The 144,179-nt window shown below is 36.3% G+C and overlaps 3 long non-coding RNA genes across 7 annotated transcripts; 2 read left to right on the top strand and 1 right to left on the bottom strand.

The window, feature by feature from the left end:
* Positions 1-52,724: 52,724 nt before the first annotated feature.
* Positions 52,725-91,978, top strand: LOC135300030 (uncharacterized). 2 transcript variants are annotated; one of them, XR_010361899.1, is made up of 3 exons: positions 52,725-52,904; positions 64,322-64,485; positions 91,332-91,978. It is a non-coding gene; the product is annotated as an uncharacterized LOC135300030 (long non-coding RNA). The 2 variants fall into 2 exon arrangements; XR_010361898.1 differs by lacking the exon at positions 91,332-91,978 and adding an exon at positions 84,184-84,294.
* Positions 91,091-101,514, bottom strand: LOC135300029 (uncharacterized). Of its 3 annotated transcripts, none has more exons than XR_010361895.1 (8): positions 101,437-101,514; positions 100,090-100,265; positions 99,313-99,435; positions 95,633-95,780; positions 95,384-95,537; positions 94,811-94,845; positions 91,904-91,965; positions 91,091-91,439 (listed from the first exon to the last, which is right to left on the bottom strand). It is a non-coding gene; the product is annotated as an uncharacterized LOC135300029 (long non-coding RNA). The 3 variants fall into 3 exon arrangements; XR_010361897.1 differs by having other exon boundaries at positions 101,291-101,487; XR_010361896.1 differs by lacking the exon at positions 94,811-94,845.
* A 62-nt stretch (positions 101,515-101,576) lies between these two features.
* On the top strand, positions 101,577-114,937 carry LOC135300027 (uncharacterized). Of its 2 annotated transcripts, none has more exons than XR_010361894.1 (4): positions 101,577-101,712; positions 109,755-109,990; positions 111,543-111,669; positions 114,484-114,937. It is a non-coding gene; the product is annotated as an uncharacterized LOC135300027 (long non-coding RNA). The 2 variants fall into 2 exon arrangements; XR_010361893.1 differs by having other exon boundaries at positions 101,623-101,685.
* Positions 114,938-144,179: the final 29,242 nt, after the last annotated feature.

Genomic DNA, 144,179 nt, shown 5'->3' with positions numbered 1-144,179 from the left:
CTCTAGAAATCTAAAGTTTAGGTAGAAAACCTGCTTTGTGCAGAAACTGTTCTGATCCAGCTAGAAAGGAGAGAACTGATTCTCTTTATGAACTCAGTGTGGTGGATGTTCCAATATGGGTAATTAGTAACCTAACATGAGCTTCTAGGAGTTCTCAGAAGGAAAGACAATTGTCTGATTTACCTGATTATTTGACCAAGAGGTTGGGCTGTATTTTGGAAGGAGAGAATGGAATCTCTGCAAGTTCTTGATATATCATCACAGCACTTCTTAAAATTTGTAAGGGAAACAGGAGAAAGGAATAGACAGGGCAAGAAAGAAAAAAACAAAACCGTAAATAACCCAAACTCAAGGAAAATCAGAAAAGGATAATTCTCAAGTGAATACAGGACTGAGTTGAAAGAGCACTTCTAACTCCTGCCTCAAGGAACATTCCTTTAACTTTGGTTGCAGAGCTAAAAAGGCAGCAAGGTAATCTTGCTGTTTGTCACAGTGGCAAGCCCACAGCAGAAGCAGAACCAACAGTCTGAGTCTTATTTGTTCATTATACAGGTCAATATAACATGTATTTGCCAACAAAAAATCTTTAAAATAAGGGGAAAATATCTAACTGTTCAAATTATTATTTTGAGAGACAGCTTAATGAAAATAGTTTTCTACATTTGTATAGGAAAAGAGGGCAAATTCAACACTCTCTTTGAAGATATATTTTTCTTGAAGTGCCAATAGTGGGGGTTTAATTTTTTTTTAACATTTAACAGAATAAATAAAACTGGTACAGGAAAATAGGGAGATATGAGGAGGTGTACATGAGTATTACTTTGTTTTTAGGTAAGTAATTTTAGCAGACTTTGTGTATCCTTGGAAAGGGACAGAGATGTTTAGCTGAAGTGAGCCAAGCATGCACCATGCATCATATAGACATGATACACCTCAAAGAATAATTTGCATGGGTATATGTATGCATAGATTATAGATAACCTGCTTATAAGCAGTCCTGATTTGTGTTTCTGGTGGGCAGGCATGACAGATTTCACTGCTTAAAGCAGCAGTATGGAAATGTTTCAAGAACTTGATCTTAGTCTAAGACAAAAAAAAAAAAAAGTAACAGAATTTTCGCTTTTCAAAAATAGTAATCTTATGATAATGAAAAACAGTTTCTACAGTACAATTGATCTGCAATGTATTTGTTACATTGAGGAAAAGCAAATTTCCCTTCGAGTTGTTAACATCTGTAGAACTGATGAAACTAAATTCAGTTTTAATGTTTTAGGACATAATTCCTTCACAAAAAAACCCCAAACAAAACAATTAGCAACCATACCATAATGAATGCTTTCAAAAACTAAATTTTCTCTTTGATTAAGTTTGGCATATCTCTTTTATTTTTATTTCTTGCTATCTTTTTTCACCTCCATATTTTTTGCTAGATGTATATGTAGATATGTATGTGTATTTAGCTGTTTATTCTGCTATTTATGTTCCCACAACCTCCACCATTGCTGTTGCTCTCTGGTGACTGCGTGTCTTTTGAAACTGGGCAAGACATTGAAGCAGAAGGGCTGTGACAACATGGGATTTTTCTATTTTGCATATGTCTCTTTCTTTTTACTTTCAAAATATCAGCCAGTGACATTTTTCATTTGTTGATTTAAAGGATGAGTTGTCAGGGTAGGAAAAAGATGTATGGAGCTTACAGTTGGCAATGGCACAGTTGAGAGTCTCTGATAAGAATCAAGAGACAGATAATGTGGATGTCATCGTGGGAGTGTGCTGTAGACCTCCTAGCCAGGATGGTGACACAGAGGAATTATTCTTTGAGGAACTAAGGGGGGCTTCCAAGTCAACTGCCCTTGTCTTATGGGGGACCTCAGCTTGACAGAAATTCACTGGGACCATCACACAGCTGGTAGAGCCCAGGCCAGAAGATTCTTAATAACCTTGGATGATAACTCCACTTCAAGGGAGCTGACTCAGGAAGATGCCCTCCTTGATCTGCTGCTTGTCAAGAGAGGATCTTGTCAGTGAAGTTAACAACTGGCAGCTGTCTATGCCACAGTGATCATGAAGTGAGTCAGTTTAAAATCTCTGTTGACAGGAGGAGAAGCAAAACCTCAACTCTGAAAATAAGGAGAGCAGACTTCAGGGTGCTCAGGCAATTAGGGAGTAAGGTCCCTTGAGAAAATGTTTTTGCAGGTGCTGGGGTCCATCAGTGCTAGTCATTTTATAAACATCTCCTCCTAAGGGCACAGGAGCAGCCAGTTCCTCAGTGTTGGAAGTCAAGTAGACAAGGCAAAAGGGTGGCTTGGATGAACAGGGAACTCATCTTAAAAATAATGCTAAAGAGGGAGGTCTATGCCCAGTGGAAGCAAGGACAGATAACATAGGAAAAATGCAGAGAATCTTTTTGCCACTGTAGGGAGAAAATATTTGTGGCCAAAGCTCAGCTGGAGTTGAAGCTGATCAGAAATATATGGGAACATAGAAAGATTTTTTAAAAATCTATTAATGGCAAAAGGCAGTGTAAAAATGACATAGGCCCATTAGAGGATGAGAATGGTCACCTCACAAACAGGGACAAGGCAGAGATGTTCAACACATCCTTTGTCTGTCTTCAACACAGATGGCAGACTGTCATCTCAGTGCCCTGAGCTGGAGCACCATGACTATGAGAACAAACCCCAAGTCAACTCTGAAACTGTGGGGGATCTGCTATGCAACTGGATCCCTACAAATCTATGGGGCCTGACGGGATCACAAAACCTCTTTTAGTAATTTTTGAGTAGTTTTGGAACTCCAGAGACGTCCCAGCTGGCTGGAAGCTGGTTATTGTTGTCCTGATTTTGGAGGAGGGTGAAAAGGAGAACCCTGAAAGCACAGGGAAAGGTCAGGGCAGCCATGTTCCTGATTGACAGAACATTTAGGTCTCTAGTCTAATCTCCTGCTTACCTACTGACTGACACATGAAAAATATCATAGAGGAAGAGAAAAAGTGAGAGGAAGTGACAATCCTCTTTTGTTAAAGAAAATAGCACTGTGAGGTGATGCGTAAGTGATTATTTAGTCATATTGACTATGAGGAGACAAAGACACACAAGAGAACTCCAGCAGTGCTCTCTGGACAGTGATGAAACCTCATGCAAACTTCTGTTTCTGCAGCTTTTCAGTTTCTTCTTGGTTTGCCTGTTAGGGCAGCATTTTTTGTACTTCTCCCTGCAGGTTGTTCCACGCAGACCCTGAATTTCTTGTGTTTACTGCCACGTCATCCCTGAGCTATAGAAATTAATATGAAATGCTCAGAAAGGTAGATTCTCAGAACAGCTTGCAATTACCAGTACCAGCTGAACCACAGGGCTGGGCTGTGAAAAGAGGCTGTGTATGTTGTAGGGGAGATTGTATTAACAGACCAAAATTGACAACAGAGTTAGCATGGCCCCTGAGCCATCAGGTTTGGAAGCACATACAGCCTATAATTTGTATTTAACATAGCTAAATGACTGTTGTTGCCTGGATGTCTGCAGGAACTTAACACCCTCATTTAAATAAACTGAACAATAAAGTATGTATTATCTAGTTAAAAGAAAAGCCAATAAAACATTGTGGAGAGTGACATCCCTCTACAGATGTTTGCCTCTCTGGAGAGCTGTCAACCTTACTTCTGAAGGAATTGCTAAACATGATGAATTCTGGATGAATTCTTTTCAGAGGAGAACACCTGGTTCTCTGTTCACTTTAGAAACTCCCAAGGCAAAGTATGTTCCAGCCAGTCCATCCAATGGAACTCGGCATTGTGTCACATCACATTCTGATAAAGTGCATATTCTTTGAAATGAAATGGTTATTTTCTGCTTTTTTTACCCACTCCTGTTTAACTAAGCATTATTGGGAGAGCTAACATTCAGAAATGTTAAAACCTATTTTAAATCCAAACTGTTGTTAGATTTTATATATGGATTTTGAAAACAGAAGAATTGGAGTTTTATTGCAGGAAAAAGTGTCTACCCTATTTAGACTGCAGACCTGTAGCGGAGCTGTCACCGTGCTTTGAGAGTTCCTTACTCTCACAACATTTCTTTCAGTGCATATCTTTAATTTTGTCATGCATCTACATATTGAGGTCCTGATTATCCCATTCTGATCCTATTTTGGAGGATGAAATGTCCTCTGTATCAACCTATCTGTCCAGTGACACTGAATGTAATGCAGTTAGAGCAAAATGATCTTCAAATACAGCATTTCCATTCACTAAATCCATCTTACAAGGGAGACCACAAAACTCTTTTGGTTTCCTGTCTTCCAACTGAATGCATCTTTGTCACTAAGTGTGTTTAAGTAGTGGTTTTACAGCAATAGCCCCAAAGTACAAGGAATAAAAAATAACACTGTGAGGTGCATAGTTAGATATTGAGACAATGGAGATCAATATGAGACAGCTGCCTGCTGCACTTATTCCAGCTGAGCAGACCCTTTTTTTCCGAGGTTCCAGAGAAATTGCAGATTGCTCAGCCAGTGACTGATGTTTCTGAAGAAGTGAATTATTTACTAGTGAATATATGACACTGATATTTTTAGTGTCTTTCTATTAATTGTGGAGAGAAGAAGAGTGCATTTCCTTCCTTAAAATAAAGTAAAAAAAAGGACTTTTCTGCAACAGCAGCTGACTTGCAACAAAGATTATATTTTTTGCTCAATAAGAGGATATAGGAGCAGACACGTCTATCAGGCCTGTTTCTTCCTTCCCAGTAAGGGTGCTAATAGGGAGACATTTTTGCAAGTGCTTCTATAGCCTTTGTAAAATGCATTGTAGGAGAGAATATTTTCAAGGTTTATCTTGCTTGAAAATGCTTTCCAATGTCTGTATTAAGAGTAACCTTGAATTATTTGATGAAGCAGTGTTTGAGATCTAGTCTCCAAGTGTAGACTTTTCCCCAGCAGGGCTGAGTATTGTTGTGAATCATTGTCACTTAAAATGGAATCTCAAATTGTCACATGGCTATTCACAAAGCTGCCTTTCTGTTGCTACTTCCAGGTGATTGAGAGAATTTTTTCCAATGTCATACCCTAAAGAACTGAGGTGCACAGTTCTTAATTCTCTCTACAATTAAGAAGATCATAGAATTATATAATGGTGAAGGTTGGAAGGGATCTTAAAGATCACCTAGTTCTAACCCCACCCTGCCATGGGCAGGACACCTTTCAGTGGACCAGGTTGCTCAGAGGCCCATCTGACCTGGTTTTGGATAATTCCAGGAATGGATATCCACCACTTTTTCAGGCAGTCTGTTCCAGTGCCTCACCAATGAAAAGAGCTGCCAGCCTTCCTGGCTGCTGTCCTTTGTGAAGACATTTGTAAGGGTAAGGTTTTGTTCAGATGGCCAGTCAGAGGAACTCCTTCTGCTGGTAAAAGGAGGAGGGAGAGCTTGTCTCAGTACAGGCATAAGGCAGTCATGAAACTGCTCAGCGTTATGAAGACTGAAGTGCAACTGGAAGAATTCTGAAGAACTAGAAGATAAATGGACTGAAATGCTCAGAGAAGAAAAAGTCCCTTAGGCCCAGACAGCAGCTGAGAGTGGAAGGTTGCAAAGTCCATGCAAGACTAATTTTAAATTCCCAACTGCAGTTCCATTTTGTGTCTGGTCCTTAGAGTCTCATTTTTTCTTGCCTTTTAAGGGATATAGATCAAATCAGTAGAAGTTAAAAAAGCTGAATTTCACTCTAGGCTGTTACCTTTTATGTTTTTCAGAATTATTTGGACTTTTTTACAACATTTCTGTAAAGTGTTAGTATCAGTGACATCTGTACTCAGATAGATCCATGTGCTTTTATTCTATATTTATAATAAAACTTTTATGTATTAGCTCAAAAATATTTAAGATTTCTCCTTTGGCCTACTTAGTCTCTTTTTACTAACTGTACAGTGCCCTGCAGCTTTAATAATATACTTTCACCTAAACTGAATACATATGAGCAAAAAATTATATTAGCATGTTAATGCATCAGTAATTTGAATCTTAACTCCATCTCCCTCTCTCTCTTCACTGTCTAATGGGAGTGATTTTTTTGTGTGTGTATATTTGAGTGACTTCTGTGTTTCTTAAGTTGTATTTTTCATTCTAAGTAGGTTTTCTGATTATTATACATTTTGGAATATATTGTTAGCAGAAAAATCAGCACAGTCAACAGGATGAGTAGTGACAGAAAAAAGAAATGTTACTGATATGTTACTGATAACAGGGTAGCTACACTTTGCTTTTGTCATCATCTGCAAAACCTGAAAAACTGTATTTCCTACTTTTCAGTTGTGCATCCAAACAGTGTAAGGATTAGGAAATGCTGAGGTGTTATGGTGATTATCAGTAAAGAGAACTGTGCAAACAAAATGGGTGATGTCACAAAACCAAATAACTTATTGCAGAAAATGATTGTGTACATCGATTACCTGGATGTAAAAAAATACATTTTTAATGCACAAAATTTTTGAAGGCAACAATGCAAATTAAAACCAAATCAATGGGAGGGGTTGGGCCAAGTTCACAGGGAGGTTTTTCTTTCATTTTTTTCACACTGCTAATTGCTTTTGAGATATATATATATGTGTATGTATGTATTTTAAAGAACAATTATGTTACTTTCAAAAAATCCTTCACATACTCATTTTGTGTCTTAAAAGTGCTTATTTAGTGTAAAAGTGACAAACTCCTAGGAAGAAATCATCTGTGGCACTGTTATATAAATTCAGCTAACCTGCTGAGACATTTTATTCTCATAAGACACCAGAAAACTTCACTTTTGCTGTTACCTTTGACAATGATTCTTTGAGCAATCTAAATCACTCATTCGTGACAAACTGGCATAGCCAGCAGGATCCTAAATCAGGATTCACAACATTGTGTAGGAAATTATTATATAATTTAAGAATGTTAAAAATAGAATCAAGTTCTAGTAACTGAAATATTTAAAATAACAAGTAACTCGCCAGAAGAAGAAAATACATTCCTTCTAGATTTAAAATTTCTGTTTCTGCACAAACAAGATTACAAAAGTATTTTTTATCCTGTGTGATCCATAAGAACTGACATATTTTTATATGCTGCAGAAATTAACCTTAACTAGTTGTGTGCAAAGAAAAAGGTTTTTTTGCGGCTTAGTCTGACAATTTTTTTTCCACATCAGCCTTCACAGCTGCTCCAAGTACTTCAGTTTTTCAGATTATGTGTCTGATCATGGCAATTCAGCCTAATCCACATATGTATCAGTCATGCAAGCAGATTGTTCTTTATTGAGGTTCACTTGAAAGATCTGTGACTAGGAGTAGCAGGATGAACTTGTCATCGAGACTGAAGGTAATTTTTTTCAGAACATTACTGAGAAAACTATGGAGGAACTTCAAGCTAAATCTTTGTTTCCCTAAATGGTATTAGGATAGCTGCTCTTACACACCACAAGAGGGGAAGGGAAGTTCCTTGACAGACAAATGGTGCCTCAGCAAATTGAACATGAAAAATAACTGGTAAGGAAGGAATTGGCAAACGCAGAAAGCAGAAAGCAGATTAGCACTTAGCACAGGGAAGAAGAAAAGGGAGGACCTATATACAGCTAGCAGCAAAATTAAAGGGTAAAGAAAATAACCCAAATTTCTACCCAAGACTGTGTGTGGGCATGTTTCCTATTTCTTACCAGAGCAGGATTCTTGTGTATCCATCTGTTAAAATGCTAGGAAATCATGAAAGCAATTTTCCTGCTGTGTTCTATTATTAATCTGAATTCAGATTAGTCATGCTTACCTAGGAGATCATCTCCTATCAATCTTTGCATCTCATCCAAGCTTGTAGTGGCTTGTGTCTTGCAAAATGCTCCAGACCAGTTTTGATTTCTGTCACTCATGGACGGTCTTCTCATCAGTGAACCACAATGAAACCAACTCAGACGCCTTTAAGGCATGGTTGGAGATGTGAATAGTGCAAAACTACATACACTTATTAAGGTGTAGGTTGTGTTTTTCATCTTCTGCTGCCACCATCAAAAATGGTGGATAGTGGTGTGATTAAGCCCTGGATCTTTGGCCCAGTTTCCTGACTCAAAGGTGTCACAGGTCTCTTTGCTTCTGTCTTTAGCTATGCAGGAATCATCCAGCTTTCTCCTTCTCTTATAGCCATAAAATACTTACCTGTTTCTCCAGCAATTTCTCTCATTTTCTTCTTTTTTTTCTTAATTTTTTTCATGCTGGATCTCTGAAGATAGAAGGTGCCTTTGAATGAACTTTCAACTCATTATTTACAGGAGCACCAGCTGCTTTTCTCTATCAGAATAATTTTGTTCTAACTAAGACTCTTCAATCTGTGTGTGGAATTATTTTTCTGTCCTTCAGGAAGAACACTTTTACCCGTTTCTCTGTTGACCATTGGTGTCTTTGAAACTTGTAGCTACACACATATGCAAAGAAAGCAAGCAATTTTTACTTACAAAAACACAATAAGTGTTAACTTATTGTCAGTATCACTCGCCTGAAAACATGCTGCTTCAACCAAAGATTGACTGATTTGTCAACCTTTTCCTAAGGATCCCGACTTTCAGGGGCTGCGTAAATCATTCATCTGAAGAGGTTTAGTACCAGACTTTTGAATTAAAAGGCCACCAGATGGCGGCAGAGGATAAATAGTAGGAATGGGCCAGTCTATTTTGCAAGTGATGGTCTTTGAGTACTATTCTGGTATTAAAGAGTTAGCTCCATTTTCTGTTTTTTTTTCATAATAGTCGAGTGTTCTTGATTTACGATTACAAGTTATTGCAAACTTATTCTAACAGGAGTACAAATAATTTTTTCCTGCTATCTATTTTGAAATGCCAATGTACATTTATGTCCTTATTTTAAATCACCATGTGCCATTTTGTTTTGGTTTGTTTTTTTTCTCCCCCACTGTGTTTGCTACTGTAAGGGAGAGACACAAAACACAGACCTGAAGATGTGCCAGTGGATGCCAGGAATGAGACAAGATTTTCATGGTTGCATTGAGGTCTTTATAACTTCTGATTCTTAAATTATAGAAAGTTGTGTTTATCTCATCTCTTCCCTTAATTTTTTTCCTCTTCTTATTGAAGTCTTCAGTGTAATGTATACATTTGGTGTGCCCTTTATTTAAGGACTGGTGCTTCAAACCCGTTTTTTGTGAAGTAGTTTCCTTGGAGAGCCGCAGAGACAGGAGGCTTCCAGGCAGGGTAGAATTTCTGAGTGTGGAGCCCTCTCCTGTGAGCTGCTCTCTGCACACTCTCAGACAGCAGCACTCCCTGGCCAAATTTCGTGGGAATACTGACACCAAGCTTGTAATTATCCTCAAGTCCTTCTTTCTAGGAACCATCTGCCAGTGGCATTTTACAAAGCTTTGCAGCACAGATACTTGGGAAAAACAGCTTGTGTGTTTGGAAATTTTGAGGAGGCACAAGGTGCTTCTTCTGCTCCCTCCATGCAGACCGGTGTGTTCTGTGACCCCTCAATGGAAGCTCCAGCTGCTTTGTCTGCATTTTGCCCCCAAAAGGGATGATGTGCTTACTGCTAAGTTAAAATGCATTAAATATGCCACTAGTATTTTTCCATGTTGGCAGATACAGTAGTTGCCATGGGAATGTCAAATCATGTAAATGGGTGAAGAGGCAGCTCACAAAACAGTATAGATTAGAGATGTGGCTCACAGTATTAAAAACATGTACAAACTGTCTTCTGTACATAACCACACCATCTTCTGTCACTAAGAGGGTTCAGGAAAATAAATGTATACTTCTCTAGACCTGTTTTATAAATGAGCATCTTAAATAAATAAAGCATTTAACTGTGATGAGTAATCTCAGTTCTTTAATAAAGGATGGAGTTATGCTAATTGAACAGCAAAGTTGTTTGTCAGAGCTGACAGATATCTGCATACTTCATTTATTCCATTAATTCATTTTCTGCAGCACATAATTACAAACCTTTGCACAAGTGACAGAATCACAGATAGGATTTCAGTGCTGAGCTATATATCTATTTTGTTATGATCAGTGAAGTATAGCAGTTATATCATTTTTATCAGGAGCATGCTGAGAATAACCAAGAGAGAATTCTAATGATTATGGACTTGTAAATCTTCCTTTTAATCATAAAGCAGCTTCTGGACAGACATGATTTTTTTTAATTAATATGTTTTTTTTTCTTTTGTTAGTTCTCAGAAATTAAAATTCAGAGAAAGACTGGCACTAGGAAGTATTAGAGGCATTAAACTCAGCAATTCTTTAGCAGTAAGGGAGATAGAACATTTTGTAAGGAATGTAATTATGGATAAGGTATAACTGTTATTTGTTTTGCATACCACGGAAAAAATTAAGTTGAATTCCACCCAGTTGACTAACACTTTTAGTTTCAGTTTAGTTTTTCTCATCTCTAAAATGTTGCTTTTTTTCATATTGAAATTGTTCTCTTACATATGAATAATCTAAATTAAAGCAGCTGAGTAGATGTCCGCCTCGCCCTAATCACAGAATGTTCTTTCTCACATTCTATAAACAAGCTCTGTTTTGCAGTGTTCTGCAAAAGTTACTGTAAAATAGGATTTTGTTCCAGATAGGATGGGATTAATTCCTTAACATAGAATCTAAGCATCATCTCTAGGTATCTATTAAATCCATGTTCAAATCCACCAGAGGAAGGAATTAAACAATAGGTGATCTTGCTAAGAGGGGCATAGCATGTCCTTTGCCTATACATTTTGATTTCAGTAAAAGATGAATTGAGTTCAGCCAGAATTTTAGTGGTGTAGGTATGACCAGATTCATATAGGTAAACTAAATGTAAAATTCATCAGTCTCAGGCATTAGACCTTCTAATAATAATAATAATCAAGTATTTTGTCCTGGAAAATACAAAAGGCTTATTTTTGCCAAGTGATAAGTATTTTCTAGAATTGCTCAACAGAACAACTCATTTCAGACAAAAAAGAAGCCCATTGAGTTTTGAATGTAATAAAAATTGTTACAAATTTTTATTAATGTCTAAAAGTTTGTAGTCAAATTGAACTGATGCCTTCAGGTTAAAATATACTTTTAAATAAAGAGATGAGTTTTTTATGATAAAAATCATAGACTATGTCATGACTGCCCAATCATTTTCTAGATATGAATCACTTATAAATGACAGAGAAAAAAGTGTACCATGCATCTAATATTATAATAACTGACTTAATTGGCATTTGGACAAGAATGCTGTGTCTAGTGCAGCCAGGTGAGTGTTTGACAGCCTCTGTGTCAAGGTTTGGAATAATTAATTTTATTTTAGAACCAGTGCTAGAATTTCCAATATTTTATATTTTTGGTGACCTCTCATGAAGAACGTCAAACGTCTTCTGAACTCATATACAACATGAGCTGGCCTCTTCTGTGTCAGACTGTAAGACAGGAAAGATGTTTCTTGCTGTTTGTTCTCCTCAGAGTATCAGTAAAATGACTTTCAGATTCTGCATTTGAAGGTGAAAGACTGAATTGGGGGTATTTTTTAACACAAAATGGCCAAATGCACTTCACTGCTGAAACTATTCTGCGCCTTTTCATGTTTTGGAGGTTTTTTTCTACCAGATTTAAATTTGTGAGCAACTTTTAAACATGAGCTGAAAACAGAAAATTGGAGGTTATGACCACTGACTCTGGCTAGTTTTTGACCATGAATAAATCAATTAGTTTCTTTAGAGTTTAGTTTATTGAGCAATATAATGAATAAATAATTCTAACAGTACAATTTCATAATAGCTTATGAGCTGTAACCTATTATGAAATTACATAGCATGTTATGAACTATTTTGAAGATTTACAATGATTTCAGAACTTTTTTGCACTTAATTATCCTTGGAAAATGTATTGAGATGAGGTACATATTCTCATTTTTAATGAAGTAAATAAAGAAATCTCAGTGTTTATCATGAAACATTCAATTATTAATCATTAGGAAATGAAGAATTGTATAATATTAAAACTTGTGCAATTAGCCTTCTACAAGGACATTTTACTCTTTAATCTGAATGACTTACAAGAGGCTGTTGTGGGTATTCTTCAGCAGAAATCATCTAATGGTTTGCTGCTCTGCATGGTAAACAGATGCGAAATAAATTCTCAGCTATATCTTTCTGGGTTCTGGCAGAGAGTACCTTTTGAGGAAACCTCAAACAGATGAAAAACTCATCAGAACCTCCTGCTTAATTTTAAACAATACAACTAAAATTAGAAAACTCTCCTTGCTAAATTATCAAATTTTAAAAAATAGAATACTTGCAGATGCCCTTGCAGACGTAATTTTGTGTATTTTCTCTGTGTTATAAATATTGTTGATTGGATAGAACAATGAAATATCTTGTACCTTGTATAATATCTTGCAATATATCTTGTATGATATCAAATTCTAAAAATAGCACATGGAAAACCCAAGTGCTTTATCTTCAGTTATGTATATATTACATAGAAATATGCAATAAATGCCATCAATAGATGTTTTGCACTATGCACAGACATTCTTGCGGTTTTAATAGTTGTGTTACTAATTACATTACACTTGGGTACCAATTCAATGAAATTTGTTTTAGAATAAGAGTTCTCAATTACAGAGGCAAAATAACATTCATGCTTCACTGGATCTGAAAGGCTAGGGAAAATATAAAATGTTCACGGGATCAACGGCAAAATTTATTTTACACAGTTAATTTAAATTGATTTTACTGCAATATATTGAACTATTTTCTGGTGGCTAATATCAAAAGGAATAGATAACCATATGACAAGATATAGGACAATAGGCACTGTTTTTTTCCTGATAGCCAGTGGCACAGATGTCTTGAGGAGCACCAGTTGTTAATAAACACTGCAATTTTATTTTTGTTTTAATTACTCAAGAAATAAGAAGCTTCTGAAATCTGCAGATAATGAGCAAGGTACATTCATTTTTGTGACCCTCTCTGGATATATTTTGGGTGAGACTGAAAAAGCAAAGTGCTTTTGAAATCTTAAGCTTGTGAACAGCTTCCTCTGTTGTGATATGATAATTCATAAAATTAGACATGTTCTTAAATTCTCTAGTGACTTGGGCCTGCATGTTGCCATCTCCTCTGGTGAACAGCTTAAGGCTACAGAAAATCATCAAAGAAATTACAAAATGAGCAGAATTTCTATTACTTTGATCAGGGAATAATAGGAGAAACCAGAAAGAGAGCTGTAATGTTTATTTGAAGTAGTGGGAGGACAACTGTACATTATATGTAGTACATATTTATCACTAATGTTTTTCTCAGCTATGTTTATTTGAATTTTCATTTTACATGTGCTTATGTTATTCACAGGAATTTCAGGAAAAAGATTTGTGTGACACAATATCTCCTCAGATTTTAGTGTCATTTATTCTTTGAAAATGTTACAATTTCAACTGCACTTCTTAATTAAGCCTTTGTATGTTACTACAAATACCAGAAAACACATTTTCCATGTGTTTGAAGCCTTTAAAAATAGAAAAATTACTTGATTATATTTATAAAATTTGATTACTATTTAGTTTTAAATATTGATTACATATTTAATAATTAGATCTAAATTTTGGTTAGAAAAAGGGAGATGAATCAGGAGGGGAGTGGATGGGACCCTTCAACACGAATCTTCATTTGCAGACTGCTTCCTTCCTGTCCTCCATATCCGATGTTCTCTAGGGCTGATGGCAGCTGGAACCTCCCTGTCCCCAGTGACACAGAGCCACAGCCCAAGGGAAGGGGCAGGAATACACAGAGCAGTAAATCTGATGTTAGCTTGCCCTTAGGTCAGATGAGGCTGCTTTGGAAGCAGCGGTGTCAGCAGAGCCAAGGTGCTGAGGTGGCCTGAGCTGGCCACCAAGCTTACTCCTGTCTTCTCATTCCCCTCCTCCCTGGGGAGTGGGACAGCAAGTGAAGAAAGACCAGGAGCAAGAGAACTCATGTGAAACCCCCTTCCTTTGCTCAAGATTCCTCTCCTTGCCCATTGCTGTCACTACATGTCACACTCCTTTCAGTGAGGTCACAGCCTCACTAATCAGGGCTGTCAGTGCTGCCAAGAGTTCAGAGGTTCCTCTGTGCCACTCCTTCCTCATGCTTTTCTTCTGCTCCAGTGTGGGGTCTCCATGGGCTGCAGAGATTACCCACTGTGCCATGGCTGTCCCCCCAGAGGTGCCAGCAGCTTGGCTCAGCTGTCAATGGGTCCTTTGGAGCCGCTGGAACTGTCTGGAGCCAGCTGTGTCCAGCACAGGGCAGCCCCTGGCCTGTCCCCAGCCACACCTGCAGACCATATTCTGCTGCTGCTCTCCTGAAACACACCTCAGACACATTGCAGGTACAAGAAGAGCAGCCAGGATCTCAGCAGGTTTTGCTCTACAAAAGGTCTAAAACGCTTTGCAGAAATAAACCCTTGATTCATTTGCTGACTCAAAGTATGTGGGATTAATCATGGTATCTGCATCTCAGAACACATTTGACATTTGTTGTGCTGCAGATTATACATACTGCGTGGATAAGGTTTTCATGTCTTTTTTTAACAGTGGCTCATATCAGGAGGCTTTTTTCTCCTCTTTCTCCCTGCAATGTGTCTGACTGGTGAGACTCCTCTGCCTGTGCCCCTTGTCTTCTCTCAGACTTCAGCCGTCATGAAGCAGTGAAGAATCAGAGGCACAGCTGCAGGAGGTGTAGGAATGGCTGATTTACAGCCATCACTGTTTCAGGGAGCATGAATATTTTCCAGGACATTATATAAATGGGAATTTTTGACATTCAAAGGATCAATAACTACTGAAGAATTTAGATACATTAATAACTGGCATGCTGCCAGCTCTAAAATTGCTTATTTGTTTGGTCTAATTGTTTTACAGTATGGATTCTGGGAACATAATCTTATAAAAGTGGTGAATAAGGTACCTGGGAGAGGTGGTGCCATTGTGCAAGTGCTTTTGATGACAGTGCATGCTGTGCAATTTTTGTCACTTATGAAAGTGAATCCTACAAGTATAATATATACTCATGGAAAGAGCAACATTGAAAAATGTAGGTTTGCTGGAGTGTAAAAGCGAGTTGCTTGCTCTAAGCTGATAGTGAGTTATTCACTAAGTCTTGAGGCAGAGTTGCTTAGTCCATACAGTACATACCTATCCTGTCTGAGCCACTGTTAAAACTTAGACCCACTAAACTTCTTGCTTGGGCTCAGATATCTGCTGAGACATCCCACAGGAGTTGCGGAGTGGCACCAAAATCTCTTTTCAGAAAGGAGTTTGCAAGATTTGACTTTGGGAATTAAGGAACAGCTGTTCAGTAGTTCTGTGGTGAAAAGCTGTCTTGTCTTCGTAAATATCAAAATGCAAATAATAAGCCAACATACAGATTAATAGATGTCACAGGCATGAGATGAGCAGCTAATTTCATGCCCTGTGTATTAGCATAATTAGTTGTGATTTATTACAGGAGCCAAGCCCAAAGCTCCTTCACTGTGCAGTAAAATAGAGTTCACTGTCTAAAAGAATGTCTGCCTAAGGTGCTGATGTTAAATACCCACAGCAGCAGTAGGTGCTCCTTCATTGGCTGTGCAGCAGGGATTGGTTTGTAACCTTGGCTTTGACATCCATGTTTAAGACATTGTAAAATTCAGTAGATTGGCCTGAAAGTGATACAGACTTCTAAGAATATAAGAAAACCAAAACCCCCTGGGTTTTATCTTTAATTCGTTCAGGCTGAGGAAATAGGAAGAAACAAATTGTAAACAGAAAAACATGGTGATACAAAATTGAGAAACACAAAAAAGGGAAACATAACTGTGACTTCCAAGGGGTGTGTCTGGGAATGTAAGTTTGACTGTAAGTAACACAATGTCTACCTGTTTTCCCATTCCAAATTACAGGTTTATAACAACCAAAAAGGTACTAAAAAAGTAGTTATACTCTGAGGTATACTCTTTTTCTTTTTCTGAACTGGTCTGCATTTGGAGGTTCCTATCTGCAGATGTTTTGAAATCTTGAATATTTTTTTCTGGAAAAGATAACTGAGTTTGGACTTCCTCTCTAGCAAGCTGTCCATCTGTTAGTGATTTCTAATGTAGAATTATCTTGTGATCACTTATCTTCAGGTACAACCAAAATATGTATTTGTTTCATATATACATTTTTATGCTTTATTTGTGACACATTATTCTTCATTATTTGAGTCACACAAAGTACATTAGGTACTTTGTGTTCTGCTACTATAAAACCTGTTTTTTCAGAAGCTGTCCTTGAAATCTCTTGGTTCTGAGTTCATGTCTGGGTATCAACAATGAACAGTCAGTTTTTGGCAGTCCTAGATGATGCCTTGTCTGAATCACTCAGCCACCACCTACATAGGTGACCTAGTAGTCATGCTGACTAAATAGAGCATCAAGCTGTGGGTGTTGTCAGCATGGCTCAGGGTAACTGTTGGTGTCTGGGTGTAGTTCAGGGAGCCTGTTGTGTTTTAATCTTAAATTATTCATACACTTGATCTGTAGCAAGAAATGTTTGCAGCTCACAAAGCAGAAACAGCTATGTCAAACTTCCCAACACAAAGACTTGTGGCTTCTTTTATTTCTAGGTTTTTGGATGACTGTCTGTATTAAATTAGAACTAGCCTGATTTAAGTTCTTCTCTTTAGGGAGCACATGTTATTTGTTGTAAATTTCAAAAGGCAAAAATGCCAGAATCTTGTCACAAACTAAATGGCATTTTTCAGAAACAACTGTTACTGAAAATTCAGGAGTAAGATGGTAGGTCTGTTGTAGTCTTTAACTAGTGAGAAATTTATATAAACAGATATCTTGTCTGATGGAATGAAAACAGCAAAGCTAAGAGTATCAGAGAAGCAGAAATGGCATATATATATTGTGGGGTTTTTCAGCAGAAAGAGTTTACCTGCTTTGTTGTTCAAAAGTCACTTGGTTTATATTGGCATGATTATTTCTTGCTGCAGAGGAGCCCAATCTTCAGGTCACAGAGTGAGTCTTGGATTGCCTTTATTGATATGCTGATGTTCTTCGGGTATTGACCAAATCCCCGGACACAAATACTGAGTGTAGGAGAAACACTGCTCTGAAAATCATAAAATACTACCTAGCAAAACTATTGAAGGCATGTCAGAGCAGCCATTTCCCACCTTCCCAGCATGACCATTTGCACATACAGAGAACTACCACTCCATACATTTGCATTTTGTCCACTGCCAAGTGTCTACCATAAACATCACAACTACATCTTTCCAAACACTCTCTACATAAGGAGCCAGAACCTGGAAGACTGGGTAGCAGCTGGTTCGTATTATGCAAGTTACCTTCAACTTCATTTCTCTAGTGGTTGTAATGCCTAACTTGTTTATAAAAGACCACCCATTCAGAGTGCTGTCTCCCTCTCAAAGCAAGAAGAGTGTTTTCATCAAAATACAGGTCACTATAAATGCATTAATTCCCTCAGCAGCAGTATGCATTGCAAAGTGGTTGAATGTGCATAAGTTGTTGTAGCTGCTCAGGTGCCATAAAACATTTCTGGTTAGCTCTTGATTTAGTTTTGCATTGTTTTGTGAGCACTGCTTTTTTATTTTCCATTTGCACCAGACTGAAATAACTGTGAGAATAATTCATTGTGTCAAGCACTTGGTGAGGTGTCTTTTTTCTATTTTCCCATTTGTCAGTTTTTCTAGGATGGGAATTTTGCTAAGCTTTGTGAAACTATTTGTCCATAACACCTACAAATGATGCCTAGTTCAATATGTCTTGTTACTTATGCTTTTTTCTGTGTGTGTGTGTTCCAAATGCATGCTGTTTTGCTTTTGGTATATTTTATGCTAAGCCAGATGAGTACAAGTAGCAGAATGAAGTTTTGCCTGCAAATATGTTTCAGCTCAATTGAACTGGAAGCATTCCTGACAACAAGCTCATTTCCTAGAACAATTGTAGAGAAGAAGCACAATGAGAAAAAGTAGTTAAAATGATTTTTTCCTTTAAATGTTTAGTATTACTAGAAAATGTCTTTTAGAGTAAAACTTCCAGTCTACCACTCCATCACTTCATTTTTCTGGTTTTCATTTTCTTTCCACCATCATTCCAAGGCTTTGTCTGTCGATAAGCTCTTAACACTGAATCTAACCATGAGTGTCAAGTGAGTGCTATATGTGGCCCACCAACAAGCTGGAAATTTTTCTCAGGGGAAATATCTTTTTTTCAAACAGCTCTTCCTTTTGGCAGTGCCCTTCAAACTCTCTTTAAAGAGTTTAAATTCCTGACTTTGCTTCTCTCAGCCTTGACCCTCACCCAAACCCTGATCCTTCAGCAGAGCTATAATCCGAAAGTTGCTCATCCACATGAAAAAGTTCTCAAGGCAGACAACATTTTGCACTTCTTCCCTTGGCCACTTCTATTCAATTCCATTTCCACACTAGCTCTAGGCTTTGACTCCATTCTAACTTTATCCCTAATCCTACCACCTGGGGCCTTGGCTAAGCGTTAGTCAATAGTCTCAGCTTTGGTCCAGGAGACCAGGTTGTCAGGGAGGAAAACTATTCAGGCCACCACTTCATTTGGAAGCCCCTGTCCAGTGGAGCCTTAGGTCTTGTGTCTTTCTGAAACTTAGCTCTAAATCTAAGCACTGTCCTGAGAAAAGATGGTACACCTGACAGCCCTTTGGCATCCCCCTTCTAGCCCCACTTCAGCTGCAACTCTGACCTTTCTGTCTCTCCTAAAGCTTGGTCAAACCTTAAACTCATCCCTAACCTTAAGCTTCAGCTCATTGTTTTTATCTAACACTGTCAATGATTCCCAGTTTAGAGATTTCCCTCAGTAGACATTTCCCAGCTTTCACCAAGGCTCCTCCTGTTGATTTGTTTGTACAGTGGTAGGTCCAGACATCCCTGCTCCAACCATCCCCTCTGAGGCACTGGCCACCTACTAGAGAAATTGTATAGTGATCTCAGGTAACTCACTGCCCATTTGAAGCACAGAGAATATATGCAATTTTTAAGTAATATGATCAAAAGTTTGATAATTGGAGAAGGCTGGGAAGGACCAAGAGGGGCTAAAGGACTAGAAAAAAACTTGAGCCTTCAAGTGGTTAAGCCACCTTACTTTGAACTTAAACTTTCTGATCAGTCATGTAGAAGCCCCACAAAGAGCAAAAATACTACAAACTAAATTAAATAAGCTAAAGTTGAGGACAAATATTAACTTTCACCACAATCTGCTTGTACTAACTGGACATGTATAGTAGTGACTTAATGAATACACCAACATTTTATAAAGATCTTCATTATACTGTCTGTTATTGTATGGAAAATAACATATTCATTTTCTTCCCAAGGATAAATGAAGCATAAAGGAGAACTTGTTTACCAGTTATAGTAAACTAGGCAGCACTTGAAACAGAATTCCTGTGACTCCCAAATGTTCAGGGAAATATTTCAGTTGTTGATGCTCTTTTTAGGCATATAAAGGTTGTTTTTTGCTCATGGAACACTCCTTAGCCAGACAATTCTCCCCCTTTTTTTAGCCCAGAAATAAGCTGTGAAAAATTACTTTGAAAATTAGTAAGAGCTAATAATATTCAAGGGGAAGATGAAATTCCTTTTGCTGTGGCCATTTACTTGTTCAATAGTGTTTCCTACAAAAATATGGAATCCTGTAGTGACTGTCAGAAGCTCTTACCTACTCTCATGCAAGACAGGGATAAAATCAATTAAATTTCCTAAACACGAATAACACTTCTGTAAGAATGATTCATGCATATATAAATCTCTCCATTGTTGGGATCCATAATGGTGGGGGGTATTCTGTGTTATCTCACTGCTTGTATCTTTTCATGCTGAAAGTCTGCATGGAAGACTTTGACTCTACTTTTTGAAAGTAATCAGGTTGCATTTGACAATGATACATATTCCTACTGTACAGGCATGTTTACCAGACTTCCATACACCTTTTTTTTCCTTTTTTTGAAAGAGTAGCAATTTATCTACTGATTTTTTAAAAATATTTAAAAATATATTCGAGGATGCTAGATAGCTGTTTATAACAAATACCTTTGAAAATTAAATTAGCAGGAAACAGGGGCAAAAAGAAGGATAATGTGTAATCTTAATTGGCAGTTTAATTTTTCTATAGCAATTTCCTACAGAAGACATTTTGTCTCAATAATAAGTCCATTAACACTATATTAATGAAAATACTTTAAAAAAAATTACTTTTTACAGAAAGGGGGTTTTTATGCTGTCACTGATGTATGCAAAAATTATGAGTTATAAGAGATTCTCATTCTATCTCAAAATACTCCTCACCATATTTTATTGTTTTAAGTTGCAATAAAATCAGGTTAGAATTTCCTGTTCTAACTTCATTAGTTTGTGTCATTTAATATTTCTGTAAAGCAATGGAAGCACCAAGAAACCATCTATGGCATTTTAAGATCACATTAAAGATCTGATGGAAACCTGCTTAATCATAAATTATGACATTGAAAATGAAGGTATTACATAAATGCGTATTTTCACTTATAAGATTCTTTTCATTAAAAATTCTTTTTTTTCAGGTGGACTATTAGACATCCTAAAGTTTCTTGGTCTTTTGGACTGCAAAGTTTTATTGAATTTTTTAAAATCCTATTTTTCCAATAACTTCAGGTATCAACATGACTGACTAATGCCAAGTGATTTGTTAGGTCATTGAATTTTAGTCTTATGGCCTCTATTATTCTCATCAACTGTAACAGAACTGCCAAAACACAAAGTTTAAAAACTAGACTGGATTACTTGAAATGTTTCAAAGGCTGAAGGGAAAATAGCATCACTACTGGATTTTACATTGCCTTTGTATTAGTGACTGGCAGTATTACATTGCTATTTTTGCATACTGGCACTACTCAGTATTGCTAGCTTAGCATTTCCTTGCATGAACTGTATGGATTAAATCTTTAGTTTGTATTCTGAAAGTCTCTTGATACCTGGCAGCCTCAGAGAACATTTTCTGCTATCTCTACAAAGCTGGTGCTGTTCATGTTCATTTACTGGTGAGCATGATTCCATATAATCTGTATTATAATTTTCACTGTCTCAACATATTTCTCACAGGGAATTGGGTAATATGTTTAAGAGATGATTTGTGTGAACAGTAAATAAGCATTTCTGGCAGTCATAATATGGATGACTATACTGTAATATTAATATCCTGCCCAATACCTCTCAGAATAGCCTAACCATGGCAGAGTAATGTTTTCACCACAAATTACTGAATTCCACAGATGTAAAAAAAAATCACTGGGGGAAAAAAATCCACTTTTTTTTCAGTAGACAAAGTAGTTATGCCACATGTTTTGAATCTTAGCCCATTTCCTTCAGTAGCACATTCTTTAATAAAAAAGCTGAAGTGGTTTATTTTTAGTTATAACTGAAGCAGTTATTAGCAGATTCTGGTTACTCTCTAGAAAACCATTATATTTTGCTTTAAAATGACCAAACGACTTCAGTGTTTGTAAAATTAGTCACAGGTGAAGAGTTCTAGGACAACAGTTAAGAATTTTCCACAGTGCATAAACTTGATATCAGATCAAGTTTATGCACTGTGGAAAATCCCCAAGGAAAAGGCTGACAATGAAAAGAACAGTAAGGAATTTGGGGAATATAAAGCTACCCATATACTCACATCACAAACACTTTTGATGTAATAAAATGCCAACAATTAGGTTTTGCCTAAAGACTGGCTGCCAGTTTCTAAGTGGTGTGCATGTGTTTCAGTGCTTTTGTACTGCCAAAAATAGACAAGCTCACAGAATAAATATAAATGAAGCACAGGTAGATATCAGCATTTGCTTTAAAGTATTTTAAAGTATTTTCAAATAAATTATTTTCAGTAATAGTTTTTCTTGTTTTTCTTCAATTTAATCAGTGAACTAAAAAAATTGCTTGTGTTAGACTAAGAATATGTAGCTTTAAGGAGAAAGATAAGTCTTTTTTCACCTACAGAAATGCTACTTTACCTGGTACTTTAAAAATCCCTTAGATGTGTTTGGAAGTGGATAAAAATCATCCTCAATGTAGATGAAAATACCATCCATCTTTGCATTATAAATTTTTAGTTCAGTATATAAATTCTCAATAATCTCCCTCTTGAAAGCTGCTCTTGCTTCCTTCTGGGGATTAACAGCTATTTAAATTTTCTTTCTTTTTAGCTTCCCACTAAGATGCTAATAGTAAATCTGAACCATCTGCCACATAAACAGAGAAGTGGAAAAACCTTGACAGCATAGTCTCTCATTTAACCAATTTACATAAGTTATTATTCATAAAATTAAAAATGTCCTTGAGTTACTTAGAAATTTTGTGGTCATTATATTTTTTCCCTAATCATCAGCTAGTTGCAATAAGGAGACAAAACTGCAGTAGAACAGAGTGTGTTTGTAACTAATGGAAGAATGATATTTATCATTTAAGTAAATTGAGTGAATTGCACAAATGCTGGGGAGAGTAATTTCTTAGGTTAAGAAACATATTTGTTTCTGGCCCATGAATGGTTAGTTTATCTGCACCTCTGTGTATCTTTTGTATGAATTGCTGTCTAATTGAAAGGCATCCATTAATGACTCTGGACTCATACAACAGCCGTGCATATTTAAGAGAACTACTTTGATGTTACTTTTAAAGTAGCAAACAAAATTTAAAATGTAGGAAGAAAAAATTAAGGGCAAATAGCATTTATTTTCAGCCTTTAAATGTATTGCAATAAAAAAATAAGCCCACAAATTCTGTATAGATTCACTGTGCACTCATTATTTTTACCTAACATTAAGATTGTTCTGTTTCAGATTTGCTCTATAGATAAATATAGGAAGAAATCTCTGTAAAATCATAACCTATGATCTGTACCAGTAGCGTTAAGGTGGGTTAAAATATCTATAACGTGAAAGAAAAATAATGAAAATTTATTTTAAAATGAAAGGGAACTCCCATGGAGAAACAGTACAGTGTAAATTATTATTTTGTATCAACTGAAATTGTCTGACTGTCTACAGGGACCTCTTGTCAGTTTTATAATGACAGTTAAAATCCCATTAGTTTCTTAAAATACTGACTGAATAGACTCTTTTCAGTCAAAAGACTGAAAAGGAGTGGGCTAGGCTATTTTAAACGGAAGTAAGAATTAGTAGTCCTTATGAAGAAAAAAAACCAGAAGAATATGGATCCGCAGTATTTTACAATAATTTTAGAAATTAAGAAAAGAAAATGTGCCAGTTTGCATGAAAATAATGACTTTTAAAAAATATTCAATTTTAAGCCAACCAATTTACCTAATGCTGTTTCTTAAATTAAAAAAAAAAAGGTTATATACTAGGGAGTCCATAGCTTTAGCAGTAACATATTATGTTCTGATTAATTTAACATTTTACTGACACCTCTGCCATGTTTTTCAGCTTATTGACAAGTCTCTCTCAGAGTCTTTTCTTCTTGTACACCAGCTCTATAATGGACTAACAATTATATTTCAGGCCTTCTTTTGCTACTTCACTGTCTCGCAAATGGATCCTTTGCAGGATCGGAAAAACTCAGGCAAGTGCTGCACATGTGAGCTCTCCAACTTGTGATCAGTAAGGCTGCATCCTCTGATGCTCTCTGCAGACACTTACAGACACTGATGAGGTCTGATCTCAGTTTTCTCTTCTCCAGACTGAACAGACCCAGCTCTCTCAGCCTTTCCTCATAGGAGAGATTCCTCCAGTTCCTTTGTCCTTTCCTGCTGGAGCTTCAACTTGTTTTGTTCTGACAAACACACCTACAGTGATCAGAATAGAAAACATTTTCAAATACCTTTAAAAGTGGATGAAAATGCTATAAGTTTGATTCCCCTTTTGTGCAGATTCTATATTTGTCACCTCTTCCTGTTAACAGCATTATAAGTAAAGATTTCTTCACTCTGTTTCTCAACATTCCTGACCTTCTACTGCAGTAATTTTGCACGTATATAATTTGGTTAAACAGTAAAACATACTCGCTGACAATGATAGATGAAAGAATGTTGAATCCCTATCAAGATTTTAATGAAAATATTTAATATTTGCAAGAAGGGTTGTTGCAATGATTTCTCCCTCACCTTCAATTTTTGTTTTTAATTGTTTTGTAAATTTTTATTTGACCTGTCCACATAAGGTGCAGTATATATCTTCCAACTGATGAGCACAGAAACAACACACTGTCCCACAGCTAAAGACAGTTACTTGCATATAAACCTCCTTAATTAGTCCATTAAAAATCACACAGGCTTTTTGGTCCTTCTCTGCCAAACATAAATTCAGCTTGTACAGGGACAGGATCATGAAACATATTGCTCAGCACAAAGTGCTAACCTCAGTGTTGGAGCTGAAATTCTAACAGATGCATTCATTAATCTTCTGAAGTATGTTGCCATGTTTGATTTCCCCCCTCCCTCTATACAGTACAAGAAGGAAACAACCTCCTAGAGTCTGTGTGAGATTTAAATAAGACTCCACCACAGTCAGGATGCCTTGCCTAATATTGAATACTTCCAGCTGGAATCACTAGCTGCATAATTAGCTACCACCTATTAGTCTTCCTGACAGAGACTGCTGTGTGTATTCCTGTTATCCTGTTCATAAAATGGCCAAAGGACAAAAGACTTTCTTGGAAAATAAAGGAGAATTGTAGGAATAGGCAGAGCTGGCTTGTTGTAGCAGGCTGACTTAGTAATTGTATGAACAAAATGGTCAAAGAAGAAGATTATTCTGAAAATAAAAGGTAAGTTGCACTAGGCCTACCTGTTTTTTCTAGCAGTCATAGGCCAGTTGCTAGAGGTGACCCCCAGATTATGTTGTTACTGAAATTATTACAAAAACATATCCCTTTTTTCTCTGTAAGTCCATAAACTCGTGTTATCTGTCAGTTAATGATTTTCATTTATTTCATGCAGATTCTTTTAAATTTATCTCAGTTTTTCTGGAGTTTTTGGTGGTTTTTGACAGCAAAATATAGCAGTAGTTAGTTTCCTGTTTTCCTTCTGCCATTATCATAGTGCAATGGACTCTATAAATCCATTTTTAAAAACAGTGTCTTATCATCCAGCTTTTCCTATTTATATGTTTGCACATTCACATCAACGGCACAGTAACTGAAAACGTTTGTAACAATCCTATGACGTTTTGGAAAGATATTTGTCAACAGCATGTTCCATGCTGCTCTCTTGTCAGATCAGTTATTAAAGGCCATTTGAAGAAGTGATTTTAGTTCAATTCTGTGCTGACACAATTAAATTTCACAAAATAAGCAGCACCATTATAACCAAAACCATGGCTTTGTGAGGAAGAGAAGGTCTGAACTCCTCCCCACTTAATCAGCAGGATCCTGAAAGGCAGGGTAATCTTAAAAAAAAAAAAAAAAAGGAAGTGTTTTCAGCACCACACTCATGTTTGAGTCAATAAAATGATATTCTGGGAACTTTAGAAGAGAAAGTCATTGATTAAACACATAATAAATTGTGTAAGTGAGTTTTGCTTTTGAAGTGTCATTTAATTAAATTAAGAGGAAAATGGTTCAAGACAAACAAAAGGAGGTTACTTTTGGTACACCATAAAGATAAGTTGTGGAGCTTCTTGTATAAATGTAGAAGTGGCTATTGAAGTGCACAGAAGAAAATCTGTTAAAAATGTATGCACTTCTACAGTCTTTACTGTCCCTTGCTGTCTTGCTGGTGGAAACTATGAGAAATTTTCACCATGTCCTTCTTGTCTAAGTCCCTAGGGAAATGGTATTTAACATGCCTTGGAAACACATATGTGATGACAGAGCTTTGGCCTTACCTGAAGGTTTTTGGTCTTAAGATCTCAGAGAACCTGAAAAAATAGTTGCTTAAATCAAGATATAACATTAATTCAATAATTAATGTTATAATTGGCAGTAAGATTTACTGTTATGGAGTTTCTTTCTAAAAATAACAACGAAAGTTATTTAAAAATAGTAAAAATCTTATTCAGGAATTTAAAAATTAATCCAAGTAGGTATGTTTACTAGAATTAGTATCTCCAAGTCAAACTAAGTTGTCCTTTGTAAATATTTTTTGTAGAGAGATTCACATACAATTCAGATGCTGAAAAGACATCTAGTTATTTGCTACTTGCATGGAATATGTTTGGGAGAACTCTCTTTTTATGCTCAATCTTTCACCCACTTGTTGAGAAACAGTTACTACTTAGTTACAATTAAGAGGTACATATGAAAGAAAAATCACAGCTAATTTAGTCATTAAAACAAAGAGAACCATTTTTTAATTTTGTTTTTTTGGTTTTTTGTTTTTCCTTACAATTATATTAACAGTTTCAGATATTTATATAAAAAAATTAATGATGAAATGACAGATCTCTCATAATCAACAGAGCAGGGAAAAAGTGAACCTGGGTATTGCCAAGTGTAGTGAGCCAGCAGCACTGTGCTTTTCCCATTGATTAAAGCTGTTTCAAGACACATTTCATGTTATTTCATGGGCAGCCTTATATCCCCCTTTCCTGTGGACCTCAGGAATTGAATGCATTTTTCTGTAGTTGCTCAATATCATAAAGGCTCATATATGAAACATTTGTGCTTTTCCCTGTTGGCAATTTGTAGTGCTTCTGTTAAGGTGGAAAGACCATTTTTGGGAGTCCTAAACTGAGCAGGCACCTTGGGCAGTAGTTAGAAGTTGGATGACATATATTGGAGGCTATGTCTCATGTGGGTGTAGAAAAGGAGCTTGTGAAACCCTGTTCCCTTTTGGGTTTATTAGAAAGCCTAAGGATGTGAAAGGAACCTGTATTGCTCCCTTTTTGTCTTTGAATGCCCCATGGCTATTCAGGTCTGTGGAAGGCCACAGCAGGATGCACAGGAGCTCAGGCAGACATTGTCACCCAGGCAGTAATTATCAATTGCAAACAGGGACTCAGTTTCAGTTTTGCATCCAAATGGCTGTTTTCAGTTAGGAGAATTTAAGAGCTTAGGTCTTTAAAATAAGGTTGTATTTGGAAATCAAACCCCAATGTGAGGGTTTCAATTCAAAAGACTATTCAATTTTTATGGCACACAGGCAGAGTCATAACCTGGCGTGGGTGTGTGTGAGACTTAGTGACACTGCTTTTTTACTTAATCCCTTCATTTTTCCATAATTATGCATTATTACTAGTTGTGCATCACTACACATACTTGAAATATGCAAACTGAAATGAATGTGTTGGAACTGTTCTGTCACACGTGTGGGTGTTCAACATGGTGTTACTTAGGGGTAGTTTATCCTGCAGAGGGGTAAGTAAAACTTCTCTCCAATTGAAAGGGGATGTTTGCTCTCTTTTGACTTGTGCTTTTGCATTTCATTGTCTTTCAGCAACATAATCGAGGCAGTTACCCATTAAATGTCAGATACAATAACTGAAAGTGTTCTTTTACACCTGCTGAGGAGAATTTTAGCTGTAATATAGGCTGGGACTAAACTCATCTGTCTTTCTACAGCATATGCATCTAAAAGGGAGCTAATTGTAATTTCCAACCCCTTAATTCAAAATAGCATCTGACTTGCTTAATTCTTTAGGGGGTATTTTGACTGCAGATTATATGAACCTTTTGCTCTGATCTCTTTTGTGTTGTGTTGCCTCCCCACTGACATAAACACTTTCCTCATGCCTGTCTGCCAGAGCCATCAAATATCTTTTGCAAATGAAACAATTGCCCAAGAACCAGTGGATTGTAAGACCTATGAATAAATGGTAGGAATCTGATATGGCATCCAATGGGAATGCAATAAGGAAGCAAAATTACTCCTTCAGAAAGAGCTCTGCAGTTCCCAGAATAGAACAAAAGCTCTATTAGCTTCTACCCAGCCAGACATCACAGCTTTAGAGAGCAGACTTCAGGAGAATTTTTCTGTAGGCTTAGCAAGCAATGCCTAAAACAAACAAATTTTATGGAGATGTCAAGAGGTACATATGCATACCTAGAACTGATCCTTTCCTTCCTGCTAAAGGCCTGCTAAATTTTAAGAACTTCATCTGCAACTGGGAAGTAGTTCCCCAGTCTAAGACACCACAAAATGTAAAACTTAAAACCAGAAACTATCTTCAAACAATATTACAAATACAGATGTATTATATATTGTCATAATTTCTGGAGGCAAAGCAAAGTTCTAAAGCATTTCATATTTTCACCATCTTTTCTCAAGCAGGAGTCACTCGAACCAATTGAATCTTGCTTGAGGCACTGACTTATCTGTGTTCCTCTACAGACATTAACTATCAATAAAAATACATTCTCCAGATATGTTATGCCACCTTTCAGATGTGACAGTGTATTTGTTGTGTCTTCTCCAGCTTCATTGAATTCTAGTGATGTCTTTTTGTCAGCTTTTTATGACAGGATCATAAGGAAAAGACCTAAATTTTCAGACATCAAATATCATACCTTTGGAATTGAGAGTTTGTGCTGAGGACATCAGGCCTGTGCACAAATGGCTCAGAAGAATATCTTCTGCCCTCATACTTTCATGAGGAAGCTGAAACAGCAGAGCCTACTAATAACAACTAACAGCAGAAAACCAGACAATTGGACTGATACAACCATTTACTTTACTTCTCATTCTTTCTGTTGCTCATAGGTTAGGGAAAAGGATTGTGAAAGCACTAGACTGTACCCCAGATATTTAATGTTCTTTCTGTATGTGATGATTTAAATTCCTTTCTTTAAATAATACTCACATGAAACACAGTAATAGGTGTACTTACCATTAATAGTACCTTGACATATGACAAAGCTATGTCTAGCAAACAGAGGGAAAAACTGCAGTGTAGAAGTGTTTTTTTCCTTGGCTTGGGAGAAGGGCAACAAGACCATGTTATTAAAGCTGCTTCGTATTCATTATTCTCAGAGCAGAGGATAAATACTAGAGAATGCAGAAGTCAGTAGTTTTAGAGCAGGCCAAGAAGCACAGCTGAGGCCAGGGACAGCATTCAGCAATCCCTCTGTGGTCTGTGCTCATTTCGCTGCTCAGGTTTCTGAGGAGTTTACTGCACACCCATCACCTGACTGCCTTGTCAGGGTGAGGCCTTACTGCTTGTGTCACAAAGGTCTGGCGTGGATTTGAAAGGAAGATTAACAGTTCTCACTTCTCACTCTTCTTCTGCCAACAGGACTTGAGGATTTAATTCCCCAAGAGTCATATAAGCTCTGTCCTCGACAATTCTTTTTCTCTTTGTTAATACTGACAAATACTACGCGTTGCTGTGGCTATCAAAGACCTGGAGATCAGTGCATCTACAATGAGTAAATACAGGACTTAATACTCACCTAAAGCAGCATTGTCTTAGCTTGTAGCTGGAAAAGTGTTTAATTTGAAACAAACATTAAATTTACCTGCTGCTTCTCCTTCCAGAATGGCAGTTCAGGGTTTTCAATGTCACACCTGTAGCCATGTGATGACCTGATCATAGAGTTTCTTGTGGTCAAAAGACTCATAAAAATGCAAATGCTGGAAATTAAGCAGAAACAATAACAAAATGTTTTTAATTAAATAGGAACTATGTAGAAAGCGGCTACATAAATGTTGGAATATATTTATGCAATAAACATAAATATTGAATAAAAAAGATTCAATTGCAGTCCAATTTACATTATTTTATCCAGGTATTAAAAAAAGAGAAATAATATTCAGCTATACAGTTTAGTTTCTCAAAAAAGAAACTAAAAAGGAAAAGAAGTGGAGGGGTCTTTTCAACTTTGATGATACTGAACATAAGTAAATCTTCAAACATCAATTTCACAGTCCTTGCTAAAGTTCAAAAAATCTACAGACTTGATCAAGTCATATATTGCTGTGTAAGAACACAAAAAGAATTATTCAGAATGACAATATGTAATGGACTAGAGAAATAATATTGGTAAAACAAAAAAATTTAGGATCAGAATCATCAAAATGTCATGTTGGACAGTATGGAACTAATGGAGTGATCTGTCTTTGTTTATTAGGCTCTCAGAAAGACATCAATCTGGTAGAGTACAGCTAAAATATTCCCCAATGTGGCAAAACCATATGTAGTTAAAAGGGCAGCAGGAGAGGTGTGTCTGTGTGTGGACATAAATAGGCCTTCCCACTGACAGAACTGCTCTCCACTGGGTAGTGGTTTGTGCTCGATGGATTACAAATTCTTCTTCCCTGGAGGATAAAGAATCTGTCACAGTATGTGATACTTCTTTCCTTGTAGGAACAAACCAGATATCTCTCTTCATACCTCAATCATGTCTTATAAAAAGAAATGTTTCTCTTTTACTAGGAGTATTTTTCTCAAAACAATTTTGTCCTAATTCATAGGATGATTCCATAGAATGCTTAGGGTTGAAATGAAACTTAAAAAACATCTAGTTCCAGCACCCTGGCCCTGGACAGAAGCACCTTTCACCAGACCAGGTTGACAAAACTCCATCCAACCTGACCTTGAATACTTTCAGGGATGGGGCAACCTCAGCTTCTCTGGGCAACCTGTTCCAGTGCCTCTACCCCCTCACAGTAAAGAATTTCTTCCTAAGATCTAAGCTAAACCTGCCCTGTTTCAGTGTGAAACCATTACCCCTTGTGCTGACACTGTCTGCTCATACAAAATGTCCCTCTGCCTCATTTTTATAAGTCACCTTCTAGTACTGGAAGGCCATAGTGAAGTTTGTCTGATCTTCCTTTATAAGTCCCCTTAAAGTACTGAAAGGCGGCAAGAAGGACTCCTCGAACCCTTCTCTTCTCCAGGCTGAACAACCCCAGCTCTCTCAGCCTCTCTTTGTAGGAGAGGTGCTCCAGCCCTCTGATCAGCTTCGTGGCCTCCTCCACATCTGCTCTAAGGGGTCAACATCCTCCTCGTGCTGAGCTGGATGAAGCACTCTGGGTGGGGTTACCAAAGCAGAGCAGAGAGGGAGAATCACCTCCCTCAGCCTGCTGGTCAGTCCACTTGATGCAGGGCAGGATGCCGTTGGCCATCTGGGCTGTGAGCACACACTGATGGGTCATAGCCACCTTTCATCCACGAGAACCCCCAAGGCCTTCTCTGCAGGGATGCTCTCAATGGTGTCTCATTCTCATCTGGGCTCATGTCTGGGACTGCCCCAACCCAGGAGCAGGACGTTTCACTTGTACTTGTTAAACTTTGCAAGGTTCTTGTCAGCCTCTTCACAAGGTTGTCCAAGTCCCTCTGAAGAACACCCTATCTTCCTGTTGTGTCACCTGCACTGCTCAGCTTTGTGTCATCTGCAAACTCGCTGAGAGTGCACTGATCTCACTGTCTCTGTCATCGATGAAGACATTGAAGAGCACCAACCCCAAGACAGAGCTCATAATTCTGAACAACAGAAAGTGACATCTAATTTTACATATGCTGTATTTTAAATGAGATTTTTTTTTCTGGTACATTGTAGGATTCATGCATACCTTTGGTACTAATGTAGGGGTTTGTTTGGTCTTCTTTGTTGTAAAATCTGAATATATACCTTTGTAAATACTTTCTTCAATCTATGTCTTTCTAAAATAAAATCTGCTTTATTGGGGGGGGGAAGCAACTCAATGATGCGTTCAAGTGCAAAATATCCACAAGGAATCATTTATTGATAACTACTATACGTGACAGAAATATTTAAATTATGTGCAATTTTCAAGATACTTCACTTAGATTATATTTTAAATTTTAAAATAGAAACCTTGATGGATCAAAATATTACATATCTGAAGGGCAGTTCAAAGTCCCATGTGCAAAAGAATTGTTCATTGTGTTAGCATACAGGTCATGTTTAAAGCCAGAAAATTGTTTATGTTTCACAGAAACTGGGTATTTTGTGGAGTAAACCTGTCCTTTCCTGAGGGTCTTGTCATAGGCTTGTTGGAACTAAACTTAAAAAGAACACTTAGGTTTTGGGGTTTTTTTTAAGAGTAAGCTAAGCAGACAATGTACATTAATAATAGCTTAAGCATGTTGACACATGTAAGCACATCAAACATGACAAAAGTTTACTTTTTTGAGATTAACAATACTTGTCTGTTAAATGTTCTTCTTACTTTCTTATGAAAAACGCGTGTGGTGTATTTGTTGTATGTGTATATCTGTGTATGTATAGCTTATGTAGCTATACTTTTCCATTTAATAAAATGTTAGATCTTCAGACATTGAGATTTAATTGAATATGTAACCACTTGCATCTCAGCAGGAATCAGAAAAAAAGACAGAGAATTAACATTGAAGTCAAGGAGATATTGAGCACTTGAGAGTATCAAAAAAATCAGTCAAGTAGGAAATCCAGATTGTGAATTGGGACATTTCTGTGATCAGAAAGAAATATCACTGTTAAAGAGGCATCAGATGATTCTTTAAACTTTGCTTTTGATGGCTTTCTAAAGCACTGTTTTGTAATAGGGTTAGCTTGAAATGTCTTTTTGAGGAAAAAAAAAAGATAATTAACATAGATAAAGGCTTAGAGAGGCTTATGCTGCAACTGTTGAAACTGAGGAAACAAATATTTAGTCATTCTCTAAGCTGGCCCACAGAACAGGAAGTATTATATGGAAAATTCAGTTGGTCTGGAAGATAATTATTTTTTTTTTAGTTTTAATTACTCAGCAGTGTTCCTTAAGAAATAATGGCAATACAATAAAAAAATTGCATGCGTTAATTCCTTTGAATTTGTATGTGTTAATTCCTTTTTCTGTTTTCTACTCCTCACTTTCTTTTCATAGTTGTGATATATTATGTCCACAGTTATTTTTAGTATTCCCAAAGCATTTTCTACTTAGTGCCTTGGCAAAACATCATGGTTCTGACCAGTTTGGCTGTTTTCTGAAATCTCAGCTCATACCAGATGGTGAGCCTCAACTGCTGTGTGAAACAGGTAAAAAACCTCCAAACTTAAAACCTATGACCCTTTAAAATATTGTTGGCAGTTTATCAAAGATGCTTTTCAGACAACAGGTGTTCTTATATATTTTTTAAAATGTATGTATTTTATATATATATATATATATATATATATAATTTAGAGCTAATGGAAGTCAACTGCTGATGACCAGCATTGTTATCCTTTTGATCTTTATGGATTTTAATTCTTATTCCAACTATTATAGCCTCTGCAGCATATTGTACAACACCTTCTTTCTTGTAACTTCAGGGTTGCAAGAGAGGTTGCGGGGATAACTGGGGTTTTATTTTCTAAATAAATTAACAGATTAAATTCACATGTTTTATAGTACTTATTTACTATATGGTGCATGCAGGTCTGGGACCAATGCAAGCACAAGTACGTTGGAGTGAGTAGCAGATGTAGGTTCAAGAGGTTTGTAAGTGGGGTGGGGGTTTTGGGTGAGTGGTACGTTTACCCTTGGTGGAACAGCAGTTCTTGGACATGTTGTTTGAAGGCAATCAGCTTAATTTTTTTTTTTCCCCTCAGCATTAATGAGATTAAGTTGCTATATATTTTGTTCCTTGGTGATGCAGAAAAGAAATTCAAACCTTGATTGCTCTGATAGTGGTTGGATGTCTGAGGGAATGGGATATGTGCTGCAATAGAGAGCTGCTGTTTGATGTTTTCTCCCATCCTAGGATTACACCATGGGCTCTGCCTCTGGACCTTCTGTTTTTCTCTCTTTACTGCATGTTCTTGCTTTTGCTACTCATGCTCTTTAGCCTGGTCCTTTCATGAGTAAAACTCACCAAATGGACTGACTGACCATCACAGATAACTTTTTTTTTTTTTTAAATATTTTTAAGGTAGCATTAAGACTTTGAATCCTGTTACTTTAAAAAATGTAGAGCTGGAAAATCTGACTGTAAGCAGCCAACTAGGATGTATTTCATCTGCTTTTTTTTTTAATGTCAGAAAGGAATGTTATGTCTAATTACACCTTCAAGTATGAAAGCATTTAGCTAGTTTATTTAATGAAAGCCCTGTATGAAATTTTGCATCATGTTTGGCAAGACTGAATGAGAAAATTGTCAATATGTATTGACATTTCCAAAGCAGAAATTTTGTTCAGAAACTAGACAATCAGTTACCTGTTTCAGTTTACAGACACTTTAAAAGAGGGAGTGAAATCTCCTTAGCAAAACAATGTTACAAAATAAATCACTGAAATTTGAAAATAGTATAAATCTAGTTTTCTGTCTGCACTCTTTGCAAGGTTCTTTTCTGAAAAAAGTACCTGAAGGGCTGAGAATTATACTAATTAAACCAAATTGTTACTAAAATTTGTGATTTTAATAAAGTTCTTTCTGGCCAGAAGTGACACTATACAGTCTGAAAGCAAATAATGCTGACTTAGTTTTAAAACCACACAAAAAACCCGAATAACAGCAAAACCCCCAAAATATCTTGGTTCACTTTCATGAAAACACTTTTAACTGATAACAGTAGGATCAATCATTCCTTTGTAGCTCTGGATAAATGAGTGAGTTGTGTTATATTTCTTGCTGAATGCAAAATCTAAATACTACTATGTTCCTTAGAGGCACACCAAACCATTCTTGTTAAAACCATGGAATGCCAAGCAGTGGATATTTGGATAGGTCCTTCATTAGCTTCCTAATGGTTTTCATTTCAATAACTGTAATCATAATTTAGTCAAATGATACTTAAATCAACCTGAGTAGCAAAGCACCATACCAGATAAAATCACCATTTGGTGGCAGGCTATGTGACTCAGGAATGCTGAGCTCTGAAGACAGTGTCAGGCTGGGTAAAGCTCATCAAGTTCATTCTGCTGTGGCCAATGTGTGCATGCACAAGCCATGGCATATCCATCTAGCTGGGGATCTCTGTCACAGGAAGCTTTATGCACTGAAATCCCTACACAAAACCACCTGCTGTTTGCATGGCTGTACTTTATTCAGCAACATAACATGACATAACAAACACAACATAATTTAACAAAGCAACCTAGCCTTGAACAAACACTCCAGCTGTCACTGAGAACAGTCTTTGCTGCTGTTTGTGAGTGTGATGACATCATCTTGCTCTGCTATAATCATGACTGCAGTTGTTGTGTAGGGTTTTTTGTAACAGCACTATGGGGAAGAAAAAGATCAGCTACTGCCATTTTGTGTGACTATAATGAAACAAAGTGAACAGACCAAGTCTCGAATGAACTAACGTGCTCCCAGTGAATCTACTTCTGATGCAGAAGGATCTGAAAGTGAATGTAGCCTTTAGGAACTCCATAAAATATTTATAGCATCTTGTTCTTTATTTATCAGTGCCACCAGCAACAAAACACTGCTTCATTTTACAGAAGCTGCATTTATATAGCACTGCATAAGAGAAATAAATGAACACAGAAATAACCCTGACTTAAAAGGGGATTTGAAGTATAAAGTGGACAAATGCAGCTCTGAAAAAACAATTCTAACCTTTGAGCTGAATCTGTACATTATGTATGTATAAGTATGCATATATCACTTATATCATGCTCTTGTACCCATTAGATACAAATCTGGGTATGGTATTATTGGTTTGATTCTTCTCACTGCTTGTGTCAAATAAGTGACTTCTATTTAGATAAATTGTTTCACTATAAACGCTTTATCCAGAAAAAAAAGAATATTTAGAATTTTTGTCAGATCATAGTGGCCATATGCATTTGCACATATCCAATCCCAATGGCTGGCAATAAAGAGCTCATTTAAAAGCATGAGGAGAAGGAAAAATGCTTATTTGGAAAATACTCAGTGTTGGGAAGCTTGTGAATGCTAGCAATTTCATACATAACATTTGCATTTCGGTTTATTCATTTAACCAAAGAGCACACAAAATTAAGGAAAATGGGAAGAATTTTTACATGTTGCTTTAATATTTAACTATTTAAAAAGAAAAATAAAAATACAGCTAAAATTAACTTCCAACCACAGAATAACTGTTGTGGATGGCCTTTCATGTTCTTGCTCCGCAGAGAAAGGATTCACTTTTGACTCCTTTGTACCTTTGCAGTACTGACCACATCAGTCACAGGCAGGCCAAGAACACATCATCATCTATCATGCATAATTTATAAGATGGAGCACTGAGAAGAAATAATATTGTGAATAGCCCTAAGCCTAACCCTGACATTAATTCTTATGTCTGTAGATTATTCTTTCTAGGTAGATATGAGCTAATATTTTATATCAAACTGGATACTGTCAGATCATACAGGAATGCAACACTCCTATGCTATTTGTTTTGCTTCAGAAGGACTGACTTCCAAAAGAAAAGAAGAGAATAATATCATTTTATTGTCATTTATGAATGTTTTGAAATGCCTACCGTTATTTTAGGTTTTTGTATATGTCCGTTTTTATCTGGCTAAACAGCATTCATTTTCTCTTTTGGTGGGAAGTTTTGATCAGTTAGAGGGAAAAGTACATGAATGGTTAGGAAAAGTTTCTAGGAACTCCTCCTATGATGAAGAATTGGAGAATTATGCTGCTGATTATTTATGCTGTGTTTTGTAGAATAGCGTATTTTAAATAGAGCAAAAATCCTGACATAGTTAAAACTTTACACAGTTCCCTGAGCTGCTTTTATGCAGTCAGTGTCTTTTAAATACTGTTATATAAGATAGCTCTCATCCTATTTTAATAGTTAAGATTTTGAAACAAGCTCTTTTGACAGTGCAAGATATATTTTAAAAAATCAGGTCTTAGGAGAAAGTTTCTGCTATGTATGTTCAGGATATGTTAATTCAGTGGTCTTTTTTTCCTGTAAGACCCACTACCTTTTATCAATGTTAGTCCTAGAGAGGACTAACTAATGAATAACTAACTAATCTTAGTTATTCATATTCTGGAGCAAATAACAGTGATTTTGTTCTTTTGCATCTTGCATTTATCTGGCCTTTTCTAAGGTAGGAAAACAGAGCTTCAGAACAGAAATGAAAGCATCTTTTGCTCCAGTTGTGAAGGAGAAAAAAAAAATCTCAAGAGGGCAAGGCAAGGGCTTACATTATGCTGACTTTTTTTTTTTTTAATGTGTGTGCCTGGAAATAGCTTGTGTTCTTCCCCTGCTACCATCATAAGGAGAGATGAGAAGAAGAGGTCCCTCATCTCTTTTGAAAACAGTAGTGATGCAGTTTAAACTTAGCAGCTCTCTAGGTAACACTGTCAATTCTGCTTTGACAATTAGTAATGAAGGAAAGTGTCCTGAAGCAAGGGATGTGAATATTTCAGTAGGTGGCATTGTCTCTGCTAAGTCAGTCTTGCTAGAGGGCATTTTCATGATGGTGTTTCAAAATATAAAGCTGACATCCTGGGCTCTTGTAGCTGTTGAGATAAAAGCCAGTGATGTTTTTAAAAAGATGAACAATAACAGGGAAATCTACTTGTGATTTTCTTCATCTTCAGTTAATGTAAAATGAGGTGAACACATGCTCCTAAATACCTTTACTATTCACTCTTTTCAGTGATCTATGCACTGGTAGTGCAGGAGCTGCACTTAATAAACATTATATCCTTAGGCTAATGAAGAACAATTCATATGAATCAGGAATTTTATCAGGATTGAAATAAACAAAGGTCTAGACTGCAAAGAAAGGACTTTGGGAAGAGAAACAGTCTGCACATATGGCTGTTATTAGGCCCTTATGAGGTTTCATTCTCAAAACCTTTAAGCTGGTCTCTCCTACCGTAACTCTTGCCCTCTGAACTTTTTTATCTGAGCAGTTTGTCAGTCTGTGTTGGAATAATGGGCATTTCCTTTACATTTACCCTCTCTTATGAAAATTGGTTTATATGTTCTAATTGGTTTATATGTTCTCAGTGTATTGGGGTGGAAAGTCACAACTTAGATTGTCATTCTGCAAAAGCAACCTGAGTTTTTAAAAATCCCATCTATTCCTGTGTACAAAGCAGCAACTGACTGTAGTGTAACCATGGAGACCTGCAGCAGAATCAGCAGTTGATTTTAAGTCTCGTGTTTCAGACCAGAAGTGTTAGATACTCTGCTTCACAGAGGTGACAAATTCAGCCCCAAGGGAGGGCTGCTGGATGTGCAACATGCTGGAGGCCCTCTGGAATTGCTGGATCCAGGTCTGTTCTGAGAAAGACTTTCACTGTGTCAACATCCATACATTCCAGGCAAAATCTGGGACCAACCATAGATTTGAAGACTGGAAAATCTCTTATGCTATTATTTAATTTTCAAAACTACCTAGAACCCTGGCTGTGACCTGGGAATCCATATTTTATCTTCCCTTGAAAGAGATCTACCCCCTACCAGTCTTTCTAGTGAATAGAAGTAAAATGTATGAAGACTATAGAATTATGTCTTGTAGTTACATGGCCATGAAATTTTCCTTCTTAACGGAGTATGTCAGGACTGAACTCATCATGTGGTGTAGACTACTGATTTCAGTGTAGTTGCATTACAGGTACATTTGATTTTATATAAATATTTTTGTACACTATGGGTCTATATATTTCCCATGTTCTTCCATAATATTCTTGTATCTTAGCAATTTTCGTTAGAGAAACTTTGCTTAGATCAGGTCACAAATGGATAGCTGTTTTAAGTAATATCTCCAATATGATCTCTGTGTTGTATTGTGGAAGAAACAGCTTCTAGATGTTCCTTGTGGGGGATATGATCAGAGTTAGGGATCAAACAGTTTCAAACAGTGATTTGCCATGAGAAGCTATGCAAAACCAAGGTTGTTTAAACAGCCTAAAACCAAAGAAACAAGTCAGGAATTGAATATAGAGTAATGTATAGCTGATGAGAATAAAATAAAAGTATTTTGATAAGGGAAATAGAGGGCATGGATCTTTTCTTTGCCAAAACAGACCATCAGTATGTATTTCTCTATTCAAACAGCAGAGCTTTCAGCATTTGGCTTGTCTTATCAGGGTCTTAGCTATGTAGCCACATTTGAGGTTTCAAACCCTGAACTTTAGGAAGACTACTCAGAGGATGTAAAATATCTTTTTTTGCCCCTTCCTCTATAATGTTTAGATCATTCTTAAACAGTGTCCAATCAAATATTTCCTTTCTCTCCACTACTTTCTATGAACAGGAAATTCTATATTTTGTTTTATGTGGGTAGAAAAAAAGCATCTGCACCCACTATTCTTCTCTGATTCTGCTCAATGTAATACATTATACGTGGAGGGAAGGGAGTGTTACTCTTTTTGGTTTAACAGTGGGAGTGATTTAGAGCATTAAATTCTTTCTTTAGTAATAGGCTGTGAACATTTGTGAATGCAACTAATAAGTCAGAATCTGAACTGAATCTGTCATGGCCTTTACTGAAATAACAGCTCTTCCCTGCTCATTGCCAGCCCACCTCCTTACGTGCACATCCAGAATGTTGATGTAAGCTGTTCACTCTGAGGTGAGGATGAGGTGCTCTCAGACATTGTTCCTGCCTTGGAATACATAAGGGCTAGGGATTTTGGCCTGGCCATGGATCCTGCACACATGGAATTCTTTTCTGAAAGGCTGCTTTCTCTCTGCCATAGATTGCTGCACAGGGTTATTAAATCTCACATATGTATTTTTCCTTGTTGAACTGCAGCAAATGTGTCAAAGAACGGGAGGAGATGCCTTGGAAGATGGGAAAAAAATTGCAAAAATTGGAGCTGAGGAATGAAAAAAAAGAGAAGAGATTAAAAAATGTTTTGAAAGGCAAAAGTCATGGAATACAATAAAAAAAAAGGATAAAAAGGAAATGAAGAAAACAAACATGCACTTTTATGGCTGTTGCACTTGTATATTGAATTTTTATTCCAGAAACTATCAGATCTAGGCAACAAGGGTAGAAAGCAGTTTCCATGTTATATATCTAATCTCACACTTTTCCTTGCAACAGTGGGATTAAACAATGCCAAAATGTTTTCATGGTGCCATGGGATTCTGCAGTTACTGCAAGTTCTCTGATGGAATCTGTCAAATGTAAAAGCATATTCATTAAGGTCGTGCACTTTTCTGCTTCCAGCTCTGTGCAGCTGTGGCATTTTTCCATCTGTGTTTCTTGTTAAAGATCTGAATGACTCATCCTTGAATTTGCCTTTGAGGTAGACAGTTTTCCTATGGCAATGAAATCCAGCTGGTACACAAAAAAATTGTGTGTCGGTGTCAAAGAAGGATCATTCTTCAAAAAGTTCAGCTCAGCCTAAAAGCTGGGATTTTAACATTCATTTTTCAGTCTTATTTTAATATTTTGCAGGTTTTTCTGTATAATAACATTCTAAAGGAGCAGACCAAATATTAAGCCCCCTATATATTACTAGTTAAGTACTTCCCAGGGATTTTCAAATAGCATTAGGAAGAAGAATCTAAATCTTGCTGAACCTCAATGTTTTTCTCTGAAAATACTGGTATTTTCTACAGTTTAGTTGACTATTTGTACTTCAAAAACTGCAATATGCTCTGTGCTATTAGGAAACATTACTATTTTAGCTGTTTTTTAAAGTTTAGTGTTTATGTAAGCCTTCCAAAAGTCTGTGGGTTATTAAAACTCTCTTACTTGCAGGTTTTTTTAGGCTCCCCAATTAACCAATTCCTTTGCAAAGGCATTAATTGAATTGATCCACTGTGGACCCAAGAGAATATACAATGTGATTCTGACTATTATGTGAATTCTGGAAGACTTAATCAAAATGAGGACTATAATGTATGTTACACTACATTTAAACAGTTTGAGAAATTCGTTGTACTCCCAGTAGGAAAATCAAGTGTCTATATTAGAATACAGAGCATGCAGCCAATCATATTGACACAAGAATAGCAACATGAAACTGGAGAAGCCTTGGTCTCATCACTGATATTTTACAATTAAAACAATACTTTCCCTCTGTATTCTGCACTGCTGAGGCTGCATCTCTTGTCCTGCCTTCAGTTTTGGGCTTCTCCTTACAAGAACATTGAGGTGCTGGAGTCAGTCCAGAGAAGAGCAATGGAGCTGGTGAAGGGTCTGCAGCACAAAGCTTTAGAGGATCAGCTAAGAGAGATGGGGATGTTTGGCCTAGAAGAAAGGAGGCTCAGGGGAGACCTTATCACTCTCTACAACTGCCTGAAAGGAGGCAGGAGCAAGATGGGTGCCAGTCTCTCCTGCTAAGTAATGAGCTACAGGACAAGAGGAAATGGTCCCAAGGAGTACCAAGGGAGGTTTAGATTTGATATTACATAAAAGTCCTTTAGTGAAGGAGTGGTCAGACATTGGAACAGGCTGCCCAGAAAATGAGAGTCACCATCCCTGGAAGGGTTCAAAAATGTGTAGTTGTGGCACTTGGGTGCTAGTTTAGTGGTTCAGTACTGAACATAGTGCTCCTTTAGCAGTTGGACTCGATGATCTTAGAGGTCTTTTGCAACTCTAACAATTCTATGCAAACAAAAAGCTAGTACAGAAATTTTTTGCATCTCTCCTAATAAAAAATTGCAAGACTGTGAGCACCACACTTCTGCTCTCAGTATAGCTGTTTATCCAAATATGTCATGGAGGTGTTCAGACAAAATGAAAGCAAAATCACTGCTCAGAAAAGGTAAAGGTAAAACACCTTTACACAAAACAAGATAACATCTATCACAAATAGAGTAAAAAATTTTTCCCTCCAACAGCAACTATAGTAGTTACAAATATGCAGAAGAAATCAATTACAGGATGATTGACATGAAAGCATGGGACAGCACACAGACCCATGTGAAACACAGACCAAAAATGCCATCAGAATACACAGATGTATTTGGATATTGAGAGGAAACTCTCAGATCAATATCTTGCGTTTTAGCATAACAGAAAAATCAATGCTTCAGGAAACAAACTCACTATCAACTTTAATTTCTAGGATGTTTCTTCCAGTTAGTAAAAAAGTCATGCATATGTATTCGAAGTAGATTTAACAAAAGAAAAAGCCCAAACACTTGAAAAAGGGAACATAATACTTAAAACACCTCTGAGTATTTCTAATAATAAATTTTGTAGCATTAGCCACATGGCTGTCCTGGCCCTGAAGGGAGTTCCTATAATCTTTGATATGAAGTTTTGCAGGTGCTGTCACCTGCCAGTCAGCCCTAATACCTCTGAACTGTAACAATTTCTAAGGAAATGCTGAAGACAATGCAACAAACAATAATTACACATGTAAGACTGAATCTATACTGTAATCACCTGTTCAGTGATCTCATCCAGTGCACTTAGATCATACAATCATAAAAAGGTTTGGGTTGGAAGAGGCCTAAAGATACTCTAATTCCAAGACCTCAGCCATGGGTAGAGATGTCATTCACTAGATTGCTCAGAGACCCATGCAAACTGGACTTCAATATTTCCAGGGATGTGGCATCCACAGCTTCTCTGGGAGAATGGCAATGGTGGAACTCACTGAGTCACCAGAACAACGTAGGTCAATTTGCATGCTCTTTCTACAGAAAAACCGGAATTTCACTCTGTTAACTAACAGAGTTAGTTAACAGAGTGAAGCCTTGTGTTGAGTCTTTCAAAACGGCTAACCTGAGTGAAAAATATAGTTTGATATGCAAAGTAGAAATTAAAACAGGACTCATCTTGCAACATGAATATTTACAAAATGTATGTGTACTAGAACAATATTTTGAAGCGTACCCCTGCAGCAGATGGTATATGCTGTTATTTTGTTACAAGTGTGTTAAGTCCCAAATGTCTGACTGTGAGCATTGACCGTGAATGTTAGAACACATGTGTACCACTGCCAATAGCATAGACGTAGACAAGCTTCCCGTGGTATTGTGTTATGGCAAGAAGGATGACTGACCTTAACCCTTAGCCCTCATTCATTTAAAAATATCCTTGCTAGTCAGAAAACCTAAAATACTTTCCAGAACACCTGTTATTAAAAGAGTCACTGGTGTACCTGGAACTTTTCATAGATTTGGCAGATTTTATAAAAATAACAAGCAGGGGCAATGCAAACCAACACATTTTTAATTCAAATTTAATTTTGCTTTTGATGTTGGTTTGTCTTTAATATTGGCTTGCAATGTACATTTATGGTACAAACGACGAGTTAGAATGCACATTGCACACTCAGTAAGCCATAAAACTGTCCTTGTACCCAGGCAAAGGGAATCTGGTGTATACTGCAACTGTCTTGCAGGATACTTTCTTGCTTGCTTCTCAACAGCTTTCACAAAAATCTGCAGTGGGATAAATGCATGTCTTTTGATTAATCAAGGCAAGTTTCTACTGAATGCAGAAGTATCCTCAAGACAGCACCTGCTATGAGCCTGTTTTCTAGTTAGCTCCTGATGATGTGGCCCACACGTGGTTTTGTTGATGAGACGAGGGCAACAGGATATCTTACCACCTTCTCTCTAAATCTGTGGGGTTTTCAGCAATACAAAAATATAGCAATTTTTTTAAAAAAATTTAATGGTTGGGGGTTTTTGTTTGTTTTTTTGCTTCCCAGGTACACTTTGAATGCATGAGGGCAGTGAGTCAGCTAAAGAAGTCAAGACTTTGTCCTGCGGGATGAAACAAAGCTGCTACATCTCAGGAGGATATGCAGAAAAAGCAGTTTTCTTACACTTTGAGGCACAGATATTACTGGCAGTTATAGGACAAAAGCAACCCAGAAAACTGGAGTAAGGGTACTTTATGAAATGGTAATGCAAGCATCCTGCTCAAAGATGATGCAAATAGCATAATTTTACTCAGCTCAAGATGTCATTTACATCAATTTTGGTTTTTGACAAGTAACCTATGTTTGAAAGCATTTTAATATAATGAGTCTAAAATATTCTTAGTATCACTCAATAGTAGTGAATAATAGTAGTAATAAACATAACTCAGGATTTATTTGATGGTGCTTTATTGCTGGAGGATCGTAGTTCAGTGTATATTTACAGCAATGGATAACGTTTATGCCTTCAAAGAAAATGGATTTGAATTGTTCACATTGATCATTATTAAAACCAGAATGTGGTAAACCTTTTAAACAACCACCAAGTTCCTGCTGCCTTTATGAATTGGTGGCCGAAAGGAACTAGGAAAATATTATACAAGTATATATATATGCAAAATTCTGTGAGCTGTAATAATAATGTGTACATAATAACTACATTATGTAATAATAATGTAATAATGAGCTAGATAATATATCACTGCACAAAACATTGCATACATATAGAAATTATTTAGCTTATTCTTACAACAGTAGTACAATAAAGCATTATTACTCTCCTTATTGTAAACTAATAGCTACAAAAGGCAGTGTAACAAATTTTGATAGATAATAGTTCCCGTTAAATGAAAATATTAATTAGACCTGATCTTTTCTCACATTTTACCAAGACTATGTATCTTATACTTTAAAATCATCAGAGAATATTTAGAGAACATGAGATTTAAAATGAGATTGAATTTTAATTTATATGTAACCAAGGTTAACCTTTATCCTAGTAAACCCTAGGTTCTGAAATTGTTCCTAAATGGAATTGGCGAGACTCATCAAACTTTTAAATTTATAATGTAATCTAATATATTTTAAAATGTGTTAAAACCTTAGACAGTTTCGTGTTCTGTGAATTTCGGTGGGAGGGAAATGAAAAGCCTGTTTCTGTAATGTTTCTATTAGAAGATCTGTGTAAAAACTTGTAGGAAAATTTGTTTCCCAGAACATATATTATTTTGATACATTAAAATACTTGTTTCACTCTGATGACCATTTTGATACCTTAATGCATTTTTTCTTTGCATGTGTTTTGGAAAGAAAAGAACTGAGAAGGAGAGGGAGAGAGAGAGAGAGAGGGAGAGAGAGAGAGAATATATTATTAATCTGCCATAGTACTGCGGAAAGAAACATTGTAGCCAGCTCAGGAAAATCTCACTTTTCTGAATTTTTTCAGATGTGAAGTTGATGAAGTTAATTTCTTTAACAGTTATAAAAGGATACCAGCCCAGGGGCTTTCCTTCCTTGTTTTTGTATTACAGTATGAGGAATATTTATTTGTCAATTCACATGGATAATAATGATCACCTTGATCCAAGAGATAATCATTGGAACCAAATCACATGGAACTAAGCCCAGGTTTTTCCAAAGAAGAAATATTTTGAAACAGGAAGGACATACAGATTAAAAAGTGTGAGGTCTGTATGTCAGCAGTATGCCAAGCAGATTAGGATCATTTAGTAGCTTCTACTCAGGTGATAAGTACCTAAAATCCTTCCCCAATGTAAATCTCATTTATTTAAATGAGTATTGCAATCTTCCTCTGTGTTTCTGTCTTGCAGACACTGAAGCTTGTACATGCCATGCAGTATTGCAAATAATATTTAATTTTTAAATTAATTGTATCTAACTTTCCTCTTTAGCAGCAAAGAATTGCTAGATCAGTCTAAATCCTACTTACTTGAAACTTTTTATCTTAGAAGACTTCCGCTTTTGAAATAAATTCTGCTAAGTACATGTCAGTGAATGCATCCTCATGGAGTCTGCATATCTCTTAAACATTTGCCCAAACAGAATTGGGCAATACAGAAATGTATTTTGACAACATGGTAAAACAAATGGTAGTGCTTGTTCCTTCACTAAATGGAAGAAAAAAAAGTGGAATTTTTCAGCACTGGAGTCAGGGGTGCCTGAATCACCACCTGAACAAGTTTTTCTCTCTGTGCCTTTATTTAACTGTTGGATATAAATTTTCAACACAAATATTTTAAAAGAGGTTAAAAAGTTAATATTTCTTTGCTTCTTTTTATATGAGGAAATAGTATAATAAATTGCAAGAAATAATTTGGCATACAACAGTCATCAAATATTTAATGGTATCCTGGTTCTTCAGAACCTTGTCCTGGGCCTTCTCCATCATGATACACTGAAAAAGAAAATGAAGAAATACGTATATTGCTATTGTCTTTTTGTACATGATCCTGCACTCAAGTAATAAATGTAATTATATAACTATAAAATATCAAAGCAGAAGTACTCAAACTCCCTTAAGAGATGGTGTAGTGAATGTACACAGGACTTGCACCATGAGTAACTAGCACCTCTGATAAAGCTGTTGTCTAAGATGGTTTTTCTGATCCATGTAAAAAGAAGAGGGCTTTTTTTTCCTGAATCTAGCGAATATAAAGTATTAATTTCAATTGGGGGAAGGGGAGAGAATGCTTTAATTAATGACTTTTAAAGTCCATTTATTAAGTATTAGCAATTATTTTAAAAATGCACAAAGCCAGCCATACTAGTTTTAATTTCTTGACATTTTCCTGACATGATTGACATTTCTTCTGAGATGTTCATCTAGTTGTCTAAATACTTGTCAAAACATATTGGTGTCATGGATGTTGTTTTCCTTTTCACAAATTCATATCTAGCTAGCTAGATTTAGTTTTCCGTGACAGAAATTTTTACATGTTGATGCTGGCATTGCCAACTGTGACTTCAAGAACAAATATGGCATTCACTAATTTTTTTTCTGAATTCTAAAATTACACTCTACAGACATATTGTATAAATCTAGAAATCTCTAAATAATACTCATTAAAATAATCTGATCATTCATTTAGGATATAACTATTATGAAGCTAAAATAACATCTGTTATCAAAGAAATGCTATTTGCAGGCAGAGGACTCAAGGTACTCGGTGTTTCTTCAAAGTTTGGCTATGACATTAGCTGGGATAAGAAACGTTCTGAAATTCACTGGACTCTGTTATATGTTCCTGCATGTATATGAGACCCTCAAAAATAATGGAAACCTTGTCTAAAAATCAGTGTCCCAGCTATTTGAAAAGGAGTAAAGCAAGATCATCCCCATGGAATTGTGCAAATACTCCAGTGGAGGCCAGAACCTGTCTTCTTTATCATACTATTAAATTGAGAGACTTTGGGGGCCACCTTGGTCTGAACATAATTACTGATTTCTCCATGGGTTACAGTGAGACAACATGTGGGAACAGTTGAAAGCTGCACCAGGGCAGGTTTAGATAGAGATAAAAAGAATGACCCAGTGAAAATGACCTGGATGTGCTGTTTGGGAGTTAGCTGAACATGACCCAGTGTGTGCCCAGGTGGCCAAGAAGGCCAATGGCATCCTGGGATATATCAAAAATTATGTGGCCAGCAGGACCAGGGAAGAGATTGTTCCCTTGTACTCAGCACTGGTGAGGCTACATCCTAAGTCCTGTGTTCAATTTTATTCTTTTCAGTCCAAGAAAGACATTGAGGTACTAGATTTTGTTCAGAGAAGGCAGCAAAGCTGAAGAATCTAGAAAGTAAATTATATGAGGAGGGGCTGAAAGAGCTGGTGTTGTTTAACCTGAAGGACACTCAAGTGAGACATTACTACTCTCTACAATTGCCTGAAAGGAGCTTGTAACCAGGTGGGGATTGGCCTCTTCTCCCAGGCAACCAGTGACAGGACATGAGGATATGACCTCAAGTTGCATCTGGGGCGGGTTTGGGTTGGACAGTAGGAAGAATTTCTTCCTGGAGGGAGTGGTTGAGCATTGGAATGGGCTGCCCAGGTGATGGAGTCACTATCCCTAGAGGAGTTCAAGAAATGATCAGGTGTAGCATTTAGTGCTGTGGTCTAGTTGAGAAAGGGGTGTTCAGTTGAAGGTTGGACTCAATGATTCTGGAGGTTTTTCCAACCTAAATGGTTCTAGGATTGTATAAGGATCTTTCTTATCTTGTGGTCCCATGAAAACAAACTTCTCACACAATTATATGTTTAATTTCTGTATGTGACATAAAATTTCAAAACCTCCCAAAACTTCACTTATGCTAGAAATGCATTATCTTAGCAATTATAACATTGGCCGGAAATCAAATTTCTGTTCTGCTGAATTCAATTCACAAATGGCAATCTATATCCTCTAGGAATGCCCATCATTAAACAACTGAGTGTTCTAGTTTGAGTACCTTTTCCTCTCTTGTTGGAACTCTTCCACTATATATAAATAATTAACCAGTCATTGAAAGAGTGATGTGAACTGGCAACTCTTATATCCTGGTTGGACCTCTAATTGCTGGCCTGGCTGCAGCCAACTCATGCCTATTTGCATTAGGTATTCTCTATTTGGAGAAAAATGTGCTTACAAAACATTTTTAACCTGAAACAGGGCAGTGAAGAAGAGGTCTACATTAAGAATCAAATCACCTGGGGTATCTAGAGCTTCCTACAGGATCAAAACCCTTTGCAAGATGCATGACAGCCCAAGGCCTTCCTAGTAGGTAAGCAGTTGAATCTGAGGTGATTGAGGAGTTATAACACCACCAGAACAGTAACAAAGCAGTGTTGGCTGAGGACGGTAGTGCCAGGTAATGTTAAGGATCTAATTTGGATGATTTTATAAAAGGAGTATCTTCACTGATATTAGGCAGATATTTTTGGCAAGGGAAGCTTCTGGGTATAAGACAGATTAATATTCCAAATTCAATTTATATAATTTACTGATTAAAAAGGAACCTTGGAAATTAAAATAGGATTAAGAACCTTGAATTCCTGTATCATTAACTAGATTCACTACAGCAAATGAGTACATTCAAGATTCTAGAATTGGTTCAAAGTAGTAGTGTATATGCCCAGACTGTAAAATCAAACTTTCAAGGGTTTTTTTCCTCATTTGTTTCAAACACCCAGAGAAGCTTTTCTCTCTGCCTTTCCTCCTTCACTGTTACACATCTGGCAGCATTGTCAGATATCAGACTGAAAACCATTGAGTAAATGGAAATACAAAGATTTTATTTGCTCGATTTAGCTGTCATTGATTTGTTGGTACTGTCTTCAACATACAGGTTTTAGAAATGTCTTATTTCCCTCTTACTTTTGTGACATTTCCAAGGTAATTTGAGATTCATGTTTGGCACCCTTTTTCATAGTCAACAGAAGTAAGTCAAATTATTTTGAAGGCCTACATTTTAAAGAAATGCTGGTAAAGAAAGAAACCAATATAATTTTTTTAAACTTGTCAGTCACCTAAAAAGAAATGCTGCAGAAATGAATAAATGGTACAGAAAATTTCATGTTACTGTTGTATGGTTATCCCCATCAAAGTATTTGTAGTAAAGTAGTTTGAATTTTGCATTTTCTGGTGATGCTTCATAGATCCATTAACCTCAGAGTGACTCTACTCTGAGAGGAGTAGAGGAAGAGACAAAGCACTTGAGACACTGAAAGTCCCTCAAATTCATCCTTTTTCATTTGTCTGGTTTAGCTTGTATCTGCCTTCTCTTCACTCTTCTATTTAGTTTAATCTGCTTTGTGTATGTGATGGAAGTCTGTCAAAACAGGATTTTAACAACCAAGAACACCAAAATATCTTCCTTTTATACAGCTAGATCTTGAAATATCATTACAGAAATATTTGAGAAATCTAGTGTCCTTAAAATCTGAAATATATAGAGCATGAGGAGGCCAGAAAAGAAGATATCTTCAGTAGAAAGAAGTAGCAAGCATTAAAGAGAAAATAAAAGCTACAACTTACAGGGGAAAATTGTTAAAAATGTAAGAGCAGCTTTTAACAGAAGTCATATAGCTATCAACATTACTATGTCAAGAAATACCTAGCATACAAAAACCTCTTCTACCTCTTTATGCTACCATTTTTAAAGGGCATCAGCTGAGAAAAACTGTCACAGGACCTGAGGTTCAATAGAGAATTTCACTTAGCATTACTCCTCAGTGCCGTTCCTGAGCAGCTGTCTAGGAAGCACCAGAATCCATATTTCAAATTGTTTTTATATAACAAAGAAGATTGCATTACCTCCTGCAAAGGTCATCTGGGGCTTATTCTTGTCTGAGACCAGTGGAAGTATCTGGAATTTATGGCCACACTGCTGTGAGGCGAAATCATACCTCTTGTTTACATAATGAATTAGAATAGTGTGTTGTTGGTTTGTTGGTTTTTTTTTTTTCATTTATGCCTAAATATGATAGCTTTTCTTTATTTGCATTAGCTATGGTGAAGTATATTCAAGTTGAAGTATGTGGGCCTCTTGTACAAGTCAGCATGTACTCATTATTTTGAATATCTCACCAAGCATGTAATGTGTGTTTACTTAAGTGCACAGTGATTTTTCCACTGCTCTGTTTTGTTAGAATATCATCAAGTTATTTTAATTTTTTTTTGGTGTGAATTCCTAGCTCTATGTCAGGCCAATATTGAACTGTTATCTTTTCCCAAAAGTTTTATAGAAAAAGAAATTTTAAATATCTGTACTATAGAACTTAAAACTGTTAAACAAATAACATGAATTTACTAGTGATGCATATTTGCTGTCATTGGGGATCTTTATTTTTTAATGGTTTAATCCTTCAGTAATTAAAACATTAACTATTTTCCCAATAGCCATTATAAGAACTGCTTTTGCTAAATAAATTTGTTGTGGTTCAGCCTGAAAGACAGCTTGGTACTGAAACTCTGTTCTATCCCCCTTGAATGCCCCTTTTCTATTTCAGTTTATGCCATTGCTACTGCTTCTTGATCTTATTCTTCTTTCGTCTACCACATCTCAAAAACAGCCCACAAAAATGATGGGAGGTGAGAGCTGGCAGACACCTCGAGAGGCCTCTTATGTATTTGCCTTTTTCTCTTCACATCGTGTGGACTCTACAGAAAGGACACAGATATGGAGAACTTAAATAAATGCTTATTTGACTTGGATACTGAGTAATTAAGGTCTTCTTCCTTGGATATTGAGTAATGAAGGCGTTCTTCCTTTTTGCTCTGTGAATTTCACTGTGAATACATGCTGAAAGAGAAAACCACTTTTTCTTACAAGGAAGAAAAACACAGCCAAATAAAGCCAACTGTGCAGTGTTCATCCTGAGGCAGATAAAAAAATATGTCAGGCTGAACAAATTTCTAATAATCAATTAACACTTGTTAAGAAATATTATGTACTCCAAGATGGATTTACAAAGTGGTTTTCATTATTTATCAATTATCTGTAGACATGAAAATTCCCTCTGGAATCTACTAGTACCTGATTTCAAGCCCATCCAGACCTTATTCTCATCCATTGCTCATCACTCATTCTTCCTTATGGAGGCTTATGCCATTTTCTGAAATTTATTTTTTTTTAAGTGCAAAGGAGAATGGTTCCTTTAAAAGCATCAAATGAGGTATTTCAAAATATGATAACCTATAATTTTATAATGAAATATTGAGATACAATAATACATTCACACAAAAGGTCTGGTGATGCTGATAGACTGTGAATGCACACAGGAGTATTTGGGTCTCTCTTCCTTTCCATCCTCCTCATCCATCTACACTCATATCTCCCAGATATCTGATCTGATATCTAGGGTCAGGACTAAACTCCTGGATAAGGAGACATGAGGCAAGACAAGGAGACTAGGACTGAAAATCCTTATTCCTCATAACCTGAAGGAGAGGGAGTGGAGAGAAGTGTAAAAAAAGTCTAGGGGGACACAAAATAAGCATTAATACCATGATACAGATGCAGTCATCAGTATCAATAATTTTGGTAGCAGCTGACATTAGTTGTATTATAGTCATTTACTGAAAAGTGGGGTGCTATTTTGGCATGGATATATTATGCCTCACTATTTCAAATCAATATGCAGTCAGCAAGTAAAGTAGAAAATCTGTTTAAAAGTTCACATGCCCTGGATTCTAAGATTAAAATTCAGGTTTGACAACAATGCAACGGATATGAGAAAAGCTTTGTACTTTGGGAGTCCTGTAGACCTGGTATATTGTAAAGTCTAAATACTACCCTATCTCTATGAATGGGGCTATGATTTACAAAATAGTTTATTCTTTGATGGATTCTTGGTAAACATTTAATTTACTAAAATGTTTCATAATAACCATAGTCTAAAGAATTTTTTTCTGTGGACTAAGCTCTGAAATTGTTTCCTTTTGGGTAGTATTCCCACTATTTTCATTGGAACTACTCATCAAATTATGATGCATCTGGTGCAAATGTGAAAGAACAGAACTATATGAATGCCAAGGAAAAAAAAAATCTGCATGGTTTGCGCAAAAGAGTGGAAAATTATATCAGACTTTTAATGAGCCTTGACCTAACCAGAAGATAATCAAGTACTGGAGGTGGTCATGACATCCATCAGTTATGGTTCTCTTGTTATGAAGGAATATTTTCAAATCAGTCAAATACAATTATGTTTTATGGGTATGTAAGTGCAGTAAAATGTCAGTCAAAGCTTGTATCTTTCTCATTAACACTGTTTTTCTGACTAATATCAGATGTGACTGCTGTTATTTGACTATTTCTGGTCAATAACTTAAAAAACATTTGAAATTCTTATCTGAGTGTAACCACTGTATTTCCTCATCTTTTATACTTTTGCTGTGATTAATTTGCCAAGGCTTTTCAAATATGAAGTAACCTTCATTTGCTAGAGGAGGTTTGCATTTTTTTAATTTCTTTGATGATTTAAATATACTAGTATGTGTTTAAATAAAATATTAGTGTGTTAATTTATACTTGAGGAAGCCTGCATTTGTGTTCACTGGACACTAATGTAATAAGCACTGAGCTAAGCCTGAAAAATGTTTCCTTTTTGGATATTTACTGTAGGCTTTTTTCTGTTAAAGAACCATTACTGAGTGTAATCACTTAAAAAACCAAGGTACTAAAGTCTGCTAAAAAGCTGTAAGAGTAACACCTGTGTTGTTTGCAATGTGATCAGAAACTCTTGAGGATCAATAGCCCTAAAAGAAAGGTGTTTGACTTGGAAATGGCCACTGACGGGCTGCAGGTGCTGAAGAGCACTATGTGAGATATAGGCTAGAGAAGCAAAGTCTGCTGGCTAGGTCAGAAGGAAGGCTGCAGAAAGATTATGACTGCAGGCCAGGAGACATAGGACCAAACGATACAGCAGGCCTAAGGTGAACACTTGTCTGGAGAGAAAGCCATCAACAAAAGCAAGGTATTTAAGGAAAATTTAGGGGTGGGGTTCTAGTGAGCATAGCCAGACTGTTCCTAAGAGGTGCTGGCTCTCACAACACTTGGTGCCTCCACTTGCCGGAGCTTTTATAGAGACAAGATGTGCTTACAATGCATTTTAGATACTCATGTGGAATTTCTCTAAGCATTCTCTGCCACAGTAACTTCACATAGTTACCTAATGCCTCTCAACCTGCAGTGACATATGCTACTGAATAATAGATATGTTTTATTGTAAGTTTTTATCTCAGGGCGATATAGCATAAACCATTATATTATTGCATAATTGTGATACATCTCAAATAGAAAGAAAACTGTTTTGTACAGGTATTAATAGTGGTGAGAAGATTCTTTCAAGATCTCTATGGGAAAGATTTAGCAACATCTTAATAAAGGAGATAAAAAGAGGAATACTGATAGAGAGTAAGTCTTCTATCCTTTCAGATGCTAGGAACCTTGTTTTCATGCAGCACCAAACAGGTTCTGGATAGAGTTTCCCATGGTGTCCTGCACAGCTGCTAGCTATAGAGGGGTTGCTCCCACCTCCTATACTGTGGTGCCTTTTATCCTGCGTGAAAATCCAACCCATGTGTTGTCTCCTGATAGACTGGATGCACTCTCTGAGAGAATACCATGAGACATGCCAGCAGGTTCCCTTACAGTGCCTGTTTATGTTAATGTATGGACTCCTTACACCCTCAGTACAAGGGTGGCTTGCCCAAGATTACTAACTCTTCAAACACAGCGCCTTCCACAGATTTCCCAGTGGATTAATCAGTTGCACAAGGCTAAGCACCAGGAGATCAATCCTTTGCAACTGATTTTTTTATGTATTCAAGCATTTTAATTATTTTCTGTGATATTGATTTCTGCAAAACTCAGCAAACAAGTTATCCCAAATAACAGAATTATAGATCGTATATATTGTATGGGTTTGTTTGTATTGAACTGGCTTTTACTTTTTAGTGTAATGCAAGAAGCTTCACTAAAATTTGCTGTGAAATATTTAATGCTTCTGTGATGACGGCAAGGCATTTGGTAGGAAATTTTAAGTACCACACAAATTAAGAAATGAAGCTTTCTATCTTCAGCTAATGATGCAACATAAAAGCAAAGCACTTCCTGCTCCATTTATATTTAAAGACATCAGTAACATGTGTCACAGTGTTCAGATATTCCAATAACAGTTAGTTTCATGTAAATGCCTTGAATGCAACATGTTAAGCATAAAAATGCTAGACATGTTTGAAAATGAGGGAAACTCAGAATCTTATCTTGGTGAATCAAAGTTTAAAGGAAAAAAAAGTATAAAATATTTTGCTTCTGAAAGTCCCGTTTCCCAAGTACCTGATTACTTTGGTGAGTAACTGGATAGCCTTCTCTATTGCTGGTTGTTGACCTTTGAGTAGGTTCTCCCATTTCTAGGACCACGTATATTTTAAAAGTAACTGTCTCTGCATCTTGAATGTGTGTAAGTTGGGGGTAGGCAAAGCTCACGAGGCCCAGATTTATCAGTCTGTTTTTTTATAGTGGTTACACACAAAATCTTTCATGCAGTGATAATTCCTGTGTTTGTTGATGTGAAGGTTAATTGATCTCTGAAAATGAGTCTTGAGTAACCTATGGAGTAGTTCACCTCCAGTCAGTACAGGACATGTGCAGTTGTCACATTCTGATCTTGCACCAAATGGCTCATCTACATTGGTCTCACACTTGTCTCTCTTGGGTTCCCAAAGGAAAATAAAAGTTGAACATCTCTGAGAACAAGGTTGGGTGTGACATTATCCTTGTTCCTATATTCTGTTCTTGTGTGTGCCTCTTGGCATGAAAAATACTGAACATGTTCATATGTAGACAACAGTGGGAATGTCTAAAAAGTGCCATATTGTCACTGAAACAGTTAAACGTAACTTTAATAAAATTGCACTTGCATTTCTTTGTGCGGCAGGAATGGTGCAGCTTTTTTATGGGAACAAGTATTTGTGGTTTTGTATTGATTAAGTCCTCTTGGTCTTCAAAGGCCATCTCTTTATCTTTGAAATTTTATGTCTGACATCAGAGGAATCAATCAGACTAGGGTCTGATGGTTTCTTGGCTTTGGCTTCCTATTCCACTGTTATAATAGTGTATTCAGGTAGTTTGGATGCTGCTTCTTTTGAGAGTGTGGGACCAGAAAAAGCACTTGCTCAAGCATGATTTGCTTCTACCTTGTTTAAAGTAAACCACCTGGACACAATTCTGTGCCTTGTGGTCTAGGATGACTGTGCTTAACAGGGAAGTTGGACCACATGACCTGCTGTGGTCCCTTCCAGCCTGACCTTTGTGATTCTCAGGTTCTGTGAAAGGTTTCCTTACCATGTTTCACTTGCTGTTCTCATAATTGAAATCTAATTTGTAACCTTTTCCTGAACATCTCAACAGAATGTCAGAAAAGTAGCTAATAATATTGATAGTGTAGATAGCTTGGAATTTACACAAGCAGAAAGAAAAATATCTTCATCTTGCCTTTGCAGGAAGGCAGAAAAATTAAAAGCATACTCCTATTCATCCATGGTTCTGTTGGACTTCTGATGACAGCTAAACCTCTGGAAAGATAAGAAAAAACTTTAGTATAGCTGAATAGGATAAAAATATTCCTCAAGACACACATGGTGAAAGAAGGAAGGGTGCTGGCATTCTGTATACAGTAGTTCTTCATTACATTCCACTGCACTTTTTGTTCCTTTTTTCCAAGAGTATATAAAGAGATAAATTAAGATGGTTGAGATTTGATGTGGCCAAGATTTTAACAGCATGTGGTTTTCTCTTTATTTCAGCTAACATGATGCCTTTTTGATGGACCTAATGAGTTCTTAGGTGGTAGTCTCGCTTTTATGTGACATATGATCAATCCACCATACATGTTCTGGGGAGCTGTGGAGAGCTGTAGTGATGAAATATCATGGCAGTTTTGCAAGTGAGGAGGTATTGATGCCTTAGATAAGTTGCAGAAATGGATTATGTTTCCAAGTATTGGATGGGAAAGACGGGTATATGAGGGCATCCTTGTCTCTTTCATCTCAGATGGGCAGGAGAGGAAGGAAGAGGGAAGAGACAGCAGCATTATTAATTTACCAACAAAATTATGGTTTTCTTAATTTAACTATTTCTTCAAATAGCAGCTTGACCTTTGGTGGGTGACACCTGTAACAAGATAAATAAATCCAATATCACTGAAAAGTTTTCAGAGGCATAGAATCTCAAAAGATCTGAGATCAGTTCTCTGTTTCATGAAGTACTCTATTTGACTAGAAAACATCAGGGGAAGACTGTAAGAAGAATAGCAATACATCATCTTTTACATCATTTGGAGAATGACGTCAGAAGCATACACAGTAAAGGAAGGAGAGAGTGAGTCATCTACAAGGATTTGATGAAACCTATAAATGGCTTTGGATTATTTTTTATTTATTGTTTTCCTCTCCTAATCCCACTTTTCATCAATGCATGTCTTTTTGATAGGATAACAAGGAAAGAAAATGTGGGAAGGAGACAAACTATAAGGAGTACAAGGCTGACTCATTAATTTTCAAGTTATAGTTTGACCTTTTTGGCAACCAGTATTTTTTATTACAAAACAGGCAATTATTGCTAAAGCTTAGCTGGGCTTTGTGCCTGTTTATTCCCAGGTCTTTTGAGAAATATATTTAACACAGAAGAACATATAGTCTTTGATTGCTTTTCTGGATGTTGCCCAGTGAATGTATTTTTCAGTAGCACAGTTCTGACCACTGCTGCTTCACAAAGTGCTCTGTTATTTCTATAGAGATTTTCCTTTTCAGGGACCGAAGGAAACCTCATATATCCAGAAGACCGCAAAATAGATGGTATTTGATTCAGTTGAAATAAATGTATTTTTTTGTCCCATGCACAGTTAGGACCAGAAACCCTATTCTTTTCCTGTATTGCTTAGTCAAACATTTTGTTTGACCTTTCTTCGTTTTTATTCTTTCTCCTACTGTTTGTTTTATTTTTAGCTGCAGAAATTCCCCAAAGGACTCTCTTTTCTGTTAGCTATAGCATAATGTCATTGGTGAGACTGAAAAGATTATTTCTTATACAACATGATATATTGTTGGCTTTCAAATACGTTTTTCACCACTACTTTTCAATAAGCCCTTCATAAATCCAGCTGAGGGCAGGCAAGATCCATGTAGCTCTGAGAGAAGGGATAAACATAATTTACTAAAGATTCATGAGCTGTTTTCTCACACTCTCCCAGCTATTATACACAAGTATAGTATACCTGATAGAATTACACTGAAAGTGAAATAATGTTTCTGTGGGAAATGAGTTTAAGAAAGATCGCCACTAGTCTCAAAAGGAATAGAATCTCTTTCTCTTAATTTACCATAAAAGTTAAATTCATTTTAGCATATGAGTTTAAAATTAACTGTAATGACAATTTAATTTCTTCAAAGACAACATTGCACTTCTGCCTTGCACGATTTGTATGAGTTTACATACATTGTAAAACACTATCTGCATACTAAAAATATAGAGTGAAAGCAAAGTAGATAAGATTTGAATAAAGCTGGAACAACAGATATTGTTCCACTGATTTTAGTCATTTAAATCTGCAAGTTTTGCATCTGTGAATCCAAGAGTTGCTTTCTTTTTTTCCCCTTCTCCATTGAATGCCTTGCCTTTTAGTCCACAGCAGAAGACATACAGGGACAGCAGCAGCTGCACTCACTTTGATTTAGCATCCAGCTTTCGTTGCTCTCCTCATCCCTGCAAGGCAAGCCATGCCCATGTCCATACTCTTGTGAGTGCTAACCAGGTGCTTGAGAAAGGAGCATGTCTGTGCCCTGCCTCATTTGCACCTATCCTGCGTGACACTCTTTGCATTAAGAAATGTATGGAACAGACCATGCAGCCAGGAAAGCTGCAGCATCCCTGGCGCTCAGGCAGGCTGGAGTAATTTTCTTCTTTCTCTGTGTTGTAGAGAAAAGAGACAGGAGACAATTTGCCAAAGTGTGATATTCCCATGTTTTGCCATTAAGCCGGCTGTATTGCTCTAGTACTGAGAACAAAGAAATTTACCACACTTGTTTGCTTGAAAATACATGGTAAACTATATTTAACATAAATAAGTGAATTTTTTTTGTAGTATACTTGTTAGATATACTACTTGAAATCATTAAGAATCTTTACAAATGCAATTCAGAATTGCTGCATCATATATAATGTTAAAATAAATGTTAAAAGCATGTAAATACAGTTTATGCCTAGGGCAAGTCTTCTTTGCCTTGTCTATCCCCTGCCTCCCTGGGAAAGCTCAAACATATCATATTTTCTAAAGCTGATAAAGAATCTAACGCTCAGAAGCCCATTTTTCCATCTTTATTTGCATTGGCCAGGCTACTCAGAGAGAAAAAAAGCATACATATCTCATCACATCTTCTCACTGAGCCATGCATTCTTCAATGCAAGGGGCTACTCTGCTCCCGAGTGATTTTTAACAGTAGAAATACCTTGTGAGTAATAAATACATTGAACATTGTATTAGAAAATTGATCTCAAAACTATTTATAACATAAAAATGAGTTTGTCACCAAATACATGACTCTGTTCACTGTTTCTTACCATTACACTTTCCTTGCAATGTGCATTTCAAGGGAATCAGAATTTAAGAAAGTAGATATTGAGGAATTATATTAAAACAAGTCCATCTGGATGACGAGCATATTTAAGAATTTAAAACTATTATTTATGTGAAGGTTGGGCCAGGAACAGTGTTCTATGAAATTGTGATCTCAGCATAACATAAAGCAAACAAGCCTTTTCAAGTGGATTAAGAGTACTCAAGTGGTCTGAGCAGAGAGCTATAACAAATATTGACTACCAAACCAAAGAGAGGAATGTAGCGAGCTACAGTAGACAGGTTCATCCCTCTCTATATTTATTTTATGTATCCCTGGCAATTGAAAATAATGAAAGAAATGTGGCTATATAAATAGGGAGATGAGAATATTAGCCTTGCTAAATGGCTGCTGGAGAGAACTGCTATAACTTTATATCCTAGAGTGGAAAATATTTCTTTCCTTCTCTTCTATCCCCTGAGGAACCCTCTGCCCTGCTTTCTTATTCCGGTGCTCAGCCCTGTGACTCAGGCTGTGCTGCAAGATAACTCCTTGACCCCACAAGGCTAGATAATACTCCTTGTATATGCTGCACTGTTTCAGTCCTCCTAACATGAAATGATAGCTCCTAAGGGGATAAAGGGTGTTGTTATCAAGTTAAATTTCTTTAACAAGCCAATGGTCCAATCCAATATAAAAATCAATTTTTCAGAGCTTCACAATGAAGAAGCATAATGCATTTTTATTGGATCTAGCCCTGAGCTATCTTGTCAAAAGTTAGCAAAATTTTGTTCAAAACCTCTTATCAAATCAGGGGCTTCTAAGCTTTGCTTGTTTTCCCAAACATAGAAGAACCTAAAGCATCATAAATTTGAGAAGTAATGAAAAAAGTGAGTTGTGCCAGGTGACAGAAATTCGTTATGCATTATCTAAGTTGTCAGCTTTCTGGAAGGGATAACTTAATAATTTTAGGCTTGGTTATTTTTGTTTTAAAGTTCAATGAAAACTCAGGCTCACTGAGAGAGATGGACACAAGAGCACTGGAAACTAATAATATATAAATGACCTTGCGGTTTTCACAAATGAGGACAGTTTCCCCAGTCAAGAGAGTTCTAGGTTACTAATTACTATAAAGTGGCACTATTTCTCTTCTTTCTTTTCAGAATACTGCACAGAAACTTCTGAATTTTAGTAAATATTTATGTCAAAGGGAAGGGGTAAAATATTTTTTGACTAATTTAGCTTGGATATAGTTTAATCATATTTATTATAATGCTTATCACTCATTGTATAATTTAATATCATCCTAATCAGGAAGGGAAAACAAGCTAAAGCCACACTATCAAATCTCCTTCATTCATTATTATTATTATATTGTAAATTAGTTATTTGATCATGATCTACATTTCAGACATTCATCTCCCTTTTGTTATTTAGAAAAAGATAAAGTAACACTTAATTGCTATTCAAAGCATAGGGCTTTTTCCAGTGTATTTTGCCAAGTATCCTCATACCAATTCTTTTGCAAGAATATGCATTAAATGACCATCACTGAAATGTAAATGAAGTGACTCTTAAATGTCCTGAGTATCCTGTGTTTCTCTTTCTAACAGTAACAGTCTTATCCCCATTTTGACACTAAAGAGAAATCACTCACAGACTTTTCTTCCATAGTAAGATTTTAAGAATTAGCTTAGATTAGTTCAGACTAGGCTTTTACATGCACAGTTTTTGTCTTCACCAGCTGGGAAAAAAGAACATATTATTTGGTGGATATTTTCTGCCAAATTTGACTTAATAGTTCAAAAATTACTTCTCCCTGAGGTATTTTCTATATTCCCCATTCATTAGGACACATTATCCTAAGGTTTTCTTTAATTAATAATTTTAGGCAATTAAGGCATAGCTATGAGGCACTCCACTGTCACTGCAACCATTTCAGAAAACCTGACATGCCCTCCCATGAATATAACTATGTAATCAGAACTGGAGAAGGAAATCTGCATCATTTTAGTTGCAATTCTATTATGAATTTTACAATGGTGTTGATTTGGCTGAATAATTTCTTTCAAAGTTTCATATAAATATATCTTGTCTTTATTTCCATTTTAGAGCAGCAAACACTACGTTTTATCTCAGTCCTCATTCTTTTTTTCCCAGATGTATCTTAGGTTTCAAAAATTACTCTTTTCTCCCTTTTTGTTCTTTTTTAAAAAAACCCAACTATACAGTTGTAGGGTGAGGTCCCTCAACCTGTTCTTCAAACATGAAATCTGATTACCTTCAGTGAGATTCCATATGTGAGCTGAAAATCCTGGGCAAGTTTTGACCAAATGTTTGAGGTATATTTCCCCATAGAGTTGTCTGCTTGTGGAGATATAGAAAACACAAATCTTTAAATGAAGGCTTTTCAGTCCTTCCTCATTAGAAAATATATATCTTTGTCTTGATTGACTGAGAATTACTAAATTTTTTAAGTCATTAATTCCACCTAAATCCTTCAAGAGCACATTAGGCACTTAAAATGATAAATTAAAAAAAAAAATATTTCTGCACTTGCAAAAAGGTCAGTAATCTGGATTCTTCGTCTGGATTTCCTGAAAGAAGATCTCCACATGTTTCTGCTTTTAATAATCAAGATTACTTGCTCAGCCTGTGAGGACCATTAGCTTTTCATGGTTATGTATTCTCCCATTTATGTGCAGTGTTTCTCTTGTATTCTGCAGTTTACTGATAAATGAACTTTTGTACTGTCATAGCAAGCTCATTAAAATAACTAGGAGTTCTTGTAAGCAATGCCAAAGTAAGATGCAAGTCACATACATGCATGAAAAACATTAAAAAATAACTTCTACTTTTTTATTTTTTTTTTTTTTAGGAGAGGGGCAGGTTTGTGCAGCCAGATATCTTTTAAATTACTAACTGGTTCAAATGAGAAAAGATGGTTTCAGGAAAAGATGACAATATCCTGCCTTGATTTTAGATACTCCTTACTTCAATGAGCTGACAGTCATAAATACATATTAATTTGGCTCGTAACTGGCCTAGTACATTCACCCAAATGCCATTCACCAGAGAAGAGGCATGAAGAAATGTTAGATTTTTTTAGTTTCTCATATTGAGCATATGTTTGAAGGTTTTTGGATTAGCACCAGTGCCTGCTTAAGTACCAAAGAGAGAAATTATGGTATGTGTATCAAACAATCTCCAAGCAGTGATTTCCCAGTTTTTCCAGAGCAGATAGCTCTAGTATTTCTGATAGGAATTACCTTCTCAAAAAAACAGACTATCCAGGAAAATAGAAGGTTTTCTCACATACATGACCATCCAGTAGAGGAACAAAACATCCTATTTTCAATTGGACAAACACTTGTCCCCTTAATATTATTCAGCAGTAAAAATTGAGTTTGAATTTCACAAAGCAAGTGTCAATGAGCTATTACTAGGCAAGGGTCAAGAGTTTGAAAATAATGACCATTGAGGACTGGACCTAGACCATCTCTAAGGTCCCTCCAACCCAAATCATTCTATGATTCTGTTTTTCAGGGCGTTAAGAAATCTGTAACTTTACTCATTAGTATTGCCTCTCAACAGGACATAGGAACTGTTGCCCAACCATAAAGGTGTTTCTCTACATATTGTTCCAGGTTAAAAATACGTATTTTCTAGAACTTGTACTGTTTGACTAATTTTGAGTGTTATGTTGATATGGTGAAGCTCAGAGCAAAAACAAGATGTCCTTTCCCAGACTAGAATACATAGGGTGGTTATGTCCCTGATGAGATAGAAATCTGCAGCCCTAAAACTACATTGTGATTTTCACTGGCATTTTGCTGCCTTTGGATGTGATCTCTCGCCATCTGAAAATTTCTGAGTAGGGTCAGCATGCTTTATTCAGTGAAGAGCTGTTGACTGGGAAAAATATGGAAGAGATCTAAGCTAAGAAGGAGTTAGAGAGGAAAACCCTGGAGAGAAAGTATATGGAGAGAAAAAAAAATCAGTAATTTTATTTTTATCTGCTTTTAGATGTATTTGTTGACATTCTGCCAACTGATTCCATTAATTAAGAAATATAATTTCTTTGTACTTTTTGAAGCTAGATCTTTTAACTGGTAAAATAGGATCCAAATATTTTTAATAACCTACCACTGAGTAATTTGATGTACAGTTTTGATTAGCTCTAGAAAGCATAATATTGTCCATTTTCATGTTCTGTAAAAGGCTCAAAAATGGCAGGATCAATTAGTTTTGATTTCCATACCAATCAGTCCAGATGGTACCCATTATTTGCTGAAGATGGATGCAAATTGAATTTTGCAAAATGATAATACACAGTTTTTGAAAGGTACAGATAGAAGGTAAAAAATACAGAACTAATTTTTTTGCAGAATAATCAGAGTTGAACCCCAGTCTAAGCTCACCTTTCTCCAGACTTGGAAACAACTTAGAAAAGTGCAATGTACCATTTCAGGAAAAGGGTAAAACAGGCTATGTTGCATCTTTTCAGGGAAGGTGGAAAAATGTTTGCTTAGATAATGCCCTAAGAGGTTTACATGGTATCTTATTCAAACATACTAGAAATTATGTTTACATAATTACAAACACTTTACAAAGTGTTTGTTACTTCTCTGTGCATAAGCTATTAGTAGCACTTCAAACACATTTTTAGCTGAACACAATCTATAGTCTATTTTATGTGAGAGCAAAACATTTAGAAAAAACTGTTTATAGACAATCTTAATTTAGGAGGCAGTGCAAGCTTTTTGTGAAGAGCTCCCCCACAATCAACTATACTAATATAATTTATTTGAACAGCAATTAATGATAATCCTTCGCACTTATAAATAAAAATTTAAGCAATTCTGGCTCCTCAAAGCTTGGAATATCTGAGTCCTATATATCTCTTCCTTCTATCATGTAATGGATCTTGGGTCCATCAATAATGCAGATTTCAGCCTGCATACGATGCATAAGGTTGTAAGCATCAGTTTGATCCTGGACTACCGTTGCAATATTTATTGCACTTACTAGCATTCCCCTTGTGTAATAAGAATTTCAAAAAGATTTATACATTTATGCAAGTACACAAACTTTATATAGATGCATAGTACATCTTTACATATAACACCCTTTTATATATATATATATAAATAAAACAAATCATATATATATATGTATATAGAGCATTTTAAAAGGTACAACTCTATCCTTTGTCTTAAAAAGCCAGTTGAAGGTAATATCTTTAGCTTTATGAGTCAACTGGAAGTTTTGGTTTAAAATATCTCCAGGAATTGTGCAGTTATTCCTGATTACATAGTAAAAGCAATCAATTGTCTATGAATTGACCTGTTAAATCCAAATTAACAAGATGATACTTAGATGGAGACAGGTATCAATCATTATTATGTGTATCTTTTTAAAACTGTTTTAGAAACTAACATTAAACATTACTTTTGCATAACTCAACAGGGAGTTTGAAGGATCCTCAACTATCTTTTAGTAGCCCAAAGAAATGGGCATTTCAAAGGCTAGAAATGCAGTTAGAACTAGGCTTTGTTGTAGCATTTGGCTTTTGAAAGTTTATCCTTGAAGGCCCATTAACAATCAGACATTTATTGCACTTTCACTAACATGTGCTTTCCCAGTTCCACGATTTTTCTTTAAGATTTTTAACCTGATTGCCAGCACAAACAAGACTTGTATGATTTCATTGTCAGCCTCTTTCTTCCCTCTTTGATAACATTTGAATTCACTAATTGCAATCCAATTTTGATAGGTGTACAAAAGCTGTGAGTGCCTGGACGAAGGAAATAGCAACCATGAGCATGTAGCTACTGAGGCAAACACACAGCAGAGAGAGATACTGGTGTCTCCACTGCTGGACAACCTTCAACAGGATCTTCTACCTTCTGCCACACCAGAATAATTGCAACTCTGCAAGTAGGAAATTATGCTTCTTCTGTTTTTTAGTACTCATAAAAGGAGGCTGAGCCATCTAGCTCTTACTATTAGAAACATTTTGGAAAATGATGCAGTCCTGATTTTTATATTTTTTGTCTGAAAAATCAATACCTACTTCTTATTATGCTCTGAGAAGTTTTACATTTGGAGTCTCCTGCTTAGAGGAGCTGACAAGTAAATGAGATTAAGTAGAACAATTAATTGAGTTCTTCAGAGACTGTCAGACCTGAGGCCTAATAAGCACCTTGCAATGTCAGTAGAGGTAATTGGCCTGCAGCTGCTGCTGAGTTTAAGGCAGAAGAAAAAAAATAAGAAAAATTATATTCATAAAAATAATTAAAAAATAGAAATATCTTGAGCATGAACTACTGAGTCAATGTCATGCCATTCAGTACCTATGCTTGGAGAACACTTGATAAAAGAGCTTCTTAGCAAAATATAAATAAAAGCTTATATGGAAAGGATAAGTAATATGAAAAATACGCAGCTGTGTGTAGGGCAGATAGAAATTACCTTGTTTGGCAATAACTTTAACCATTATATTTTAATCAAGGTAGCAATAAGCTCCATGCCAGTTCTAATTTAATGCTATTAAATTAGGGTCATCATTAAAATAGTAACTAATTTGAAGCATAATTAACCAGAAAAATACCAGAGAACTGTGTAACAATAAGCCTTAAAAACTCCTGTCTTTTATGACCACTCTGCTGTAGCTGACACCTGTAGAGCTCAGAGGTGTCCAGGAGTAGAGCAGCCTGCAGCTATCAGTGGCTATCAATTTATGCATCATGGGGGAGAAGTTGTTTTAGCTCCCATCTGAACCTCCCTTAAAGGACTTTCATTCTCCAGTGCAACCTCTTTCCCACATTTTTGGTGGATTCCTCTTTGATGCACATCATTTAAAGTACAAAGTGTCCTATCCTGTAACTTTTATAGTGCCCTTGTATTTTGTTATTTAGTTCCTAAACCTTGTTTCCTTCCTAGGTTTTTTGTGGTTTATGTATTTTGTTTGTTTGTTGGGGTTTTGGCTTTTTTTGGTTTGGTTTGGTTTTTTTTTTAGTTGGGTTGTTTTTTTTTTTTGGTTTGTTTTTCATTAGAAAACAACATTTTACTTGAAAGCTAATGGATAATTAGGGTAATGAATGTTCTTCATATTTTTCTTATGGAAACCACAGCCAGGAGAATACTTACAATAAATCAACTGCCTTTGCAGCAAACATGAACAGGATTTGCATGCCAGCACATTTCTGGTTTAAAATCAGTCAAGCTGTGCCCTAGAGCTGCAGAGGTTTCTCAGGCTGAGCTGTATGGACTGCAGCCTTACTTACCTCACAGCAGATGTTCCTGAGTACAGGCACACTCCTACAGCAGCTGGAGCACAATCACAGCTTGTGGGCCCCTTCTTCAAAAAGGATCTTTGGAGAGCCACTGGAATTATGATCCATATACTAGTGCCTCCCTGTAGGAGACATTTCTTGGCTTTGACTTGGTTGAAAGAGAAAATGAAGCAATGTGTTTAGATACATACTTATGGCACAGTGAATTACGTAACACCTTCTACCTCCAGTAAATTTAAATTCTGGTCATGGGTTGGTGCAGATGACACATTATCTCCCAGTTTTTATTATGAGATTCCCTCTTACAAGCTTCCTAGCCAGTTGTAGGAGAGAGGTTTGGGCTGAGGACTACTGGAGCAGGCTGCAGTTGAAGGTTCCCCAGTGAATTATAGAAGAAGTGACATTATTAATCTGTCTTTATTGCTGAATACTTCATTGCCTCTTCTACATCGTTTTGAGGTGTGAGAAGTGGTCCTGTGGTTCATGCATTGAGGCATCCTCTCCCCAGCACGTGCCTCTGTGTATTGTTCTTTCTATATGTTCTTTGCATATCAACTGTACCAGCACTCCGTATTTCATTATTGAAAAGAGCTAATGGTCATGTGTGTGTATACAACCAAATTTATTCCAACACAGCAGAGATTTTATCTTCTCTATGATGAGCTCATGTCTTACAATGTAGAGAGGAAATGTGATACCAACTTTAAATTGGTCCTAAAAGTACAATAAAATGCTAAATGTATAACTTGCCATAAATATTTTACAGCACAATCATATGAGTTCACAGTATTCCCATTATAGCTCTTAATTTATTCACTTTCTGTATGAGGCACTTCTATGCATGATCCCTCTTAATTGTGAGTTCACAGATGACTGGAATTAATTTTATCCTCACATATTGCAGTTTTAACATAAATATTTGTTCCCACTTGTATAACATGTTCTTGAATACTGCTGAAGAAGAGACTATTTGAAAATGTGACTTTCACCTCTACTTTATCAGGATTTATAAGTGAATATTAATATGGATATTAGTGCATGATCTGCAGTAAGTTCATTTTCATAACCAGCCATATTAGAAAGTTTAAGTGAATGAAACCTGTAAAAATGACAACCTATTCCACAGTTTTGTATTGTAAAAAATACCTTTAATATGTTATAAAAGATCTTCATGTTATTTTTGACCTGATCACTTTCAAAGAAATGCAGACCTTTGGCTCTGCAGAGACAATTTCATGGATCTGATTCATTAGAACAGGAAATCAAAGAAGAAAATATTTCTGCCTTCTAAATCCTGCAGTCATAGAATAGTATGGGTTGGACCCTTTAAAGGTCATCTAGTCCAACCCTCCTGCAATAAGCAGGGACATCTCCAATTAGACTGGGGTGCTCAGAGTCCTGCCCGACCTGACCATCAATTTTTCCAATATCAGGAATCTACTGGGCAACCTGGTCCAGAGTCCACCTCCACTATAAAAAAAAAAATTCCTTCTTATGTCTAATTTAAATCTATGCTTTTTTAAATTTAAAATCATTATTCAATGTCCTACCCCAAAAAGACCTGTTAAAAAGTCTGCCCACATCTTTATTATAAGCTCCATTTCAGTATTGAAAGACCAGTAGATGATCTCAAAATGATGTGCAAATGAAATGAAGGGTACAGTCAGACTTCTAAATTATATGATGTATTTTATCGTCTTTTACAAGCTATTCCACAACATTTTAGCATGAATAGGTGTTAAACAAATGTTTAACTGCCTCACCAAAGCAACAATAAAATTATGCTAAATTGTGACCATTATTCACTATGTATTTTTTAAGAGAGGAATCAATCAGCCCAGCAAACTGAATCTGCCAGCTGGTTTAACAGCTACACATCCATGTGGCCAAAGCAATAATTGCAATATAAAATAAAGGTCTAATAGAAAAATATAATCAGTTTTTCAGTCTGCAGCTATAACAAATTTTTTCCCCAACAAACAAAAAGAAAGAAAAGGGGGTTGTATTCTGATGAACTGTTTTGTAATTCTATTTTCAAATATCAGAGTTATCACAATGTGTGAATGGTATTACAATGGATAGGTATCTGGTCAACTCATGTTTTTTTGGTTCAAAATTGATAAATGCATGATTTTTGGTAAGTGGGAAGGGGTCAAACACAATATGGTCTTAGAAGAATAGGTGAAACCCCAACCTCTCCCTACAGGCTGCAAATAAAACTGACATACTGTGGTACCTGAACAGCTCACAGCTCCAGAGGTCAGAAAATTGGGAGCATTCTCTGCAAACTTCAGAATTTGTGTTCTCCACTGTCAGATTGAGTCTGACCTTCAAAGGACTGAAAGAGCCCTGTCTCTCAAAAATAGTAAGGCTCCTGATGCCCAAACACCTTCAATCATTACTAGAGTTTAATGGAGCAAATATTTGCTCACGGATGTAATCTACCACTGATTTAGGATTGCTTCTGCTATGTACTCGCCGATGAAGGTTAATCATGTTATAGTAGATACATGTGGGTAGAATGAGAGTGAGCAGGTTTAAAAGGGTGCACATGTGAGTGTAGGAAAGACAGAGAAGTACATGCAAAATTTCTGCAAAGGTATTTGATATACACCATCACTGATATACACCTTCACTTGATATACACCTTCACCTCCTAAGTGGTTTTCCCCACGACAAGTGAAATTCATATTTTGACCAGAACTTTTTCAAAGACTTTGTTTGCTTTGCTTGTAATCCATATATTCATGTTACAAAATGCAGTCTCTTTAGCTGCCTGTATAAATTCTATGGAGAACTTAACCCTGCATTATATCAACCCAATAAAATGTGGTTTTGGCCACCCAAAGCATTTTAGGTATCAACTCAATAGGAGGTTACTACACTGCCCCTCTGACCTCCTTGCTATTAGAGCTAATTCATTTCAACTCTATCAGAGACAATGCCTGTCAGAAACACTTTGGGATTTTCTTAATTTTGGAATGCTCTTTAAGTAGAGTCAACGCCATGCTTAGTGCAGGTTAGGAAAGGGTGGCTTGCTGCTTTATTGCTGACTCCCATCACAATTTTGGATGAAGTGATTATACAGGTATAGGAAAAAACCCAAGCTCCATTATTGCTATTTATCCTCCTTGTAGAACTTCTATGTAGTAATTCTGTAAGAAGGACAAAGTTCACTTACAGCTAATGCAGGAAGACTTGTGTACATAATAAGGTGTACCAAAAAAATTAATTTGATCAATACAAACACCAGAAGAGAAAATCATCTCCCACTTCCCTGTTCAGTGAGAAAGGGTAAGATAACGCTAAGATAATGTTATCACTAGCTGGTCTCATTTAAAGGATCTTTCTTGTTGGAATTCTCATCAGATAAAGGCCAGATTATTTGTTGAGGAATGTTGCTTTTGAAGTAAGGAGCAATATTGCATTATTTGCATTCAAACTGCAGAGCAATTTTCTTTCACATTAGCATAACCTTTTTTGAAACAGAAAACTATAATAGTTCACTACTATATTACAGCAGCTTGAGGAATTATGGCTCCCATTGTGTCTCATACAGTAAGCTGTTAGGAATGGCTAATTTTTTCAGAAGTTAATTTAGGTTCTTGATTTTTTATTGATGCTTTGAGGTTAGAATATAGCTTTCTTCAAAATAGGATTTCATTTTTGTTTGTGATCCTCTGAGCAGTGATAGATTTTATATTTTCTAGACAAAATCATGACTATCCAATTTAATTTTTCCCTAGTTCTGTGAAAGGCTGAGGATTTGCAAAATGCATTTCTCTCACTGAAAACAATTACTTTGTAAAAATGGTCTCTAGTGGGGATTCAGGTAGCTGGTAAAACAAAATAGATTAGTAAATCAAAGGAAAATATGACTTGAAGTGAAAAGAATACAACTTTCTTCCTGTTTAACATAGATGCTCCTCACTGAAAAGGGGCACTTGCATCTTCATGCAACATTTTAAATATAAGATCAGTACTGTGATCATTTCTTTAGGGTAAAAGTGAAATAATTGAAGACCTGAAGTGAATTGTGCAAGCCTTAGTCAGGGGAAGGACAAAGGGGCTGAAAAGAGAAATCCACATTATATGATTCCATCCTGTCACAGCAACCATTCTGACTGGAAAGCAATATAGTCTAACAAATTAGGTCTGAGGCATGGAGTAAGAAAACCTGTTTTCTGTTCTTGGCACTGCTGATGACTAATGGAGTGACCCTAAAGAGTCATTTCAAGTCACTGTTTCTTTTCAGGACTGGATTTGAAGGTTCTGGGGAGAACCTTCAAATTGCCTTTTTCTGTAGGGCCTGTATAGTGACAAAAATCTGGGTCTCCTAAAACTGTGATAGCATGAATATTCTTAGAGAAATGCTTTGCTTAAACTTGAGGTGACCTGAACCAGATATTTTTGGAGCATCAAAAACAGAATGAAGAAATCTCTTTCTTTGTTTCATTGTGTGTTCTTATAAGATGTTATTCTTGACTTCATGTAGAGGAGCAGAAATTCAGTCTTTAAAATATCTCTGTAAAGGCTGCCTTCCAGTATTTCCCTGCAATTTTGCACTCCAGAGTATTTCAATCATCCAGACTTTTAAGTCTTTAATTACACATTGTCATTGAAGTAAACTTTTGAACCTAAAAGAGATGTTTTAAAGAAGTGGAAGTAACTTTAATGTGCAATATTCCTGTGCTGAATTCTCAGCATTTTTATGATTTTTCAGATTATTAAACACTGACTTCAAAAACTATTTCTTCAAAGACTTGTCTGTCTTCAGAAATAATGAGAGGCATTTCTCACTTTAGAAACTTTCCCTCTCCAACTATAAGCACACACAAAATTTAACTTAAAACAGTGTAAGGGTTTGGCTGCCTGAAGTTTGCAAGAGATATAAGTACGACAGGGGAAAAAAAAGTGATCCTTATCTCAATTGATAGCATTGCCATTGCTTTGTAAGTAGCTGGCACGGTCGCTTGTAGTTGAATCCCCAAACAGAGAACAGGGATAAAAAAAAAGCTTTTAATCATCTTGAAGTTAAGGTTAGTCATACATAGCAGTGAATTCAAGGTAAGAGGACTACCATTACTAAAACCAGTTGTTTTTAAAGGTAAACAAATTAAATTTTTTTGAAACCTATATATTTGCATCTTGTCAATTTTGGGGGAAAAATCCCCAAAATTGCTACATTTCTGTTTTTCTAGATTTTAACATTTACACAACGCTATAAAATCTCATTAGCACTGTGTTAGAGCTCTTTTCAGCCCTTGGAAAATTCAGGGTACTTACTAAGCTTCTCTCTGAAACCTTACATTATTGCTCAGGGATCTGATAGTCCACAATCCTTACACAACCTTTGCAAGGCTCTTTGGGATCTTCTTAAGCATCCCCCCCTCCTGGTATCCATTAGAGGAGATAGCTCATGATGTCACGCCCCTGCTGAGTCAGGAGTTCTGTCAATGCATCTTTTCTTCACCCTTAAAAGTCTTCCTAATTTTACTATATTCCATCTCTATCTGAGGTAATTTGTTGGGGATGTTCAGGTATTCTGTGATTAAACTCAATGCTTTTAAGTAGTCAAACAATACCTCCTCTTTTTACATCTCAAAATGACCATTTGAGAAACTAAAATAAAGGACTCTACTATTAACCCTCTATCAATTTTAAGACCATGGTGATAATGATGCCAGGCTTATCTAAATATATGAAAATGTGACAATATTTTCCCAGACGTTTTTTCAAATGTATTTTCAAATGTTTTCTTCATTTGTAATCAATGGGGATATATGTAGGACAGTCAATGAAATTTAAAGTGTGATTCATCCTATCAGATATCTAATTTCATTCATGGGAGGATGAACTGTTATTCTAGACTCCTAAATTTGCTTCAATTTTAGTAGGAATCCAAGAGATCCAATGAAATCCCAGGTTCATTGATTTTAGATGGAGTTCATACCTCTTGTATTATAGGCCCGCTGTCCTAGGAGCCTCCTGGGAGGTGTTCAATTTTGGGACTGCCCACTGTTTCCCCAGCAGCAGTCTGGGATGTTCTGGCACTCCCAGAACTTTCAGGGAGATTCACATAAGTCAAGAACTCTCTAAAGGAAATATTTCCAGAAGAACTGATGGTGCTGGTTTGGGCTCGGATAGAATTAAATTTTTTCACAGTGGCTGGTATTGGGCTGGATTTTGGATTTGTACTGAACACAGGGTTGGTAATACTGGGAAGTTTTTATAGTTGCACAGAGCTGAGACCTTCTGTGCTTTTCATACAGCCACTCTGGTGAGGAAGTTGAGGTGTGTGGGAGGAGGTTGGGAAGAGACACAGCCAGGACAGGTGACCAAAGGGATATCCCAGACCATGCGAGATGGTGCTCACTGCATAAAGTGGGGGGAAAAGGGAGGAAGCAGAGTGTTCAGAGTGATGGTGTTTGTCTTCCCAATCCATCATCAGATGTGTTGAAGCCCTGCTCTCCTGGAGATGGCTGAACACCTGCCTGCCCATAGGGAACACTGAATTAATTCCTTGTTTTGTTTTGCTTGCTTATGCAGCTTTGCCTTTCCCTAATAAACTGTCTTTATTTAAACCCATGAGTTTTCCAGCTTTTAATTTTCTAGTTCTTTCCCTGATCCTGCCTGTGGGGGAATGAATAAGTGGCTGCATGGGGCTTGGTTGCTGGATGGTGTTAAACCACAGCATAATATATATCTATTATCCAGTAGAGTGAATTAAATTTGTATTTTCTACCACTAGACTTAAGAACCATCTTTGAATCCACCCCTGAGAAAAGGTCTTTGTGTCTTAATGATATTTCAAATATCAAGGCTGTAATGCAAACATTTTTGATTCATAGTAATTTAAGGATATTATTAAAAGTATTAATTTAACAATTTTTAGTCAAGTATTTAATCTTTACCACATGCACTGAAGCTTGAACCTACCAATGCTTTCAACTAAATGTTCTTCCAGACTGTCATGTTTTGGTTCATAATAAAAGAAAACTTTTTCATCTATAGTAAACATCTCTATATTTAGACTACCATGATCTCAGAATCACTTTCAAACCGCAGTCAAATAAAGTACAGAAGTCCTAATACACATCATGATTTTACTTTTTTTCTTACAACAAAAAAGTACAAAGGCATCCATTCTTTTCTTTCTCCCTGCCACATAATCAGCCATATACAAGACTGACTAGATTCTCTGCTCTTAAATTCATTTCTGTCAGTATTTAACAGCTTCTCCTTTTGGAGAAGAACAGCTGTAGAGAGTAAGCAAATTTAGTAGTTCTGTTCTTTAAATGAAATAAAGCAGATTTCTTCATGCTGAGGTACAGAATATATGACATTGCATGTTTTCCCATCTGGTGACTTATAAAGAAAAGTCTTTTTGTTTTATAAGCCAGAATTGATTAACACATTTATCTTGATTTTCAAATGCAGGTTAGAGAGATCTGAAACAAAAGCAAAGTAATTGACATTTGATGGTTTCTAAAATGTTCCTAAATTTCTTGTTTATTTGCAATTTTTGCAAGGTTTTTATTCTCTTTGTGGCTGCATTTCAGTTTCATGAACCTTCAGACACAGTTTGGACAGATATACCAGTACACTAGAAATACAGCTGTGTAATATATAATTTTTCAAAATACTTTTTTTTTTTCTAACTGAATAGCCTTTTATTCCCTTGAAAATCTGTCCTGTGTAAATAAGTGGTGTGTTATCAGAAAGAAGATGTTATGTTTTGGTTTAGAGTTTTGTTTTTTGTTTTCTGTTGGTCATACTGTGCCCAAGACGGTCTTTTTTGCCATGTTCCACTTATATTTTCACAAGAAAGCTTTTGATAGAACCATTTATAATAGTGGAGGAAGAAGTAAACAAAACAGATATACCTCTGCAGATCTGTTAACAACTCTTATATGTCTCTAGTTCATCCACCATCTTAGAGAAACTGAAACAGAGGACAAGTTCTTTCTGAGACAAATGTGTAATTTTGCAAGTGAGATTTTCACAGTGAGCTCTGTATCATCAGCACTTTAGAGCTACATGGGAGAGGGAAATATAGAATTTTTGTCCAAATGTAATTTAATATCTCTAGCCATGCATTTCAAAAACTCTGCAGGTAAGTAGACTCATAAAGAACTCATGGAGCTGAAAAGTATCAACTGCATGGAGTCTTTGTGTCCTTGCAGAGTGCCAGTCTATGGAGAGACTGAGAGAAGCAGCAATTATGTATTTAGAGGCAGGTAATTTAGTGTACCTAATTCCAGAAAAACCCCATGTCTCCATCGTTTTCTGAGTGTATACCTACCTGTTAGATCCACTCTGACTCTTCAGAGATGGTTTCTATGTTTTCTGTTGATACTTCTGATATCTACACTGTAGATTTTTATTTTTGAATTACACCCTTACTATCCTACAGATTTATCAAAAACCTTTCCTTTTATACTTTTTTTCTTGCTGAAAATTGGTTTAATTTCTTAAACACAGCATTGGGTACTTCACAACAGAAAATTATTTTAGCTCTGACTCCTTTTTCCCTAATTTTGACTCTTTCCTTGCTTCTTCATGTAATTCCCTAATTTTTGATTAGATATTACTCTATGTTTTCTGTCATGCATGGCCCTTTCCGAGTATTAATCCTTCAAAAGTATCTTACAGTTCAAGCAGAACCATAGGTTCTTTGAATTAGCATGACATAGGCAGCTTTTAGCCACTGAAATGACACTGGAGGTGAGCTGGCTATGAGCACAGGTAACTTACATGCAGTCATGCCCCAAAACCTAAAAACATCTCACAGAAATCCTAGAATCCATGTTCCTCTTTTACTTGTATATCAAATCCAAGAAACAAAGGGGAAAACTGTCCTCAAAAGCTCCATACTGCTGTCACTGATTCAGAAAGGAGATTTTTAAAATCAAAAAAGTTTCGTAATGTATAAACTTTCTCTAGTCTCTCATGGATCAACAAACTTATTTTTCCCCTCACTTGTCCTCTGTCTGATACAGTAATTACGTTTGTCTAAAAGATTGTGTTTTCTGCATTTTTGAAATTATTTATTTATAACTTGGAGCTACTTTATGCAGTCTGACATTCACCATTTGAGAACTTGTTGTGAGTTGGTTACTCAGGCTATGAGTATGACCTATTGCTCTGCCACAATTATCTATATGTTCTATTTATATATATATATATATATATATATATAAAATTTCATTTTGAAATGTTTTAAAAGTTGGGATTAATTTTGCCTTCTTTTCTGTCTTGCTTCTGAGAGATTGTTGTGTTGTCCCAGGAGTAAAAGAATTAGTGGAGGCAGTTAAAATTGGCCAAAGTTTAACTTTTCTGGGACTAACACATCTGGGACAGGTTATCACTCCTTGAGCTTGTTTGCCTTGAGAAGTCTCCCAGTCACGGCAGAACTCCAGCTCTCTGCTCTTCCATTTGGAGCCAAGGGACTAAGTGAAGAAGAGAGGGCCCTCTGCTGTGATAGGTACTAAATTAACTCTACCCCCAAATGCTTTGGAGAACTTTTGATGTTACTAGCTACAGACTGAGCTGTGGTGTTATTTGTGTTGCTTTAAGTGGATCCAACTGTATCTGATTTGTTTGACTTTGTGGCTATATGCCAGAAGGTTCAGCAGCTGTGTGGTCCTTGTGACTGCTGGTGGAGTGGGAAGAAGTCTGAGTGTCTGAGTCCTCCTGCCCTGCTCAGCTCTGCCCCACAAGGAGCACGGGAAGCACAGTGAGCTGGGAAGGGGAATGCTCCATCTCACCCAGACCTGCAGGCAGGGCAAGGTGGTGTGGCATACAGAGCTTTGATGCACAAAGGAATGATCTGGACGATGAACTGTAAATAGAAACTGTAAGAAATATATTAGGGATTTCACTAAATCAATTTGTCCTGAAGTTGCTTTTCAGAAATTGCTTGCAAGATGCTTTATTTACAAACAATACATGCTTGTGTGTTTGAACCTGATATGTGAAACCATATACCAGTTCACTCCTTGCTAATTAATAATTTTGTTTGTGGGTTTTTTATTAACAACAACAGTGTGTTCTGATCCAAGATATTGTCCCTTAGATAAAGCTAGAAAATTCTGCTAAAATGAGTAAGATAATATTCTGTGGGCTCAATAAAACCTTATATTCTATCCATCTAGAGCATTTATCAAATTGATAATTCTATTTTGCTAGTTTGCAGTGAGAAAAAATTAATTAACAAGCAGCCTAGGAAATGAATAATGTCAGTTTCTCATTCAGGAACTGCAAAATTAAATCCAGTGATGCATCCTCTTTTATCTACCTTAACCCCAAAGATGGAGAAAGACTCAACAGTATTTTCTCCACGGCAATGTAAAATCAGCTTTTTCTGGCCATTTCTTTTTTATCCAATTCATTCCATTATTTATTTCAAGTTACATAGCTGAGCATTTTAGACTGATGGATGTGTAGATCTTAGTCTACATCAAACCCTCTCTGGGTTTTATGTACCTTCCTCTTGCTTGGCTAGATTGAACTAAACATAGGTGTGTTAGTTTCAATACTTAAAGGAGTTTCTTACAGAGTACAGAAAAAGTAATGTATTGGGTAACATGGTTTATTCATAGATATTTTAAAAAGATTTGAACAGGGAAAGACATGGATTATTCATGGATATTTTGCAAAGACCTGAAGAAGGGAAGGAGTCAATCATTGAAGAAAAAATGCTGAGATGAAGCTACTTAAATACTTTACATTAATGGAAATAAATTCTCACACACTAGTGCAGAAGTACAAAAAAGAGATATTATAATGTAATATTCAGTTTAATTTATAATTAGGAAAAGAAAAGCATCTCTTCATAATATGCACCATATTTAACTTAATTTTAGGCTTATGTTGCAATGTATAATTCTATTTTCCTGTGAATCTAGACAGAAAACCTTGTTAAAATATAGCCACAGTGTCAGTGTTTTTCATGGGATCATTTCTGTTCTGAAGAAAACAAGGCATGTGAGTGACATATGCCCTAGTAAGTTAGACATGGCAAGGAATCAGAAGCATACACAGAAAAGGCTGGAGGATTTGCTTTGTCTTTCAAGCTGAAAAATCTATTGCATGTCATTTTTTTTAATAAGCAATGATTGATATGGGACCTGATCCACAATCTTCTAAATCAGCTAGGTACATTAGGAAGGATTTCAAGTCCCTTTGAATGTGTTACCTGAATGTGTTACTAATACTGCCTGAGTTAATCTCACACAAGTGGTGATGCACTGAAATGGACTATTTAATAAAGAAGTATCAGTACATGTATTTATATTACAATTCAACTAATGTTCTTGTCTGGAACTAAAAAGAAAATCTGGCACAATATTTAAATGGCAACACTACCAATAACCTTGCAAATAATGCAGGAAACCCTCAAGATTTCAAAGTCCTTACTCCACTGGAAATTGGTACTAAGAGTTAATAGCCCAGGAGATTATATGCAAGTACTTTATCTCTTAACCTATTTGGATTATTCATTATTTACTCTCTCTCAGTATTTACAGTGTTGTGTCATTTCTGCATACTAGAAAAACTAGCTTGGACTTCAGTTCTCTGACAACAGGGTTTGGACAATACATTGGGAAATATTGTGCACCTTCTCAGTGGTATAACCTGAAACTCCTCTGGGTTTTTTGCTTCTAAAATATCCTCCTTAGCCCACACTGGAATTTAGAAAAATTTCCTTTATGTTTTCTAAAGACAGATCTCCTTTTGTTCCTTGCCAAGAGCTGTAGTATGACTTATTTTTGGGTATTTTTTTCCTCTCTTTTGTTAAATCTCTAAAAGGTATGCTGGTGGATGACCCTCCATAGCATATATGGGATGTACATATGGGATATAGCACCTGAGATAATTTTGGGGTTTCATTTAAGCACTGGGATTTTCACAGAGATTTCAAATTTGTAACACTGCTTCTAAAGTTTTACCTTTCTGCAGTTGTAATGCTTCCCTTGACACTGAGATCTCTCATTACATCAAGTTTTCCATTTTTTTTTGTCTTACACAAACCCATGGCAAATCCTGTTCTTTTCTTGAATCCTGTTCTTCTCCTTGATTCATTCACATGTCTGTTTACCCCAGCAAAAATCTGAGTTCTGCACTACAGAGAGTGTAGTATGGATTTTTCCTGTTCTGCTTTCTGCATTCTGTTGACCAAGGTACAAACTGCTTTCTTTTTCTCTCCACCACTTCTTTCTTTCCTTCCTCCATACTTCCCTTTCCTCTCCTTCCCTTCTTTCCCTTCATTCACCTAGCTTTACAAATACTTGAAAATAACTGTTAACCTTAGTGTGTAACTTTTCACTCTCCCTTTGCACGTGTTTATCTAAGTAGAAAAAAAATACAGAGAATTTTTCACAAGAGCCTGTATAACTATTTGGAACAACTGCATTCAAAAATTAATTTTTCTTCTCTTGCTTTGAGTGGATTAATCAAGTGTTCAAGTCAGATCCACTTTCAGTTTGACACTTAGAGACCAAGGGTTACCTAAAGCTTGGCAAATGTCTGTTCACAGTAGCATTTATAAGAATTTGCTTGCTTTCTGTTGTGACAAACAATTTTCTTGCCTACAGCATGTATCTGGGGCAGCAATAAGTCTATCAGAACACAAAGAGAAAGATCTTTTAAAAATTATTTTGTAGGTCACGTAAGGTAGTGTAACTGTGGCTATACAAAACTGTTAGAAATTTAACAGCTTTATTAGGACAGTATTTGGACAGGGCAATTTTACAATTGGAAAATTGTAAAATTTTGGAAGAATAAAAGTAAAAGATACTCAAAGGTGATGCTCCCAAACACACTTATCTCAGTATTCTCTGGTGCTTTTAGCTTATTGAGAAGCACAGCCAGGGAAAGCCTGGTCATCATAGAATGAAAACTCCCTCTTCACAGTTTTGTTGTGAATTCTGTTGGTGACTTCTTTCACAAGACATCACAATTTGACTTGATAAGGAGGATGACAAAATATTTCAGTGGGAGGCTTTCAGAGAGACAAGAAAACCTGCCATACATATTTGTCACTGTTTCTTTCAGTTGTCTTTTCTTCTTCTAAAAAACTATTTATGTGCACAAATTGCACATATATATAATGTCTTTCTATGTAAAGAGGAAAGAAAAATTTGAAAAGCACAGCAGATTTAACAGCTAGCAAACTTTAACTTACTTTGCTATCATATAAAGCTAATCATAATTAGCTGTACATCCATCAGGTTTACAGGTGTTGTATTTTTGTACTTGCCTATCTTGCAGCATTGCACAAGGTCCTTGCCATTCCTGCTGCATCCTGCAGTGCTCTGGGACCAGGGGAGGGTCTACAGCAAGAGAATGCAGATCTGATTTCCTGTGCCTTCCCTGGACATTCCCTGGGCTCCCACAGCTTACTTGTAGAGAACCTGGAACCTCTAAACACTGAAGTATGGTCACTATGTGTACCATGTAGTAAAATGGCATGAGCCCAAAGGATGCACATTGCATGCGTTTCATTTGCCTTTTTTTTTGTCACTTCTCTTTTTATGATATTTTCAGGATTATTTTTGACCACAAAGATCAATGATTTTGGAAATTTTTAGATTCTTCTTCTGTTCTCTAATTTTTTATTTTTTTTTTTGCAAAAAGGCAGTACATGCTAAAGAACACACAAGGAAGAATTGATGCCTTAAAGATCTAGAAAGAAAACAACATGCTTTCAAGATAATATTAATATGGGAAGTAATATAAAAGCTAGTCTTTAATTGGAGATCTTCAGTATGGGATGTATGGGAAAATGCCCACCCCACACAGCACGAATACAGTTTTATAATTTTAGCAAATTAGTATAATTGACAAGAATCCCCAATTAGAAGCTCAGGTGATTAAGTAATTTCCCCCTTGGCTCAACCCTTTATCCCAACCCCTTCCTGCTAGTTGTTTATGAGAAACTGTTTTGGGAGAGTAGCTCTTCCTTGGTTGCCAGAAAAGCAAGATTAGGATTGTGACCTTTGGAATGTGGTTTGACTTTCTGCCTATCAGGGTAGGAAAAATACTGGCTTAGCTAGGAACTATATAACTACACAACAATAGTCTCCAGAGGTACAAATATATGAAGAATATATGAAAGCAAAAACCACTTTGTCATCACAGGAATAAATACTCTCCCTCAAGCCTTTGTGGTGAGAGTCTGTAAGTCTAAAGCTGATCAGTGAAAGTGCAATGTTGTTCAGGCTATAGGGGCGTTAGTGCAGGTGCATAAGCTTTGTTTATAGCAATGTTCTCTTACTCTTTTAACAAAATTCTACTTATAAAGTTTGTAGTAAAAGAGTCTAGTAATTTGTTGTGCTTTTCATTTTCTAGCCTCTGGTGCATGGTTAAAAACATTTATCCCCCTCAAGATGCAATTAAATTGGTCTCAAAAATTGAAAAAAAAAAAAAAAAGAGGAAGAAATGTTAATGATTGCAAACATCCTTAAAATATGAGCTAGTAAAACATGAAATATTCTTCAATACTTCCTTTTCACAGTTGTTATCAGCTGTAATACTGACTTGTGTAGCCTACCATGTCAGGAGTGACTTAAAGGCCTTTGCAATTATGAATCATCTTTTCCTAAATGGGCCAGACCATCTCCTGTTCAAAGCAGCATCTGACTGACATCTTTGTTGGTCATCTGAAAGACAGCTGCCAGGCAGCATCATCATCCCATGGGAGCATCTCTTCTCTGCTCCAGGGAGTGATGGTAACACTGACAGAGCAGAGAGCACAATCTGTACCTCTTTCTGTGTTTTTTAGTATCTTTAATGACTTAAAACTGAACAGTATAGACATGGTAATTTTTATTTCACTTGTTATTTTTTCTTACACATTTTGTTCAGCAATGAAACATCTAAAAGACCTTGAATTAAGATCTGTGCCTCATTCTGTTGCACTGATTTAGCCTGAGTAATTTCCAGTTACACTGATTTAATGGTGCCTTCACAAATGAATGGCGGTATAGTGATGTAAGTCAGGTGTTTTAAAGGAAAGAAGCACAATGCTCCCTCCCTAACAGTTTATGTAAGTGCTGGTGAACCCCTGAAAATCAATTAAAGGTCAGAGAAGCATTTTTGATACGGTAAATTACTTGCAAAATAGCTGTGGGTCTCAGTACACCTCATTGGTGTCTTAATTTTCTAATAAATCTTGAATATATTCATATGACTAGCTTTATGAAGAATTTCAACTAAGGCTGTCACTGGCAAAATTATTACGCCTCCAACTTGGTCCAAAAGAAAAGATCTCAGAAACAGGGATGTATCTGAAAAAGATTTAATAACTATACCTTCAGGACATTTCTTTGTCACAATACAGAATGTAGCTAAAATTAATTATTCAGTGCAGTTGAACTCAGTTGACAGATAAGCTGGCCAGTGTTAAAGTTAATTGTTTAAAAATGGGTCCATGTAATGCAATTTTTGCACACAAAATACGTGAGTGAAAAAAAAAAATCGAATATTCCAGGACTGTAGAAGTTTTCAACACTGACTCTAATACAACTCAAAGTAGTTAGAAAAGCTCTACTATGCAAGGACACTCTGGTGTTCTATGTAATATCTTAGACCTCAGTCCACTTCCTGTGGAAAAATGCCTGTTTTGGATCAAAAGAGAAAGGGGAATTAAGAAGGAAGAGGAAAGGGAAAGGAAGAAAAATCAAGCAGGAAGAAAACAGAGAAAAAATAAGACAATTATCATGAGGGGACAGTGAACACCAAATGCATGTGTATGTATATATATATGTATGTATATAAATCTCTTCCATTTTTAACAGGCATTATTTTCTTCAGAGCTAAGCTAAATGTGTACATTTGAAATAGGAAAGTACAATATTTTCTGACAGATGTCAATAAGGAAAATTTTAGAATTTTAGTCTCTGATGGTACTACTGTTTCCCACAACGGGCTGCACTTGAAGCCAAACCTTCTGCTGCTCCTATGAGCTAAGGTCCTGCTGGCCACCTTGTTTCTAGATGGCTTCTGAGAAACATCTCAGAGCCAACGGAACCCAGCAGTGCAAATCTAAATTAAATATCATTGAGTAGACTAATTCAGCCAAAGACACTGCCAGTATTTCTTCTGATTTTAAATTTTATGAAAACTTAACCCTCCATTTGCTGAATGTGAGCTGTGTGCCCTAGAATGAATGAAAGCTGTCTGCTTCCTTCACTGCTTGAAGAGGCTGAGCTCAAGAGGCAACAGATTGAGGGAAGTGATGATTAGATGACAGCAAGATGCTGCATCCAATGCTGGGTACCACAGGGTAAGGAAGAGGTAGCTAAACTGGAGCAAACCCAACAGAGGCTCACAGGAACTCCTGGTTTGTTAGGATAAGTTGAGGGACAGAAGATTGCTCGGCCTGGAGAGATGGCTTCAGGGCCATCCAACCACATCCTCCCATAAATGTGGTGATGTGATCAAGATGACAGAGCCACACTTCTTGTAGTGGTGCATAGCAGGAGAATGAAACAAGGGTCCAGGATGAATGTAAAGAAAAGCTTTTACTCCATGAGGCCAGTCCAGAAGAGAAACATGGTGGCCAGGGAAGGTAAACAGTATCTATCCTAGGAGATCAGTAAGACCCAACTAGATCAAGCCCTAAACCACTTGAGCTGACATCAAAGCTCTTCCCATCTTGAGCAGAAGGCTGGACTAGACACCCCCTATGGAACCTCTTCTGTTTTTTTTTTTTTTTTTTTACTTACCTATTTATTTTAAACGGAAATCCAAGGACCTCTTGGAAGCTTTAAAGGCCACTAGATCCTATGTTCATTAATGGTGGTGTTTACTGGAAGCTGAAATCCCCCATGTAAAGTGATAACTTTCTAACAGCTTGGCAGGTACATAGTATTTTTTATCTCTGACTGTGGAAGGTGCACAAAGCTGAAAATAGTTTGTACCCCTAAAGACATGTGAAGCTGGACGTAAATACATTGTACACAGCAGTTTAATGCTTTGGTCTGAAAGCTGAGCTTGAAGAAAATATATTAATTTCTGAAGTGGGTATTGTTGGTATTTGTAGGACTTTATATGAGGGCATGGTTCCTGGCAGATAGTCTATCTGAATGATCTCCTAGCTCTTTAATCTGAAAGCATGAAGCTGACCCCAGAGCATGAAAAAGAGCTACTTTCTTCTAAGATACACTGTATACCTAAGAGGAGCAGTAAAGAGGGCTTTCAAGTTGGGTTCTTTTTGACATGCGTCAGTCCCTGAGGTGGATCCACACTTCAAACCATGGCTCTGAAAACTGTTGAAATTGAAATTGTGTACTTAATTATACCTCTGAAACTTTTTCTTGCAGAGATGAAAAGCTGTATGTTATTTGCTGTCCACTGATTTTTTTTATAGCTGTCCATATAAAGCTGCTGAAGTATTGATTTAGGAATCATCAGCACAAATACCTTTCTAGGCTAATTCAGTTGGCTGCAATTGCCATTATTTCCCATGATCTCCCATGTGCTGAATTCATAGACAGTGTTCAGCTTAAACATGAAAAAGCAATTACTAGAGAAAATGTTAGATAGCAAGGAAATTAATTTCTTTAAGAAAACTAAAATTTAGAGGAACTGGAGTCAAACTTGCTGGTTATTATCTTTGTGTTTCAATTATCTGGTTGTAAACTGAGGGTCATAGCATAGCTGCTTTCCTGTATATTCAGTCTTTGGTCTGACAAGTTTGTCATCTAAATAACAAAGATAAAGAGCCCTTAAACATATGCATGTACAAGATAAGTGACAAAATGCTATTGCTGGATTGGTAGATTATACTGTGATCATCAATGCAAGTAATCAAATAACATCTGAGTTGAACACTACCATCTAATTCTGCAGCTGGGCTTATTTCTCATAATTGTTTAATATCACATAGACATGCAGCCCACTGGGAGTATGTTTGGAGGTTCAATCTTTAAAACTGCTGCAGTAATGAAAAATTACACATTGAGCAATTTTCTCACTTGCTAGATGAATGAAGCTACTTTTGCATAGTTGCAGAAATTAAAGAGAAAGAAGATAGTTCTGTTGAGGAGTTTGAATAATAAGGTTATCTCCTAATTGATATATTTAAATTGATGAAGATTTTAAAATTCAGCTACCTATGTGCATATGAAGAGCACATAAACTCAGTAGATGAGCATTTCATCATCATTTTCTTGAAGCAGGAATTTATAAGTTGTTAACTGGTTTATTACAATTTCTTAGAGAAAGGATTTTGAATACTTCAGTACAATTTTTTGTGTTAGCTACTTGTCACCAGCAGCCCAGGATTAGACATGCAGATTGAATTTTCAATTAAAATTATTCTGTCTTTCAGAAACATCCTTGTCTGCAGTCAAAAACTATGAATACAAAGATTTCTCAAGAGTCAGTGATTTTCAACTTCAAACTCATCTTTTCATGTAGCTGAAATAAACAGAATTATACCCACGTTTATAAAAAAGGCAGTGAAATTTTAAATCCTTTCATTTGATTCTGAGCTCTGGATAAAAAAACTGGTATTAATAGAAGTTTTTTCTGTTACACCTATCAATTTACTCTTATTTGTGTGCAGAGAAAAAATGCCTGTATTTTAAAAGGAATTTGATGTTGACACAAAGCTTTTAATGACAGTTTTGGAGGCTGAACTCTTACATAGCCATAGAGAATGAGCAACAGCTGTATAAAACTTGCAGTACTCCCCTCTGAGTATACTGTTGGCATTCATTTGACAAAAGGGAAAACAGTTTTCAAAGCCTATGATCAGAGGGTATTTGGTATAAGATACAGGTGTCTGAAAGGGAGCCTGGTCCTATGTTCCATTTTGGATATAAGACACTGCTTCTGACAGCCTTTGAGCTTGTAAACAGGCCCAAGGAAGGAGGATGAGACAAATAAATATCTTTGTGCTACATCTTTGCTCCCTGTATCCATATTAAGTGTTGGTCACATCTTAAGGATAAGCATGTGTAACACAATTTCTTGTTATATTGCATTTCAGTATCTTAAAATTCATAAACAAATATTGCATAAATGCTAGTCTCTGAAGAGGCTCTCAAATATTGTGCATATTTAAAGACTTGAAAACAAAGGCAAAGAGTGATACAGACACTAGATTGCTCTGAAAATTTAAAAAAAATTATAGGTTTTTTCCTTGTCAAACAAGATGATAACTGAAAATGTTCAAAAAGTATTATCTCTGGGATGACTCTAGGTGTGAGGGATTTCTGTTCAGAGGCTGTGACTGACTTAGAATAGATGTACCTTCTCAATGTCTCAGCCATTATTCTGGGACTAATTGTGTGTGTTTCTATATCTACACATAAAAAACCTATGCAATATAAATCTACCAGAAGACATTTTAAACATCTTCCCCATCCTTTGTATAATAATGTAGCTTATGTCTAAAAATACTTCATGTCACATTTTATTTTCAGACAGGATCAAAATGTCAAATCTAGGAACAATTTTAGTACAGATACTATTGTGTCTCTTAAATTAAAATAATGCAAAGGTCTCTGAATAAATTAGCACAGTTGCCATGGAAACATAGTGGGCAAGAAATATTTATAGTTGCTGCAAGCAATAATTTTGCAGCTTAATACTTTAAAATGTCAAGCAACACATAATCTCTGAACCAATTTTTTGTTTTTGTATATTCACAAATTTATATTAATATATATTTTCAGTTCTTGCCTCCAGAAAATATTAAAAATAATAAAATCTTATAAAAATCAAACTCTAATATATACTGTGATTGGCAAAAAACATTTTTCAGCTGTAAAGACAAATAATACCTTGTCAGACTTATGTGTGCTATTTTGTGTAAGGGATCATTAGAGTCAACAACTGGAGATTTTTCAAAGCTAATTAAGTTTAGAATCTTTTTAAAGTCTCTAAGCTGTAGCAGTAGTTACAACTACAAAAACTGAACATGCCTTATTCATAAATGCAAGATAGCAAGTATGTGATATTCTTATTAAAGCAAGGGTTATTCTCAATTTATTAATTGAAATGGTACTTTATAAGAACATACAGAAAAGTACTGGAAAATCATCTAGATGTATATTGGTTAGTTGAGGTCTGCCAGATTTCCTTATACATCCTATATCCATCCTCAGCTAAACATGGTAATCTTTCCAAGAAAACAACACAATTAGCTTCATTATCTTGGTACATTGGTATGAACACTGAGCTTCATAACAAGGATGGATGAGGTCTTCTTCTGCCATTGGAACTACCCATCCACAGCATTTGAAAATGCTTTTTTACAGTTCTGCATTCTCTTAACAGCTATGTAGAAAGGACTCTGCATAGTACACTGCTTGTTTGTGGTGTACAAACACATGGGAGGAAGGGAAAGTGAGCACTGATGAGGGAGAAGGCAGCACAGTGCTATGCTCAAGCATCCTTAAAAGATGTTCTTAAAAGATGCTAGGAACAGAACCAGTCTTGAGATAGATCTAAGTACGAATAGCAATGCTTCTGGCATTCATCACCCACATCTGTCTCACAAACACTTTGTGACATGCTGTACCCATCCCCAGTGGAAGTCTCCCTCTCCTCATCATACATAGCTTTATTTGATTATAGGTATTTTGTAACACTGGAAGAAAGCATCAGTATCCTTGGCTATCCAGCTTTCAGAAAGTGTATGCTTCTCTAAGTCTCAGGACCAGAGATGGGCACTATGACAGCTGGTATTTAAGACTTGATGGACCTGACAATATGAATAATAGTGCAGCTGTAAAGAAGTTGAAGGCTCTCTCCTTCCTCTCTCACTACTGAGATTAAGGAAGAAATATTCTCACATACTTTGAAGTAACATGGATGGATGCAAAATTTAAAATATTTCTTAAATTAAAAATTCAGATCCCAAATTATATACCACATCAGCACAGTCTATTAGGTGGGAATGTTTTAATCTCAGACTTATTTAAGCATTTGGGAACTGCTCTACAAGTTCTGCACAGCTCTAAAAATTATCACCTTTGCACAAATACAGTTATCTCTAAGGAAATCAGGGGATCAAAAAGATAGAGAAGAAAACCTACAAAATAAAACCAAATAGTCTTGACTGAATTCCTTGAATGAGAAATATTCCCTTTCAAAGCTGGAGGGATTCTTTCTGTATAGTTCTATCTGAATAATGTGCAGGAGCAGAATTAGTCTCACTTGTCATAAATTTTGTGAAAGAACAGAAATAATCCAGGCATTCACATCTAAAGAACACTTAATCATTTTCAGAATTTTACACTTCAGGAGCTGCAAAATGCTGTCAAGGGTAACAGTAGCAAGGCAAAGTTATATACATTATTACTGAATATATCCATATGCATTTAAGTAAGGCCAGATCTTCTAAAAGTTCATCTCCTCCTATTCTGCACTCACTGCGTATCCTGGAGTCTTAGGAACATTATTCAGGAACAAAGGCAAAACTCATGGAACAGCAGGGAGAAGGGCTCAGATTTTCTCCTCTCAGGAAAACCTCAGAGGGCTGAGGCCTATGATTTTGCAATCACACCCAACAGCAACTGCTGTCTTCTCTGTTTATCAAATGGGAAATGATAATTTTATGGTTTATATAACATTCAAAAAATAAAGATGATATTTCTGCTTGAGTACTGAAAGTGAAATTTCTAGGTGCTAAGCTTGAAAATAACAGGAAGGCTTCATGCTAAAAAAAAAATTATTTCTTAGTGATTAACTATGTGCAGATGTTTCCTTATTTTTTTGTATTCCTCATCTTAAAAAATATTGGTTTATTCTTTTTTTCCCTATTAGGGAATCAGTTTTTTCCCTATATATTTGAATACGTGTCTGTAGGACAACTTGCTTTGCTTTTTCAGTTTAAAGAACATACTTGACTTTAGTTTTTTGGATTGTTTAATTCTGGGTTTTTTTATCATAATGAAACACATTAGAATTTTAATTTTCACTGCCATACACCATGTTCTTAAAGAATTATTTTAGAAGGTTTTTTTGTTGTAATGGATAAAATTATTTTTAATGTGTGTGTAATAGATACCTTAATGTGCTACATGTCAGCACCATATTTAAGGTATACAGCATCACTGGTTATTCAGTGAAATGGGACATGTTTTATGTAGCAGCAGTAAAGTGAGAAATAATAATGTGTATTCAAGGAACATCAAAGATATTTTCAAAAATTAAATTGCATATTAAGTAATGTACTGTGAAGAAAAGGATAGAGGAGAAAGTGTGTAGCACTGCTTCTGATCTTCCAAAGAATCTGGATTAGGAAACACTGTCTCATATTTACATGTCAGCCTCCAGCAGGATGCAGCTTGACCTGAGGTTGACTTCAGAGTCACAAGCTAAAAGGAACGGTTATGCAACAGAGAGTGTCTAAAATTAACCATGGAAAACCCCAGAAGACTGGGGTGAGGGTACCCAGGAACCATGCAACTGGAAGGAATAATGTTCGCTTCTTTCACTGAAAGAAAAGGCTTGCATTATTTCAGCGTCCATCTTTATTGAGCTTAGAGACTATTGTGTTTCAGTTTCTAGGCATAATTTTCTATTTGCCAGCTCATTTATTGCAAAATACAATACTCTTCCTGTTAGATAGAAGTTGTTTAGTGAATGCCCAGGAGCCATGCATCAATATTAAAGAGAGAGAGAGAGAGGGAGGAATAAAAATACATTAAAAAAATACAGCCTGACTGACTTTTTCTTTGAAAGCTTCAACTTTTATTATCTCTATTCTGCTCTAGTATTTCTTCAGTGAGAGAAGTAGAATCCCTCTATAAGAGAGAATACTCAGAAACTGTTGGCTAGACACAAATGGGGAGAGGATCAGACCCTCGCTTTAATATTTTTGCCCTTTCTGTGGACCACTGCAAAATTGCCTGCAGGTCAAGTAGAGCAGAGTTATTGCACCACTTAACAAGGAGAAGTTACTTCCTATAAAAATTACCTTTGTCCAGAATAAAGAGTCTGAAAATTTCCATCAGCTGATTTGGAGGCCCATGGCATCCACTGAGAGCCCCTGTAAGTTCTTCCAGCATGACAGAAAGACAGACACCTTCCAAAGTGGCTCCTTTCAAATCTGTGATGCCATGCCAATCAGCAGTTTAGGAATAATATCAGTTATTATTGATTACCCACCAAATAGCTCTTGTCTCTGCTGAATAACCTGAGATTTATGACATGATTATGCAGGTGTTACACTCCCACAAGATGTAGCTGAGGCTTCTAGACTGAAACTTATATTTCCAGTTTTGCCCTCAGAACCTGAGGCATTCAGCCTAGCATGTTGCATATTAATATTACAGACTAATCAGAAAAATATGAAAGGCAGAAAAAATAAAATACTAAAAAAAAGGGAAAAAAAGGCACTTTATGTTGTCTAAAGACTATGTTATTAAAATAAAAAAATACTATGACTTCAGAAAACAGTAGTTCAGAACTTATGTTAGAAAATAAGCCTAACTAGCAATAAATCTAGGGGAAGGGAAGACTGTTCAGTCCACTGTTACGTTTAGATGCCCTTGCAGGAAGGAAAAGCAACAGGATTTAGCAAAGTTTATTATGATTATAGACTCCATGCCTTACTTTTGGACCTAGATTTCATACCCCAGCTTTGAGACCTGTTCTGAGAGTTCTGTGTCTTTGCTGGGAAAGTAAAAGGGCTGATGAAATGGCCAGGTGAGAAAGATTGACAGAAACATCAGTGTTACCTGCTTCCTTATTGTCTTGAATAGCTCCTGGAATATGAGCCTTGTGTTATTTCAGTCACATCTCCCTTACCTATCCTTTCTATTCACCACAAATCAAAACTAACTTCCTTCCTTCCTTCCTTCCTTCCTTCCTTCCTTCCTTCCTTCCTTCCTTCCTTCCTTCCTTCCTTCCTTCCTTCCTTCCTTCCTTCCTTCCTTCCTTCCTTCCTTCCTTCCTTCCTTCCTTCCTTCCTTCCTTCCTTCCTTCCTTCCTTCCTTCCTTCCTTCCTTCCTTCCTTCCTTCCTTCCTTCCTTCCTTCCTTCCTTCCTTCCTTCCTTCCTTCCTTCCTTCCTTCCTTCCTTCCTTCCTTCCTTCCTTCCTTCCTTCCTTCCTTCCTTCCTTCCTTCCTTCCTTCCTTCCTTCCTTCCTTCCTTCCTTCCTTCCTTCCTTCCTTCCTTCCTTCCTTCTCCCCTCCAATAAAAGTCACGCTTATCAAAGCAAGTCATTATCTTTTGCACACTTCTCTGCACGACCAGGGACACCAACAAAAAATAAAGTTTGAAATAGTTCACAGCTAATACAGGTCTCAGCTGACAAAATCTGTCATGTAGAAAGATGAGGCCTTCAAGTAAAGCAGATGCAGAACTCCTCAACACAGTGCAGCAGAGCCCCTTAATGGAGCACAGGAGGCAGAAAACTGCAACTACAAATAGTCTATCCCCAACTCCCTCATCTGTGGAAACCTTACTGCAGTAAAATTAATGCTGATACCTCACTGCAGCACACAGCTACTGTGTTGGGTTTGCTTTTCTCCTGAACTTAGGTTGCAAGTGACTCAGCTTTAGAAAAATAAACTAGTTTTTTGGCTCTGCAATGGTTTTTCTTGTATTGAATGTTCTTATGGATTGTTGTTGGCTCTGAGAGACCACAGATATTTCAGCTGATTTTAGCTTTTTGGTTTTCTTTCCCAACCACAGAGTTACTATTTTTAGGGTCACAAACAAGTCTTTTGAGCCGTACTAAAAACTGTGGAGAGAAGGAAGCAATCCTAAAATGGAAATATTAATTATTCACAATTTGAAAGTTTAGCTGTATTTCTGGTTTGCATTTGTTTTGGTTTGGTTGGTTTTTGTTTGTTTGGTTTTGTTTTGTTTGGTTGGTGTTGTTGTTTTGTTTTGGTTTTGTTGTTGTTATTGGTAGGGCTTTTTTGTGGATTTTTAAAATTTTGCTTCTTTCTAACAAGTCTTAAAATATTTGTAATGGTCATATGGACACTTTTAAATCCTGTGTCTATAGCCAGAGTTTCAAATCTCCAATACAGTAGATTGGAGGCTTCAAATAGACTGTGTGAAATAAAAACACTTCCTGGAAAATGAATATGATCCAGGGATATTAGTAAGCTGAAATTCATAAAATTCCTGTCAGCAAGACATATGGAGCTTGAGACATTAATTTACAGAAGTGCTGACAGCATATTAATGTTTTGTTTGTAATACAGAGCAGATCTAAAACTCAAGGAAGTTGAGTTAAACTTGAAGTTAAATTATAAAGGCAGATGAGAAAGGCTTCAGTGACATAATCTAAAATACAATTAGAAAATAGGGTTTAACATTAGTGTATAAAGAATTTGAGCATATTCTTTTAGTTTTCCCTGAATAATGACTCTACAGTTAAATCTTCCCAGGCTCTCAATTTTAAGCTTCCAACTTATACCTCAGAAAGAAACCAGAAGACTAGTTCAAATGAAATCATGACCAGTTTTTATGCTGCAAGATAACAGATGGTATGAACTTTTTGTTCTAGGTCAATAGCAAACTTATTATGCAGCTGCCTGTCTGGAAGTGCTAACTACAATATCGTAGATGAAGAGGAAAGCTATTGAGGCCACAGTAGCACGCCCAGAAGTACCACCTGTAAAGAGAAAAAAAACCCGCCAAGAGCTTATTTTCATTGACTGAGATTTCTGTGTCAGTTCTAGAGATAACAAATAGGACTCCACAACATTTTACAGGAAGAAAAACACTGAGTTGAAGGGCCTTTAGAGATGGATTTTGTGGGAAAGTCTATAATTCACTGCGCCTTTTTTCTTCCTGTTATTGTCCTTGCTTTGAACACCAAAACGAATACACATTGGCATTTATGACAGATATTGGGTAACAGCAATGGCGTAATGTGACATGATGTCTGTTGTAATGAGAGCCTGAACACAGGGAGGTAGAAGTCCTTTGCAACCAAGTGTTTCTATAGATATGCATGCACTCAAGCCAGGGTTTTTTCCTTATCTGGTAAAAGGCTGACTTTTATGTTCAATTCAAAGGATGAAATCTAAGAGGTGGAAAATGAAGAAGCACGTTTTTAATGTTTTTTTTTCTTACCTACTGCATATTTATGTCGAAAGAAATGTCTGAGTATACCACAGCAAATCCTATACACATTCCTGTAAAAGAAAGTCTCAGTGAAGCATGTCATTAAAGATTAATATTAAAATAGAAATTATTAGTAAATATTTTAATTTCTTGATCCCTTTAGGAAAACAGTCACAGACTCCTTCAAAGATAAATTTTCAAGCTTCTTATTTCTTTATGATGTATTTCCTAGTGTTTGTGAATATAAAATACTGGCAAAGGTTTATTAAAATATTTTTCTTATTTTATCTAAGTATAATACTATAGTGCTGAAATATGCAGACAGCTTCTGAAAAATATTTCTTTGCAAAAAAAAGATATATTCTTCTTTGAGCTTAGAATGAAAATAGAATATAGCTGTAAGTGTATTGGTCCACAATAATATAAGAAAAGGTTGTTAGGGAATTTTATAAACCTGCATGCTTAAGAGAAAATATTTGATAAAGTGCACTTTCATACTCTATTACAAGACACATATTTTTGACTGGAAATCTGCTCTCTTTATTTTTCATGCCTTCTTCCATCACAGTCACAGCTTTGCAAGGCAGTGAAGCTCAGAGTTTGCAGTCTTAACAATCACAAGTTTTAAATGGTTTGGGAAAAAATGCAGCACAGGATCCAAACAATTTCTTTTTGCTATATGGCTGATGATGTCTGTGTATATATACACGTCTGTGTACGTGGGTGGTGGGTGTGACTGTAGCATTTGAGCTGACAACTTCCTCTATAAAGTTAAAGATGTCTGGCATTCTTTTAAATTGCTTATGACTTGGCCAAAACTGAAATGTTTGGGCTGAAATTTTCCACAGTAGGTTTATGCATCAGACAGAATTTTATTCAAAACATTCAGACAAAATAGTTCATCTATTTCAGAGAATGAGATTAGGCAAAGTATGTTGTTTTACCAGTTTTAAAGAACATTAGAGAACAGTGTCTCATAAAAGCTGGAACAGAACCCAGAAGCTGTTAGTTGTGCCATCTCTTTGGCAGCAAGTACCAGAAAAACCAGCTGCTGAGTGAATGCCTTTGCCTTCTGATCAGCATAGAGGAGAGTGGAATATTTTTGCTACCACACCAGAACTGATAGTACTGCAGGTTAGTTTTATAAATGCTGCAGTTTTGCCCCACAATTATGACATTTGAATTTAAATACAAGTTATTGTTTTCCTTCTAACCCTAAACTTTCTATAATTCTATGATAGTTTCCATCCAGTGAGAATAACTTGACTAGGCCCAGAATTTTATTTCTGTTACATATCAGAAAATTGTTCAGAATGAATTCCTGTATTATGAAATTAATTAATTTCTGAAGTACAGAAATATTAGTTTAAATACATTATAGGCACGTTCTGCATCTTAGTATTACTCATAGATTTATAAAATCATTGAATGGTTTGGATTGGAAGTGATCTTAAATCTCACCTTGTTCCAGCCCCTCCACTATGGGCAGGCTCACCTTCCACTAGACCATGCTGATCAAAGGCCCATCCAACCTTCCAGGGATGGGGCATCCACAGCTTCTCTGGGCAGCAGTTCCAGTGTTTCACCACCCTCACAGGAATAGAATTTCTTCCTAAGATCTAATCTAAACCTACCCTCTTTCAGTTTAAAGCCACTCTCTCTTCTCCTATTGCTTTATGCCCTTGTAAAAATTCTCTCACCACCTTTTTGTTCTGTTTTGCAGCATTCTTGGGCTGAGCCCATTCCCTAATGCATCTTAAAAGTTTTACTAAGTCCAGTCAAACCCCACAGCTGAATGGTTGTGGGAGAGAAGCTGCTCATCTTTCAGGAGTGAGACATGATTATTCCCTTCCAGATGTGTTTGCATCAATCATCACTAGTAAAACTGGAGCGGACTTCTGGTTGACAAATTCACCCCTAACTCCCAACACAGGCATTGAAACTTGACAGAAACCATCTGCAGTGCTGCCTCTGTTTGCAAAATGGTGTGTCCTCATTAAACACAAGATCTCTGAAGGGTTTTGTTAGGCAATCTGTCAATTACCAAAAGGTAGATGTAGCTCTACCAAAAAGTAGGTGTAGCACTATTTCAGAACATACTTCTTCTTTAAATAGCTCTGCTTCCAGCCAGGTGAGATGCATGCAGTAAAGCCATACATTTATCAAAGAACCCCAGAATGATAAAATAGTTTGGGTTGGAAGGGACCTTTAATGGTCATCTAGTCCAACACCTGCTGCAATAGGCAGTGACACCTTCAGGTAGATCTCAATGCTCAGAGCCCCATCCAGCCTGACCTTGAATATTTCCCGGGACAGAACATTTGCTACCTCTCTCAACAATTTGTTCCAGTGTTTCACCACCCTTGTAAAATTTTTCTTCCTTATATCTAGTCTAAATCTTATCCTCCTTTTGTTTAAAACCGTTACCCCTTTTCCTATTGTGACATGCTCTGTTATGAAGTTTGTCACCATATTTCTTGTAAGTACTGTTTGGTTACCAAATGGCTAAAATGAGGTCTCCCTGGAGCCTTCTCTACTTCAGACTGAAGAACCCCAACTCAGCCATTTCTCAAAGGAGAAGTGTTCCACCCCTCTTGTCATCTTAGAGAATATTCCTCTGGACTTGTGCCAACAGGTGGATGTCATTCCTGTGCTGGGGATACCAGAGCTGCACACAGAACTCCAGGTGGGGTCTCATAGCAGCAGGGTAGAGAGGCAGAACCACCCCTCTCACCCTGCTGCCCATGCTGCTTTTGAAGCAGCCCAGGAAAACAAAGCATCTTGGCACATTAGGAGGCAGGTGTGCTTTCTCTGGGAAGCATTTGCATACGAAGATAATAGGCACTGTAAAAGGTTATCAGCCAAACTCTCATAATTGGTACTTGCAAGCACCATAGTAAGCCTTCTAGTGTTTACCTTTTTATCCTGTATTAACAGCTACTTCCTTTGAACTAAAAATATAATTAGTGGTTAATAAAAGAGCATATTAGATTATTCACAGTGTAAATTCATATGGTACGAATTAACTAAGATGTGTCAGCTGAGGTTCAGGCTTGAGTTAATGTGATAGTGAGGGAATTTGCAGATGACATCAAAAGAAGTTCTGATAGTATCAAAATAACTGAAACTTCATAAGAAAATCTTGTAAATTATTTTTCTCTATATACAGTTATTTTAAAATTCAGATGAAAAGATAATTAAAATATCTAAATATAGATTATGTCTATGACTAGAAGCAGAATCAGTGATTTATTTTTATATATAACTCAGATTGTTTAATTGAATTAAAACTCTGTGCTATTATATTTATTAGATTTGATATACTCCATAAGTATCACAAGTTTTTTCCCCAGTATTTTTCTATTCATTGACATTATGAATAGCTTTGTATATCTTAATAAGATTTCTGTTAAATATAGCTTTGGATTTGTGCAGAATTACCCCTGAGAACTTTATTAAATCAGGTCATTCATTCAAGTTTGTTTGTACCAGAAACACAGTGGAGTCACTATCCCTGGAGGTGTTCAAGAAACAACTGGACACGGCACTCAGTGCTGTGGTTAAGTTGCCATGATGGTGTTCAGTCAAAGGTTGAACTCAGTGATCTTAGAGGTTTTTTCCCAACCTAATTGTTTCTGTGATTCTGTGAAAGACAAATACCATTGAAATTACACAAGAGCAGACTGCCTATTTACAATGGAGAAGACATTGATCCCCACTAACCACCACCTTTCTCACCTCACTGTTGGAAATTAATAGGACTTAATAGGTATGGGGTACTTGAGAATCCAACCTGTCAAGTGTGAGGGCTGTGTAGGACTTCAGGGTTATAACATACGTTGTCCTGATCTTTAATCAGCTAGCAGGATTCTGCAAAACCTGAAAACTGAATATTTATATTGTTGAGTGGAAGGCAGAAAATTGTGCCACACAGAAATTACAGGCAACATCAGAATAGAGAGAAGACAAGTCATGAAAAAGAGCACTTCTGTAGAAACCTGTCCCAGAAAAAGAAATTGAGAACTGTGATTGAGTGAGCAGGAGAGGAGAGATTAGGTTTTCTGTGCTGGCAGTCATCTGCCTGTACCTATGTCTGCCTATGGGTACAATTCATTGGAACATCAGAATTTGTCTTCTTCGGAGATATAGAACTAGCAATAACAAAATTATACATGATAAATGCAATAAAATTAATTTTTTCATGTGTAAAATATTATTTTTTACTCTATTCCATGGAACACTTCTGAAAGGTCCTAAAGGTCATAATGCTGACTTCAAAAACACCTAAGAGATGTTAGACATAGACAGTTCTGACATGGGTTCATCTTAAGAAATTGTTCCAAAATGTCTCACTTAACAGTGACCCAGGACTGGGCTAATTTAGGATGAAAGCAAAAATCTCAGAGAAAATTGGGGAATGCATTAAGGTATCTCAAAACCAATCTACAACTAACAGAGTCTCAAGCACTCTAGCATTTTTCCCTAATTAGGTCAGCAACCCACAGAATGAGAAGTGCAGCTCTTACCCTGACTCATTGCACTTCCGTGACCTGTTTCAAATCAACAGAGAATGTACTCATGCCTTTTATCAGCTAAACAATTTGGACTGCATTTTCAATTAGTTCATCTTTCTGTTCCCTTTTTAGAATTCAAAAAAAATCTCAGATTGCTGTCTTCTCCTGTTTGTCAGCTAACTTCAGCCATAAATTAGAGGCTGAAGAGGTGATTGTGTTATAACTAAGCCACTACTGAACTTTTGCCATCTTTTACACCAAATCCTCATCTTTACAGTCTGTCCTGATTTAGGTAAGGGGCTGGCAGGAAATGGGATCCACTTGACCAAGTGAGTAACAACTTGTTTGCCGAGAGACTTTCCATCTGGCTGATGGAGCCTTTCTGGCATGCTGGAACCTGGTGCCAACATCCTATAAATGGGAGAGTGAACAGCCATCAGAGGAAGTAAAGATATGAGGTAGGATTATGGAAGATACAGATCCCTCAGAATGAACAAGATGGGTCAAAATGTGACCGACCCCAATGGATAAGGTAACAAAGAGTATGAGTTAATGTTTACATGAAAGAGCACCTCAGAGGTGTGGAGCTGTGTGATGAGAACAGCGTTATCCACATCTCTTCTGCTACTTTGTGGGTTGTGTTCTATACTGCAAGAGCTTTGCCCTTTATACAGCAGAGATGAAGATCTCAGGTTTTTGAAGCTATATCAAGGCAGTGTTTACCTGTAGCCCCCAGGGAAAAGTTATGTAGAGTAAGATATAAAATAAATGATGACAGATGTGCTTCTGATGGTGACATTATTATCCCAGCATCAAAACTCCATGTTGTAACCATGCGATGTTTGGAATTGTGTTCTGACATAGTATAAAAATTTCAGATTGCAGGAATGTGCCTTAAAATATACAGCCCTTCTATCTTCTTTGTGTTTCTCCTGCACAAGTCACTTTGAGATCTTGGTGTGAGCAGAATTGGATATGTTTACTCTTTATCTCTTACTGCCATTTTTATCCTAGATTTTCACGCATCAGAGAGGTTTAATTGACAGTTTAATCCAGCAGGTTTTACTTTGGGAGATAGACCTCTGAGGAGTGGTAAGCAAATAAACTGTTGATATAAAAAGTGAGATTATTGCCATAAACTAAAGTTTGCTGCATAATTGTCCTTTATCTTCAATGAAGCAAGTACAAAATTTTATAAAGTGAAATATGTTTGAATTGGTACCTTAATTAGTACTTTTCTTAATAGCTTTTGCAATCTTAAAGTAAGACAATGTAAAATTATTAGTAATAGGAATGTCAATGGCAACAGTAGTTGCTAACCCTACTACTATTATTACTGCTGCAACTAACAATATTATATTGGATGTCATTCTTTCCTGAATTCAGAAATCAGGATTTGAATTGGAAACCTTCATGATTTCAGGGCTACTTGTGATTTCTCTTAGCTAGGGAACTGACCCAAAACTTCACAATCAGCTCCCAGTGCTTCACTCATTGCTCATTAGTGGAATACTTAGCATTGAAGTCAGCAGGAACACTCAGAGGATATAAAAGCTGTGGAGTTTATCTTTCATCATATTGTCATTGATCACAATAGGAAAAACAATTTTCTGTTGTGCCTTTACCTTTAGACAACTGCCTGTGACTTGACACCAAGTCATAAAGTATGTCTGTTCTTTGTTTTTGAAGTCAGGCATAATGTCTACTTCTTGTGTTTTAATAAAAATAGTATACACACTAAATTAGCCAAATATTTCATATTGGAGTACTCATGTTATCATAATGCTCCATTACAATGCCTTTGATTGTCCTGTCACTCACACAAATGCAGACAGCTAATGAATTAAATAGAATGACACTACTTTATCATAAGTTTAACCTAAAAATAAAGTCATGCTACATGAACATAAAGTGTCAAATGTTACCATAAATTTTAATAATGATGGCATCTTTTCATTGTGCTAAAGTGAAAAGACACAGAATGCTTTTGTATTGATCTTACAAAACACAAGCAAATTATACTTAGACAAGTACAAGATAAGTGTAAAAGAAAGCAAGACAGGAAAAAAAGGCTTTTCTAAAACTGTTAAATAATGCTTTATCTCCCCCATGAATGAGCTGAAGCAAAATTTCTCACTGTGCTGAAACATAGAACAATGTGAGACCAGGTTCATAATAGGGAATAAAAACATATGTTTTTTAAAAGTTTAAAGATTTTTGACACCATGGTCCTTGCATGAAAAGAATTTGAATGTTAATGCAATGATAGCAATTTTGCATTGCAGATGGACAGTATGTAGCATTCTGCATATCATTCTGAAGTGTTTTCCTCAAGACTTAACTGATGTGAAACTCTGTGTTAAACTCACCGACTTTCTACTGAATTAATTGAAACAGTGGAAAAAACAGCACAACACTGTGAAAAAAAGCCAAAAAAAGTTCCTTTCTCAGGATGTGAGAACTCTGACTCATGACCACAAGTTGTATAATCAAAGCGTCTGGGTCAGAAAACACATACATATCAATAATCTCTTTCTGAGTTTAATAATCTCAGAAGACTTAAAGCTTTAGATGTTCATGCACAGTATGCAAGCAGAAATAAATACTACTGGTTCATTACTCTTACTATTTATCTCAAAATTTAAGCTAATTCAATCAATTTTTTGATAGAATGTACTATCCTTAAAGCTGTGAGTTTAGGTTAATTTTGAATCCTTTTTTCACTTGCAAATTGACTGTAACACACAAAGCACACTGGCCAAGGGATGCAAGTCTTGCTGCAGAACTTCAATGACACTGGCTCCTTCCCTTCTCCCCAAAAACAGTTTACTCTTCAGCAGACAGCAACTGTGCTCAAGTACAAGAGTCTTTATTCCTTTGTGCATATTCTTGCTTGTCACTGACCTTGGTAAGCTCTTTGTTTCCACAGTACTTTCTAGCAGAGCTTCACTAATTGTGTAGGAAATTTTTTCACTTCTAAGTATTGATTTTCGTACCTTTCCATTTCACTGAAGGTTCTTTATTTCTCTATTATGGAAAAAAGATAAATTCAAGTTCCTTAGCTGCTTTCCCTATCAAGGCTCATTTTGTCTTTCTTTTTTTTTTAGTTAAAAACTGTTCTTTCAGTCTCTACTGCTACAAGAGCTTTCCCATGCCTCTGTTCTTCTCATGATTATATGGCAGAAAGAAAGCCAGTGGTCTGAATGTGTCCCTTGGGGTGATCATGCCAAGGGATCAGCATTAACTAAAGAGAAGAAATAATGAACTAAGACAGAGGGTTATACATTTAAAATAAGTTTTATATTTCCATCTCTTTTCTATTTTTTTAAATCCTAGATTTTAAATACAAGTGCACTATAATACAACTAAGAAAATCTAATGTGTTTTAAACTGATAAAGACCCAGCCTAAGGCAACATTGAAGTTCTTGAATTGAATAAGTGCTTTAGGCTATAGAGATATTTATTCATGCATTTAACTCAACAAGACATTTTCTAGCACTTTACAGCAGAAACAAAATGAAATACTCTATTATGATTACTTCATATGTGGCTTTAAGCCTGAACATGGTAAGGGTTAAGACTGGTTATTTTTATTAAGTGACTAAAAATTCAATATTTAAAAACAGTGATTAAAATACTTCAATTTTAAGCACAAAATAAAACATCAAACTTTGAAATACCTTGTGGGCATACTGGATAAACATGCAAAATATCTCAAATTTCTTTGTGACTAGATTATATTCATCCTTGTCATGGTTTAACTCCAGTCTGCAACTAAACTTCACACAGATGATCATTCACTTCTCTTTTGTCAGGTTGGAGGACAGAGAATTGGAAAGATTAACAGTGAGAAAACCTGTGGGTAGAGATAAATAGAGTTCAATAGGTAAAGCAAAACCACACATGCAATCAAAGCAAAACAAGGAATTAATTCCCTGCTTCCCATGGTCAGGCAGCCATCTACAGGAAAACAGGGCTCCAGCACACATGATGGTGACTTGGGATGACAAATACCAATATTCTGAGTATTACCTTTTTTCCTCCTCCTTCCCCCAGCTGTAAATGCCAGATGGAGTTAAACCATGAAAAAAAGGAAAATTTCATCTGCAAGGCCTAGAGTTATTCCTTAAGAGTTCTAACTTCTTCCATATTGGAAAGACATGCTCGGTCTGCAATGATTCCTTCCTCTGTTTGAAACATCACAGTTTAAAATATGGACAATTACATCTTTTTATCTCTCATTTTCTCATAATTCAATGAGCATGAGGTTAAAATGGATAATTTTGAAATTTGTCAATTTTTCTAGGTCAGTTTATGCAGACAACTCAGGAACAATATTTAGATATTCCCATCTTTTATTTGAAGAAGTGGTTCAGCTCTTTCAGAGCTCTTTTTACTGATTTTCAAAGCTTGGAGTATCAGAGAATTCTGTATCACGAATGTTATCTATTTCTCTTAACATAAAATATTTTAGGCTTGCTGAGGTGATCAATCAGCAGCCATTGCCTTAAATCCTGTTTTATTTGAATAAAATAATCTCTAGTACACATAAAAATGAGCCGTGAGTGCCTAGCTTGACACAGATGAATTGTCAAAATATGACATTAGAGACATCACAAGCCAAACATTTCTATCTTGGAAGCATTTCCTGTGCTTCCTAGAGATGCACACTGGTCCTGATCTAACTGGATTTTTCTTGCAGTTGCATCCATCTCTACTTTTCTTGTATCTCATGACCTGTTAACAGAGAGTTTTCACACTGTCAGATCAGCCAGCTCTCCAATGTGGTTTTGGGTCCTGATCCCGCAGTGTCATTGTGACAGCTAATTAACTCTGAAGCTTTCTGTCAGAGTGAGTCAGCTATTTCCTTCCGAAACAAACCTGCTTGACTGAGGCTTTGGAGATTATGAATCTCCAACAAAACCGGGGTGGGTTTATGTATACATGTATGGTATAGAGAAACCTGCTCTAGGTTTGGCTCCCCAACCCTGCACTGGCTTTGTGCAGTTTAACATTTGCACACTTACTGCACTCTAATGATGCAACACTTGAGCACCCCCACCAAGTCTCTGTGCCTCAAGCTGCCACACTGATGCATTTGAACAGAAAGGAACATTGGAATGCTGGCGTGTCTGTCACAGAAAGAAAGGTCACAGGCGGGTCCCAAGGCAAGGGTGGTACGGTGCTGCTGCAATTGCTCAGCTCTAGACAGAGCCTTCAAGAGGACAGGCATAGCTGTGCTGTGCAGCCTGAGAGCCTTGTAGCAGGGCATGCCAGTCAGCATTGTTGGTATAGCATCAGAGGTCACTTTCCTCTCTCATTCTCTCTCTTTTTTTGCCTATTTTGTTAGCTTTTTATGCAAATTTTGCGTTAGGATATTATCAGTACTGAAAGTGTTGATTCTCTATTTTTGGTTAATCATTGTTCTTCCTTTTTTCTATTTTACACTCAGCACAAAATTCCCATGGTGCTTCCTAGTTACTAAATAATAATAGATTGATTTAATTGGAAAAAACCCCTCTTGGCTTGCTGTCAGATTTTTTGCATGTTCCAAAGATCTCTTTTCCACTTTCATTATTGTAATTGAATATCAAAGCCCTCTGTTGTCACCTGAGCAAGTGTCCATATTAGAATCTACTTTATTACATTTTTAATGATTTTCATAACTCGGGAAGGCTCTTTTGGTGGCTTTTCAGAAGTGATGACTCAAGTCCTTTCCTTAAATCCATAGGGCAAATTAGAATAGTAAGTAGAGGCAAATCTCTCATATACTTTTTCAAAGGGGTTGCAAAATATTGTTGTGCATTTTGTGCAACCTATTTTCTATAGGAATCTTAATTTTAGAACTGCTTTGTGAAAATGCTATAATATTGTTTGCTGATTGCTCGTGACTTATGGTCAGTCTTAATGACCAAAATTCACAGCAATTAATTCGTGCTCAAAGATTTACCTATTTTGAAGCACTAATAAATTCAGCTGCAGATCACTTTTAGAATAAATTTGTGCTATTTATCATTAGTTATCCTTAATGAGTTGTGATACAGAAGTTTCTTTTGAAGCTGAACCTCAATACCTACAAAAGACATGTTTTGAAAGAAATGTCTTCTTTTATTACAGTGAGAAATATAATTTTAGGTCTCCTTTCTCAAAAGTGAGCTTGATCTTGATTCTAATTGCATCCAAAAATCATTTTTAGAAAAAATCAGAAATACTTTAAAATTCAGAGACTATGAGCCCTGTGAAAAAATTGGCTGTTTCTTAAATCAGTGTGATTTTGGATGTTATCTAGTTATAATTACACTAAAGACCAAGTAATGCAGTTTTATTTTGATAATTTGTGGGTTCTATATACTGGTTGTGTATTGATATAAGACAGACTGGATCTTGCAGGTGCAAATTTAACAGTAATTACTGTGGGTAGGATTTAGGCAGCCTGATTTTTCAATAAGAAACATGAAGTTCTTGCACTTATATGGGATCTATTCATGTCTTTGCTTGAGGACTGCAGCTAAATGAACAAATCCCATTTTTTTCTTTTAAATAGGTACCTGTCCTGGGCTGACTTTATGATGCTTGTGTCCCTATTCATCTGTTTAGTCCAGAAATAAGTTTTGCATCTTTAAGACTGGTTCTGAGAGTGAAGGGGCAGAGAAGAAGTACAGAGTTTGTTATTAGAAACTGCACTTGCTCCCCCACATCCTCTCCTGGACTGTGTTGTCTGCAGAATGGACAGATGGCAGGAGAGGGCTTTCCTTTGCTTTTAGTTTCTTTTTAGCTAGCTGAGGCAGAGAAACTCCCTAGACTGTGGTTTTTCTCTTTTTTTTGAACCTGTTTACACCTGCTCTGGACTGAACACCCAGAGGAGCACCAGCAGCTCACACCTGTGGCCACTGGGCTGGGCCTGGGCCGCGGCATTTCCAGCACCGGAGGGACTGATAACAGACTGATAACAAAGTGGGTGAGCCGAGCCACAGCCCACCAAGGGGACTTTCTGAGTTTGTCATCTGTTTGAAACAGTGAGAGGTTTTATTATTGTTCATTTTTTGTGCTGGTGAATGCTTTGCCTGTTAAATAAACAGGGTTTTTTCGACTTTTCTCCAAGGAAATCTTTTCCCAAACCAGTTGAGGGAAGAGCCACTTAAATCTGTTTTCTAGAGGAACCCCTTTGGAGGGGTTCTCTTTCTCCCAAATTTGCCCAAACTAGGACAAATACATTTTTTTGGCACCCAGCATTGGGCTCAAGAAGGCAGAAAAAACCCTGTACTGATTGCATTTTGTTTGTACATTACTCTGTATTGGGATAAAGCATTCAGTAGCCATGTTGCTTGAATTCATGATGTGTCTCTGGGTGGAAGCCTGTATGTGTTTCTGGTCCTAGGCTTTTTTGAGGTTTAATAACTTTCTGGTCTCTAGGATTATTTTCTTACCCAGAAATAGCTCCAGCATTGTCTCTAACATGTAGTTTTTACAGTTCAGAGGCATGGATTACAACAGCTATTGTGCTGGGCTTGGTGATAATGGAGTTTACAAAGGTACCAGACTCTGTTCAAGATAAGTATGGTTTAAGGTTTCTTTACATTTGTCTTTAAACTTTCAATTTTCAAATATTATTTCTTGTTCTCTAAAACCAAACATTTCTAAGATAACAAAGAGTTGAAATTAAAAACAAGGAAAATTTCAGGTGATGTAAACAAATTTAATTCAGGTACCTACAGTGCTAGTCAGTCCCAGAAACAAGTTCTTCTGGATCATACATTAGAGGAGTGCATTTTGTCTTTGTCAGGTCTGACTCCACACTACCCCACAGATTTATACTAAAACAGGTTAATACACACATACATATTTAATATCTATTAGTTTTTAAGCATTTTCCCCTGAAGTTACTCTTAGAAGGTTAAAAATTTATTCATTTTAGCCCTATGAGACTCACTTCTATGTGCATTTTCTTGTGTGTTGTTGCATATAAACATGTGACTCTTGGGAGGACTGTAAACCCTAGAATAAAATGTATTTCTAGCTGTTAGAAGAAAAAATCAATTTGTATTTCTCTTTTGTGACTACTAATTTGAGAAATATTTTATGACAAAATTCTAAGGTGTTTTCATAAGGAGAAATTCTGGTCTGTTATTCTTATCTTGAAAAAACTTGAAGTATTTTCAAAGCCACTTTTTGCAATTGCACTGAGTAGTCCTGTAAGATAGTGTTGCATTCATAAATCACTTTATTTGACTCATGTCATGGCTTATCTAAAGTGCAGAAGGGGATGTCATGAGGATCCATGTCGTTTCTGTCAGCCCTCCCATGAGATAATTGTGGTATAGGATTTACCTATTAAAGCAGAGGGCAGACTAGAATTTCCATGGAAGATGATCCCTTTGGTAATAGCACAGCTAGTGACAAACACACCACTACTGGGATTATAGCAAGGGATTCAAATATATGTCAATAAGAGTCAGAATGTGGCTAGCTTTTGATGTCCTTCCTAACACTTATTCATGTTTTATTTATTTCTTTCCATGTGGAAAAGGTGGTGTTTCCATTTTTTTCACTCTCCTCTGATGGAATTGTGTCCAGCTTAGGTTATTAGCAGAGCAGATAAAAACCTGGAATTCTTTATGGAACATATGTCATTGCTTGTTTCACTCAATCTAAAATATGTATAAAACTCTTCTATAACATCATTAGATTCTTTTATACTGGAATACGTCTTAGACAAATACTGGAACACATGTCTTACCTGAAATAAGTTGCATATTTCAGCTGAAATCCCTCATATCATTTTTATGTTTTTCATATTTCTATCACAACATCAATTCAGAATCAATGATTTAATCTATTGTTTGTGGTAGGCTGAGTACAGAGGCTGCACTGACAGATCACTAAGAGTGATAATTCCAAACAACTGAAATAAAAGCAACTTAAATAAATGCAGTACTCAAACTCCAACAACTGTATCAGTGGAAAAAGCAGCAAGGAGAGAGTACTGTTGAAGCAGCCCCTCCTGACAGGAACGATATCCCCTTTGTCCCAAGGTTTTGGATATCTGTTCTTATTTTCATTTGATAAAATTATATCATGACAGTGCTGCACTGCTGGGAATAGTGATGCCTCACTGGATTTTTCCTAACTTCTGCTCAGATTTCCTATGTAACAAAGGCAGCACTGTTGCATTCATTTCCATTTCCAAAATATCTGTAAGTGGAAATGATAATATATTTTCAACTGGGTGACGAAAACATATTGAAATTACATCAATAGTACTCATAAGGCTGCTATGCTTGGAATCTAAACCATTTCTTAACACACTTAAAAATATTATATGAAATGCTTTAGGCATGAAAAGAGAACCAAAGGGCTGAGGGGAGGGGACAGATTGAACAGGGCCAACATGTCAGGGGCTAGACAGAAACTGTAGATATGCACACAGTTCTACCAAGGAGAGCCACCATAGGTGCCCAGAGATGGCACTGAATGTGTCTATCACCTAATGAAAAGTTGTGTTACACAGGGTTCCCAATGACTGGAAAAAGCAAATGTTGCTTCCATCCAAAGAGCAGCCAGAAGGAAATAGGGAAGTGTAGGCTTCACCTCAGTCCCTGATCAGGAAACATATCCTCTTGGAACTAATTTCCAAGAAAGAAATGAATTAAATTGGGTACCACTGGTTTTACCAGGGTAAAATGTACTTGACCACATTGCTTGCTTTTTATCTGAAGGAAAAAACAAATATATGTCTGAGAGGAGGGTGGGTTAATGCACCTTGAGTCTGAGCAATGCTTTTGACACTGGCTTCCAGGCATTTCTTAGCTGGAAACAGAGGAACTATGGGCTGTACAAATGGGCTGTTACACTGTTTGAAAATCAGCTGTACTGCCAACCTGCCAAGCTCATTGTGCAGTAATCAATAGCTTGATGTTCATTTGGCAGAGGTACAGAGCCACCCTAGGGTCAATACTGGAGCTGGTATTATTCAATATCTTCATCAGCAGGCTGGATGATGTGGCATAATACACTCTCAGCAAATTTATGGATGATGGTATATCAAGGAGAAAATTGATTGAAATGCCAAATGGCAGAATTTTGATCCAGATGGACCACAGGAAAATAGAAAAAATGGACCAGCTGTAGCCTCATGAGGTTCAATATGAAAAGTATAAATATCTCAGCCCTAAGAAAAACAGCTATGTAAATCTTCATAGTCTTGGAAGTGACTGACTGAGTAGCAAACGTGTCAAAGACAACCTGACATCCATGCTGATGGATGCCAGTTTGCATATCAGCCAATATTTTGCTCTCATTTCAGATAAGACGAACCTCACAAACCAGTTTAGATGAAACTTAGAGAAACATTAACAAGATCATTGCCAGTGAATCAAAGAAAATTTTTGTAGTTATTTCGCTTGTTGTCACTGGTGAGTTCACACCTGAAATTCATCTGCTTTTGAGCCATTTCAAGAAGGACATTGAGAAAACCAGTGTCCAGTGGATTACATCAAGATGCTTAAGAAAAATTCCTGAACTGTCATGATTGTTGATAAATGTGTAGTTTGACATAATGTTAATACAGCATGCACAGGGTTTCATTATCTCATGCTTACAATGTATATTTGATTTTTTTTTCCTTTTTTTAATTACTGACCTGGTTTTCAGGGATGACTATTCTCAGAGTCAGAGATTATTACACAGAAATCAAAAAGATGACCTCTCATGCCTTTCCCAGATGACCCCAGGTGGGGAGTAGTAGGTTTCAAAGATAATATTAATAGATTTTTTCACTCCTGAAAAAGTTTTAAGATATCAAGTGACTCATATAGAGAATTCTCAAAGTGTTTTGTATCTTTATTATACATTGCACACAGATAAGATGTATTTTTTAAGTAATCATCGATTTTTGTGCAGTGACAAATGACACTAGCAACTGGGACCTTTAATGCCTGTCTTAATTTAGTCTTCTTCTGTATCTGCAGGTATGATTTTTCATCTATAATGATGTGTTACAAGAATATGCAGATCACTGCTTCCAGAAAATCATGTAATAAAGTATCTGACATTACAGTTAGTGCCTTAAATTCAGTGTAATTCCTAAGCATGGAGCTGTATCAACAAAACAGTGGCCTGGTTTAGCTTAAAAAGCAAGTCTGTCTGTTCAGTGCTCTTTGCAAAATCTGGGTCTTATTTTTACCATATGGATAGTGTATAGAAAAGAAAATACCATAGTCATGCTGAGAGTGGCCTACTTTGCAGTGTGCCTGGATACTGGAATGGCTCAGCAGGGCCACTTAGATACTGCAATTCTCTTCTCAGCAAAGTGAATGATCTTGGCATGCGGTGTGTAGATGATAACTACAGGCTCTGTATTCATGGCTGCAGCATTTGGACCACTAATTGTGTTACTGCCAGAGCAGGCACTGATTTAGCTCTAAGTGGTCTGCATGCCAAGGTAGGACTTGCTGCACATCTTGCACGTAGCTCTATATATTTATTCATCCCTTACTGTGGGTTATTATGTATTCAGTTGCTATTATGAACATAGTGCTCTTCACTTCTTGTCTGAACATCTTGTTCTTTCTATAAGGTTCCAGACCTGTTGGGAAATCAGCCAGAGATGCTGAAGCTCTCCCCTTTGGAATTTAATGTGCTGTGTTATGCAGCACATTGTGTGCATCTATGCAGGCTAGGCTGCAGGCAGCCCCATTAGGGACTTCAGTGCTTTATAGGATTATAAAAATAGGGTGGCTGGTTTTCCTTCACAAGTCATGACAACAAAGTGGCAGTGTAATCTCACGGAGGTGATTTCTCACTCCCACAGAAGCCTGATGTAATACCTGACATTGGCCTTTGGCACAAAGCACCCACTTTCCATCTTTTCTACTATATTGATGAGTCTGCTAATACTTTAGGATGTAACCTGATGTCAGGGAGTTTAAAGTTTGCTGTGCCTCTTCACCTGAAGGAGTGTTTGGTGCAGTTCTGCTTGATTACTTGGACACACTCCTGACATGGCTGTCTGTGAGATACTTGTCCATATGTGTTTAAAAGTGTGCTGATAATTCTGCGGGAATTTTTTTCTGGTTAATTTTCAGATAAATTTAGTTTAAGAACTGAGGAGAAAAAGTTGCATCAATGATTCTGGAAAAGAAGGTGATGAATGAATAAGAATCATTAAAGAGGTCCAAACCCAGATCTTCCAAATAATTAAAACTATATATATTAATTCCTTGATTTTGATATTGTCCTCCATGTACTCCAAAAATATAGAAGAAATGGCATGAAGTATAGATGAGAGGAAGGACCATAGATTAGTATTTAAACTACAATGTAATGATTTTAAGGAGAAATAAAAGATTCTCAAGCAGTGGGGACTGGCTGACTGAATTTCCCTATGTTGCTTTGAAAATGTAGTTAAAATTTGACAAGCACCTAGGAGCATAATTCTGAGAAAGGAAGATTTAAGCTATTTAAGCTATTTAAGCTATTTCCTTTTTTCAAGCTCTTAAATAATAAATAAAGCACAAATTTTATTTTTTTTAAAATATACTATTCCTGAAACCCAATACCATAATGAAATCTGCCTGCTGATTTTGTTTTCCACTATTCAAAATCTTAATCAAATAAAGAAGAACTAGGGAGATCTTTTACCTAAAGAGATTAGACCTTTAATTAGTGTATAATGTATAATTTTCTCTGTTGGAAACTAGTGCTAGTAAAGTTGGCACTATCAGGACATTGGTCATTCAATTTCAAAGTGGACAAGAACTGACTTGGAACACAGTCATAAACCAAATAGCATTTGTCATACACTATAAAGGTATATGTAATTGTCTAGGATTACGCAGGTTTTGTGATAGAAACCTCTTATAGGGATGTCACAGTAGATAAAACTAGGTTTTATGTGTCTCATAGTTTAGAACTGCTAAGTATTTTTCACACTGACAGGATACAGCTCCCCAATTTTGGCAGACAGTTCTTGTCTCACCACCAGTCCCATGGAATGCAGAGGCTGTATCCCACACTATGGTGACACCTATTTCATGACAGGTCATTCACATCAGGTCATCTCATCCATATTTCTTATAAAGGGGAGAAGAGAGGGACAAAAGAAATTATTTTTCCCTAGCATTCTTTCAGATTGGAATTCAAGTGTTCAAGAGCTATTATTCACTAATTTCAGCAAAAAGGATTGTCTTCAGTTTAGGAAAAAACTCCAAAAGTCAATTTGGTTGACTTTTCCCATGTATTTTCTATGAGATACATTCAATATGGTCTCATTTCCAACTCCTGGTCTCCTGCCCATCTGCCTTGCATATATGTTCGTATATATGTTTTCTCCTTTGTTCTCTTTTAGGGTGAGCTAAAGGAATTTTGAGAGGTAAAATCCACCTGCAGTTCTAGGGATAATTTGCTCCTGTGATTTCTTGCAACCACAATCACAAGTAGGACTGCAGCTTGCTGTCCCAGTAGGGTTTTGTCCTCAGTCTCTCCACCACACCATGGGACATACAACAGCAACCTGCTGGCCGTGCCACTGAAGAGAGAAGATACTGTGGGGGCCTGCTGTGCTTTGTGTGACTATGATTCTAGGTAGGGTATGTGGACAGATTAAGAACTTTGAAAGACAGGCATATTAGAAAATCTGAAATGCTAGACACAAACATCAAACTATTCATCAACAGTGCAACCCTGAAAGAGAAATGAAACATTCAGTCAAAAGAGCTTTTTTCCCATCCACGGAAATTTTGTCACTAAAATCATAGTTACAAAAAATTAGCTCAGTATGGCTACTGAAATCATGAAGGATCAAGTGAAATGGTATGTTTCTCTAGGCAGTAATTACAATTATTGTAGCTCTAACATCAGGGGTTATGATCTTGTCATGTACACAGAATCACTTTAGCTGTCTACCAAGAGCTGGAGCCTCAAATAAAAAGCCAATACAGCTCTAATTCTGTAATTGAAACTGAACTTCTTTCCTCAACATCACTACTGAGAATTGATTGTTAGTGAGGGTTTAAGCATTGGTGGAGTTTTCCTAATCATATGGTTACCATTTACACCTAGACAATTTGTGAAAAAGGGAACTGGATTCTTAGAAATCATGTTCACTAGTATAGAAGAATTTAAAGGAAGTGGTCATATGTATAGTCTTGCTCCTGGAATAGCAGCTCCAAAATCTCAATAATGAAAAATTCTAAAGGGATGATTGATTTAGCTTGCTGAACAATGTGGGGGGGAAAAAAAGAGACAAAAGATGCAATTTTTTTGCAAGAAAAAAGGAGGCAATGTGTCAGAGTGTAGTGACTGGACCTGGGGATGGAGGTGAAAGCCATGACCATTCTGGAAAGGATATTGTGCAGAATTTCAAAAGTAAGAACATAGAGTCAGAACCCAATGCAGAACAAGAATAAAGCATGGAGCTAAAAAAAAACTGTTCTACAGAAATATTGCAGAAGTCAATTAAGGCTTCAATATATGTAGGTCAATACACAAAACAAAACACTGGGAAAGAAGGAAGGGCCAAGTTGGAAAAAGAAAAGAAAAGTACAGAGAAGCAAGAACAGGATTTGTAAGAGATGTGTAAATTTGTGAGGATAGAAGCGAAAGCATGAATGTGAGGGAAAATGAACAATGAGGATTAATATTTACTTTGCAGTCTAGTCTCGGTGATTGATTAAAGGAAGGAAAAAGTACTGGAAAATTTATAGAGATATGTCTTCTGAAGTTCAATTTTAGAGTTTCTATTTTAATGACTTGAAAAAGTTAGAAAGGTAATCTGAGGCAAGACAATAATACGAATCTTGATTAAAGGCAAAGCAATGACAGAAGTCAAGTTGAAAAAAGACAGTGGCTGAATACAAAACTCATAATTTTCTGAGTTCCTCCTTCCTCTTCTTTGCATACACAAATTACAAAACTCTTGTTAACTGCAAGCCCAGGTAGTTTGTGGAATTTGGTTTATCACTGCTATGAATCTAGAGTATCAGAGCAGAAATCATCAAGATTATATATATATATGTAGTCTGCTTATTTATTTCTAACTAATCAAGAAATGGCATCATTTGAAGAAGAAGATTTTGGCAACTAGTCAGATTTAGATTATATTAATGCAACATCTGAAAGAGATTGTCGTAAGCAGGGAGACAGCATCATATGAGAGAGCAAGAAATGAAGGAAAAGGCCAAATTCTTGCTGGTGCTGCTGCTCCAGGTGCTGAAGGGAGACAAGGCAGATCTGCAGTGGATGTCCTCCCCAGCTGTTCTGAGGTTTGTTATCGCCCTATTTTATTTCAGGTATGAGTTTAAATGGACATGGACTGTGAACAGAGTGCCCTGGGAAACTTTAAAAAGTGGAAACATACAAATAAAAAATAATTATATTTTTTGCCATTGAAATAAAAATTATAAGGCTGTGGTCCACCATCTGGGAATGTCTTCTGGCAAATTACTCATGATCACCTACAGCAGACAGTCAGAAAGTCTATTCTTTGCTTCTGTTTTCTCTATGATTTGGCCCCTGCCAGTACCTATTTCTGGTTCATAAATTCTTCAAAAGGCAAAATGAAGACACTTAAAAATACTGATACTTCTCCTCTGCACAGCCATTCAGCTAAGTCTGCTGAGAGACAGATCAGAAAGTTGCTTTTTCAGGGGGAAGTCTGCCCTGTAAATGAATGTTTTATATCTATGTTTTTACATCAATACTTTGGTAATGATGAGAAAAAACTACTGATTTGCCTTGGGCATATGACATAAACCAGAATTATTTGGGAGGGATACTTTCACAGCACGAACTCCTCAGAATGCAGAGCACTTGAAGTGCTGTGTTTTCATTGACATTCCAATAGTGCCAACAGAAGCTGTACTTGTAATTCCCTGTATAATTCCAGAAACTTCAGTAAAAACTGTAAAGAACCTGTCACCTTCCTGACTTTTCAGAAATCCTTTATGCAACTCAGATTTTACTTCACAATTTCAGCCTGCTTGTTTTTCTTTTTTGCTAAAATTATATGGGGTTATTTTACTGTAAACAAAATTGAAAAGGCCAATTTTCTTCTGACTAAGCTTGATTAACTTTTTGTCTCTAACCTAGTAAAATTGATTTCCTGTTCAGAAAGATTTAACAAATTATATTAATTTAAATACACTCAAAGCCATGATGTTTATTAACGATACAGCAAATGTGCCTCTCAGCTTGCAAGATGTAAGTACTTAATCTTGCAGTTCTCTGCTGGACTGCATGCCAAAAGCAAATACATGCTCCATGAATTCTATAAAATGTGTAATAGCCACTTCCCATTACTCATTATGACTGCAGCTAATGTTAAAACAGAAGTTTAGAGGCATTTATAGGAAGATGCAGAAATCCTGGTGAGAAGTCGATATGAGCTACAGCCTAGAAGGCAACAGCACAGCTGACAGGAGCAAGGGGATAATCATGGACTGGTAGAGGTTTCAGCCTCTTGCTTCCCAGAATTTCTCTCTTCTTTCCAAATCTCTGTGAGAAAATTGGTCCAGGCTTTTCTTACCCTTTGCAGATATTTGAAATAGTAAGAACTGCTGAAACGGGGGGAATGTGTCTGAGTGAAGCAAGGAGGGATGAACATTTTTCCTTGTGCCAGAGCAACAGCCTTCATGACTTGGAGAAGTTTGAGATGAAGAGCTGAAAGATGGGAACGATGCTTTTATTACAGGATGAGGCTACAGTCTTTCCATTTGTGGCCACAAAAAAATCAAATTAATGTTTATGCCTAAGTACTATTAGACACTTGACGTTGCCAACTTGAAGATAATATTTAGGGATAAATAGTCAGTTTTTTAATGGTTATTTAATGCCTTGAAGGATTTCATTGTATAGTTTTTCTGAGGGGGTGGAGGGTGCCTTTTTGTTTTTGAAAGTATGGCTAGGGCTTGCAAAGTGAAACCTGAACTGCATGTGTATTAAGTGGCTAAAGAGACTACAGGTTCTCATGCAGAGGAATGATTGCCTGACTAGGAGAAAAAAAATAAAGAACTATATATAATGGAAAATTCTATTAATGCTCTGCCAAAGTAGGACCAATGACTATAACTTGACCCAATGATACTTCCATTTGTTCTCTCATTTTAGTAGGATTTAGCCTAATGGGCTTTCAATACTGCCTACCTGTAAGGTCAAAACTATAAACTTCCCTTTATCTGTGAACACTGGCATTTTTCATTTTCTTCTTGAAATAGTGGTTTGAAGCTATATTGTATGTAATAAAGGCCTTCTGTATTGTTTTTCAGAGGTAGCCAGAGCCCACTACCCTAGGGAGTGACCTCTATGTTTACTTCTGAAAGTATTTTGTTATCCTGAAACATAACATTGCATGTAGGAATGTCAGTTTCTGTTACAATTGAGTCAGAATCCTGATAGTTTCACACTTCTACTGCTCCTGCTTGCTATTGCTGCTAAAAAAATATTGAAAAGTAAGTGAAATGTCATAAGTTTCACACTCAGAGAAGGATGAACAAAGTATTTTCTCTGGATTTGTAAATACTCACACAGAACCAACAACATATCTTGAATGCATCCACTGCAGAGGCTTTGCTTCTGGTCTGACAGAGTCAGAAACTGTTGTTTCTGTGTACATGAACATTTTTCACCCAGTGACTGGGATTTTATCGATTTAGGAAGCTTAGCTCACTGCAGAAACTGTTGTTTAAGGCAGAGCTGTGCAATAGACACGTGGAAGCAGGTACTGCTTACAGATTAACCGTGCTGAGGTGACAGATGGGGAGTGAAAGGGTTCTCCGTTGAGTAAATGGCCTTTCAGGAAATATTTAGATGAGAACAACAAGATCATGTGGAACCTCTAAAATCCACTTGGTTCTAGAAGGAGTTGTGAAGCAATCCTGAATACAGCTATAATATTTTTTTTGTAATGCTGAAACTTAGATCAGCTCAAGCCCTACAGTATTTTATGGGTGACCAGAGCCCTTGGTTGCAGACCACAGCTGCAGTGGGATAGAATGATAGAAGCCAGGGATAATTTTACATGGATGTAACATAGGATATCAAAGTGAACAGGCTGATTAACAACTTTCTTTCTTTCCTAGAGCATAAAATGCACTGCTCTGGCCTTCAGACCCTGATGCTGAGACAGCTCTACTACTGCTTCCAGTGGAGACATCAAGCTGGAAGTGACAATCCTCTATTCCATGAAAGTAAAAAGCAGGATCTGTCTAGGTAGAGTATTGATGAATGAAGAGTTAAAAACACATATTTGTCTGCATCCAACATGAAAACTTTGCAATATCAGAATTCATTTAATTCTCACTTGCCATCCCAAGCCACTCTGTCTTCACTTGTCACAAAAAGTTCTCTTTCTTTCCAACACAAAGACAGCTTAAGCTTTATATTATGCCAAAATACACAAATCAGAATGTAACTATTTAATGATACAGCTGCCCATTCTGACCTCAGGAACTCAGGACATGATACTGAGTGAATCTAATAATTCCACACAATGCTTTTCATTAAATTATACTTTTATCTTTTCCCTTATCTGTGAAGTCCTTAGGTTTTAGTTGCATTATTATTTTATTTTTCCTCTTTATGAGTCAAAAATATAGAATCAATAACATTGTTCTTTAAAGAAAAGGAACCTGTAATAAAGCTTATGATTAAAGTAATTTATTTGATTTATAATATATGAATAAATGTCATTAAAAAATACTCATGGGGAAAAAAACAAAGCTAATTTGAATTCACAGCCCACAGCTTTTATTCAGTAGGTTTTCATTTCATCTATATACATACACACATACTTATATATTAACAATATATATATATTCCACACTATAAGGACACATTCAATTTAGCCACATGGATCAGGAACTGAAATGAAAAGAAATGAAAGATAAGAAAAGCAAAGGAAAAAAGGAAATAAAGGGGAACTTCAACTTTCAATGATTTTCCAAAATTTATTTGTGCAAGGTTTGCTTCCAAATTGCAGATTAAGTAAGCATTCAATGATGAGAGAAGAGAGGGATAGTTTTTATATGAAGAAAAAGAGTTCAGATTAAATACTTTGTCTGTATGTGAAACTAATTTGTGTGTTCCTATGGATTCTCTGTAGAAAAGGGGATTCTGATGAATCTATGGAGGAAGATGCTCCCATTTGGCAAATCTACAGAAAGGTTTCAACTTCAGACTAAGCTTTCCTTGCAGAGAGCAGTCTGGTACTGAAAACTGATAGTTATCTCTAAATGTACGGTCTGATTTACTCAATAAAATGAAGATTCTGACATTTCTGATCATACTAAGTGTTTACTCTGCAGCACTACTCTTTCTGTCAGCTATCAAGAATACTGCAGTTGTTTATCTCAATATTAATTACCTGCATAATTATTAGCACTGTAGTTTGTGGGAAAAATCTAAAACCAATTTTTTTGATTCCAGTGTTCCACCAAAACATAGGTTTTTGACTTTGCAGCTGAGGCAGTTCAGGAAATTTTGTGATAATAATAGGTTATTAACCCCATTTCAGTTTTAAAAATTGGAATTCCTTCACCCTTCTGTCTCTGGAAGTAGCAGCTGAACAGACCCAGAAGGTTCACAGAAATAGAAAAGTTCAGGCAGAGGCATATTTTCATAATATACGAATATTTAGTTGTGGAAGCAAGGCAGGGAGAAGGAATTCTGATTCCACACAGAAGCTGTGCTCCTGCGGTGAAGATGCATGCACAGATGTAGGATGGCCATATGTTCCTTTGTAAGCAGGATCATAAACTTCAGAGCCTATGTGTCCTGTTGGTTGCTGCAGTGGGAAGTGCTGGAAGAGTAGCTGTTCTGGCTCTGTGCATATACAGGAACTATGCATTCTTGGACAGTATTCATGTATAACTTTGCTAAGACAAAGTCTGTGTGGTGTCCTTTGTGAATACAGACCCTGGAAAAATATCACCTAGTTTTGAAGAAGTGCATCAAGAAATACATTTGTAAATGCACACAGGTAATGTTTTAGGTATTTGGTTTTAGATGTTTGGTGGGCTTTTTTTGTTTGTTTGTTTGTTTGTTTGTTTTTGGGGGGTTTTTTTGTATGAAAGGGCTATTTTCAGAGTATTTTAAAAACACTTTATACTACACATCTAAGAGGTGGACTGTATAACCAAAGTGCTTCCAAGGTTTCAGCTCTAGAAAATAATATTCAAACAAAGAATTTGTGAAAGGTCTTGAGTGAGCTGATCCTTTTGTTTAGATCTCTGCTTAGCAGATTGTTAACCAAGTTATATGCAGTCAAAATTGCACAGAGATGGAGAATAAATTCCCATATGAGATACTCCATTTTATATTCCTGTGCACAACTGGTATTTGCACAGTACTGTGTTCATTTAAATTTTAATACCATATTGTAAATTATATCATTAATGGTAAACCTGGTGTTAATATTAATAAGCTGCTGGTTTCAAAAAGTGCTGCATCAAAAACACTCTAACAATAGCCCCTTAACACTTCCATCACTTGAAAAGAGTCAATGATGTGAGGGTTTCAAATGCAAAATGACTCTCACTTTAAACCTGAATTATGAGTTTCTGTATGCCAACAAAGTGCAGTGTCAATGATGGACAACCAGTAAGTCAAAATTTCTTAGGCTTTGAAGATTTTCAATTAGAATCACAAATACTAATTACTTAATAGAAATTCTAAATATTAATAATTATTTTATAAAAGGACTAACCATTTTATTTCAGGATACGGTAACAATTGTTCTTTGCTGAATCTGGATCTTAAAACTTATGAAATGTTTTATATTCTTCATTACAAAATTGCTAAATTTGGCAATGTAATGCTCCATTAAAAATTCCTGTTATACATTAAGCTATATTAATTACTCTGTATATCATTGACATGCCTAGGATATGCCTACATGGAGGCATATCTTCTGAACTCCAAAGAGGCTACCAAGTGCCTTGTGCACACACACACACACAAACACACACACAAACACACACACACACACACACACACACACACACACACACACACACACACACACACACACACACACAGAGGACCCTCTAGTTTGGTTCCTCTCAATTTCATTACTAAATTTGTCTTTGGAGACCTGGACAGTTAGAGAGGAAATTGTTTTTAAACACATACTGATAAAAGTTTTCCTGCTGTGAGCCCTACCTATCAGTCCTCTGGTCAGTGGAAATTCTGTAGGAAGATTTAATGGGGAGATGCTTCATATATTCTGTATTGTCGAGTTCACTTTCATTGGCATGGGATTTTGCTAAGGGTATGCCTTGAAAATCCCTGTGAAAAATGACAAATAAAATTGATTTCAGATTAACTTTTCAGATTTAATCAGAGACTTCTAAAGTTATGATAAAGCAGCTGCTTTTTACAACAAGGAGAAAATTTTCTCAGTTTTATGCTACATCATAAGCATTGTTAAGACTGCTTTAGTTGAAATTAAATATCTGTAAGACATTCAGGAGTACAAATATAAAGTTACAGAAAGAAACATGACCTTGGCTGTATATATGAGTATATATTTCATATATGAATAACTATGAAATACACTAGAATAGTTCTTCCATGGTGTTTTTGGCTAAAGCACAGACCTAAAAATTGTTGTAAGCAAGTAGTTAGCAGTCAGCTGTTCAGGGCCAGGAGCTGGACTTGATGATCCTGATGGGTCCCATTCAACTCAGATTATTCTATGATTCTATGATCCTATAGCTAAAATAGGAGGAACAGCAGCTAATTAGAAATTAATCTCATTTTCTAAAATGTTTTCCAGGTCTTTGATTTTTTAAAATATGGGAATGGAATAGAAGATTTTGAATTATTTCATGGAATGAGAGAGTCAACTCACTCTTCTACAACCCAAATTTTTTCTAAGTTAGAAGATGTTTACCTGCTTATTTAAGATATTAAATCCCCAAAACAGCTCTTTAGGAGAATAAGCTGCTTTTCAAATTTGGAGGTATAACTTTAATTTTGTCTACTTGAATCAGAAACTAAAATGTTTGTTATTAATAAACTGTGTAAAATTTCTGTACTTCAAATAATCTTCAAAAAATTACTGCTCCTCAAGAAAACCTGAGTTCAAACTGAATACTCTTTTGAAGATAGTCTTACACATTTTTCACATATTGATATATATTTCACAGAGTCCTATATTTCTCTACTAATTTACTAGACTAGCTTCCTTTGAATAATATTTTAATTTTACCTTGAAAAGCTCTATCAAAGATCATAAAAGAGGGACCATTAGAATATTGTACTTAACATCTTTAAACTATAATTCAAATATATAGTCTGGGAGTAAAAATGACAAGGATTTTTCCAATGTAATATATTATGCACTTATTTACATAAAATATCAATATTTATATTAAACTGATGGAACAACAGAATGACTTGGTTTTCTAAATAAAGATGGTACATATCAGTTTGACAGACACAGCTGAGACAGCTGAGTTTATGTTTCTAAAAAAGTATTCATTTTGTACTTTTTTATAGAATACTGACAAGGGAATTGCTAATGAAGATAAAAAAGATAAGAGTGGGATGTGTAACAGACATGTGGTACTGTAGAAATTAGAAAGAGATATAAAGCACTGTCTTACTTTCCAGTACTATGCTGAACATTTTCAGTTTTACTATTTTAAAATAAATGAGATGTAAGAAAAAAAATGGGGGGAAGCGTTTATTATTCTTACAAGTTGCAAAGAGTATCATAGATGTTTTTAATTTGTGTGTTGTAATTATAATACAGACCTAATCTTGTAAGTGATTTCAAGAAAGTTTTTGCAAAACACTTATGATATACCAGTAAAAGAAATCTTTTCATTTCCTTTGTCAAACCATTATTGTGAATCACTACATTTTCATGACCTTATTTTTATGAAGTCATTTTCTTTAAAGCAAAGCAAAAAATATTTTAAAATTTTTGACTCTTCCTTCGTTGATGCAATTTAAACTGTTAAAAGTACTGCAGAAATATAGTGGAGAATTGCCTGGTGGTTTCTTCACTTATATGGATTTAAAGTTTTCTAAGCATGCAACAAATAGTAGGAATTTTCTCTGTCAAGGATCAGTTACCTCAGTTGTGCAAGTGTAAATCCAGGCACCTTAAGCCTTTCATTTGCTTATTCCTAATAAACAACAATGAAGTTGCAATATTTTATGTTTTCACCAGTGAGAACTTCAACACACAGCTTTGCTTGGATTCATCAAGTAATGTGTCGAGAAAAACAATGACCCTTCTGACACTGCATGAGGTTCCATGTCATGTTGTATTACCTCACCCAGGCTGCTTAAGCCTGCATGGGTCAGTCATGATTCAAGCAATTTGACATTCTTTGATAGAACTTGGCACTGTCACCTCACTGTAATGAGTCACATAAGTAATTAGAAAACAGGCTTGCATAGTTACAGAGGATTGTAACTATTTATTTCATGTGTGTGTGTTTGTTTTGTAAGTGTCAAAGGATACATAAATAAGTTGAAAACCATAACGAATACACCAATTCATTTTATTTGAGTTGATTCTATATATTAAATTATGCAAATGGCAACATCAACAGCCTTCAGTCAGCAGCAGGGAGAAAAGACTCCATATTATGTCCTAATTGGCTATTAAATTATAATTTCAAATGCTCCTGTGTGACTTACATGCCAAAGTTAATAAAAATTTAGACCACTCAGCTCTAAAATAGTCATGAAAATTTATCCATGGTCTTCAAAGAACAACAATTTTTTTTTTACAAAATGGGATTTTTTTTCTCTACTATTTATTTCAAAGGGCAATAAATCAATCATTTGAATAATTTAAAATAAGATTTATTTTAAATGGTCTGCTTCAGTTGAATTACAGCTCAGGAGTTGCAGGATGACAGACTATCACTTCTTGTTCTTTACATCAGAAGAGATAATAACAATTCTAGTCCTAATGTCTGTGAAAGAAACCTTGTCTCAAATGAAAGTGGTGAAAGTGCTGTCATTGAGGCAAGCGAGGGTTTCAGCCTGTCAGTCTGTGAACTTTGCCAAGACTGCACTTCTTCATCTTTCATATGCCATGTTCTTTATGTAAGCAATTCTCTACTAGTTTGAATGTGTGCAGACAAATTACAAAGTTGAGGTAATTATAAAGTAAAATACCATTGCTGACAATTCTGTTCTAAATAACATTGCCCACACTTTTTTTCTGTGGATGCAAATATGTACACCACAGGTAAAACTGTGCAGAGTCAGAACTTCCATTCTCTGCCTAAGCAAGGTTTTGCATCTATGTCAAATACTCTCTATATTCTTTAGGACTTGATCTTTCTCTCTTTGGTCTCACCATTGAAAATCTCTTTCAGGAATATTGCATTATTGAAGCAAATGGATTTTTAACTCATTTTTTTTATTTGTTGTTCTAGAACCAAACAGACACAGAATGGCTGATTTTTTTCTGTAGTGATTTGATGATTTTAAATACAATGAATGATCTCTAAATTGTAGGGAATGTCCTCTGTATGTATGAATGTGTGCAGGACAGGACAAGGCATTATGGCCTCAAGAACCACATGGGGAATTTAGATTGAATATTAGGAAAATTTATTCACTGAAAGGGTGGTCAGGCATTGGAACACTCTACCCAGGGAACTGGTGGAGTCAATATTCTGGGAGATATTTAACAGATGTGGGGAGTGGGGTACATCGTTTAGTGTTAGACTTGGCAGTGCTGGCTTAATGGTTGTACTCAATAACCTTAAAGGTCTTTTCCAGTGTAAATAAATCTGTGATTCTATAATTCTCTTATGGTAACAAAAAAGCACTCTTTCATTTACCATTAATATTTATATTTATTAACACATCAACTATTTATTACGGGTACTTATCAATGTCTATACATTTTTAATAAAAAACAGCATTTAGTGTGTTCTCTCAGAAAATGGATGAAATTAATTCAAGTATTATCTTAATTGAATGGGAACAAAACATTCCTAGTTCTAATGTTGTCTTCATATATTTATCAAGAATTCATACTTTTTAAAGAACGTGTAGTTACAGCAATTCTTTTTCCAAGTCATGGAAAGATTTCATTGCCTACCTTGGGTACTAGCACTCTGCAGTATGTGTGTTTGAACTATATTTCTTCCATTTTTTTTACAAGTGAACATATTTCAAACCATACTATTTTCCATGTTCACAAGCTGAAGTATAAGCAGTGTCCTTTTTCTTCTCTGAATCTTGGTACTGACATATTAGGGGTCTTGTTTGGTTTTTTTACCATAGTGCTCCACTTCTGCACCACACATCCCATTAATTTAAAGCTAAGGTGCATTTTGGACCAATGCTCTTATAGGAAGGATTGATCTCAGATACTGTTTATGCCTGTATGTCTTCATAGCCCACATATATTAGACACTAGTTAAATAATTTAAGGTAAAACACTTACAAACTAGAGACAGAAACTTAACGCTTACTAACATGTGATCTGGTGGTCTAAGAAGCATAAGAGTGTGGATAGATAGAATGTAAAAGAATAGAGATAGAGTGGTGAAGGTAATCTCACCCCTAAGGAGTTACAGCTGGGCCAATTATCAAGCATTAAGAACAAGCCTGCCCTTAATAGGCCACAGCTGGATCCAGTTAAGAGGGGTATTGTAAAAGAGTAGGTTGGCTGGTTGAGAGGAGGAGTCTATGAGAAATCACCAAGGTATGAAACATTTGCAACAAGACGGCAACATAAGGGGTTTTGGGAGGGAGGCAGGAGGAGAGGCTGTGATACAGCTTCATCTGCTGCCAAACACTGCAGTCTGGTCCTGGTTTCCATAGTAGACACCTGAAACCTGGAGCTATATGTGCATCTACTTCAGTGTCCACGACATTGGAAAAACCGAGGAAAAGAATGAAAGACTCCCTATTTACAGACAATTTTTTTTTCCTTCCTGAAAAACCAAGCAGATAAGGGCTGATGAAGAAGTTCTCTTTGAATACATGTTCTTAACATGAATACTTATGTTTTTGTTGATAATTAGCTGAGAAAGCATAGGAAATGTGGTGTCATAATACAGACTGACATTTTTTAGGCAGTGGGCAGTCTTTGAAAGAGAGAAGATATGTTGCCACAAAGACAGACTCATAAAGCAGGGAGGCTTTGTGGAACTCATCATCTGTCTGGGTCCTACATTAGCCACATAGAAAGGAAATATATTTGATAAACCTCATCTTTGTCCAGAGAGAAGGAAATAAATTGGGGGTCATGTCTCAGCATCCTTTCTTTGTGATTTATCACTATTTTAGACACTGATGAAAGGCGTAAGTGAAGTATATATACTTCAAACTAACACTTTGTTCCTTCCCTGTATTTTAGTAGTTGTCTTTTGCAGAGTGAGATTTCTGAACACGTTTTAGAAATACTTTATGCAGAGGTATGCCTTTTCAGGAATTAAAGTTATTAAGAGAAAGCTTTCAATATTCCTTTGAAATGCTTGTAGCCCTACATAAGTTATTGGTGCTCTGTGCTGTAGTTTCTGCTTCATCTTACTGTGTCTTTACCTTTATTTTTGATTGTATTGTGGAGTTTTCACTCAAAATACTAAATCTGTAATGTCATAGAATGAACAAAAATATTGCTGAGGTGGTTTGTAGTTGTTGTTGTTTTGAGGTTTTTTTGCCTCTGTTACGCAAAAACTAGAGCTTAGTAATTCCAGAAGTGTTACTCCAACAAGCTTGTATCGATTTCCTGTTTTCTAATAAGAAATGGTGAGTGATAAAGCATAATCTTTCTTGACTTTTATTTTTTCTGGTGAGTTTTAATTCTCATTTGGAATAGGCATTTTTCAGCTAGTCTAATTTTCATATAAAGATTCTCATTTCTTAAGGGAATATTTCCATATGAATAAGCATTTTTAAAAAATTTGAAATTTACTTATATTTTTAAAGACCTTTGGATTTTCTCTTGATAATTTGAGGCTTAAAATTCCCATAAGATATACTGTTGAAAGTGTAGCATGAATTTTTAAATGTAAAGTGGTTAACGTTGTCAAGATGTAAAACTGGAGCTGACACATACTGAGGATTTCCGGATAACTTCATTCCCTTCCTCCAAATACCTGTGATCTTAATTGCACTTTAAAAAGATTTCCAAAACTTGGAAATATTTTTGAACCTGGGGATTGGAAAACTTTGATATTTAATTCTGTCTCACTTACTGTTCTACTGAAAGATGGAATATTTGGGAGAGAAGCTGATGATCCTGCATCATTACACATTTCCCTGTGTCTCCATTAAAGAATAGTGAGTCCAGTTTTCTGGAGGTTCAGTTTCAGCAACCTCCATATTTGTTAGGAAATTATTGCAGAAACCCAGGGAAAATTACTGTGCAAAACAGACAGAGTGGGAATGTAAGAAATGAGCTATAATGTATTTATAACTGCAATATTATTTTTACTGGTAATGCTAACAATGCATTTAGGTATTTAGAGCACATATTCCTCAATCTAAATTAAAAAACACTTATATAGAAGGAATGTTATGTCTTACCTACTTTGAATGCTTGAGTGTGTCTTTTTTCCTGCACTAGACATTTTTTGCTAAAGTGTAGCTCAGACTATAAGGGTAAACCAAAACAAGTTATTCTGGCAATACAAGAAACTTGTTCCTTGAAAGAAATTCTTCAGGGGAAGAATCTCTAGCACTCAACACATTAATTGCTCTGACAGTTACCAGAGAGCAGTTGGAAAAATCCACAGGCAGCATGTTACTTACTCTTACTAATAGCTGCACTGGTGACCATTTTTATTGAGTATTAGACTGAACGAAGAGTCTGGGGATCCCTGACTCCAGGTATTTGCAATTTCAGATTAGTCAGGATTGCACAGTGTGGCACAGAAAGGTAAATCCAAGAAACAGAAATGACAGCTTCCCTGGAGTTGCCAGCACACTGGCTTACAGGTTCTTTACTTTTTATTTGTTTTTTTTTAATTATTTCTCAGTTTAGTGCTGTGTTTCCCTGGGGCACATTATTCCTGTCTCAGATGAAACATGCCATGCAGCTTGCTCAGTTTCAGCTTGGAGCCTTTTTACTGCTATACAGAGAACAGACACCATCATGCTTTTTCCCGTCCCTCTCAGAAAATGGGATTAACAGTCTCAATTCAAGACACATACCATCTGAGAAAATGTAGAGAGAAGAAAGAAAAAGGTGAAGATGATACGGATTAATCTTACGACCTGTGGATTATCTGAATGCATCTCTGAGCCATTGGTATTCACTGGTACTAATGATGACTGCAGAAAAACTCATGATCTTCCCTGTCCTGCGTGCTAAATAACTAATAAATTCTTTGTGAGAATTCAATTGAAAAATATGGGCCAAAAGATTTCCTAAACAAGTTAGCAAACGGGAATGGTTTGCAGAGGCCTCACTGCTGACTTCACCAAAGGGACATGATCGCTTGCCCTTCCTTGGAGCATGGGACTGTAGAAGGTTGTGCTGGTGCACGGCTATAGGTGGGAATACTCACCAGGCAATCAAACCCAGACCTCCAGTTCTGTACCAAATGTAATCACACTCTGCTACCTTGCCATAGTAATACATTTTCAGAAACAGCTTATTTCTGTAGTAATTTTATCTCAGCCTTGCCTAATGCATGTTATATTGCAGCACTAAACAAGTACTTGTTCTGAGGCCTTCCTGAATTTCTCATCCTCCTCCTTCCCTTTTTGTATTATTGTGTAATTCCAGCTTTGGTCAAGTGCCTCACTGGCTGCATGTTGCTTACAGCTTCAGCTTTTTATTTGGTAGCACTTCCATAAGTATTTAAACAAAAGAAAGTGTTCTATCACCAGAATCTTCTCAAAGCACATTTACTTTTCTTGCTTTCCTTGAGACAGGACTACCTACACTAGTAGAACAGAATTAGGGTGTGTCTATTTTACAGCTTTATTTCAATCTGGAATGAAGCATTTTCTAGCTGCACAATCAGGACTGTCTGGTAAGTTGCCCTGAGAGACCTGGGGCCTTTAAGAGGAACGGGTGTAGATCCAGCCTTGCATTAACTGGTGTTCTTGGAGATTTTCATTATAGGGGTGGGAATACCAGCAGCTGGTTTTAGACTCTAGTTTGGAGGAGTAGTAGAGGCATCTAAATAGAGCTAAGCTTGGTGGAAGTGGGGCTGTAGTATGCATGAATAATTAACAACCAATTTGGAGAAAATTATAGAGATGCAGAAGAGAAAGTCTCATCTATTTTGTGGAGTAAGGGTTTAAAAGAAATGCTCATGGCTCACTGAGAAAGTAGTACACATTAATATAGGGCTGGATGAGTCTTCCCAAAGGAGTTCTCCTGAAAGATAAGGATCTGCTTGCTGAATTCACAAATCTCCTCCAAAAGATTGATTGAAGAAAGGCAGGGAGATTTCTTTATTGAAGTGTACATGATAAATTTTTTGCCTATATTTTTCTTTTGAATTAATGTCTTGTATTTAACTAGGCCTTTCTAAGGGTGACCCTGAGCCAAAGAGACAGGGATTGTGTAGTCACAACCCTTGTCATAGCCTACATAAATAAAATATGGATAACATTATACATTTTATTTGAACTTAAATGTTGTGTGGGTAATGGTGTTAGTGAAAAATGATAGTGTAAGCCGGAACTCCTGATATAGCAATTTTTATTACTTCCAACTCTGCACAGTTTATATGAAGCAGGTAGAGGGCTGCTTCATTCCTAATTTCACAGATGGAGAGACAGATACAGGCAAGCCCTTTTAATTTAGACAAATGTGAATTCTATATATGCCAAAGTGGCTTAAATTTCATGGTTATGGTAAACCTACCAATAACTTTAAACAGTACAGTGCTAGATAGCTTCTTTGGAACGATCTTACCGTGGTGTTATAAGGTTAAATTTCTTAATGAAGAACACAACATATTTAAGCTAGCAAAGTGAAAGTAAAACTTGTCTCTTACAATAATTAGCAATTTATATTTTTTACAAACTGCCAGTATTCCATCTTGAATTCTTCCCAAAAAGCATAAGAATATTATCTATTGGAAGAGCATTCTGCTATAAGACTGTATGTTTCATATAAAAATATTCAGAGTCAGTTTTCATTCTCCAATTCAGAGCAGCTTCAATCTAGTGCCCGAGTACCCAAATCAAGTTTTCCTCCTTCATATTTGTTCTCTGCTTACTCTGGAGGATAGGTCTTGAATTAGCAACAGAATTACAGTTTCCTTGTGCCCTCTGGGGACTGAACTATCAACAACTCACTGCTTTGAGAGATCTTTACAGCTGTGAGTCAAGGATGACATTTTCTGAGACAGACTGGAGTCTTCAGCAGGGATGTGAAGTTGCCTTTGAATTGTGAGTAAGTTTTTCCATATTGATCTTTTGTGACACTTATCGCTAGCATGTGGCTCTGCTTGTGAGAGGAGTTGTCATGCAACTTTCAAGCAAATATGATATGTCCTGTACCAAGCCTATTATGAAGGTTAATAATTTCCTCTCTCTACTAAGCCAAAATCTTGAGCTTTCCAGGCAAACTTGATGTGTTTGAGCAGGAGGATGGAAATTCACCATGTGTGTTCCCGATGTGGAAAAAATAGAGATCTGCTTTTATTGCTTGGCATGGCATACAGTTTTAGTCATTTGCAAAGGTCCTTGGACTGGCAATACTCTTCAAGTGTGTACTCTGGTTAAATGTTGTAATTTCCTAATTAGGGACTACCCACTATCCCCAACAAACCAAATTACATGACTCTTTTTGTAATTTTTCTGTACATGAGGTTGCCATTCAGTGTGTGTAAATAAGCAAATAATAGAGCTTCAACTATTGTGCAGTTTCTTATCTGTCAAAACTCCATTTCAGCCTGACCTCAAAAATGTTTTTTTCTTTGGATCTTAATGTTACCATAAAGTCTTTTCTTGCATATTTAGGCAGTCAGTGAATCATTAAACGAAGCTACTCTTTTGCTGGAATTTACTGGTGTTGAAAATTAATGCATTATTCCCTTAATTGGTCTGCCCCAGTTAATTCTCTTCAAGAATTTCAATGCAACAGCTTGAACACAATTTGAGAAATTAATTCCCTGAAGTACTTGGTGGAGCAATCAAAAGTGGAAGCTATGCATTTATATCCACATGTTACATGGTAATAGTGTATCTTGGTGATCAGAAATATTGGAAAGAATTTAATAAGCTCATACTAGGTACTCATAAAAGCAGTTTTGTAAAGATTTTGTGAAAATCAGTAGAAGAAGGAGTTAAGGATAAATTATTTATTTAAGCATTGAAGACATGTTTGTAATTTTGTTTGCCTAGAATTCTATGTTGATGACTTTATATCTGGATATGGCAAAGAATACAGACATTAGAAACACTGAGTTTCAAATTTGCAGAGGTTTTTATGAAAGAAAATGTAGCCTCTAGCAACAGTCGTTTTAAAAGCCATAATATTCACCTTTTTACTATATCTGTCCTTTTCTGTCTGAATCTGTCATTAATGATTATCAAAGCTTAAAGGGGACCAAGAGTAAATTCTACATATAATAATCAAGTTCTGTCCTCATAGGAAATAAGCTCTTTTTAGAACTGGTGCTGTAGAATCTGAGAAGTGCTTTGTAAAGGCACTGAAAGAGTTAATTTTCACATTTGATTTCACAGACGAATCCAAGTTGTATGATTTTCAGAGTCTGCTAGAACACAAAAAAAAATGAAGCAGAATTTATATTATCAGCAACTTGTAAATTAATGGTAAGACAAAGCTGAACAAGAAAGATCTTTTATATTTCCAAATGGGGAATAACATTAATATAATTTTGTGTTCTAAAACTACATTTTACTTATATGAATATAAAGTTGATTATTCTGTAAATATTCTATATATTAAAAGCTTTGGTTTATTGGAGCATTCACATAAAATTTGCTAGTAAGACAGATATTCTAGTCAAAGGAATACAAGAGGCACAGTGTTAAACCAAAAAGGTGTGAAACCTTCTTGCTGGGCATTTTCTGTTTCTGCTTGGTGGATAATTCTTTCATTTTCCACAGAAGCTGGTCATTCAAACTGACATAGTAATTTTCTGACTGGCTAACTGAGAATACCTCATTTCCAAGGATAGCATGACATTTTGATACTCATTAGTTTAAAATGTCATCTGGAAAGAAATTGCCTAATGTTTGGCACTTAAAAATATTTGAGGGTTATTGCAAGTGAATATTTCTTGATTCATTTTCATATAGTTTTTACTCTTGTTTAATTAATATGAAATTATGGCATTATTAGGAGCTTCTCTATAAATATATGCAACAAGTAATAAATGAAGATCACCTTAGTTCTTCCATGGGTTTCTTAAGAGAAGGTTTGGATCAGGGTAAAACGGAACACCTCACTTATGAATTGTTCCCATTATCGTTGGGACTTCTCAGAAGTACACTCTTTCAGTACCTATTAGAGTAGGACTAAAGAGTATCTATACCTACTCCTGTTTCAGAGATCAGAACTTGGACCAGTGCATGTGTGCTTCCTTGGTTTTAGAATTCAAAGACACAATTAGTTCAACTTCTGTGTGATCTGAATTACTCTTTTTTTCCTTATTGCATGTTTTATTGGCCATGTTCAATAGTGAAAGAAAAATGTGCTCACAATGTTTTGACTTGGATTAGGATGAAGGATGTGATATGGACAATAGGTGATTCTTAAGGAGTGAGCAGCAAATGAGACTTTACCAACTAAATCACAGGGTTATCCTCTGAAGTATTGTCACACCAAGCTGGATTGAGACTTTCTAGGAAGAATGTTCAAATTCCAAATCTTTCAAAATTTGTGTGGTTCCTTGAGTAAAAGTCATATCAAGTGTGTGCAAATGTGTGCAGGCAAAGCTCTCAGGGTTCTTTAGGTTGGTTATTCCCTCCTGATAGCACTGGGGGTCATGAAAACATGCAAGCAGGCTTATTTCTGCAAAATGTCTCAGTGCATGTTATCAATGCTTAAAAGCAGAGAAATAGGCTAGCTGGCTGATTCTCTCATTAATTTAGATTCTGGGTTTGTTAATCAACTTGATATTCATGATGTGTTGGCCTAGCTCCATGTATGAAAATAACAAGGCTTTGAATGAAACAGAACAATTGCAAAGATTTTAATGATCTTGCATTAGTTTTTAAGCCATGCTTTATGGGTTTTTTCACCCGCAATATGAAGTTGGTTGTATTATCACAGTAGTTCAGTATAACCCCAAGGCCAAAACACAATTTATTTTGTCTTAAATCCTACAGCTGACAGTGTTTGGTTTATTAGCACAACATCCTAATAAGAAATCTGTAATAAAACCAGAAAACTAACATAATCTTGCAATTAAAGTTTTAGGGCTAATCTATGAATTAAGCTCAGAGTTAAAAAATAGCATTCAGTGACATGAGTTGGTATCCTGGTTTTGGTTGGGGAGTCTGCTTTTACATCTTTGGAGGACCTTCAGATTATTTCAAATTATATAGATATGAAACATTCAGTATGAGGAAATGCAGTTCTTAGAAATGATCCATAATCTGCTCATATCTCAGGCTTTTTACAAACAATATTTTTCTTTATAAATTTTCAGCGGAAAAGGTAAATATTTAAATTCAAAACACTATTATACCACACAGTCCCTTCTGAGTTGGAAGGGACTCAAGGATCAACTTTTAAGTTAATGACCTGCAACATTGGTGTTATTCGTACCATGCTCTGACCAACTGAGCCCATCTCAGGGTCATATGGAATATTTATATGAATATAAGGGAACTCAAATGGTGGCTCAGCAGTAAGAAAATTCCTGAACTAATGCTGTCCACAAACCTAATTGGTTCCTATTCACTTGGTTTGGGGGTGATTGGGTTAGACACCATTTAATCCAACCTGACATGCAGAAGTCCATGGTTCCTGATGGGATACACCCAAAAGTGTTGAGGGAACTGATGGACATCATTGCTAGAACATTCTCAATCATCTTGGAATGGTCACAGTAGTCAGGAGGGGTAGCTGAGGACTGGAAGAAAGCAAATGGCAAGGAGGACCCAGGGAACTACAGGCCTCATGATCCTTTGCTTCCAAGATAATAAATTTAAAATGCTCTGTGATACCATGTAGTCAAATACCACGATGATATATTCATAATGTTTTGAAGAGTCTTAGTTTTACTTCAATTTACAAATACATTTTTTAATGTAAGCAAGTCTACTGAAAATTATAGCTGTGAACAGTGTCTAGATTTTAGACCTCATTCTAATTTTAAGATTTAAGGCAACATTTCTTTAACACTTCAGCAGAATGTATGTTCTGAAATACATGTACTATGAATTTGTTTACTAGTAGGTTTATTATACCTGCATATTGCTTCCTACTTATAAAAAATCTCTTGCAATAAGCTGAGATAATATTATCTCAAGAGCTTATAAAAAAGCTCTTGAGATAATATTAAAATATTTTCAGGTTGCTGCAAAGAAAGTAGAAATATTGGAAAGATCAATATTGTCAACAGTGATGGACTATTCTGATGAAGTGATTCATTATTTCAGTTCCAGTACTTACAAACGTTGCTGAGAGTGTCATGCTGAATGCCCCCTAACGCATTGAGATGCTGATCTGCCTTCTAAGCTGCTGAAAGCTGTGTTTCCATCAAGCATGCAAAAATCACATCTCTCTGTAGAACTAAAGATGCCACAGAATGGATGAATTTAGGGAAGTAATGCCTTTAATTCGATAAAAGAGTTTTAAAGTTTGCTTACAAATCAGCAGGGTCTTGTAATGAAATAGCATAGTTTTCATAATGAAGTGATTTTGAATTTAAACGTTATCTTCTTGGGATTTGTAAACTCTTAGAGGGCAAAGTGTAAGGATAGAATTTTCAAAGGAGAATTACATGCTCAATTTCTGTTAACTAATCCTTTAGGCAGTATTGAAAATCTCTGCCTTACATCATGAATGCCACTGAGGAATCAGCTTGTTAACATAATGGGTTCTGAACTGAAGGGGAAGGGTATTGGAAAAGAGGGGTAAGAGTGGGTGGTTCTACATACAAAATGCAGTGTTAATTAGGGATTTTATTTTCCTATTTCTCTCCTTTTATGTAATTATTTTTCTTAAGGTTTGATTTTTCATGTCATGGCAGACAGCAGTGGGGAGGAAAGGATGTCCTCCTTCCTTTGTTCTTCCAATGGGTGGCTGACACTATCCTGTGTTGTCGCCCTGTCCTGGAAGCTGGGGAGCAGAGCTTCCTTCATTTTCTGCCTACTTCTGCACACCTCTGTGGAGGAGGGGCACAGAGGTAATGTGCCCTTACAATGTAGATATGAGCTAAGTGTAAGGATCCTGACCATTGTTACTAATAAATTAAGTTCATGTTGTTAAACTTGGCCCCAAATAAAGCAGAATTCTTCCACCTCTAACTTAGAGGCAGGGGTCTTCATCTGAAAGCCAAATCAAAAATGTAGGCAGATAGCAAAGTGTGTGCCCTCAGGAAACAAGGTATGAACTTTGGACTTTTGTAGTGATGAAGTAACTTAATACTGTCCATATCTCTTTGAGGTTTCTGAGTTTTATAAAATGCCCTGTCCTGTAAGGGGCATGGTTATTGAAGGTACCTTAGTGCTCTCCTAGAACCCATGTAGTAAATGGGCATAACAAATCTTTACTAACATGCTGTAAAGAGTATGTGAAGGGGTAGGAGAATAGATGTTTTCATCTCAGCATATTTAAAAGTAGGCTATATATAGAAATTTTTTCTAGTGTTCAGTGGAAATCTCATGCCTATTTTAATGGAAATATTTTAAAAGAAATATTAAGTACATTCAGATATCCATGTTTGAATAATTTGGGCCCCAGATTGACCTAAGAACACAAGAAGATCTCTTTAGGAAATAGATTAAGAGAAAAAAGAAAAACTAAATACGTTTGATTTTATTGTTCTATTTTTATTTTTTCTTTCTTTTCTGAAAAAACTCTTCTAGTTTATTTACTAAAGCTGAATTACAGTAAAGAGAATGGAGAAAGTCTAAAATATGAAAAAGGAGTTGTCATGTATTAATAGAAGTGCCAGTGCAAGAAATACTGACATTCAGAGTTGATTGGTAATGAAATGAAGGCAAAAATATGCAGAATGAACAAAAGATAAGTATAGCAATGATGTGAGATGAGAATATTTAACATTATTGCTCTAATCTTATCTAGAAACCTTTCCATAGACAAATACAATTGCACAAGCAGAAATTAATCAAATGAAAATGACATCCAGGTCAGCGAGGCAGCACAGCCCTCAGCAGTTTAACCACGTGATGGTCCCAAGATCCACTCTCACCCTGCCAGCACAGCCGCCCACAGAGCCTGCCAAGCAGCCAGATGCTGCTGGAAGATGAGGACCTTCCATAGTTGGCATTTAACTCTTGAGAGGGTAGTAATGATGTTCAGATTTTTTTTTAATGACTGAATTATATCTTGCTTTAATAGATGAATTTAAGCTCTCATATGCTCCTACAACTGTTTTAGTAGATGTGTTACGTAGTACATCCTATTCTAATAAGAACCTTGCTTTTTCTAATAGAATGTTGATACCAACATAAGTCCATCACAGATTCATCATATACTACTTTAATTATGATGCATTCATTTTGTAAGGAAAACCAGCAAAGGCTTGATTTTTTCTTATTAAAAAAATCATTAATGATAGATGTAACATCTAGTGCAAGCCTGGTACTCATCTCATACCGTTAACTTCCCAAGCACAGTTTCTCTACTGTCAATGTTCACCTTTTGACATTTTTTGAAATGAGATTCTCTTTGTAGTAAGCATAAGAAACTGTTCTTACACAACCTATGTGATATTTTATTTCAGAGCACTAATTAGATGTCTTTACATCAGGGACTTTCCAAGACATAGAAACACCCACACATTATTGAACCAGATTTATTGAAAATACCTGTTAACAAAGACTTCAGGATTTTCTCTGGGGTTTGTAGAGAAGTCAAGATTTAAACTCAAGATGCACTGTGAGGACTCCAGCTTGCACACTCTACTCATTTCCACTGCAGATTGGTTTTTTTATGCAGTTGTAAATCTCTGTATTGTTACACTCCAAATCTGTAGGAGCTGATTACAAGAAGATTTATTCCTATTTAAAAAAACCAAACAACAACAACAAACCGACAAAATACAACAAACCAGAAATGACAGGAAGATACCATAATTATTGCACAAAGAGAAACACCACACTTAGAAGTTTTGGTAGTTGACCTTACCTTGCTACAAAAAGGAACTATAACTATCCTAGAAAATGAATGGCTATTTCAGTCTGGTATGAACTGTAACAAAGATAGTCTGCGTAATACATGGTTGCCATCCAACATCAGCCAAGGACATCTGATAGTCAAAAGTCACCTCTTGACATCTGTGGCAACCTGCTTTAGAATACTTGTTCCTGTAAAATAAGAAATAGAACAACCAAGTATGATAAATCAGGCAATATTCTGTTTTTATGTTACTTGATAAATGCTATTGCAGGACAGTTTAATGTTGGAGTAACAAACACACAGGGAATAAGGGGAAAATTAATTGCTGTCTATTTTTCTCTCTCTAATCACGGAAGTAGTTGTATTAGTTCATTTCTGCTGACTCTGACCAATGTAAATCCACAAAGACTGCAAAAAATAGGAACAAGTACACACTTTTGTTATGCTGTTTGGTTAGACCTGGTGAAAACCCTCTTTCTTTTTTTTTTTTTTTTTTTTTTTTTTAGTAAATAGTAGTATATGCCTGTCAAAAAACCTTAACTGAATGAAAGATTTCCTCCATCATGATCCTCTTAATCCTCTTAATATTTAGTACTTCACTCTCTTCACATTCTTTTTACATCACTTGCATGTCTAGCTGATAACTGCAGAATTTGTTGGTATCCATAGAGGAATTCTATGAGAGATACCAATAGGCAGATAATTTTAAAATGTCACTATTGCTTTAGAGCTGTATATATGCACAAGATGAGAGAGGTGATGCTTATATTTTTCATGTTTCCTCTGGTCCTTATGGGAACAGGAGATACAATTAAGGAACTGAGAAGAAATGAAAACTTGCACTAATTTTGTACATTTCAACTTTTCCCTTGTGGCATATCCAAACAGGGATTGCTACCTTCCTTCACTGTATATGACCTAAATAATTTTCCAAAATTGCAGTGATGTGCAAACCTATATTAATCAAAATATTATGAAGAAAGTGTGCCTCAGGATAAATATAGGGTGAATTTTTTAGAGGATATCTACTGTGTAAGTTTCAGAAGATTAGAATTTTGAAAAACCTATTTAAAATAAACAGAAGACTTTTTGCCCAGCTACAAAAGCCTACCCAGTACCAGATTCAGACAAAAAGTGTAAAGTTCTTTGCTGTTTTGATGCTTATCCGAAGAATTTCTGAGGGGTAGACTAGAGAAACTTCTTGGGAATCTTACCAATAATAATAAATAGCTTAAGAATTCAAAATCCTGTTATGCAACATTAGTTTATCACTCCCCAGGATGGCGACCTTGCAATGTTTGGGTAATGTTTCTCCAAGCTCACTCTCATCCCAAAACAAGCAAGTGAAGGTATTGGCGGTGGTGATGACCGTGACAGAAGCCCAAAAAACTGCACACCTTAAAACCAAGCATTTTTTGTTGTGTCACAGAGTCACCACCTGTAAATAGAAGTAGGATTTTTCATTTTCATTTTCAACATATGGGCATGTCAGATACAGATAAGACTACGCAGAGTGAACTCCAGGTTTCTGTCATCATAAATAATATTTTAGTGCTTTTATTGGCTAGGAATTTTGTTTGGTTGATTGATTTGGGTTTTTTTTGTGGAGAAGTTGCATTACTTTGATTTATAAATATATGTGTGAGAAGCATTCATTTTTCAATTTTTTCTCCATTCTAATCTGAAAGCTACATATGGTCTTTACGACAAACAGTGTCTATTGCATCTTTACAGTAGTCTTATCACTACCCAGAAGTGACAGCTTATGGCAATGTCAAAGGTAAATCCAAACGGAAATTTTAACAAAATTTGACTGGCAGAACATGGTTTTAAAAAAAAAATTGAAAATGATAACTGATTGAAACAGTAATCACCCATGTACACTGGAAAGCTGTAACATTTACTGAAGTAAATAGCTGAAGTTCCAACACAAATGACTGAATTTAACCAGTTCAGCACAGGTGCATCATTCCCAAGAATCCTGGAGCACTAAAACTTGGGTACCTTTTGGGTGGATTCTTTTTGTAATGTAGTTTCTTTGTGCTGACAGGGTTCACTTTTTTGACAAGTTAAAATCACAAGGTGGCATTGAGTCTCTGTGGCAACAGACTTTGGGTACAGCTTAGGCCAAATGGAAGAAGAGGAAGGATGGCCACTGTGCATTTAAACCCTGGAGATTTTTTATTGCCATGATAGGGTTTAGACTTTGGAGGCACAAGTACAAAGATCTGGTGTTCATTTTCAGCTTTAACACTTTTGTGGTCATAGGATGCTTCACATTAAACCCTCTTAAATTTCCTTTTTACTTCCCTGTTTCTTATTTGCAAGTAGCTTGAATTCAGAGTTTGATCCAGTAGCCCAGAATCTGGACTTTCTTGTATTTATATCTCACACTAAGGAGCTTGTGTGTACACATTAAAATGTATTCTAGAGCTGAAAATAATTAAATATTATTTTCAACATGCACAAGGAGTTGCAGGAAGTGATTAGGAATAAAAAAACTAACCCTCGGAGACCTGGTGATTTGCTTCTCGACTTATACAAGGTAAATTTTTCAAAATGCTGCTCTAAAATATATTATACAGTGCATGATTTTTAATGTTCTTATTTCAAATTGAATGTAAGGATAGACATGAACTCCCACCAGAGTTTAATTCTGTGCTTTAACATATCATTGTCTTGTTTTTTAAAAGTTAAACCTTTGAATTGCCACTACCTTTAAATTGCAAAACTTCATTAAATTGCCATGTAATGAAGATTCTATTTTGCTTAAGGCATCAGGTGTTTTCCTTTGACGTTATAGAGTAATGGAATTTTTTCCCCATCCTTTACAAATAAAACTTCATCAGCTGTTTGCTTGATCACAGAGTCAGCTTGACATTTATAGAAATGTGGGATACTTGCTTCTAATTACCAGTCTATTATTTAATTTATTAGAAACTGATGTATATACAATTGAAGAGAAACATGATGAAAGATCTCCCCATGTAGAGAAATAAAACAAAAAAATCCACTAGTTTTTTTGGGTTTTTTCTGAACTGTGGGATGGTTCTTTCATGTTTGTACCACTAACACATGTAGTATGTTACAATGGCTGCGTGGGAAGAATATATTTATCCCATACTTAATAAAAAATATTCTCTCATTGCCTGTCCATGGATGGTTCACATAGTGTCCCAGGCAGAATGAAAATTTCAGACAAAGTTGATCAGGGAGACCCTCCTGCTGAGTCGTGAGGTTCAGACAGACCTCCCTTGATTTCTGAACTCCTTCTCAGAGAGGAGCCTAGGTGTGGCTGGATGCAATTCTGTTCCCAGATTTGGCCAACAATTTGTCTAAAGGGTCATATAGGTGCAACTGAGCTTTTATACAACATTGTCTTCCAGGGTTAAGGATGACAACCTAAATATATTTCTGTTTAAACAATAAATTATTTATTTAAATTGATGATGATAGTGATAATGATTAGACTAAAAGACTTTAATCAGAATTATTTGCTACACAGCACAGGTCATTAAAACTACTAATAAGGTGCATTATTTATTGAAGCAATATTGAAGTAATGATGTTAAATCTAGCAAAATAATTAAGTAGAGATTGATGTTACTCACCCATACCAATGGCTGTTGGCAAATCTCTTTTTCTGTGCCTGAAGGACTAAATTTGAAAAACATTTCCAGCTCAAGGGAGGAAGCTCCACACACACTCCAAGAAGCAGTGTGTTAGAAGACCTTGTCTTTAAAAAGTGGGACTGGCCTTTCACAATCTAAAGGGCTTGTCAGTCATGTTTCTGGGTGACCCATGCAGCGTTTAGCTCATCAACTTTAGATAAGTTATCTTTATCAAATTTTATTACCATCACTTGTTAGCTCTTTCATCAGGAATTTTGTCTGCCACATGCTCACTTGTGCCATACTCTGTCAGAAATTGTTTTTTACATGCTCAGAATGTTTAACTTTTGGGTTGATGAGTTAGGCTGGTCTTGGCATTCTTAACTCCAAAAGCAGCATAACCTTCCTTCTCCATTCAGCACTGATAACTTTTGCAGGTAGGTTAAAGTTCAAAGTATTTCACCGTTTAAGCAGAGGTTCTGCTGTGCCAGGGAGGAATTTGTACTGAGAGAGGCAGTGACTAAATGGCATGCTAAGTTAAATCAGAGCTATTAGAAACACTTTTTCAGTCCTTTGATGATTTGTCTTACAAATAGGTGCTATGAAGGCACCATAACATATGAGGTGGAGTGAGCTCTAAAGAGCCAAAAGCTTCAGAATACAGGAGCTTAGAGTGTCAGTGCAGAACAAATAGATCTCAGTAACTCCTGTAAGCATTTATAGCTCAGTCTTCAAGTTTGAGTGAATGCATATGCACCTGTTATTGGAAAGTGAGAAAATGCAGATGTCTGGGACCAAGTAAAAGAATAATTTGTAAAAGTTAGTAAACTTTAAAAAAAATGCAACTGGATAGTTAGAAAAATCTTTTGTTTATTATATGGATAATTAGTGTAACATTAAAAATTATAACTCAAACTATCTCAATGTAACAACTAAAGAATTTTAGACCTGGCTGACCTGTTCAACACAAATTCAATTTCACCTTTGAGTTTGTAACAGATGTCGGTATAGACTGGAAGCTAAAATTCATTTACTGATAATATTAAAAGCGTTCAGTGTTCACTCCACAAAACCCATATTCCATTTGCTGTCTTAAAAGATTTTGTCTGCACTAGAATTTAGTTTTACCTTACACTTGTTATTTTTAAGCAGAATGTATAAGAACTGCACTGTAATAAATCATACATTTTTTCCCGTTTCTTCTTTTTTTAAGATTTTCCTTTCCTTTTCCCTTTTCCCTTTCCCTTTTCTCCTTAATAAGAAATCCAAAATATCTTCAAGCAAATATTGTTATAATGCTTGACTTGTACAGTGCCAGCTTTTGTATTAAATTATTCAGATAAAAATAAACTTGGAGAGTTTGAAAACAAACTAATACGATGAATTAGACTGAAAAAAGAATTAATGGAAAAGCAGTGCAAATATTTGTTGGTACATTTAACTGTGAGGATTAAGTTAAAGGGAAGAGATTTTTTATTTTTTAAAGGCAAAATAAAGTAAATATTCTTCCTCATTTTGGTTCACAGGTCGATCTGTTGAAGTTGTTAATGCAGGGAGTTTGTTAAAGATTTATTTCATATTCCTGATGTCTATGTTGTCATTTAACACGTGGTCCAAATTACTCAAAAAGACTTTTATGTGAAGGCTGATTTTAATTTGGCTATTTTTATTAATTAACTGCACCCTAAGAAAATGCAAACGAGGTGTCAGAGAGAAGGGAAATTCCTGTGTCATCTCATTGCCAATGAGATCTCTGTCTCATTGTGCACATAGAGGCGTGCAGTGCTGTTTTAGATGACCTTATTTTTAACAGTAGTTTAGTTCACCTACTCTCCAGATGCTGCCTGGGCACCAGTTGGGTCTCTAAGTCACAAGTGTGTGTTTTTCACCCGTGCAAAGGACACACAAAAAAAATTTAAATATTTAGGCTCTGGACCCTGTGTTCTCCTTGCCACACTTGTTGCCTGTCCAGTCAAATATTGTGGGAATAGAGCACTTCCCCCAAGGGCTCTCTGCAGCTGACAACTTTTCATATCCACAGATTCCATGCCACAGTTCCCCAGGGACTGCAAACGTTTCCCACCACAGCTGGGCTTTAGATGCCAAGTCTGCTTCTGTGTCCCCTGGAGTCAATAGCCAGGGTAGAGAGCTTTAATGAGGATGCAGCTGTTAATAGAGTTGTATACCTGCAGAAAATGAAAGTGTCTTCTTGTGGATATTTGTGTTTGATTAGCTGGATGGGACCTGACAGTTCCTGTGTAAGTCTCTGTGAGATTATCCATTTTTCAAGTCCTGAGACAGAAAGAGTGTCAATTCAGTCAGCTGAGCGAGAATTTACGAAAAACGGTAGCTCATGAAGAAAAACTATGTTTTTTCAATTAGATGGGCTGAGGAAACTGCCAGAGTACCCCCAGTTATGAATAAAAGGATCCTTCTTAATAAAGTATCCAGGACAAAGTGGTATGGTTCCAATCATACTACTCAGTTCAGACTGGGCAAGTCAAAATATTAGGTTGGTTTTTTTTTTTGGTTTGGCTTATTTTTTTTTTTTTAGTTTGCGGTATTTGGCTTGTATTTTTTTGTTTGTTTGTTTTGGGTTTGGTTGGGGTTTTTTTTGGTAGAGATATTGTTTATTTCTTCTTTTGCTCCTGTAAAATATTCCAGAGTACTGAAAGTTAAAAGATTTATACCTTGTTGTCACATCATATTGGCGCTTCTAAAGCAGAAATATGGATACCACATAGTCTTCATTTGACTGCTGCTGTGATTTGTGAGGACGTGTGATAATACATCACAGTGGTCGTGAATTGAGATTCTGCTGTGCAGTACAAAGACAGGACAAATGCCTCTAGCTCCAGAGGCTTCCTAAACTTCCAGGCTTTGCAGATAGGGTGCTTTCAGTAGAACCAAAATTGTCACAGTTATTACTATTCTTTTATACTTCCATCACTCTGTGCAAAATATGCTTCATTGTCTAAGAAAAGTAAGAAATGTATATAATTCATAAAAAACTCAGTCACATAAATAAATTTCAAAGTGCACCCAGTGTTTCATTATGCCTTATGTTTTTGATTTTAAAGAACCCCACCATATTTAAAGTACTGTACTATTCTCCTTTATCTGAATTCAAAGATACACAGAAGAGAATTATGTGCAACAATTAGCTTTTATTTTGTTTGTGACAGATTTATTGTTTGCTTTTGCCAGGCTCCAAGCCACCCACTGAACAACATGAATATTCAGGAGTTGTCAGCAGCTGCAGCCAGCTTGATTTTTCTCAAGAATTCTAGTATATACCATGACAATGAATTCAGTTTTTCATGCAGCAGTTGAGCTCTTCCCTGATATGATTATTTTGGAACTTTTAGAAAAAGTCTTGGAAGTATTCATGATTACTCCAGAATTTCATCAGCTGAAAAACCCTTGAAAAATTCCATAAGTTACATATCTTTCTGTTCAGATGTTCAGACATCAATATCTGCTGTCTTATAGACAGATTTAGGAATGTATACACTTGAATAGTTACATTCTTACAGTGAGCCTGCAAGATACATGAATGAAGTTTCTTGGGTGTGATTTCAGAACAGGGTTTCAGTCTTCGGTGACTAAGTATGTGGTTTTGGAAGGAACAGTTTGTGATTGTCCAGAGAAAGAGGTTACAATAAGCATAAATTTCTGGGTCAATCTTTGAATGTTTTCTAAACGCACGTGCGAGTGCCATTTAATGTCTTCATGAAGATTTTGGTGATGTAAGAGACACATATGCGTGATGGTTGTGTTACAGTCAAGATGACAATGGTGACTGTAGTGAGTAGTGAGGTCTATGGGTTTTGTGCTGGCAGAAAGCTGTAACAGCATCATGGACTTTTGAGGATGGCTGGGAAAAAATCTCCAGTTAGGTGTGGTTTGATTCATGGGAAGACACTTCTTGGTGGGCTCAAGAATGCTGTAGTCCTCTGAGATATCCCAGGCATACTGCTACAAGAAGAAAATCATCTGCTTTTCAAACTTAAAAAGCAGTCAAATATTTTCAATCGGGCTCAAAAATAGTATCAATATTTTTTTGTAACAGCTGCTTGGAGTTTCATAAGAAGTGATTGAAATTTTGTTTTAAGAGGTTTTTCAGTAAGCCTGTTGTTTAATACGTGGATGGATAAGAATCTGCCTTGACTCTAGAATATGGTCAACATCAATATACCCTTGTTAGTCCATGTGTACTCTTCTGAAGAGCATTGCTACCTTTAAATAGTCCAAATAGATTGTTAGTCTTCAAAATAAAATGTTAAGTTAGAGTGGAGAAGGTTTTATGTAATTTATATTTCAAAATACATTGTGTTATTTATAATTCTGGATTTGGTCACTCCTAACTTCCTGAAGCTCAAATATTTGGGACCATAAATTTTCCATTCTTGGTAAGAATTTATTTTAAAGTTTTTTTACAACTTGAGTAACCTTTTCAGGAGTTTAAAATGACAGAGTAATGTCTATTTTTAATAATGCTCTAATCTCATTTTCACAGTAAAAAAGAATTGGTGCAAGCAGAGACATTGCCAGTAACAAGTACGGCTTTTTCAAAGTCAGGATACAACAAAAAGCCAATTGTAAAGGGCACCATTCCCCCTTGTTTGACTGCTCTTATTAATTTAGATCTCATAAATTCTTAAAAAGTTTGTCTTCTTGCCTCCTTTACAAGGTCTATCTTCCCACATATCCCTACATGGGATTCTTGTATTTAGTTTGTTTTCAATTTAAAGTGGTAACAGGAAACCACGGCAAAGCAAAAGGTAAAGAGGTAAAGACCTAGTTGTGTATTCATGAAAGGTTGTATATGTATGATAACGCAATCAATAGACCAAACACAATTATTTGTGTACTCCTTTTCTGAGGAGTATTCCATGAAGTCTGGATTGATGTTCTGCGGTGATGCTATGATGCTGAATTGTATCCCCATTCAACTGTTCAGCCCAGAAATAAGTTTTGTGCCTTTAAAACTAGATCTGAGAGTGAGGTGGGGGAGAAGGAAAAGCGGTGGAATTTTTTTGCAGCTGTACTCAAAACCACAGAGATAAAAGCTTCAGCTCTCTCTCGGTGTGTGTTGTCTGCAGCACGGACAGCGAGACAGAGAGACAAGGAGCTTTTTCTTTGCTTTTTCCTTGGTTTTCCTCATTAGCTACAGCAAAGAAGTTTCCAAAGACTATGTCTTTTTTTTCTGGAGTTGTTTGAACCTGCTCTGGGCTGCAAACCCAGAAGAGCACAGGAAACTCACACCTGTGGCTCACTGAGTGAGCCCAGATATGCCCCATGAAAAGGACTTCCTGAATTTGCCATCTCTTCAGAACAACGAGAGGTTCCATTGCTCAATATTATCCATTTATGTAATGTTTGTGAGTACTTTCCTTGTTAAATAAACAGTTTTTTCCACTTCTCTCAAAGGAGGTTTATGTCTCCTGGTGGGGGGAGAAGCCACTTTAATTTGCTTTCTAGAGGGACCCCGTTTGGAGGTGTTCTCCCAAATTTGCCCTAAACCAGGACAATTGACTATGCATTTCCCAAGAAGCCCTACATTACCCAGAATATTATTGGACCTTCAGTTATTAACAATTCATTTTATTTGTTGTAATCAAAAAGATGTAGCAGGGAAAGAGGTAATAACCAGTTAATTGTCATGATAAGCAGCGCAAGTGAACTACTTGTCTAAAACAAGAAGACAATTGGAATTTTATTTCTTACTGATATAACTCCAGCCAGCTTTTTCTTTTTGCTCTTTCTTCCTTTTTTAATTAAATTATTCCGTTTTCATATGGGGTTAGGCCTCTCCAAAACACTTCCAGCTGTCCTTTAAGCTGTGAAATATGAAGATAAATGCCACCTGGAAGTGGAAATCCTTTGATTTTACAAAACTTGGAGTACTACCTGTGCTGGGTTTGACTCTGTAGACTAATTCCATTTTGCCACTGTTGAGCTTTCACTTGCTCTCCTCATATTGCTGCTCTGAGGGTTTTAATAAATGTAAAAGAAATTTCATTATAGTAAAAATTGATTCTAAGTTCCAGAAAGCTATAAACTCTTGGGGGAGAGAAGGTGAAAAAAAAGAGAAATATGGAGCAATAAAGCTATATGGTGTTTGCAAACAAAGCAGAAAAAAGTTTTAAGCAATACATGTTACTAATGGAAGTTAATGACTCAGATGCAACTGTGATCTTCCTCTCAAATTGCTTCTCTGTCTGGTTGCTGTCATCCAAATAGTTCCTTGACCATTTTCTGCGGTTTCTTTTCCTCTTACATCAGTCATGTTGCAGCCCTTTGTCACCTGTGCATTAGTTTGCATGGCAAATGGATCTGGTTCAGCTTGAACCACAACAGGATTTAATAACGTGAAAATAATTAATTTTGATTAAAGGAAATGTTTTGAAGGGGACTTGGCAGCAGTAAATAAAACCCTTTTAATTTTCATTCTTGAACTTTGATTAATTTACATTACAAGTCACCCTCTTTGTAGCAAAAAGCTGAAAAACTCATTTCAGAGAAATACCATTTTTGCCAAATAACCTCAATAGGCCTCTGGTTTTCCTGTTTGCCTTGAAACCTAATCAGGGCAAAGGCCGTCCAGTGTCTGTCCCTCTCTTCCAATTCTTCCTTGGAAAGGTTTACATAAGAGCTGGTATGAGTTATTGCCAGAACTTCAACTCTTACCAGTATGGCTTGGAAGATTATAAAACATGTAAAGTTTCTCTGTGAATGCCAATAAATAATTAGATAAGAGAAATAGGCAAGAAGTTACAAATAAAGTACTAGCAGAATGAAAAATCAGGAAAATTGAAAAGAAACAGTCCATAATACAAACATGTTTTGGAAAATTAAAAATATACTGGTATGTTTAAATGACCTTCTGTATTGGGTTTGCTTGGGAAGGTTTTGGTAGATGTTA

This window comes from Passer domesticus, chromosome 4 (assembly GCF_036417665.1).
Source record: "Passer domesticus isolate bPasDom1 chromosome 4, bPasDom1.hap1, whole genome shotgun sequence".
In the NCBI taxonomy this organism is placed as follows: domain Eukaryota; kingdom Metazoa; phylum Chordata; class Aves; order Passeriformes; family Passeridae; genus Passer; species Passer domesticus.
The sequence above is the reverse complement of the archived record's forward strand: the minus strand, read 5'-3'. Positions and strand labels throughout refer to the sequence as shown.